The sequence below is a fragment of the Silurus aristotelis genome (genome assembly GCF_946808225.1).
Source record: "Silurus aristotelis genome assembly, chromosome: 20".
Classification (NCBI taxonomy): Eukaryota; Metazoa; Chordata; class Actinopteri; order Siluriformes; family Siluridae; genus Silurus; species Silurus aristotelis.
This window is the reverse complement of record NC_139593.1, coordinates 15635040-15756935: the sequence shown is the minus strand read 5'-3', so window position 1 is coordinate 15756935 and position 121896 is coordinate 15635040. Positions and strand designations below refer to the sequence as shown.

At 40.0% G+C, this 121896-nt stretch overlaps 7 protein-coding genes across 14 annotated transcripts in view; 3 read left to right on the top strand and 4 right to left on the bottom strand.

Annotated features, from left to right (window-relative positions):
- Window positions 1-858: 858 nt before the first annotated feature.
- On the bottom strand, window positions 859-39104 carry cenpe (centromere protein E). 5 transcript variants are annotated; one of them, XM_083522239.1, is made up of 57 exons: window positions 38946-39104; window positions 37426-37532; window positions 37249-37338; window positions 37045-37163; window positions 36792-36911; window positions 36632-36713; window positions 36250-36317; window positions 36101-36175; window positions 35134-35185; window positions 34948-35035; window positions 34007-34136; window positions 33792-33911; window positions 33550-33702; window positions 33323-33470; window positions 32844-32943; window positions 31693-31960; window positions 31475-31522; window positions 30136-30324; window positions 29950-30024; window positions 29783-29851; window positions 28899-29030; window positions 28517-28694; window positions 24443-24597; window positions 23518-23799; window positions 23200-23421; window positions 22884-23036; window positions 21966-22172; window positions 21770-21859; window positions 21607-21690; window positions 16590-16883; window positions 16269-16484; window positions 16088-16171; window positions 15315-15392; window positions 15078-15239; window positions 14645-14842; window positions 14365-14565; window positions 14084-14284; window positions 12378-12599; window positions 11677-11799; window positions 11499-11588; window positions 11250-11333; window positions 11021-11128; window positions 10021-10233; window positions 9783-9938; window positions 9611-9691; window positions 9028-9123; window positions 8685-8873; window positions 8300-8512; window positions 7255-7461; window positions 6956-7159; window positions 5086-5232; window positions 3800-3912; window positions 3580-3677; window positions 3389-3500; window positions 3036-3301; window positions 2892-2930; window positions 859-1136 (listed from the first exon to the last, which is right to left on the bottom strand). In XM_083522239.1, exons 1-57 carry the CDS (start codon window positions 38999-39001, stop codon window positions 1012-1014), a joined length of 7980 nt encoding a protein of 2659 aa, XP_083378365.1. In that variant the 5' UTR covers window positions 39002-39104; the 3' UTR covers window positions 859-1011. The 5 variants fall into 5 exon arrangements, with proteins under 5 accessions (XP_083378365.1, XP_083378368.1, XP_083378366.1 ...); XM_083522242.1 differs by having other exon boundaries at window positions 2892-2915; XM_083522240.1 differs by having other exon boundaries at window positions 15315-15389.
- A 5545-nt stretch (window positions 39105-44649) lies between these two features.
- On the bottom strand, window positions 44650-53960 carry grk1a (G protein-coupled receptor kinase 1 a). Its single transcript, XM_083522384.1, has 7 exons — window positions 53004-53960; window positions 49850-49977; window positions 49597-49754; window positions 49330-49413; window positions 48995-49119; window positions 45384-45585; window positions 44650-45249 (listed from the first exon to the last, which is right to left on the bottom strand). Exons 1-7 carry the CDS (start codon window positions 53703-53705, stop codon window positions 44957-44959), a joined length of 1692 nt encoding a protein of 563 aa, XP_083378510.1. The 5' UTR covers window positions 53706-53960; the 3' UTR covers window positions 44650-44956.
- A 152-nt stretch (window positions 53961-54112) lies between these two features.
- LOC310715814 (potassium-transporting ATPase subunit beta-like) lies at window positions 54113-57825 on the top strand. The gene is made up of 7 exons (XM_083522528.1): window positions 54113-54862; window positions 55662-55790; window positions 55879-55992; window positions 56075-56280; window positions 56356-56418; window positions 56490-56582; window positions 57098-57825. Exons 1-7 carry the CDS (start codon window positions 54751-54753, stop codon window positions 57254-57256), a joined length of 876 nt encoding a protein of 291 aa, XP_083378654.1. The 5' UTR covers window positions 54113-54750; the 3' UTR covers window positions 57257-57825.
- On the bottom strand, window positions 57351-74203 carry tfdp1b (transcription factor Dp-1, b). 2 transcript variants are annotated; one of them, XM_083522412.1, is made up of 13 exons: window positions 74060-74203; window positions 70272-70355; window positions 69222-69288; window positions 66808-66905; window positions 64722-64849; window positions 63440-63602; window positions 62982-63128; window positions 61044-61112; window positions 60777-60925; window positions 60530-60696; window positions 58962-59016; window positions 58478-58510; window positions 57351-58384 (listed from the first exon to the last, which is right to left on the bottom strand). In XM_083522412.1, exons 2-13 carry the CDS (start codon window positions 70284-70286, stop codon window positions 58234-58236), a joined length of 1242 nt encoding a protein of 413 aa, XP_083378538.1. In that variant the 5' UTR covers window positions 70287-70355; window positions 74060-74203; the 3' UTR covers window positions 57351-58233. The 2 variants fall into 2 exon arrangements, with proteins under 2 accessions (XP_083378538.1, XP_083378539.1); XM_083522413.1 differs by lacking the exon at window positions 58478-58510.
- Window positions 74204-84411: 10208 nt separating this feature from the next.
- Window positions 84412-101969, bottom strand: tmco3 (transmembrane and coiled-coil domains 3). Of its 2 annotated transcripts, XM_083522346.1 has the most exons (14): window positions 101519-101969; window positions 101061-101262; window positions 97953-98399; window positions 93897-94076; window positions 93609-93803; window positions 90524-90652; window positions 90277-90369; window positions 89058-89244; window positions 88855-88972; window positions 87057-87252; window positions 86630-86780; window positions 86327-86406; window positions 86061-86210; window positions 84412-85401 (listed from the first exon to the last, which is right to left on the bottom strand). In XM_083522346.1, exons 3-14 carry the CDS (start codon window positions 98376-98378, stop codon window positions 85288-85290), a joined length of 2019 nt encoding a protein of 672 aa, XP_083378472.1. In that variant the 5' UTR covers window positions 98379-98399; window positions 101061-101262; window positions 101519-101969; the 3' UTR covers window positions 84412-85287. The 2 variants fall into 2 exon arrangements, with proteins under 2 accessions (XP_083378472.1, XP_083378471.1); XM_083522345.1 differs by lacking the exon at window positions 101519-101969 and having other exon boundaries at window positions 101061-101412.
- A 371-nt stretch (window positions 101970-102340) lies between these two features.
- dcun1d2b (DCN1, defective in cullin neddylation 1, domain containing 2b) lies at window positions 102341-113147 on the top strand. The gene is given in 8 exon segments (XM_083522477.1): window positions 102341-102409; window positions 102411-102416; window positions 103045-103261; window positions 104454-104622; window positions 107578-107708; window positions 109093-109175; window positions 109319-109415; window positions 111241-113147. Coding segments are annotated over 8 exon segments (837 nt in total). The 5' UTR covers window positions 102341-102355; the 3' UTR covers window positions 111321-113147.
- Window positions 113148-117359: 4212 nt separating this feature from the next.
- Window positions 117360-121896, top strand: part of adprhl1 (ADP-ribosylhydrolase like 1) — a 10467-nt gene continuing 5930 nt past the window's right edge. The window contains exons 1-4 of one of the 2 annotated variants that reach the window (XM_083522437.1): window positions 117362-117781; window positions 119153-119317; window positions 119412-119537; window positions 120974-121114. In XM_083522437.1, coding sequence (XP_083378563.1) covers window positions 117568-117781; window positions 119153-119317; window positions 119412-119537; window positions 120974-121114 — 646 coding nt within the window. In that variant the 5' untranslated portion in view covers window positions 117362-117567. Of the gene's footprint in view, window positions 117782-119152; window positions 119318-119411; window positions 119538-120973; window positions 121115-121896 lie in introns of both variants that reach the window. The other variant, XM_083522438.1, reaches the window with a different exon arrangement.

The window sequence follows — 121896 nt, the reverse complement described above, 5'->3', positions numbered from 1 at the left end:
ACTTAATAATCCATATCCTTCTCTTCCTGTCACCCTCTTCTCTCTCTCGGTCGAGTTAAACATGCTCCTGAGGCTCCAGTGACCACTGTTCCTGCCCCTCTCCCCCCCGTGGATCTTCCCACTTCATCCAGGCCTGCCTGGATTGGACTGTAGTTGATGTCAACAGTCTCCTACACTGACTCAGAAATACACTTCGCTTTTGATCATCGTTACTGCACCCCGCAACATTGTATACCCGCCACAAATGGACATTCGGTGTACCCCAGATGAGGATGGGTTCCCTCTTGAGTCTGGTTCCTCTCAAGGTTTCTTCCTTATGCCATCTCGGGGAGTTTTTCCTTGCCACAGTCGCCAGTCGCCACCGGCTTGCTCATCAGGGACAAACTTACTCATAAAGAACATATTCATTTTTAATCACCGCATTATCTGTGTAAAGCTGCTTTGAGACAATGTTCATTGTTAAAAGCGCTATACAAATAAAAATGAATTGAATTGAATTGAATAAGACAGAAGTACTGTTATACCAGGACCACATGCAGCTAGAAGTATCTCTGGATGGTGTTAAATCTTAAAAATGAACAAAATGTTCTCAATATCACTACATTATCTGTGTAAAGCTGCTTTAAGACAATGCTCATGATTAAAAAGCACTATACAAATAAGAATTTATTAAAATTGAATTATGTGATTACACAGAGGGAAAACAACCCTAAAGTGCTGTTCTGCATCTGACCGACACACCATCAGCAGCATTTAAGACAAGCAAATTATGCAAGCAGTGCCAACAAAACAATAATTTAAATGTCCAAGTTATTGTGTTTGGTACAGGGTAAAAAACTAAAACACCACACCCCCACATGATTCTAGTAGATAGACTTTATTCTGAAAAGTTGTGGAACTAAACCGTCCTCACAAGTGTAACAAACATACGTTTAAAGATATGCTACTTAAAGGAATGACAGACTTGACAAACATTTAAATAAAAGACAGACAGACAATTACAAATGAAAATCACTGTGTTGGACAGCCGTTGGCATCTAGATTCAGGTTGGTCTTCTTCGGCGAGGAGTTTGGAATATGCCACCAGCTTTCTGCGTTCGAGTCGGTAGAGCCGACTGCTGTACTGGAGCCAGAGTCTAGAGAAAATACAGAAGCACAAGCGAAATAAGAAATAGATATAGACAAATAATCTCAAAAGCCATAACCCAGTTTACATCTAAATGTCAATTATTAGGATAATTTATGCAAAACCATAAGCAGTATTATGTATTTTCAATTAAATAAATGTATTTAATAATACCCTAAAAATATAGCAATAAAAAAAAAAAAAAAAAAAGGAATTCAACATTTTCCTGCATTATCAAAGAGGAACAGTTCGATCAGCTAATAGAAATATAAAAAAATTCCCAATTTTTTATTTTAAAAAAAATTATATATATATATATATATATATATATATATATATATATATATATATATATATATAAAAATATCACAGAAAACTTCTGATTATTTAACACCATTAAATACCCCACCATTTTTTTTTTTTGTCATTCACACATGAAAGAAAAGTTGCAGAAATTATTGGTGCACATGGTGGGTGATTATGAACCTAGCTATGTTCTTTCTTTGTTTAAGTGAATAAAGCCTATACAACCAGAGGCCGACCAATTCACCGGTTTTGATGATTGACATGCACCAACTGTTGATTGCTGGATCGGCAAAAATCCATTCTGACAGTTTTTCCGGGTTGCGGCTTAGAAGGTCTGCTGTCATTATACAGTGCAAGAGTGGCCTCTAGAGGTAAATCACTGACACCACATGATGGTTGTGTCTTTTTAACTCATTTTGGAGGCAACTGTTTTTAGATATTTGAAGTTACTTTTTGTTACAGTTTAAATGCATGGCATTTTCTTCTATATTTATTAGTATATTTATTTCATGATTCAGTACTGTTTTATTTTTCTAATAAAGTTCAGTATTATTTTACATGGTGTATGCTTATTTTTTTCCATACACAATCAAATTTAATTAAGTGATTAATCGATTATCAACAAGATCCAACCTAGTTATCCATAAAATCCACTATGAGTTACCTCTAGTACAAAAGCCCAGCACAGATCATAAATGAGAAACAATTCTCACAATAGTGCATTGTTTAACATTATTACTAAAGGCTATATATAATTACTAGTACTATTTCCATGGAATCAAAGTTAAACTGGTAAATTCATTTCTATTATTTGATGAATAAGTTTTAAGTGGGATTTTACAGTCATTTGATTGCACACACACACACAAAAAAAATAAAATAAATAAATCCATACTAGCCCAACCAAATCAAATTAGGTGCTGACTGTTATTTGACGGCTTTTAATGGCACCTTAAAAAAAAAAAATAAATCTAAGATAATATTTTAAGAAAAATCACAGAATTGCGAGAAACTTTTAGGTAAGGATCTAGAAATACAGAAATTGTCATCAGCACAGAGAAACAATCAGTAAATGGACACTGCAGCAGTTCTGTAGGAAACTTGTATCAAGGGCAAAAAAACAACAATAACGATAAAAGGAAAATATAAAAATCAGACAGACATTGAGGAAAAGCGCCTCTTTTTTGCAGTCTGAAAGGAACAACTGCGACAGCGTTTTACATTTCCACTTTGTGAAGATACTGATGTTTCCAGTATACCATGTAGCAGTCACCAGATTTGGCTGCAATCCACAAAATCAACTATTCACCCTTTTGTGAAAAAAACAAACAAAAAACCTTGCACCCCTATGGCACTACAGAACTTATTTCAACCAGTGGTCCAAGAAAGAAACCAAGCCAGTGATTTCCCAAAAGAAAAGCGTAAGCACCACAAACAGTCAAAATGCACAGTACATTACCATCATCACTTTCTGATGAATCATCTGTAGATGGATTATCTGGTGTAAAGAAATAAAGTATACACAGGAAAAAGCAGCAAATAAAAAGCTACAAATGTAGGTTTTTAGACCTACATCAGGACACTGATGCGCCTGTATACATACCTGGCATGGTTCCAAGGCTGGAGTTATCAAAGAACTGTTTTGGGCACTTGAGTGCCATCGGATCAGTGCCAGCATGGACGTCAAAGAACTTGCTTTTGGGAGAGTCGAGGAACGTTTTCTTAGGGGAGTTCACTTCGCTTTCCGTTAACAGCTGAGCCCGCTTGTTTGGGGTGCGTGGTGAATGAGGAGCTTCTTTCTTGCTTTCCCTCAATTTATATGCTCTGTTTTTCCATTTAGTAATCTCGTCTTGTTGTTTGCTCACCACGCTGGAAATCAGATTAGATCGTTTTTTTAAACGGATTTCCACATCTGGATTTAATACTAGCTGAATCAATTAAAATCAACTAACATACCTTTCAAATTGTGCTGTCTTCTTCTCCAGCTCTTCAATCTTTTTATCTTTATGGCAAGTTGAGGTTTTGGCCTGAGTGGCAGGTTTCGAATGAGGTTCCTCACCATCTACAACTGTTCACAAGGGCAGAACGATGATTAGCCGCTCAGAACCAGCTAAAAAATTTAGATAAACCTGGTGAACTCTGCTTACATGAATTCTCATCCTGCTGTTGGGTTTTTCTGAGAGTCTCCTTCAGCTTGCGGATCATGTCGCCTCGGTGATCCACCACGGACTGTAACTGTGCTATTCTACAAAACATCGGCGAAAATGTGAGATTTATTACGAATATTACGCCATTCACTATTTCACTTTGAACTCCAACCACTCATTTAATTTAACAATAAAAAAAAAAAAAAAAAAAAACCCTTACTCTTTTTCATGACTGGTCGTTACAGCGATGTGGTCAAACTCCATCTTCACCAGTTTATCCTTCAAGGCCTCCATTTCAGCAGCACTGGGTGGCATCTTAATTTTTGCAAGAGCCTGGAGAACATCAGACATGCAGCAATTAGAGGATTCTTGTAATCTTCAAACAATTAGCAAACGCTTGACTGAAACGACTAACTGCTGGAACTACAATAAATGGACATTAGACACCACCAAGATGAGGATGGGGGTAGCTTCTGAGTCTGGTCCTTCCTCAAGGTTTTTTCATGCCATCTAAACGAGTATTTTTCCTTGCCACTGGCTCGCTCAATAGTGGCGAAATTACAATTATAAGGAAAAAAACTTATGCATTCTTTTATACAACTTTATAACCGCTTTAAGCTTCTTTCAGACGACATGCATTGCAGTGGTGGATGAAGTACACAAACCATGTAGTCGAGTTAAATTAGAGATTCATTTGGTAAAAACGTACTCCAGTAAAAGTACAAAAGCATTTGCCTTCAAATGTACTTAAGTATCCAAAGTACTAGGATTTATTACGGCTATAATGTTCCTGTTATGGTTTTTGTCCCAAAACTCTTTAAATCAAGTTTATGTGAAAAGACTGTTACTCTTAACACACGGATCTATTAATAGAACGATATTAATGAGTCACTGATTATTACAATTATCATTATCTTAAAACCTTTTTACTTCTAATCTATAATCTACTTATTAAAAAAAATAATAATTCATTAAATAAGGTCACGTGTGTTGTGGTGAGTTCGAGTCAGGAGTTTCTTCCATCATTTATTCCTCTCTAAAATTGCTGTTGAACTGATGCTGAACTGTATGTTGGTGATCAGTAGAAACACCAAGCGCCAATCAAACAAGTTCAAAACAGAGCCTGATTGGTGGATCGTTGCGTGTTTTTGAACAGTTACTTTCCCCCCTCATAAATGAAAAAGAAACACTAAAACTAATTTTGCTAAACGTAGTTGAGTTAAAAAAAAAAAGAAAAAAAAAAAGAAAAAAAAAAGAAAAAAGTTTTGACTTTGGAATGAAGTGAAAGTGTACCCAAATGGAAATTCTTCAGTAAAGTACAGATGTGTGAAAAGGCTACTTAAGTACAGTAATAAATTACATTTACTTTGATACTGTCCTTCACTGGCTCACTGTTAAAAGCACTATAAAAATAAGAATGAATTGAAATGAGTGTCACAAAACTGTTCAATAGTGTATGAAACAGTTATTAGCGCTCAGCACTTCTGATCTCCATTTTAAACCCACCTCAGCCTCAGTCAGCTTCGTTTGTAGGTTCTGAATAAGATCCTCTTGCTCCTTCAAAACAGAGCTCAGCTCTTCAAGCTGGTTGGCGTGTTGTTTATTCGACACGTCTGCCTGAGTCTTCAGCACCTCCATTTCCTTTTGAAGAACCTGAGCGATTAAAAATTAGTCACCTGGTGTTACAAACAGGTCCGAGGTACAAGTAAGACCTTAAGTCAAACTCAAAGTTTTCCAATACGCAAGTTTATGAAATGAAAACCGGGCCTCCTAAGGCAGATCCTTCACATGATTTACGTCAGGGCTCATGCAACGATTTTTAACAGTCCTTTGTGATTGTTGCTCGTCAGACTGTACAAACATGATCCCCCATTTCACATCAAGATCTCTGTTGTCAATGTCGGACTGTACGACTGTCAAAAACTGACACGAACAGGAAAGAGACTCGTCCAAAGATGCATGTCCCCATCGATCCATGCTGCATTCAGACTCGCGTTCTCTCGCTAATGGTAGCTTTCAGCAAACAATCCGTAGCACAAATTTTGCTCATGACATGCGTTGATGATAAACGCCATGCAAACACTCCTTTTCCCTTCACAGCTAAATAAAGTTACTCGTCTTGCTGTACTGTCCACCTGACTGGTTTCGACATTAATTGGCTGTCAGTGTCCATGTCAGATCAGTGAGCAATGTCTACAGATTTTAGCTTTGGATCAAAGGAATCGGTTCGGATTTTCAAATTTTGTCTCCGACAACCAAATCATGGCAATGAAATCGCCCAGTGTGCAGCAGCTGGATTAAGACGAACATAACTCATCAATAAATTAATCTGATTTATTTAACGTAAGTGCCTAAGCACTCGATCATTAAAATGTCCACTATGTTAAGGTCTTTATAAGAAACGACTTCAGTTTATTATATATATATTGTAAAAATTCTATTGAAACAAGTTTAGGTGAATTTGCTAAATAAAAAAATTTATAATAAAAAAAAAAAAAAGAAAAAAAACCAATAATCCAAGATGGTACTTTTAGGAGGTCCACTAAGGTGCACCTTTGAAGGCTGCTTTATACCATCACATGCACTTTACAGCACAGTGAAACTCTTTCTTCGCCTATCCCAGTGATGTTGGGAAGCTGGGGGTCAAAGCACAGGGTTGGCCATGAAATGGTGCCCATGGAGCACAGAGGGTGTGAGTAAGAGTTGTTCAAGGGCCCCAGGAGTGGAAGCTTGGCAATAACGGTGCTTGAACCCCCAATATTCCAACTAGTAACCCAGAGCCTCAACGACTAAACTGCCACCACACCCTAGAACAGTGATCCCCAACCCCTGAACTGCGGACCCACACCGGTCTGTGGGTCAATTGGTACCGGGAACATACATACATAAATTACATTATTTCCATTTAATTTATCTGATTCTAAACAATGTTTTAATTTGAAAAAATTACCGGATTCTCTCTGCCACATCTGTCTATGACTCACTCTTTATGTCATGATGCTTGCCTGCCTCGGTCACATGTCTTACATTCAACCGCTACCTTCTTAAAGGAGCTGCTCCGGCCGCTAACCCATAATACATTACCGCTAAATTAAAACCCCCCCAAGCTAGCAAAATGAACAAAAAACAACAGTTTGTGCAGATCATTTTAACTTCGGGGGGCCGTATCTTAATGAAGCATTGTCCTGGTCTCCTAGCTTCAGTGAAGTTAGACTATAACGTTGCAGTATCTTAGTACAATTTTGTTTTTCCAAGTTAGTGGAAAGATCATCATGTGTGTGATTATCAAATGTCCATAAATATTCAGCCATACATTCTACATCCAAAAATCAGACAAAAAGCCACCTGGAAAAAAATTTCTTTGCTCCAATCTTACCTCAAGCTGTTTTTGAGCCTGCAGTAACTGAAGGGAGAGGCGCTGCTTGACCTGCAGAAGGTCAGCCTCGGTTGTGGGCTTCTCACCACTCTGAGAAGGAAGCAGTGCGAGACTCTCACGCCTCTCCTGCTTCAGTCTCTGGATTGACTCATCCTCCAAGGGCTTCAGGACAGAAACTGCACAGCCGTATTTATCCAACATGCTCTGCAAAATAAAGATTTGTAATAAGCCTAAGCATTCTACATGCCATTCAGTGCAATCTCTTAGGCATTTTGTAAAATCCAATTAATAGGCCTTACTTGGCGAAACGTTCTCTGGCGGTCTGTCAAAGCTGCGCGTCGTGAAAACTCTCGCTCCAAGAACTGAACTATGCTTGCTGTGCTTGCGGTTTTAGTCAGCGCTTTACTCTCCTCACTGGCACGGGACCGGGCATGAAGTTCCTCAGAGAGCGTGACTGCATGTTTGGCAATACTGTCTTCCAGGAAGTCCAGAATGCTGTTCATGTTCTGCCAATAGAAAAAGACTTTACTTAATATCCTTAAACAAATAATCTAATGCACAAAAACTAAAACAAGTCTGTTTGGGTTGGTGACATTGGTGTATTCATAGCTATAATTATTAATATTAATAATAAGTCCATAAATTATATACATAATATATGGTACACAGTAAATATTTATTTTTGTTTATTTTATTATAAAGAAATTAATAAAATAAATAAAATTGCTATACACCATTATATTGATTCAATTGAGTAATCAATTAAATCGGCACAAATGAAATGGAATTGACTAATTTATATTTGTTAGACTACATTTCTGTAACAATGTGTATGTGTGTGTTTTATATTGAATTTTCTAAAGATTTCTTAACTGTTCTACGTATTTCAGCAAATTTTAACAAATGTGTTCATTCCTTCCATACTTCGTTCATTCTCTCCCTCGATATGTGGAATTGTCAGGATTTTCTCGTTTTGGGAAATTCTTGAGACGGGACATAAAATGCAAAAGTATCCAAAGCGCTAGCATTAGCCGCTAGCCATTTCCTGGTTAGCAGCTCACCCGAGCTCTATGGATTCTTTAGCGTTTTCATGCATGTGCAAACCAAATCTTATTTTCACAATGGAGTGATTTTCACAAACAGAGTGACACTGCGCTAACTCTAGTCTCTTTTTATATGTCAGAAAATAGAAACTGCAAATATGCCGTCCTGCCAAATGCATTTAGTGCTCAGATTTTTTTTTTTTTATCGTAAAATCGAACCATTGTAACTCGGGGACTCTCTGTAATTATGTACAAAATATAGACTGCAATACCCATGACAAGTTTGGTGAGCTACACAGACCTGCAGATAGCACCTGCGTTTGTCCAACAACTCCAACATTCTCTGGTCCCAAATGTCCTGGAAGTCAGCAGGGATCACCTGGAGAGTTTGAGGAGCCTGAGCTCGGCGAATAAGCACATCGTGTAGCATTCTCTCCTCGAAGGAAGCCACATCACGGTGAATCTGTTTCATGAAGTGGGCCATGTGCAGAGCTGCGAGTCTTTGCAAGGCCACCTAAAGAGAAGAGTTGCTGGTTCATGAAAACCTTTTTTTTTCTCCCTACAAATTTGAATTGATTTGCATTTTGTGGTCTTTGCAAATGTTTAAAACAAATTGGAACTACAGCAATGTATCAAAACTTTAGTTTATTGAACACATTTTGTACAAAAAAAAAAAAAAGACTTGCCTCATTTTTTCTAAGCAGGTCATCAAGCTGACTTGTTTTGGAAGTCAGACATGTGAAAGCAGCTCGATGGGACATCGGAATAAATGGTAACAGCTGACAAAACACGGTATTTTCTTTACTATTGCCATCGGCAAGGAAGTCTTTGGGTTTGGGACGGTCGATGATCACCTGGAGCTTTAAGAAGGCAACCTTCAAAAAGGAGAAGACAAGAACTAGCATTAGTTGAGAATCTAGAGCAATTAAACAGAGTTCGAGGTTCGTACAAAGAAGTTTTGCATACAAGTTTTAGAACGTTAGAAATGAACATAAAATCGAAACGCGATTCGGTTCAAAAAGCTCTTACTTTCAGTTTTCCATTGCAGGTTTCAATCTCAGAGATCATCCTCAGTCTTTCTCCATTAGATGGTGCATTAGTGTGTTCATTCACCTCATGAAGAGACTAGAAACAGTAAAATCAGGGTTCAACACAACAACTGTACACATTTTTATTTATACAGCATGTGATAGTGTGTTATAGTTTAAAATGTTTTAATCGTGCCATACTCAATGTTCATTTTGGTGTGTTTGAGGGGAGGGAGAGAAAGAAATAAAGAAACAAACAAACGGAAAGAAAAAACAAAGCAAGAAAGACAAAAACAAAAAGAAACAAAGAAAGAAAGCAAGAAAGACAAACAAAAAGAAAGCAACAAAGAAAGAACAGACAAAAAAAGAAGCAAGAAAGAAACAAAACAGACAGAGATAGAATGTAAGAGAGAAAAGACACCTAGCTCTTTGCATTAAAATATTTTCAGACAGATTTTCCATATTTTCCCCACAGACGCTAAACATAATCATAACAGATACATGACCATAGATTCCAGTATATTAACAAGTTAACCAGGCAACCAATTCTGTACAAATACAAAAATTCCCCACATAAAACTAACCTGGCTTAAAGAACTGACTTCAGACTCAAGCAGCTTGTTTTTCTTTTCTAGTCCTTCAGCCTTTTCCTCAACATGTGTCAGCTGAAACACAATTTGTAATGTTACATAATTTCCCCCCCCTTTCTTATGCATCACTTTTAACAGCTTGGTACTTTTTATTTTTAATTTTTACCTCCTCGATTTTTTCTTCCAGCTCCCTCCTGAGCTGGTCTCGCTCTACTCGGACCCCATGGAAAACCTCCTGAAGCTGATCTGCATGAGTCTTTTCACTAAGCAGCTGCTCTTTGATGCTTCCAAGAATTTCAAGCTCTTCAGTCAGCTTGTGGTTCTGGAAACGGATTCAAAACCCAGTTGACAAATAGGAAAGGAATGTTTGAGTTTCGGTGGAAAAAAACGGTGCTCCGACTTACCGTTTGTTCACTTGTCTGAAGATCACGTCTCAGGTTAGCCGCCTCTTCTCTGGCAGACTCGAGCATCTCTTGGAGGGTCACTTTTTCTTCCTCAAGCGACGCGATGCGGGTCAGAAGATTATGCGTCTCCATTTTGAGATCCTGAGTCTCGGAGGTGTTCTTCGCCATAAGCTGCTCTCTCAAACACAAAAGGTCTGTATTCAACTGGCTCATCTAAAGTGGAAGAGAAAAAGGAAAAACAAGTAGATTTAGAAAAAAACGATGTGCTCCACGTGTAAAACGGTTTAGGACCAATTTATACTGTGCATGGATTACAAGCAACAAATGTACATGGAACCAAGAATACATGTGATTGTATATCAAACCACATGACCTGCCCAAAGTATCAAATGTTCATTGTACAGGTCACGACCAGTTCGGACCAGTTTTTTGCTTATTCAATTACAACATTCCGGAAAACAAAGACCCAGCTTAACACGTCAGTGACTTGTGTTGTGGAACGGTGTTCCTCATGATTCTCTGGTGTGCATTAGACCACCACCTGGGAACTTCTTTTATTAAGACCAAACCCATTCAATCAATGAAACAAGGAACTTCTTCAATCAAAATTCCACACCCATGTTGTAATAGCATGTGTCCCGTCTGCTCAAATCATGAAGTCCTGACTGGGAACGATGTCGAAATTCCCTTTGTGTAGCACTCACAATCACCACCCTTACAAAGGGTTTAATGCAAAGGAGTTCAAAACGAGTTCGCACTGGTTCCGAACAATTTCCGACGCACACTACTGGTACCAAAACTTCCCGCTTCTCTGCGCCACCCCGCATTTTACCACCTTGACAGGTTCTAGTTCTTAAAATATAAACACGTGAGCAATTGAAACTTCTCTAAGCTTGAATGAACCATATTTTTCATATTTTATTAACAATTACGCATATAAAAGGGTAATTTACGCTACATGAAAACAAGCAATGGCACAGACAAATCTGAATGGACATACCTGCTGAAGTAGAGGGTTCTTTTCAGAACTTTGGGCCACTGAGTCAGCATTCTGCCGTTTCTTCAGCTCCTCCTTCGTGGAATGGAGTAAGTTCTGATAGGCTTTTGACTGCGGGGGGGGGGGGGGGGGGGGGGGGGGGGGGGAATGAGGAAAAAATTCTTAGTTTACATTTTCTCCTCTGAAACGTAAGGGGTTGCAAACCCCGATCCAGTTCGTTAAGTGCTCTAACCGTTTCAGCAGCTTCCTGAAGATCCTTTCGGAGTAACGTCCGCTCGTTCCTCAAATACTCAACTTCATCCTTAAGAGCCTGCATCTGTGAAATAAAGCAAGTAACATTGTAGATGTCCAAAAAGATCAGAATCTTTTTTTAAATGTTCTGGAGAACAATACTTAAGTCATGTTAATGTCACCTGCATAAACAGATGGGTGTAAATTAAAGATGTAATTGTTTTGATTTTAAATAAATATATTTAATTACAATCTGATTGGCCTGCTGAATCTCTGCTTTGCGGGTGGCTTTAGGACTTAGTGGCTTCTGGTGCTTCAGCTCGCCTTGGACCTGGATGAGCTTCACAGAGTAGTTTTATTAAATGAACAAATCTGCATTCTCCTGCTGTATTTCAACATAGATCTGATTTTTAATCGGAATGGCATACCTCTCTCACTCCCTGCAGGAGCTCCTGGAGACTCTCTCCATCCTCGTTCACATTAGTGCTGCAGGATGATTCCTTCATTGATGATCCCTCTCTTTCAGCCTGAAGTTCCTTCAGATGCTGTATCTTTAATTAAACAGGGGGGCACAAATAGAACCAACAATAAAACTATAATCTGAATGGAAGAAAGAACCCTGATTTAATTTTTGTGTGTTTATTAAAAATCAGCTGGGCTTCTCAAAAATCATAGATCTTCCCCACACTTATGTAATGCATTATACCAAAAAATAAAACAAACAATTTTAGACAATTCCTTAAATCGAGATCGACTGATTAATCAGTTTTGCTGGAATCGGCAAAAATCTAAACAGATATGTTTTCCAGGTTCCCTTTCTGGTGGCAGTAGGACAGCGGCCTCTAGTGGTGAAACACTGACGCAACGTGCCCTTTGCGGTTACACGTTAGACTACGCACTGCACGGAGAGCCCTATATCATGTATAATCTATTAATTATATAATATTTATTAATAAATATTCATTTAGCACATTTTTGTAATAAAATTCAGTACTATTTTATATGCCGTGTTATGTTTTTATCCAGTATTTATTTTAAAAACTATTGGTTAATCGGTTATCGGCAAGTGCGCTCCAACATAGCTATTGCCATCTGTAAAATCTGCTATTGGTCGACCTTGATTCCTTACCATCTCACTCTTCTCCTCAAGGTCCTGCTTTAGCTGGCTCTTCTCCTCCCTCAGGCTTTGCAGCAGTTCCAGAAGTTGGTCTTTCTCCTGAGTGACCAGGGTGAGATCTGCCTGGATCTGCTCGATCTCAGCCATTTGAGCAAGACTCTCTTTGGTGGTCTCTGATAGAAGATGCTCTTTCTCTGCACATGTAGACTGAAGGGTCTCTCTTAACTGCATTACCTGTGGGAGGGAAAATTACACACATGGTGTAGTCCCCACTAAAATCATACCCCAGCTTCCTCCTGTTTTTTTTCCCACCACAATGGTTCTTTTAATTTTCTCCACCAGTTTGTTTGCTTTAAATGGTTGATAAATACTGTAATATTGTGAAACACTCAAACAGGATCTCATTGTAAAATGTCTAATACTAGGGGTGTTACGGTACACATATTCGGTCCAGGACTGGTTTTAATTCTGTACACACGTGCGCTGTAGCTCGTTTTACGTGCAGAACATACCGTATTTTTCTGGACTATAAGCCACTACTTTTTTCCCACGTTTTAAAACCCGCAGCTTAAACAACGAAGCGGCTAGTTTATGGATTTTTCCTGGGGTTTTCCCATAACATTAGACCAATGAAATTTCCAAACGGGGAGAGAGAAAGAGAAAAAAAAAACAAAAAAAAAAAACACCTCACCTGTTTTCTAAGCTGCACGGAATCGGGAGAAAAAAGTTTTATTTTTTTTATTTTACGCACGACGATGCCAAAAGATAAACTCCTGAGAGAAATAGTTGTGAAAGGAAGGAGGAAGACAGTGAACAATGACTTTCTTGGTCGGCTACTGATTAGATACAAGCTGTTGTAACGCGTGGAGTCTGGGTGAAGGGAGAGCTCGCTAACTCCAGTTACAACAGAAATCATATAAGCACAGACAGGTTTTCAAAACTCGTGCTTTTTTATTTTTCTTGGCAACAGCGTTACAGGTTAGTCAAAGAAACTTAGAAATAAACATAAAAAAATAATACGGACATATTCCTCGGTCTTGCACACATGCAATAATACCGGAAAAATGCAGCTCTGCTCTTAAAGGAGCCACAACATATTTCACCCGTGTAACAGACACTGCCTTTCGGTAAAGCCTATGTAAAGTTCATTAGTGTCAGTGTAAACTGTGGCTTATAAACATATTTTATGTTTAAAATAATCTTTGTCAAATTCAGTGGGTGCGGCTTATATATTGTTGCACTTTATAGTCCGGAAATTACGGGTAGTTGAAATCTCCCTCAGGATTTGAATTCATTCGCAAATAAATACATTTAATGAATTAATAGTTAACTACCTTGTGTGTTTCTTAAATAAGGAAATGCTTTACTCCAATGTAAAACACCAATCTGCGTTACTCAAATGGGGTAATGATTTCTTTGTATTGGATTTTTAGATTTATTGTATTTTAAGATTATATTTTATTTAACCCAAGCAGACATTTTATTAAAAAAAAATTTAAAACATGTAAAACTTTGATGTGCCCAATGTTATTAACCATAAATGTAAAAAAAAATAATAATAAAAAAAAATAATAATAATAATAATAATAATAATGTTTTTTCCCCCAACTGTACTGAAATTAAAGCGAACCATGAATTGGGTACGGTTATACCCCTCCCTAATACTGCGCAAAAGTCAGAATTGCTAAACAAACAAGAAAAACCGTACGAGTTCATACCTTTTCATTGGTTTCCTCCAAATCAGTCTTCAGCAGTACGTTCTCCTCTTTCGTCTGGTCTCTCTCTTCGGTCAGAGCAGCGATGCAGACCTGACGCCTTTCCAACTCTGCTTGGTTATCCAGGTTCTCTTTGGATTTCTCAGCCAGAATGTTCTCCTTTTCTATTGTAGCAGACTGGAGCTCACCCATCAACTGCATCAGCTGCGACAGAGATTCAATTACACTTTTCTCTGCCTCTTAGCAGATTCCTACTAACCGAGAAAAAGGAGCAACATGATTACCCTATGAGTCTTCTCCTCCAGCTCACTGCTCATCTGGGACTTGTCCTCTCTCAGGCCCAGCACGATCTCCTGCAGTTGGTTGCGTTCTTCACAGAGAGCGGACGCACTTTCAGGAAGTGCAGCGTCCTCCTCAGCACGCTCGTTCAGAAGCTCGTCTCTCTCCGCAGTAGCGGATTCGAGATTCTCCCTCAGCTGCAGAATCTAAGAAAACATCATTACTTAGCGTACATTTCTTAAGCTTTAAGGACAATTTTCCCAAAACGTATCATTTTGTCTTCACCATGTCTTCCTTCTCTTCCAAGATATTCTTCATCTGGCTCTTTTCTTCTCTCAGACCCTGCAATACATCCAGAAGTTGGTCTCGTTCCTCAGTGAGAGAGCGGATGTTTACATGCACTTTCTCCAGCTCTTCAGTATTCTGAGAAAGAAGCTGCTTTTCTTTAAAAAGCGCTTTGAGTTCTTCATTCAGATGGTTAACCTGCAGTTAGGTGAGAAAATAGTATAGAGTGAGAAAATTAAATAATGTATTCATGTATTAGCTGTAAGTATAAGAGTATAAGTACTCAAAATGATAAGTGCAAATTTTTTAACAAAAAGTAAAACTTTTTTTGATGGATGCCAGAAAGTGATTAAGACATTTTTTATTTTTATTTTTAGTATTAACAAATTTATTTTGAGAACCAATGCCTTGCGATGATCCAACAAGCAAACACCTGAATTTTCAGATCCTCCACAAGTTTGCTCTCCTCACTGTTATCCGTCTGGGTCAGTTTGGACTCTAGCCGATCCTTCTGCCCTTCGAGCTCACGAATGTTCCTCTCTAGTTCCTTTATATTGGCGAGTGCGGACCTCAATTCAGCTTGAGACTCAATCATCTGCATTAAATCAAAACAAGTCATGAAATATTTGGATCGTTTCGTACAGAAACAATACAAAGAGACATGTTTTACCATTTCCACATTTTCCTGTGCATCTGTCTTCAGCTGCTGATTTTCCTCGGTCAGTGCTGCCAGTTGCTCTTGTAGCTGCTGTAGCAAAATGACATTGTTTTTATCTTAACATGTCCTTTGAAGGCATTATATTATTCTATATATACACACTACATTGCTCAAAAATAAGGAACATGAACTCACAGTATAACACCGGGTAATTTTAAACATATATGAATAAGTAATTGTGAATCTGATTGGTGCAAATGAACATGACAAGAGGTCACTGGAAAAGCAAACGCCAGACAAAGCGATTGTTTTGCAGGTGGTGGCCACAGACAATTGCACACTCTCTCTATATGACAGTTTATGTCTAGAAAGAGGACACCATTTGCCTCTCAGCAGAAGCATGCCCAGTAGAACACCCGATTCATTGGTTTTGCCGAATAATGGGCTATAATATATTGCTGTAGCTATTTGCCATACAGCAAAAATAGTTTTTCCGGGTTGCTAAAGGTCCGCTGTCATACATTACAAGAGCGGCCTCTAGAGGCAAATCACTGATGCCACGTGCCGTTTGTTGAATTGCCTTTTTTTTTGTGGAAGATGAAGAAACCTACTGACTTGCATTATAAATGTCCGTGTTTAAATAAATGCAAGCTGGGTCAGTCTGGGACCGTTGTAACAATTTTATTTAATGAATTTTCAATTTGTGTATTCGTTCAAGCTCCAATGTGCGATTAAATTGTTCCCTTGACTCCTTGGAGCAGTATATATAATGAAATCTCACTCACTTGTTGAAGTTCATCTTGTACACAGGTGGCTTCTTGTTGTGAACTGATATCACTCAGAGTTGCCTTCTCCTGCACCTGTATGAGCTGAAGCGAATATTCATCAGTTCCACCATCCATTGATACGTTACAGTTATGTTCAGTATGAAATCTGGTGTGTTACCATGCAATCTGAAAGTGTTACCATGTCATTGCTCTCTTCCAGATCTTTCTTTAGCTGGCTGTGTTCTTCTCTCAGACTCTGAAGAATCTCCTGAAGCTGGTTTCTCTCCTCGGTCACTGAGGTAACTGTGGTACGTAGGATCTCAACTTCTGGTTCACAAGCTCCCTCAATCTCGTTGCTCGAAGGCTGCTCTCTTTCACAATGAAGAGAATCGAGTTCTTCCTCCAGCTGCACTGTCTATATAGAACATACATAAAAGTGCACTTAACTTTCTGTGGAAAAGGAATAAAAGTCACCCGGCAAAAATAAATCCATTCCTTTGATTTGTGCATGGAAACTCACTTTTTGGTTGGCTTCTTCCAAAGATGCAAGCAATTTGCTATTTTCCACAGTCAAGTGCTCCAGGTCTGCTTGAGTCTTTGCAAGCTGCTCAGCGGTTTCAATGTGCTGCTGGCTGACTTCAGCTTCCTTCAGCTGTGATTCAATCATTTCACTTTCCATCCTGACGAGTTCCTCTTGGGCCTTTTCCAATTCGTCTTTGAGTCTTGCGCTTTCTTCGTTCGAGGCAGACTGGGCGACGAGCGAGTTGCTATTTTCATCTTGAGCAGCCCTGAGAGTTTCCGAGAGCCCACCAAGCTGGGAATAAAACAAAGATCACGCCCATTACATCACAGCATATTGCGGAAAATGTGTTTGTTCAGTATTTTTTTTTTTTGGTCAAAAGAAATAACACTAGAGCATTATAATACATGTAGTTGAAACAGTAATGCAAGTCCATCCATCCATCCATTTTCTCCCGCTTATCCGTAATTCGGGTCGCGGGGGCAGCAGTCTAAGCAGGCATACCCCGCCTTCGACTGCTGCCCAATCTTTACAGCACCGTCCCTTACGGTCCCTCCTGCAGGTGGTGAGCCCACGGGAAGGCGGCCCCACGTCACTATGACGTCACGGACCTTGATATTTCCCTCGTAAGGGATCCCTGGAGCATAGAGGGTTAAGGGCCTTGCTCAAGGGCCCAAGGGTGGCAGCCTGGCGATACCGGGGCTTGAACCCCAGACCTTCCGATCGGCAACCCAGCGCCTTAATGCAAGTCAGTTTCTTTTTTTTAAATAAACAGGGTGGAAAAAATGTCTTCTTCTTCTTCTTTCGGCTGCTCCCATTAGGGGTCGCCACAGCGGATCATCCGTCTCCTTACCACCCTGTCCTCTACATCTGCCTCTTTCACACCAACTACCTGCATGTCTTTCCTCACCACATCCATGAACCTCCTCCTTGGCCTTCCTCTTTTCCTCCTACCTGGTGGCTCCATCTTCAGCATTTTTCTACCAATATAATTCATGTCCCTTCTCTGCACATGTCCAAACCATCTCAATCTCGCCTCCCTCACCTTGTCACCAAAACATCCTACATGTGCTGTCCCTCTAATAAACTCATTTCTAATCTTGTCCATCCTCGTCACTCCCAACGAAAACCTTAACATCCTTAGCTCTGCTACCTCCAGCTCCACCTCCTGTCTTTTACTCAATGCCACTGTCTCTAATCCATACAACATCGCAGGTCTCACCACAGTCCTATAAACTTTCCCTTTCATTCTTGCAGATACCCTACTATCACAAATCACTCCTGTCACTCTTCTCCACCCACTCCACCCTGCCTGCACTCTTTTCTTTACTTCTCTAACACACTCTCCATTACTTTGCACTGTTGACCCCAGGTACCTGAACTCCTCCACCTTTTCTCTTTCTGCAACCGCATCACTCCACTGCCCTCCCTCTCATTCACACACATGTACTCTGTCTTACTCCTACTGACTTTCATTCCCCTTCTCTCCAGCGCATATCTTCACCTCTCCAGGCTCTTCTCAACCTGCTCTCTACTCTCACCACAAATCACAATATCATCTGCAAACATCATAGTCCAGGGAGACTCCTGTCTGACCTCGTCCGTCAACCTGTCCATCACCACTGCAAACAGGAAAGGGCTCAGGGCCGATCCTTGATGCAGTCCAACCTTCACCTTGAACCAGTCTGTCGTACCTTCTGCACACTTCACTGCCGTCACACTGTCCTCATACATGTCCTGCACCACCCTCACATACTTCTCTGACACACCTGACTTCCTCACACAATACCACAACTCCTCTCTCGGCACCCTGTCGTACGCTTTCTCTAAAACCACAAATACACAATGCAATTCCTTCTGTCCTTCTCTATACTTCATCAGCATCCTCAAAGCAAATAAGGCATCTGTGGTGCTCTTCCTCGGCATGAAACCATACTGTTGCTCACAGATGGTCACCTCTTCTCTCAGCCTGGCTTCCACTACACTTTCCCATAACTTCATGGTGTGACTGATCAACTTAATTCCCCTGTAGTTACTGCAGGTCTGCACATCTCCCTTATGCTTAAAGATCGGTACCAGCACACTCCTTCTCCATTCCTCAGGCATCCTCTCCCCTTCCAGAATCCTGTTAAACAATCTGGTTAAAAACTCCACTGCCATCTCTCCTAAACATCTCCACGCTTCTACCGGTATGTCATCTGGTCCAACCGACTTTCCATTCTTCCTCCTTACTAATCCTATCTACATCCTGCTTCACCAACTCCACATCCTCCAACCTTCTCTCTCTCTCCGATTTTCCTCATTCATCAGCTGCTCAAAATACTCCCTCCACCTTCTCAACACACTCTCCTCACTAGTCAACACATTTCCCTCTCCATTCTTTATTGCTCTAACTTGCAGTACATCTTTTCCAGCTCGGTCCCTCTGCCTGGCCAATCGGTATAAATCCTTTTCTCCTTCCTTAGTGTCCAACCTCTTATACAGCTCCTCATATGCCTTTTCCTTGGCTTTCGCCACATCCCTTTTTACCTGCTGCCGCATCTCCTTGTACTCCTGCCTACTCTTCTCATCACTCTGTCGATCCCACTTCTGTTTTGCCAACCTCTTACCCCTAATGCTCTCCTGCACTTCCTCATTCCACCACCACGTCTCCTTGTCTTGCTTTCTATTTCCAGATGTCACACCAAGTACTTTTCTAGCTGTCTCCCTTATCACTCCTGCAGTAGTTGCCCAATCATCCGGCACCTCTTCACCACCACCAAGCCCCTGTCTGACCTCTTCCCTGAACCTCACACTACACTCTTCCTCCTTCAGTTTCCACCATCTTATTCTTCTTTCAATCCTTACTTTCCTCCTCTTCTTCTTCGCCTCCAAAACCATCCTACAGACCACCATCCGATGCTGTCTAGCTACACTGTCCCCCGCCAACACCTTACAGTCTCCAATCTCCTTCAGGTTGCATCTCCTACACAGAACATAATCCACCTGTGTGCACCTCCCTCCACTCTTATACGTCACCCTATGATCCTCCTTCTTCTTAAAATACGTGTTCACCACTGCCATTTCCATCCTTTTAGCAAAATCTACCACCATCTGCCCTTCCACATTCCTCTCCTTAAAACCATACCTACCCATCACCTCCTCATTACCTCTGTTCCCTTCACCTACATGCCCATTAAAGTCTGCCCCAATCACCAATCTTTCTTTCCTAGGTACACCATCTACCACTTCATCTAATTCACTCCAGAATCTTTCCTTCTCCTCCATCTCACAGCCAACTTGTGGAGCATAGGCACTGATTACATTTATCATCATCCCTTCAACTTCCACCTTCACGATCATCACCCTATCAGAAACTCTCTTTACCTCCACTACACTCTTGCTGTACTCTTCCTTCAGAATCACCCCTACACCATTTCTCTTCCCATCCACACCATGATAAAACAGTTTAAACCCACCTCCAATGTTCCTGGCCTTACTCCCTTTCCACTTGGTCTCCTGAACACACAGAATATCTACCTTTCTCCTCTCCATCATATCAGCTACCTCACCTACTAGGGTGGAAAAAATGTCTGTAGTTCAGAAACTCCAGTTCTGTAAAAAAACACTATAAATTGACATCCTGTTCCAAAAGGAGATGGATCATAAATATAACCAGTGTAAACGTTTGTCTTTATAGCCATGAAACAAGCATGTGACTGTCAGGATTTAGGGGTGTTTGTTGCTCATTGGGGTGAACTTTAATTAAAAGGTTTAGAGCAGGGGTGTGGGTATGTATTGGGTGTACGTCGTTTGCAATCTACCAGACGATCGCAAAGGTATTGTGGGTAGATCGCATGACATTGGAAAAAATTCATAATTATTTATGCATTTTTATAGTAGGTAGATCATTTTGACTTAGACATTTTATAAGTAGTTCGCATGCTGAAAAGGTGTGTGGCACCCCTGGTTTTGATGAACACACACACGAAAAATCTGCGAATGCGCAATTAGACAGGCTCCCTAAAACCACCCTCCCCCAACATGTATTATACAATATTATATAATTAATATATATAATCATAATATAATATATTACACACAATTATTACTACTTTTTTCTTCAGTACTTGTATTTAGGGCTGAAACAATTCCTCAAGCAATTGGATAACAAAAATTGTTTAGTCCATTTACAGATGTGCACAAATGGACCGTTCCTACTGATGCACCGGCTGCTAAACTCTGGACAGGTCACACACAAGACGCTGCAGAATGAAAAATGGAGGAACGGAGAAAACAGAAAACAGCAAGGGGCGAGGAGAAGATTCAGGCCGAAGAAAACACCAGAAAGTTTGTGATAATTTCACACTAAAACAAAGAAAACCTGTTGAGCGCAATACCTGTTGTAGCTCAGCGCGGTTACCGTTTTTAAAGTAGTTTGAAATTGATTTTTTTTATATTTTTATTTATTAAACCACATTGCGATACTGTGTGAGATATAATAAATAAATACATGAAAGAATAATTATGAGTTTCATTAAACAAATGGTTTCCCATAGCCTACTGTACGCGGCCACTGAGGGGGGACTTTTTGAACGCACTATTTGTATTTTGATGTAAAATGTTACATGTTGGTTTTCACAGATTTTCTTGTAGGCAGTTTCAGCGATAAATGAGATTTTTCTTCATTTTAAAAGACCTGCCTTATTTTTTCTCCCTTATTTAGTATTGCTCTTCAATAAAGAAGTACTTCTTATCAGATTAATCGATGGAATAATTGTCAGAATACCCAATTACTAAAAGAAACAATTTATCAGCACTTTGCAATGATGAGTTCTATCTCTCTCCCTCCATCACTCATGTTATGATTCACTAACATTTGTCGATTGTTTCTCAGACCTGACTGCATCCTTCTTTCCCCACACAGACCAACCAGGACCTTCTAAAAGACTGCATTAGGGATGTCTGCTGTTTTCCAAAACAACAACAATCAAAGTAATTTGTACAGTATAAAGCCCCAAGCATGATGGGGTCCTACCTTGTCAGTCGTATCCTGAAGTTCTGCTTTAAGTAGGGAATTCTCCTGAGTCAACTTTTCGGCTGCCTCCTTAAGATCCTGAATCTAGAGATGAACAGAATATTACATAACGGCAACAGAAATCCGAACGCCAAATCGCATCCCGAACGCGTGAGCGCAATACCTGTTGTAGATGAACTTCATTCTCCTCATTAATTATGCAATTAGAGTCGGAAAACTGCTTCTCGTTCAGCTCCGACTGGAAACGGATGATCTAATAGTAGAATCAAGTTTAAATTTGTATATAAAAACCCCACTAGAATTAATCTTTAAACTCCAATGCTTTGCATGTGCCTTGAATTGAAAACAAATTCCCTCACCATTTCATCTTTTGCCTCGATTTCACTCTTCAACTGGCTTTTCTCTTCTCTTAGTCCTTGCAGAATCTCTAGAAGCTGGTCTCGCTCTTCAGTCAGAGAGCCGATCGTGCTCTGCATCCTCTCCGACTCCGAGTCGAGAGCGCTCTCAGATGCACCATTGCCTCTTTCAGCATGCGCTGCCTCCAGATCCTCTTTCAGCTGCTTCACCTGGAAACCAAACAGCTCAGTTAAGGACATTCTGGTGCACCAAGCATGGTGGAGGGATACGCAAATTTCTGTATGTATAATTGGCTGGTACTAATGTAGCTGGAAGCCATGCCATCAACCCATGTCTTGGTTACAATCCACAGATGAATTGCTGGTTTGGATGATTGGGTTAATGCTGTTAAATCAGGGATCTCCAGTGTTTTTAAAATGGATTAGCTACTGGGGCATGTACGTGTTTGTGTCAATGTATTTAGGAACTCCTCCACTGAAGAAACTTGCAAGGACCAATAGTTTAATGCTTAATAAATAAAAAAGTGTTAAACGCACAATAAAGAACACAATCGATGGACATTTTTCCTGGAAGTTTCGGTAGCAGTTCTCGCATGACCTGTACTGGGTCATGAACCAGGGGTTGAGGACCAAATCTGCTGATGCACCAATGTATTTTTCAGTTTCTGGACTACAAGCAGGCCCCGGACGCAGGCATACGTAGCAGCGTGGCCCCTCCACTGCCAAATACAATCAAAATGATTGTTTTGCCAAGTTATATACTGCTTTGATGATCGATCCCGATGGGGTTTGTTAGTTTTTAAGACTCCTCTGTAGGCTAGGCCATGTCTCCACATACCACATTTAAGTTATAATGGGTTTAGCATCTCCATTGCAAGTCGAGGACTACCTGTATAGGGTATTCAACAAAATTGAAATGACCTGAATTTGCAGGTCCTCCACAGCACTGTTCTCAGCTGTATCCGACAGTCGGGACTCCAGTTGAGCGGTTTCCGCCTCCAGTTGAAGTATTTTCACCTCTTGCGCTTTTGTCGCCTCCAGAGCTGCCCTCAATTGCTCTTGATTTTCAATCATCTAAAATTGCACACCAAAAATTTCAGAGCATAAATTCAAAGTAAAAAGGCAACAAGGATAAAAAAGCGAGTATAGTCATAATGTCCGTGTTAGGCTGCTGGCAAATATGTGACAAAACAATGATACAAAACAGGATTTTTATTTACAAAAATCACATGCATACCAGTTCCACATTTTCCTCCATGTCGGTCTTTAGTTGATCTCTCTCCTCCTTAAGAGCCTGCAGCTCTAGTTGGAGGTCCTGAACATTCTGTGCTTGCTCAGATTCTTTACTACAAATTGCTTCCTGAAGCTGGTTTCTCTCTTCAGTTATGGCGGTCAACTCTGACAGATGCCTCTCTCTTTCACAACCAAGTAAATCCAGTTCCTCAACCAACTGCACAGACTATGAATAAAAAATTGAAAAAAAACCATAGGGGATTATAAACCGATGAAAATCTTAGCAGTCAAACTTTTTCAACTGCAAATTAAGTGTACTGACCTTCTGTTTAGCATCCTCCAAGGCACTGAGAAGACTCCTGTTCTCCTCCAAAAGGGATTCCAGGTTTGTCTGGACTGTTGAGAGTTGCTGTGCGGTCTCAGTGTGCTGAATTTCCTTGAGTTCTGCATCAGCCAAATCCTTCTGGATTTTCTCAAGATCCACCTGGGCCTTTACAGCCTCTCCTTTCAGTCTTTCATGGTCCTCAGTGGCGATTGTCTGAGCAGAGACAAGATTGTCCCGCTCCTCTTGTACAGAGTAAAGCTCACCCGTGAGCTCACACACCTGAGAACAGATGATGCACAACACAAGGAATGATGAGGGTTTTTTTTAAAGATATGTTTAAAGGGAATGTACTTGTGTAAACTATATGAATGCATTAAAAACAAATTCATTTTATTAAGTAAATGTAACAAAGTCCAGAAGAAAAAACAGGAAAAATAAATGAATTAAAATAAATACATTAAAAAAATTATAAAACGTAAATCTGTGACTTGTCAGTCAACAGAGTCTAAAAGAATGACCTTTTTTTAATATAACATCTCAAAACTCATACTGCAAAAAAAAAACCACATCCATATCTGCAGTGTCTATTTAGATATACACCACAAAAAATAATTAAATAAAAATGCATTTGTTGTTGTTGATACTCATTCAATTTTATTAAAATTCTTCAAAATTAAAAATGTAGCTGCTCCAATTAAGAACCTACAGCTTCCAGCATGACCAAAGTATACATCCAAATCCAAGCAAAAGAGCTCAAACAAATAATAAAAGCTTGGCCATTCTGCTCCTTGAAACAAAATAATTATAATTTTTATTTCGCATATATTGGTCCGTTAAATAATTTTAAAGCCAAATTTACGCATCCTAATATTAATATAAATAAATATTATGGCGTTCTTGGTATGGTAAATAAAGTTCTCACCTGTCTCAACAAATCATCCACTTTAGCTGGAAGTTCCTCTAGGGCTTTTAATTCTTCTGTTTTGCTTTGCAGAGCTCTTTCACTCTCCTGGCTCTTCTCAAGTTCTTTCTTTAATTCGGCAACGGTTTTCTCCAACGTCAGATTATCAAGTACATCTTATTAAAAAAAAAAACGAAGACGAAAAAAAGGTTTATTTCATCACAGATTTAGTTTTTAATCATTTCTATTTAAATTCTGGCTTCAACAACAAATCGATAACGAAATTTGACGAAAGTCAACGAATGCTGTTATTGTTTAGTTCATGCTAAACCCATAACTTGAGCAGCCCAAGATAAACAGCCACTTGCGAAAAACTGGAGAGTCCAGAGTCAACTGGCAGCAGAAAAAAAGCTGTGGTTTTCAGCAAAGGATTATAAATTTTTGACACCAAAAATTTTTTTTTTCCCTCTAATCAAACCCGTTTGCTTGCTGTGTTTCTCCGTTCCGTTCTTATACATCATTTAAATCTTCTTCTTCTTCTTCTTTCGGCTGCTCCCATTAGGGGTCGCCACAGCGGATCATCCATCTCCATACCACCCTGTCCTCTACATCTGCCTCTTTTACACCAACTGCCTGCATGTCTTCCCTCACCACATCCATGAACCTCCTCCTTGGCCTTCCTCTTTTCCTCCTACCTGATGACTCCATCCTCAGCATTCTCCTACCAATATAATTCATGTCCCTCCTCTGCACATGTCCAAACCATCTCAATCTCGCCTCCCTCACCTTTTCACCAAGACATCCTACATGCGCTGTCCCTCTAATAAACTCATTTCTAATCTTGTCCATCCTCGTCACTCCCAACGAAAACCTCAACATCCTCAGCTCTGCTACCTCTGGCTCCACCTCCTGTCTTTTAATCAATGCCACTGTCTCTAATCCATACAACATCACAGGTCTCACCACAGTCCTATAAACTTTCCCTTTCACTCTTGCAGATACCCTACTATCACAAATCACTCCTGTCACTCTTCTCCACCCACTCCACCCTGCCTGCACTCTTTTCTTTACTTCTCTAACACACTCTCCATTACTTTGCACTGTTGACCCCAGGTACCTGAACTCCTCCACCTTCTCCACCTCTTTTCTCCCTGCAACCGCATCACTCCACCGCCCTCCCCCTCATTCACACACATGTACTCTGTTTTACTCCTACTGACTTTCATTCCCCTTCTCTCCAGCGCATATCTCCACCTCTCCAGGCTCTTCCCAACCTGCTCCCTACTCTCACCACAAATCACAATATCATCTGCAAACATCATAGTCCAGGGAGACTCCTGTCTGACCTCGTCCGTCAACCTGTCCATCACCACTGCAAACAGGAAAGGGCTCAGGGCCGATCCTTGATGCAGTCCAACCTTCACCCTGAACCAGTCTGTCTTTCCTACTGCACACTTCACTGCCGTCACACTGTCCTCATACATGTCCTGCACCACCCTCACATACTTCTCTGACACACCTGACTTCCTCATACAATACCACAACTCCTCTCTTGGCACTCTGTCGTACGCTTTCTCTAAATCCACAAATACACAATGCAATTCCTTCTGTCCTTTTCAATCAACATCCTCAAAGCAAATAATGCGTCTGTGGTGCTCTTCCTCGGCATGAAACCATACTGTTGCTCGCAGATGGTCACCTCTTCTCTCAGCCTGGCTTCCACTACTTTTTACCATAACTTCATGGTGTGACTGATCAACTTAATTCCCCTGTAGTTACTGCAGGTCTGCACATCACCCTTATGCTTAAAGATCGGTACCAGCACACTCCTTCTCCATTCCTCAGGCATCTTCTCACCTTCCAAAATCCTGTTAAACAATCTGGTTAAAAACTCCACTGCCATCTCTCCTAAACATCTCCATGCTTCTACCGGTATGTCATCTGGTCCAACCGACTTTCCATTCTTCATCCTCTTAATCGCTGCTCTCACTTCCTCCTTACTAATCCTATCTACATCCTGCTTCACCAACTCCACATCATCCAACCTTCTCTCTCTCTGATTTTCCTCATTCATCAGCTGCTCAAAATACTTCCTCCACCTTCTCAACACACTCTCCTCACTAGTCAACACATTTCCCTCTCCATCCTTTATTGCTCTAAGCACATCCTTCCCAGCTCGGTTTCTCTGCCTGGCCAATCGGTATAAATCCTTTTCTCCTTCCTTAGTGTCCAACCTCTCATACAGCTCCTCATATGCCTTTTCCTTGGCTTTCGCCACATCCCTTTTTACCTGCTGCCACATCTCCTTGTACTCCTGCCTACTTTTCTCATCACTCTGTCGATCCCACTTCTGTTTTGCCAATCTCTTTTTCCTTATGCTCTCCTGCACTTCCTTATTCCACCACCATGTCTCCTTGTCTTGCTTTCTATTTCCAGATGTCACACCAAGTACTTTTCTAGCTGCCTCCCTCATCACTCCTGCAGTAGTTGCCCAATAATCCAGCACCTCTTCACCACCACCGAGCCCCTGTCTGACCTCTTTCCTGAACCTCACACTACACTCTTCCTCCTTCAGTTTCCACCATCTTATTCTTCTTTCAGTCCTCACTCTCATCCTCTTCTTCTTCACCTCCAAAATCATCCTACAGACCACCATCCGATGCTGTCTAGCTACACTGTCCCCCTGCCAACACCTTACAGTCTCCAATCTCCTTCAGGTTGCATCTCCTACATAGAACAAAGTCCACCTGTGTGCACCTTCCTCCACTCTTATACGTCACCCTATGATCCTCCTTCTTCTTAAAATACGTGTTCACCACTGCCATTTCCATCCTTTTAGCAAAATCTACCACCATCTGCCCTTCCACATTCCTCTCCTTAAAACCATACCTACCCGTCACCTCCTCATCACCTCTGTTCCCTTCACCTACATGCCCATTACAGTCTGCCCCAATCACCAATCTTTCTTTCCTAGGTACACCATCTACCACTTCATCTAATTCACTCCAGAATCTTTCCTTCTCCTCCATCTCACAGCCAACTTGTGGAGCATAGGCACGGATGACATTTATCATCATCCCTTCAACTTCAACCTTCTCGATCATCACCCTATCAGAAACTCTCTTCACCTCCACTACACTCTTACTGTACTCTTCCTTCAGAATCACCCCTACACTATTTCTCTTTCCAGCCACACCATGATAAAACAGTTTAAACCCACCTCCAATGTTCCTGGCCTTACTCCCTTTCCACTTGGTCTCCTGAACACACAACATATCTACCTTTCTCCTCTTCATCATATCAGCTATCTCTCTCCCTTTACCCTTCATGGTACCAACATTTAAAGTACCAACCCGAACCTCTACTCTCCTACACTGCTCCTTTCCCTGCCGTCTCTGTAGACGTCTTCCTCCTCTCCTTCTCCTCCTTCGGCCAACAGTAACCCAATTTCCACCGGTACCCTGTCGGCTAACGATACCTGTGGCGGTCATTGTTAACCCGGGCCTCGACCGATCCGGTATGAAATTCAGGTTCGTGATCCGCATATTTGATTTGGCACGTTTTACGCTGGATGCCCTTCCAAACGCAACCCTCCCCATTTACCCGGGCTTGGGACCAGCACTAAGAGTGCACTGGCTTGTGCATCCATAATGGCTGGGTTTTATACATCATTTAAATATTATACAAAATCTAATTATATATTCTAGATGCTTCACAAACAAACAAACTGTCTTTTTCTAAAAAATGTTTTAAAATTGTCGAAACAATGTTATATTAAATTGATTTGTTTTTAAAGCAACATCAACTTGCCATCTGCAATTATCATTAAAAACAATACAAATGTTGATTAACACAGTTGCTTCACCTTGCGTACTCAAATGCTGTTTTTTTTTTTTGTGTGCTCTCAACAAGCAGCTACTATAAGCTTTAAAATGTCTAAATTAAAGACAGTTGCACTCAATATGTACACTTTTACACACGAATATGCTGAATCAGGGTTTTATATAGTTATAATAGGCAAAACATCTAATAAAAAAAAAATACAAAAATTATTTAAATAAATAATCGCACAAATGAAGACTCGTAGGCACTCACTTTTAGGGACCTTTCCATCCAGAAGAGCAGTGAGCTTGGTGTTCTCATCAAAAGCCCCGAGCAGCTCTTTCTGGAGGTCAGCCTGCATTTTCTTGAACCGGGATTTCTCGTGTTCTAGTTGGCTCCGCAGGGATTTCACCTCATTCTCCATTTGGCTGTACTGAAGGCTCAAAGCCGCCTAATGTAGGGGAGAGAGAAGAGAGAGAGAGAGAGAGAGAGAGAGAGAGAGAGAGAGAGAGAGAGAGAGAGAGAGAGAGAGAGAGAGAGAGAGAGAGAGAGAGAGAGAGAGAGAGAGAGAGAGATTGGCAATCAATGTGTTAATTGCCATTAAAGTTTGAATTTTTTTTTTTTTTTTTTTTACACAAATCAGATTGATATTTACGTCTCTTTCTTTAAGGGCGAGGTTCTCACTACGCAGGAAAGCCCACTCTTTTTTGGTTTCCAAACTGAGCCCCTCTGCATCGTCTAACGATCGACGTAGCTGTGTTACCTCCTGAACAAGGTCCTTACCGTTCTGTACAAAAAAAACATCCCACACACACACACACACACACACACACACACACACAATAAAATCAACGTTAGATCACGAGACTTATAATATGCTAAACTTAAGCGGCAATTAATGACGTAAAAAATGGGGGAAAAGTTAAAAAAAAAAAAAAAGCCACAACATTTCCTATATAAGAATTCCTACACAGAAAGTCAGGAAGTTTATACTAAACCCAGAATTCCCCACCTGTCATGTCTTTATTCCCCACTAGAGGGACACCCACACTTGGAGAACCACTGTACAAGTATCATCATATTCTGGCTTCTTCCATTAGGGGTCGCCACAGCGGATCATCAGTCTTCATACCCCCGTCCTCTACATGTGTCTCTTTCAAAACATCTACCTGCATGTCTTCCCTCACCACATCCATGAACCTCCTCCTTGGCATAAACCTCCACTTGGCCTTCCTATTTTCCTCCTTCCTGGTGGCTCCATCCTCAGCATTCTCCTACCGATATACCCCATGTCCCTCCTCTGCACATGTCCAAACCAGTTAAATCTCGCTTCCCTCACCTTGTCTCCAAAACATCCTACATGCACTGTCCCTCTAATAAACTCGTTTCTAATCTACTGCACAAGTATATACCATCAAAAAAAAATTATATGTAAGCGCCTCCACTTTGTAGCTCGAAGGCACAAAAATGGTTCCAGACTTTCCCCATGAGATTACTAATGTTTGGATCGTCCACGGGAATTTGCTTCTTTTTACATACCAAACTCTGCAGGTCAGCCACCAAGTCGTTCTTCTTTTTCAGCTCTCCTGACATCAGCTCCAGATCAGACTATGGAAAAAGAGCAACAAACAAAACAGTTGTTCTACTACACTGTTCGGAAAGTTTTGCCTTGGACACTGATGTGTATAACATACGCACACACATACCTTCAGCTTTTGGACCAGATCTTCAGCATCTGTTGAAGTGGTTTTCAAAGCTGAAATCTTGGCCTCCAACTCTCGCTAAAACACACAAAGCATCGAGAAAGGCGCTGCGTTTAGTAGATCCCATAAAAACGGACATTTGCGCAGTTTAAATAATGCAAATATTGATGTATTTAAAATCCCAAAGACCTCATAGTCTTTCTTGCTCTCCTTCTCCAGGTTCTCGAACTCCTCTGCGTCTTTGCGTTCTTCAATGTCTCTCAGGAGAGTCTCTTTGTCGTTCAGCAGTGCCTCGTTGTCTTGCTTGAGCTTCATGATATCCTGAGTCAGGAGCTCGACGCTTTCCTTCAGCGTGTCCCGTTCGGCAGCGATCACTTCCTGTTTAAAACGAAAGGCGATTTAGGCATGCAGCGTGCGTCCCGATGAAAAGTAACCAGGTCTGACAAATGCACTAGAGAGTTTTTAAAATATATTTAAAACATGCTTTTTGTTTTCCATTCAGAAGTTATTTTTTAAAAATGTATCATAGGCCAGCTTGCATTAAAACAGCTAAGGCCAATATCATCCAGCATTACTTGGTATTCAGCCTTAATTTTAACATTATTAATCTCAGTAGTGGCAGTTAACAGTAAAAGCATAAGCACAAAAATATATACAGCAAAATACAACCTTTACTTTTGCACCAAGCAAAAATGCAAGCTTTATGCATTAAACTATATGTAAGCGAAGTAAGAAAATCGTTAAAAATATGAAAAGCACAAATTGCAGGCCAGCAAAACCAGAGATGTTTTCAAAACGAGTATGGTATCAGCAGAGAGGCGGCAGTTTGTCAGAGCTCAAGAAAAGCATTAGAGGATTTTAAACTGGGTATCGTAAAAGAAAAACAAAAATGTGGGGTTGAATTTGCGCTTTTGGCATCTGCTGACTTGTGTGTTTGCTGTTTTGTAAGCGACTGCAATAAAAGCCGGTTTGCTCCTTTTTCTCCTCCCCGACCTAAAGCTTCTTCGTTTTGATGAATGTTACATTTTTATGTCGAGTGGTGGCAAAGATACTTTTATTTTTGGTTAAAGAAACTCGCTCCTATGTTTCTACTACTTAGAATTCAATGAACTATTATTTACATGATAACTAGCTAAACTGAAGCAATATAACAAATCCAAAGCTTACTGAATAATTCTTAATATTTGGACACGGACACACACACACGGACACACACACACGGACACACACACACACGGACACACACACACACGGACACACACACACACGGACACACACACACACGGACACACACACACACGGACACACACACACGGACACACACACACGGACACACACACACGGACACACACACACGGACACACACACTAAATATATAATTTCAGGAAGAAAATTTATTCGAAAGTCTGTCTCTTCGATTTCATGTAAACCTTTTGTGACAAAAGCGGTTAAGAAACACACATGCGCTGCAAATGTACCTGTGCAAATGGAATAAACAGGAAACTTCAGAAAACTTTAGTGCACTCACCCTCTCAGAGCTCAGTGTGTGACACAGCTGCACAGCCTCTGCGAGATACTATTGTAGAGAAAGAGTCTTTAAAATACATCTAGTACAAAGGAAGTAACTTGTCTACTTGTCCCCCATACAGTATATCAAGTATTTTCATTTTACACAAAATCTACTGATTAAATTGGTCTCAAAATTGAGATAATTGAGTAGGGCATGAGCCCGTAACTTCTTCACACCTGCTCGCAGGCTTTGGTGTCCTTCTCTGGCTCAGAAGGCTTTTCCAGTTCTGTGATCTTCAGCTCCAGTGAGGAACACCTCTGCTCAGCACTCAGTTTTTCCTGCACCGTCGTCTCCACCTGTTGCTCCAGGGTCTGCAGTTGTTTCTCGAGCTCGTGGGTCCTCTGCTCCAGTGTCACGCTCTTCTCTTCGGCCATGTGCTTCTCCTGGGTTTCTCTCTCCAACTGACGCTCCAATCGTTCGACTCGAAACATGAGCTGGGGTGAGCTGGTGCAGAGAGGTGAGGAGAGGAGAAGAGAGGCGAGAGGGTTCAGACATGAAACAAATGGTAGCTGCTCTGCTATTAATTTGCTGGCCACATGTTCAGTCTGTTCCCAAAATGCACATTAATGACTTCTTTCCATGTTACTGTTGAGCCCGTAATGTTTTCCAAAGTCCGATTACAAATCAGTTAGAATTAAATTCCCTAAACATACCCAGAAAGAACACTTCCAAGTAGGTGCCGACAATCTCCGGCAAATCACACGTTTGGGTCCTGACCAAGATTGAGTTTTGATCTAAAATATTTTATACTTTAACATTTTAGTCACTCCAAAACCCTTTTAGCTCTGTTGGGAAATTCCTTTTCAGCCAAATTTGCCTTCGACAACACAAAACGTTTTACTACTCTATTGTCTGGAAACATGCACCAGAGTCACAGAGGTAACTTATAATGAATGGTAAACTGTGAATCTCCCTCTAGTGGTGAAGCGTGGAAATACAAATAAAGAGGAACGCTTTGGTACAAACTCCATTATGATCAATGGATAAAAGGAATTGTGTATAAAAGCTGGAAAAAAATGTTTTTTTTATTAAAAGGGTCTTTGAAAACCTTTTATAAAACAAACTGTGATCAATTATGTTGATACTATTGAGCTGTCACTTGAAGATGCAGAAGAGGATTAATATTTTGTAATTTTTGTATTTTACTTATTTTGTTCTTTCTTTGTACATTTACTGTATGATTTAATAACTACACGTTACTTTAGCTTGTTTGTGTTTGGGACATTGGGGGTCGAGATGAAAAGCAAAACTGTGGCTTACTAGTTTTTTTAGTGAGTAATATATATATATATATATGAGTGTATAAAAATATAAATTGTCATCTCACCCATCGGCAGAGCTGCGCATAGTAACATTACTCTGGTTCATTTCCAGGTCTAGAGAGGTGTCCTCGGCATCAAAACCTGAAATTGAGAATTCCTCCATGTCTGCAGAGACACACCCAAAAAAAAAAAAAAAAAAAAAAAAAAAAAAAAAAAAAAAAAAAAAAAAAAAAAAACACACAAAACTCGTTAAATTATTTATATAGCCACAGGTAAACAGCACTTACAAAGCGCTAGTTGCTTTCTGACCCCCCCTCCCACCCCACATACGAGAGGATGGATATTGTAAACGACATCTTGAATTTAAAAGATTACTTTCTCACCAGGTCTTTGCAAAATGTGTTTATCAGAATTCTGGACCAAGTGGTTTGATTGTGTAAGGTAATTACAGCAAGACAGGAACAAAAGAACAAATGTAACTTGCTTTTTTGTTTTGTTTTTTGGAATGTTACATAAGGATTTGAGAGAAAAACAAAATTCCCACCTTCGCTCTCCTCGGTCACAGTAAGATCGGCTTTCCTCTTTTTGAAAAAAGGTTCAGCAAAGCTCAATTCAGGGGCTCCGTATTCGTCCGACATCAAGCGAGCTGATCTGATGAGCTTTCCGCCCCAGGTCACTCTCCTTTTGGGAATCTTGAAGGACAGCAACAAGTGTGAGCTATAAAAATCAGACTAGGAGAAACACAAACGAATAAGTAAAAAAAGCGATTACCTTGTGCACAGGGACCACATTCGAAGCCGTTACCAAAAGCTTCGTTAGGTTCCTTATTCGATCTTCCTGATCTCTCTGGAGTTGGTCTTTCTCCTGTAGGAGCTGGAACAGTGTCTCCTTCTCGTTCACAGTTGTTTTGGTGACTGAAGAAACCTTTACGTGCAATCAAATTATTAAAAAGACGAAGAAAACAGAAAAATGACAAATTTAACAAGAGCTCATCCTTTTTCCCCCTGATTTACCTCTTGGAGGCGACGCTTGAGGTCCACGATTTCATTGCGGTATCTTCTGAGAAGCGCACCGTCGTCCGAGACCTCAGTGACATGGGGGTCGTTCTTCATGCGCTTCGCCGCACTGGCAAACTGGTACACAAACATATCAAATTATCTATAAACTTTCCACCGGAGGAAAGAAATTCGACATGAATGATCAGTGGGAATCGCTCTTTCCTCCTCACCTGCAAAGTGCTCACAGTTTCATCCACAGTTACAGGTGTGATGGTGCAGATGATGACCGTTTTGGCGTTGCCACCCAGAGAATTCTGGAGGATGCGGGTCAGCTTGCTGTCTCTGTAGTTTGTGAAACCCCTTTAAGATGAAAAGTAAAGTCATGTGTTATTACTCTTTATGTTTAGATAAAAATCAGGTATAAAAAGAGGAGAATGTGTTGGGAGTCAATCTTTGTAAATTATTAGAGATTAGTATGGAAGTGCATCTCCATAACTAGAGATCTGCATCTCGATGGATAGCCGATGATACGATACATTATAGATATATATTAAGCAGCTACAATTCAGTGATACAATTCACCCGGTTATGATGCAGTTCGATCTGATTTTGGTTCGATTAAACACTATGTAAAAAAAAATGTGCATCTCTGCAATTCAATATGGTACCTGTAGTTTGCGTTTATTTCTTTGGTTCAGAGGAACAGAAAATCACATTTACTTAAGTGCCTTCTGTAGAATAGCGAATTTACTATTTGAAACGATGCAAAATGCCAACTTGTATCTGGCGCATACGTTGTTTTTTTGTTTTACTCGATACGTTAACTAATCTAATCTACCCTCAGTAATTGCTTCTAGCCTAGTTCATACTTTTTCCATTTTGTTTTAAAGATTTAAAGGCATCCATTTTGTGACCAGAAATAGTTTAAGCGGTTCTTCAACATTCACTGCATTCTTCTCAAACCAGAAACCGACATCAGTCTTTAACCTCACAGAGCCTGTGCATACGTCTCTGGACTAAATTCGATCAAATAAACTGTATAAAACAGCATAAAAAAACAAAAAAAACCAAACAAACATCCAAATAAGCCTCTAATCCAAAAGGCAAAACCAGTTTGATCAATTTGATGTGTACAAAAATGGTATTTAATTAGTATTAGAGTGTTTCCTACTTCTGGCTCTCATCAGACAGTTTCTTGATGACTTGTCCCAGGGTAAAGAGACTGCGATTGATATTGCATCCCTCTTTCAAACGGGCCCCTGAATTTAAACAATCAGCACAGACCAAAATATCAGTAGCAATACTAGTATAATATAATAATACAATCATCATCTGCACTGACGAGACCTCGGCTTACCCTCGGCTCCAGTCTGACTCGCACGTTCAGCCCCTGCGAGATCCACCAAGTTCTATTAAAGGTGTGTGGGGGGGGGGAAATTAGATTAGGCAAATGCTTGCTGAATGACCTGTAATTATATACAGTGGTGGCCAAATGTTTTGAGAATAACACAGACATACATTTTCCAGTGAGTGATCGGATGAATTGCAATTATTAGCAAAGTCCCTTTTTGCTATGAAAATTAACTTACAATGCTTTTTATTCAGCATGATTGCAAAAGTTATAACTAAGTGAACAAAACATCAAAAATTCAGGAACCTCACCAACACCTTAACCCCAGTGAGAGCTTGTGGTCAATCATCAAGGGGCAGGTGGACAAACAAAAACCCACAAATTCTGACAAATTCTGTTTATTATTCAAGAAAAGGCTGCTATCGGTCAGGACGTGGCCCGGAAGATAATTGCCAGTATGGTGAACAGCAGAGGCCTTGAAACACTGCGAATATTGACTCTTTGCATTGCATGAACTTAATGTAATTGTCAATAAAAGCTTTTGACACTGAGGAAATGCTTGTAAATGTGTACCATGGCAACATCTGACCAAAATGTCTAAAAACCAATAAGTAGCAGACTTTGAATTTGTCATTCCCAAATATTTTAGCCACAGCTGTACACACACACACACACACACACACACACACACACACACACACACACACACACACACACACACACACACACACACACACACACACACACACACACACACACACACACACACACACACACACACACACACACACACACACACACGAGATTATATACATACAGGTCACAAACACATTACAGCACAAAAATTCTTTGCATAGCTGCTCAACCACACTGGGACTTGAACCCCCCCGACCTCCTGATTAGTAACCCACACCCTTAACCACTGAGCTACCACCTCACCATGACCACAGGGAACTTGAAAACATCCGCTCACCAAATGGGACACGATGATGGCGCCGTCTGCGTTTTCGCCAGACACTGGGTCACTTCTCTCTCTGCTCTCCAAGATCTGAAAACAATACGCTTGTGAGATTTCACCAGGAAGCAGGAACGAAAATCAAGTGCGTTGATTGAGTCACTCACCATGCGGAAGATGGTGTGAGAGCGACTGCTCCTCTGGTTCATTTTGGTTTTCCCGTAATGTCGGTTTTCTGAGAGTAGAAAATTCTGATTAATCGATTACCGTGTCTCGGGGGTGTGTTGGATTTTTATGATTGGTCAGATGATCACATTTTTTAAACTTATACGTTCTTTGAAGACCTTACACCGTGCACACGATGGCGGACATTATTACACTTAATACTGTGAAATAAATAATGTGTAAAGTGTAATGCGTATTCAATGGCTGTCATTGTGAAATGAATACTCAGGCTCATGGCCCATAACCCTACTGTGAATTATTCTGCTAATTAGCATGCACCGTTCGGGTTTATTCCATATTGAGAAAACAAATGACCACATTTACTTTCTCCTTTCCGGATCCAGGCCAGGGCTTGTTCTGGAGTCGTCACCAGCTCTTCGGTCAAATCGGCCACGTAGACGTTTTTCTGCCGGAGACACGAAACGTTCGTTCATATAAGATGCGTTGCATTCAAAACGAGGGCCAATTCAGAGATCACACTTACGTAGTTGCCTTCGCGGATTTCCAGCGGTTTTCTTTTCCAGCTGTCGCACAGGAGATCCGTGACTGTTTCGTTGTAAATTTCCATGTAGCTCACACGCAGAAGAAACTCTTTCTTTGGACACTGGATACACAGACAAAATGACATGGTAGTGATTCCCGTTGACTACGTATTAAATAAATAAATAAATAAATAAATAAATAAATAAATAAACAAACAAATCTATTCCATCCATCAACTCGATCCTGTATCATACATTTTTGATCGTATGAAAAACATCCGCCATGGCCAGTGGGATCACGCCAGGGTTGTGCTCGCTACCCATCATTGTAAAAGTCTTTCCAGAGGAAGTCTGTCCATACGCAAATATAGTTCCTGGTGGGGGAAAAAGAAGATTCATGATCAATATATATATACACACACTATAGATTACACACCATGTCCTGGCTGTCATACTTACCATTGTATCCTTCGACAGTGGACACCACCAGGGGTTTGGCGATGCCATGATAGAGCTGATTGGTGGATTCTTCGGCACTAAAAACCCGATCTGCATTTTAAAGGCAATGAAAGAACAGTTATGCAAAATATCCGACTGTGAAGTTTATTATATCAGACATTATCTAGTTATACTTACCAAAGCTAAAACTTTTGGTCATGTTGCCATCATCGTCAACCTGATGGATGGCCTGCTGATCAGCCTTCCAGTACAGCTGTACAGGCTCGGCATTCTCTCCCTCCTCACTACGATTGAAGAAGAGCAGCATTTTTTAAATACTATGTAAAAAAATATTAGTAATATTACTACAGAACTCCTCCAAAAAAAAAAGGATTTATTAATCTGTGCCATTACTTTGTTCATTGGAGGAAGCAGTACCTCAGTAGTTAAGATGTTGATCAAAAAGTGAAATGTTTAAATCCGAGCACCAACAAAAGCTTCTGTGCTTTTGAGCAGTTAATCCAGAGCTGGGATTTGAACTCACCACCTTCTGATTAGTATTCCAACAGCTTTAACCACTGAGCTTCCACTACAACCAACTATTCATTTTAAATCATGGCCTGAGACAAGAGGGAACATCTGTCTGCTCGACAGGGATGAAAATAACTTGAAAATTGTCTAATCGGTTGAGAAAACGACTTTGAAACACTCATTATTTTGGTTAGTTACGCTGCCAACCAACTTAAAAGACTGGACTCTTCACAAACAGGATTTAAAAGAGTGCAAAATCACCATGAAGCCAATATATAATAATAGTGCAACACACCTCGAGTATGTAATGCAAGCATGTAACTACAAATAAAATATGTATATAATGGAATATATTTTAATCCCGATCATCTTTTCTCAAGTCGTGTCCTTGGGATCCTCCAGCTCCAGCTTTGACTTGAGTTTTAGCATCATTTATCATCTCAAGGCATAAAACACTTCTAGAACCCCTCTAGAAACAGGACAATCTTCTTCCATTGGAAAAAGTTCTCAAATGAGTCTGCTGTCTATCATCATACAGAACATGCGAGTAGTGTTTTCTGTCACCGCCACAGGTCACATGACTGATTTAAACAGAATGAAAGAACAAATGAGAAGAAAAGAAGAAAGGGGCTTTTTACTTCTCCCATATACACAGTATAGTTTAATTTTTTGTTTTTGAAATCCCAGAGAATTTAGGAAGGTGTGGTTGGGGCGCATTGTCAGACATGATACTGAAGCATAGACAATTAAGGGCCTTGCTCAAGGGCCCATAAGTGACAGATTGGCAAAACTGGGGCACCAGTAATCAACTGTCACTAGAAATTATGCTATGAAGTAAGAAGAGGTGGTTGTATGTAAAAATGTAATTTGGTGGAGTTTCTTCTACATTGTTATTGTATTACATGTAATGTAATAACGTACAACTGAATATATGCCATTAATCAAGAGCTGTTGGCAACAATATTCCCTACCCTGGAACTTCTAGTGCTAGTTTTCACCATTTATACACCACTCTTTTTTACTTTTTAATAAAGAATATATAACTAATAAGACTACCATCCAAGACCCAGATCAAAACTTCACAACTCTAGTTCTTCCAAGTAACTCGTTCGTTTCACAGCGACTCGGATGTGATTTTATTTACCTAATAAAACGACTAAATATCAAAAAATCTGTGTTTCTCTTACCGTGTAATAAGGGGTCGAACCCTAACACAGACTTTAACCGCAGATTCTTCGGTCATTTTCGTCTCATATCCCTGTGAAGCTCCTGGACGCAAATAAACCCAACGGCCCACATACACAACACAGCGCTGCTCGATTCAAACCGGTCCGTTGAAAGAAATGTTTTAAATTTTGTCGCGATTTGATTGGACAACGTCAAGCGCCTCCGTCCAATCACAACGCGGAAGCAATCACGTGACCACCAACGGCGGTTTTAACTCTGAACTAGTGATGGGAAGATTGGATCGTTTTACTGATTTGGTTCTTTGAATCTTATCCATCACAATGAATGAATCTTTTATGAGTCATTTAGTTCATTTCGTTCCTTTGATCAAAAATAAAATATATAACAAAAAAGCGAATCAAAAAGCGAATTCGCCCCAACATGTCTACATACACAAACTTTGACCAAGGTTCCAATAATTAGATTAGATTCAACTTTATTGTCATTACACATGTTCAAGTACAAGGCAACGAAATGCAGTTTGGGTCTAACCAGAGTGCAATATCAGCAAGTGCAGGATATATAGTGTTACATGATTTACATACATTAAATAAAATGGTATTAAAGGGTTAGTGCCTTCAACAGGAGGCGCACCTCCTTGTTCATCCATGGCTTCTGATTTGGGTATTTGATGATCTGTTTCTGGGTAGTAACACTGTCTATGGTGGTACTGATGTAATCCAGTACAGAGGAGGTGTAGCAGTCGATGTCAGTGTGAGTGTCACTGGTGGCCTGAGAAGCAAATGTACTCCAGTCTGTGTGTAAAAACCTTTCCTGGAGTGTGAAATCTGCCTCTCCGGGCCACACCTTGATGGTTCTCACTGATGGCTTCTCATTGATGGCTTTCACTAATGAAAATTGTAATGGGAAGATCGGATAATTTTAGTGATTCGGTTCTTTGAATCTCGTCCATCAAAATGAATCTTTAATGTGTCATTTAGTTTATTTCGTTTGGTCAGAAATAAAATATATAAAAATAATAAATTTTCAAAAAGCAAATTCCCCCCAACATGTCTACATACACAAACTTTGACTATGGTTTCAATAATGAAAATATGGCAATGCCGCTAAGAACAAATTATGCTAAACAGAATAAGTAGCTCACACCCTCATATCTTCTGGTTCATGTCGTTAGTTCTTTTTGCCAGTTGACTCCTATAAAAGTTTTTTAAAAAATTATAAATTTTATTGTGTAGCGTCTTTGGGAGTCACTTGACAAAAAAGGACTCGGACTTAAAATCTCATGAGATGAACTACTCAATTATATTTCCTGCACATAACCTCCTGAGCTTTTGCGATGCTTTGCACATGCGCGTCCAGTAAAAAATTAACGAATAACTCGAGACTACTCTTCTTTTGAGTCACATTAAAGACATGCCGAACCATCTAGAGACGTACCAGCACCAATTTGGATTTCACTTCATGTGGAGTTTGGACATTGGACCTCTTTGAGTGTTTAAAGGCATGGTGTGTTTAAAGGCATGAGTGTTTAAAGGCATGGAGAATCTGGTGTTGGATCTGTGATGATCTTAAATGTTGAGTTATTTTATGAGTTGCTCAGTAGCTCCTGGTTCCATAATCTTAAATGACTATAAGACTGTAGAAAGAACATTACTCATAATCTTACATTCCAGTGCTCATGTTAGTTCTCACTCTTCAGTGTTCTGTATTGTTTTAAATATTAATAATCACCAAAATGAGGATTCACTCTTGATATCCATAAAGTCTGATGAAGTTCTTTGTTAGAGAAATTGTAATAAAACACTTTCTTTTGGGGATCTAAATACTTTGAGTTTCCTCCACAGTTGCTTGTGCATAATTCCAGCTTCAAGGAAAAATTCCAGTGTTTGGAAACTGGGGTCAAAGCACCGGGTCAGTCATGATACAGCACCCCTGGATCACAGAGCATTAACAGGACTTACTTAAGACTGGCAGCTTGGCAATACCTTTTAATATCAGTAAACCAGAGCCGTAACCCTTGACCTTTATGAACTAATAGTTATGAAGTGCCATATGTCCTTGTTAAACACCCCATTCAGGACTCCTTTCACTCTTGTAATAACTCTTCTTAAATAGATTTGAAGCGTGACTGTGTATATTTGTGTTGATTCAGCTACATCATTACTGAGTTGAATGAGGAAATCAGGGGTTCAGTCAATGTTCATCCCAGTGGCATTCAGTGTGGTTGGGGACGGGGTAATTGTCAGAAATACAAATTAAAAAGATCGGACTAAACTTGCACAAAGTGAGGCCTCTCTTAGACTTAAGGAGCTGGAGAATTGATTTCTCGAAATTGTCCCTATAAAAATAAACAGCATCAAAACTAGTAAAGAAATACTTGTCGAAGTAAATTAGAATGTGCTGAAAAAGTTTGGACAACATTTTGAACAATTTTAACATGATTAATGTGACCAACAAAGGTAAAAACCAAGGCCCGTCTATTTCTACTGTGTCAAACGTTGGTTTATCCACTAGTAGTTGATATATATATATATATATATATATATATATATATATATATATATATATATATATATATATATATATATATATGAATTTGTAAAGAAAACCCCCAAGTGTTTGAGGTTCTCTGACTTCTTGCAGACAGGAACCACATTTCTGATAAAAAAAAGTTAACATTTTAGGCTCATTATTCACCTGTGTGTGGTGATATTCTCACTTTATTGGAATTGTAAAGCTTTTTATTCTTACATTTTTGAAAAACTTTAGATGTAAGTTGACTTTAGGCAGACATGCAGATTTATTTATCCCAGTGGGTGGGGAGGTGGTAGAGTAGTGGTTATGTTCAAGGTCAAGTCTAAGTTCATTTTTATATCACTTTTCACAATGGACATTGTCTCAAAGCAGCTTTAGAGAATGTACAATGAAAATATAAGTGAATTATGTGTATTTACCCCTGATAAAAATCCTGGGGTGACTTGAGCAAGGAAAAACTCTCTTAGATGTTAAAAGGAAGAAACCTTTAGAGGAACCAGACTTAAAAGGGGAACCCACCCTCATCTGGGTGATATCGCACGTGTGATTATAAATCATAAAAACAATACAAAACACATTCTTAAGTCATGGTTAAGGCATTGAACTTTGGATCTGGGGGTGTGGGTTCGAGTCCTGACCATATAAGGCTGCCACTTGCAGGAGGACAAAAAAATAATTCCAGTAATAAATATTTATATCGATAATAATGTATCGATATAAATATATATTGAACGAAAACAAGCCACATAACACATTTCTGTCAAAATATTTATTTGAATAAATGTGATACCTACTGCATAATTCGAAAAATGGTTATTTATTATATTATTACGTACACATTAAATGTTCATTCACAGCTTTTTACAGCAAAAGGATGGTCTAAGAGGACTAAAAAAAAGCTTATCTGGGCACGATGACTCAGCAAGCCAAAATTAAACTATAAAAAAGCATAAGCATGTCCTGCAAAGCTAGTCACCAGCACCTCTTTATTTCATACATGATATTTTTCTGCTAAGTAAAATATAGTAAAATATAGCCCTGAATTATTACAAGAGATAAAATCAATTCACTAAGATTAATAAATTAATCTTTACATCCTTCTAAGCTTTAACGCAAACTGCAATTCAATATAGACATAGAAAATACAGCAGTTAAATGACAATTCATACATTAAATAACAAAGTCTGAGACCCCTGAAATTCCTAACTCTTGTACCTTTGATTGAAAAAAAAAAAAGAACTAGAACATGACAAAAGTGCGTGGTTATTTGGAAACTTTAAAGATGTATTATTCCTTCTTCATATTGGGCCGCAACGTACTGTAGAACAGCGTGTCAATGCTTTGAACAGACGAAAACTTCTTGAGGACATTGTTATTAATCGCTGCATAAAAGCAGCTGTAAACATATAAACATATTCTCACACACAAGCCTCTTTGTATAAATTAATATATATATATAAAAAAAAAAAAACAGATCCTGTCCTGAAGCAAAGACCTGAAAGATCGACAATTATACGTTCTTCCATGTTAAAAAAACACCACACTGGTTTATTATTATGGTTAGATTATGTTGTGTGCCTGAGAAGTTCCTGTGAATGAGGGTTTACTATCGCTATATGATGTATTAAAATTTACCCCCTAATGCCAGGCGTAGTGTCTAACATCTGAATACCCTCTGCCACAATGCAGTGAGAAACCCATGGACAAGTCAGGACCGGGCAGTGCACCAAATCTAATCAGAGGGGACATGACATTTTGGGAAGAGATACCACATAAAAGCCAGGATGTCCCAACCATTTGCATGGGCAGCAGTGGGAACCACAGTTTCACTGGCCATTCGGCTGTCCTCAGATCTGCCTGCTTCGTCCAGGCCCCATGCCTCTGGATGGAGTTCTCTCTGATTGGAGGCCATTCTGTGCATCTGGGGATTGTTTCGCATCAACAGCCTGCAGATCCATGAAATTCTGGAGCGACACGGGAGCTTCGAGGACGGATTTGGACTCTACTTAAAGGCAACAGTCTGCTACAGTGGCTCGTATGGCAGGTTGCATTTGTTTACCTGCACACCTCAACAAAGGTGAACTGGACATCCAGTGACACCCAGATGAAAACGGGTTCCCTCGTTACCTCTTGGAAGTTCTTCCTTGCCACAGTCACCATCGGCTCGCCCATTAGGGACAATCTTACAATTATAAGGAACAAACGTCTGCCTATTTCCCAAATCAATGTTGTCACAAACAGTTAGCAAGAATGCAAGAGTCTGCAGGTTAATGTGTTCTGAATTCACATTGAGGATCTTATGATACCATACTGCTTCCAAGGAGGGATCCTTGTCCCCATGACCATGGCTTTCTGATGCGGAACTGCTTTTAGGCGTATGCCATTTTCTAAGAAGGGCTTTGGATTTTCATAGGGCCAGCATCCACAGGTATGAGAATGCTTTGTTTTTGCTTGAGCTTGGGATTTGGCCTTGCCTTCGATCACAGGCTGTTCCGAGATCCCATAAAAAATACCAGAACTTTCAATAGAAACTTAGTTTACAAGCACACTGCTGTAAACTAAACATATCTACCCATGTGCACATTGTTGGCATGCTGTGGTCACATAAATCTATGGCTCAGTCTTTTGGCTAGATGGAATCGACGATATTTGACTACACTGGTTATGCAAAAAGAGAAGACATTCAGAAACAAAGTCAATGTAGAACAGTCCGATTTCTAAAAATACATTGATTAGGCAAATAAATATCTTGTTGAAGGTCTAAGTATGTGTTCACCAGTGGTGGGCGGTCAGGGTTAAAGCCTTCTCTGCTGGCATAACCACTATCAAAAACACTGACCTACATTTACAACCTAAATTTGAATATTTGCTCCATGAAATTGTATTAATTTATTCATCAACAGTTTATTCTCTTCATTTCGTAGCGTTTCTCTTGGCTGCACTGCTTCCAGCACGTGTATGTGGATGTTCGATTTTTTGTCCAATCAGATTTCAGGCTCTATGTGCTGCCATGTCAATCTAATCTGCCCAGGGCCTTCAAAGTCAGTACTGCTGGCCTTTTTAACTATAGTCTCCTTAAGAAATAGCTCTGTTTCTTTAACCAATCAGATTTCATATTCGCCTGACAGGGCAGCTAGCTGGCCCTGAATAGCGTCAGCATTCAGCTCTGTACACATTAATACATCTGAGTTAGACTTTTTTTTATGCCAACGGAAGAAGATAAATTGATTTGGTCTTGGACATACTTAAAAATATATAATAAGTGCTACTCATCAGTGCAATCCACCAAATTCCCTTCTGTCAATTTCCAAATGTAATGTGTGTTAAAAGCTGCTCGCAGTCCACTTTTGGTGATATAAAAAAAAATTATCAAATTTTATCCTTCAGGTCATTCCTGAATCTCTTTATGTCCAGGCATCAACCCATTTGGAGAGCATTTAGGAAAGCGGAAAGAGTCCACTGTTCAGCAAAGCGTTTATGATATGGTGCAAGTGGAGGACTTCGGAGGCTGCTCCAGGATTGACTCACGCCGTAGATCGTTGGGCAGAGTGCCACCACGACCCCAGACGTTCAGCTCGCCAAAGATTCCTGTCTCAATCATCTCTTCCTGCCACGGTATGGGGATATTTCCAGAGGCAAACTCGTCGAAGAATTCTTTATCCACGTCTTCCAGGGCCACCCCTTTCACAGTGGAGAATGCGCCGACATCGTCAAGGTTTTTGGCGTACACGGTCTTCGAATCAGGGACAAACGGAGGCGGCAGAATCCCTATGAAAACAAAGGAGATGATTTAGTGCAGAAACACCAGAATGTTGCTCCATCCAAATCAGCAAAACGACTTTAATATATACAGCAGTACAAGTCAAAGGTTGTAACTAGGAACAAGCCGGTTTCTGGCCTACCTGCATCCAGCTTTCTCCAGTTGATGCTGCTGAAGAAAGGGTGGGTGCGCAACTCATCGCAAGCCCCATTCTTGAAGCCCAATCTCTTGTCCACTTCCTTGGCTAGCAAAGCTTCACATATGGACTTTGCATTCTCACTGAATTTCTCTGTGTAGGTTACTGGGTCATTCAGGATGCGCTTCTTCACCTCTTTGTTCTCCACCTGTACAAAAAGTCTTTTTTTTTTAATGAGTAGGCAAAGAAGGACTAGTAGCTGTTGCACTTGTTTTTTTTTGTTAGATAGATAGATAGATAGATAGATAGATAGATAGATAGATAGATAGATAGATAGATAGATAGATAGATAGATAGATAGATAGATAGATAGATAGATAGATAGATAGATAGATGGATAGAATGATAAGAAATAGACATTAAATGCTTACGATGCGCTGAGAAGGCATCTGAACACTGTCTCACTGCATTTCCTGACTTAGTCACAAACTTTAATCTATTGATTTGTGTTGATGGACATGAATTTCCCTTTTTTTCCCGTGTCACTCGACTGCATGACTGCCTCCATCTGGCTTTGTCTCCAGAGCAACGGAGGCTGAGGATCATGGGTAATACTGACAGAAATGCAAAAGATAATCTTATTTCTCAATTTTTATTAGTGAATAAGGGAGAAAATATACAGTAGGTTTAAACTGTTCTATCATGGTGTGGATGGAAAGAGAAATGGTGTAGGGGTGATTCTGAAGGAAGAGTACAGTAAGAGTGTAGTGGAGGTGAAGAGAGTTTTTGATAGGGTGATGATCGTGAAGCTGGAAGTTGAAGGGATGATGATAAATGTCATCAGTGCTTATGCTCCACAAGTGGGTTGTGAGATGGAGGAGAAGGAAAAATTCTGGAGTGAGTTAGATGAAGTGAGAGAAGGTGTACGAAGGAATGAAAGATTGGTGATTGGGGCAGACTTTAATGGGCATGTAGGTGAAGGGAACAGAGGTGATGAGGAGGTGATGGGTAGGTATGGTTTTAAGGAGAGGAATGTGGAAGGGCAGATGGTGGTAGATTTTGCTAAAAAGATGGAAATGGCAGTGGTGAACACTTATTTTAAGAAGAAGGAGGATCATAGGGTGACGTATAAGAGTGGAGGAAGGTGCACACAGGTGGACTATATTGTATGTAGGAGATGCAGCCTTAAGGAGATTGGAGACTATAAGGCGTTGGCAGGCGACAGTGTAGCTACACAGCATCGGATGGTGTTCTGAAGGATGGTTTTGGAGGTGAAGAAGAAGAGTAGGAGAGGAAACTGAAGGAGGAAGACTGTAGTATGAGATTAAGGGAAGAGGTCAGACAGGGGCTTGGTGGTGGTGAAGAGGTGCTGGATGATTGGGCAACTACTGCGAAGTGATGAGGGAGACAGCTAGAAAAGAACATGGTGTGACATCTGGAAATAGAAAGGAAGACAAAGAGACGTGGTGGTGGAATGAGGAAGTGCAGGAGAACATACGAAGAAAAAGGTTGAAGAAACAGGATTGGGATTGACAGATTGCTCAGATGTTTAGGAGAGATTGCAGTGACGTTTTAACCAGGTTGTTCAACATGATTTTGGAAGGTGAGAGGATGACTAAGAAATGGAGAAGGAGTGTGCTGGTACCTTTCTTTAAGAATAAGGGTGATGTGCAGACCTGCAGTAACTACAGGGGAATTAAGTTGATCAGTCACACCATGAAGTTATGGGAAAGAGTAGTGGAAGCCAGGCTGAGAGAAGATGTGACCATCTGTGAGCAGCAGTATGGTTTCATGCCGAGGAAGAGCACTACAGACTTTGAGATTGTTGATGGAGAAGTAAAGAGAAGGTCAGAAGGAGTTGCATTGTGTGTTTGTGGATTTAGAGAAAGCGTATTACAGAGTGCCGAGAGAGGAGTTGTGGTATTGTGATAATGAGGAAGTCGGGTGTGTCAGAGAAGTATGTGAGGGTGGTCCAGGACATGTATGAGGACAGTGTGACAGCAGTGAAGTGTGCAGTAGGAACGACAGACTGGTTCAAGGTGGAGATGGGGGAGTTCAGGTACCTGGGGTCAACAGTGCAAAGTAATGGAGAGTGTGTTAGAGAAGTGAAGAAAAGAGTGCAGGCAGGGTGGAGTGGGTGGAGAAGAGTGACAGGAGTGATTTGTGATAGAAGAGTATCTGCAAGAGTGAAAGGGAAAGTTTATAGGACTGTGGTGAGACCTGGGATGTTGTATGGATTAGAGACAGTGGCATTGAGTAAAAGACAGGAGGTGGAGCTGAAGATGTTGAGGTTTTTGTTAGGAGTGATAACGACGATGGACAGGATTAAAAATGAGTTTATTAGAGGGACAGCGCATGTAGGACGTTTTGGAGACAAACTGTGAGAGGCAAGATTGAGATGGTTTTGACATGTGCAGAGGAGGGACATGGGATATATCAGTAGCAGAATGCTGAGGATGGAGCCACCAGGAAGGAGGAAAAAGGGAGGACAAAGAGGAGGTTTATGGATGGGGGATATGGAGACGGATGATCCGCTGTGGCGACCCCTAATGGGAGAAGCCGAAAGAAGAAGAGAAAATGTGTCCGTCTCTAATTAACGCAGTCTCCTTAATTACTGTATTTTGACTGGAAGGAACCACTGAAGAGTAGCGTAGTGATAACAAATGAGAAAAAAAAAAATACAGCACCAGTGGTATTCAGTGGCAAAAAGAAAACTTTGTCAAAGGCACCAAAAGTACTTCCTACTGAAATACATCACATAGAAAGTCGTCCCCAGTGACACGAAAGAAGCGCGAAATTCATGCCTATGAACACCTATGAATGAATAGATTACGTTTCATGACTGAGACCGGGCCGCCTATATTTCCCTAAATGGATTGGAGGGCTTTAAAAAAAAATCTAATTCCAATTTTATAATCCCACCTCTAGGGGGAGCTCCTGCGTAAATATTTGAATTTTTAAACATGAGTGGAAATTTCACATATTTAAGTTGCCCAGTTCCTGTCTTTGAGGGTTCAGGTCCAGACCCAATTTTTTTTTTACCTTCTCTAATAAACATACAAAACAGCAAAATATCAAAAAACGGCGCTTTCCGGCTCTTCAGTTCTGAAATTGAGAAACCCTGGTCCTCAATTGTGACCGTGCATTCCTCACTTTCAAATTGCATTTGAAAAACTTTTGCTAACTCACATTTTGAGGTCCGTCTGATGAAATAAATGATTACAAAATAAATAATACTTGTCAATATGGTTAAATAGTAGATTATTATACATTTTTAAAGATGGATTGTCATGATTCATAACACCATAGTTCTCTCTTCAGGTTGTTTATTTTATACACCAATCAGGCATAATATAATGACTTTTTCAAAGAGAATTGAGAAAGAATTCCTTTAGAATTGTATTAAAAAAACCCAAAAAAAACCCCAAAAAAACCCAAGAAGCTTCTATTGTAAAAATTTGTAAAAAAAAAAAAAAACAAAACAAAAAAAAACCAATTTCCCCCATCCCTTCTATGATCTGTATTTTTGAATCACAAGACTTCTTGCATTTTTCCCATTTTAGGGCGAGAATGATTTTTCATTTGTGTCTGTAAATACAATAAAATGTAGTCGTCACCTTCTCCCCTCGACTCCTGAAGGGTCCTTTAGCAGCAATGAACTCATAGAGGGTGACCCCAAGAGTAAAGTAATCTACAGAGTAGTCATACTCATCTCCTTTTAGCAACTCGGGGGCCATGAATCCTAAATTCAAGAAAGAAGAAAGTCAAAAGTCAGCAGTTTTTTTTCTTACACTTGAAATAAAAATGTTTAAGTGTAGAAGTTTTTTTTGTTTTGTTTTGATTGAAATCTAACTGGGTTCACTGGAGCATTGGGTCTCGGTTCACATGCTCAACACTGAGGGGCTACAATCAGTCATACGATCGTTTACACCAGGGCGACAAAACAACACACCAGGAGTCCCAGCGTAGCCTTTCGTCTTTTCCTGGTCGTCTGCTAACTCCACAGCCAAACCAAGGTCAGAGATACGCACGTTACCTTTGAACAAACATCAGCACAAATGCAAACAAACGTCAAAGATTGGACTAAAACAACAAATCTGCCAGTTTTACGAAAGCATTAAATGGACCGCGTCTTTGTACTGTACGTCACTGATCTTCATAAATGTCACCAGTTTCATTGCTGCTCTTTGTGGGCTGGGGGTTACCTTATAATAATTACCTTCATTATCAAGAAGAACATTCTCTGGTTTCAGGTCTCTGTAGATGATTCTCTTCTGATGAAGGTGCTCCAACCCTTGGATGATCTGAGCTGTATAATAACATGCCCTGGGCTCATCGAAGCCTGGATTATTCTCATCTACATTATAAATGTGATACCTGAAAAAAAAAGTGAGCACAAAATCACATTTCTGTTCAACATCATTTCAGCATCGGAAAGGCAATAAAATCAAAGGCGTGACGTGGATCTTAACCTCAGGTCTCCTCCATTCATGATGGTCATGATCAGACAAAGTTCTGTTTTGCTCTGGAAGGCGTAGGCCAGGGAAACGATGAATCTACTATGAACACGAGCCAGAATCCGTTTCTCCACCATGGCACCCTGAAAAAGACCAAAAGATTCAAATTAGAAGTGGTTTTCCACACATTTGCATCAAGGTGTGAAAACGAAATGGTGCAATGGAAACTAGCTTTATACATATACGTACGTAGATAAATGTATAAATGTAATCCGTTCACTCTGTTGTACTTTTGTTCAGTGTTCAGGTTCTTGCTGCATGTCCAATAGACAACTTTTTGCCACGTAACCAACAGTATTACGCATAACATTTGATTATTTGATTTCTGAAAAGCGATAATTCTCGTCTCATTGTGAAGAATGCAAAAAACGCAAAAAACACGACTTTTCAATTCTGTCATTATTTAGTGGTGTTACTTCAAACAAACTATAGCTAAGGGCCAAGTGCATGGAATCACCTTTCTTCCCTTTCAAATAATGTTTTCTTCAAACCTTTTGAATTCCCAAAATGCCCAAATGCTGTTCTGTCAAAATGAAATATACATTGCAGAGAAAGAAAGGATTTGTTGCCAGTTAATGCACAAATCCATCTGAAGTACATATATCCGATTGCCAGCCAATTCTTTTTAGCAAATCATCAACTCCAATAGGTTACTCAAAGTTAGGTGGATCTAAAGTTGGCAACTTCAGCAAAGGAAAATAATGGACACACTTTGTTCTTTATAGGAAAATATGTACAAGTTAATTTCCATAGCACTTTTCACAACAGACATTGTCTCAAATCAGCTATACAGATTTTTAACAGTTAAGGTGAATGGTGTGCGTTTGTCCCTGATGAGCAGCCATGGCGACTGTGGCAAGGAAAAACTCCCTTAGATGTTATGAAGAAGAAACCTTGAGAGGAACCAGACTCAAAAGGGGAACCCATCCTCATTTGGGTGACATCAAGAGTGTGATTATAGATCTTAAAAACAAATCAAAACACCGGAGAGGTTTTTTTTTTTTTTTTTTGCTTGAATTAATTGCGAAAACAAATCTCTGATAAACATGTTTTTCTTAACCTATTTATGTACAATTAAATATATATATATATATATATATATATATATATATATATATATATATATATATTATATATATATATATATATATATATATATATATATATATATATATATATATATATATATATATATATATAATTATTTAAAAATATATTTATATTTTACATTTAAATAGGCCAAATCTAATCAGAGAGCATTTACTTTGTGACAATATGTTGAATGCACTTTAATTTCATTTATTATTTTGTATGTACTTATACAAAAAAAAAGACATCTTGTAATAAATTCTGCCATTTAAAACAGTAGCCTACCATATCAGACTCTGGAGATGTTGTTATCCCATATACACTTTTCTACTCTACATGTAGATTACGGGACAAACGCTGCTTTTATGTCTTAAATACGGAACGATTCCGTATTTTACGGAACGGTTGGCAACCCTTCGTGGATCCCTCTGATTGACACACAGTTACAAAATCCACTATAAATGTTCAGTAGGATTTAAGTGTCTAGGCTTCGAAAGCTATTCTGATTGCATGTTTGTGGTCGTTTTGGTGAAACGTTCATTTTCAGATTCACTTTTGTGGTTGCTGAGATTAAATTCTCCTTTAGCATGTCCTGGTACTTCATGCAAATCATGTTTCTTTTAGTGATTTGCAATACTCTTGTACTATTTAGAGAGTAGCAAGTATATCATAATGCCTCCACTGGCTTACTTTAATAAAGGTATTGGGATCTTCATATATGATTATCTGAATTACTGGCAGTTACTTTTGTGTCTCATCTGATTCAAGTATATTGTTCCATTCCTTCTGATTTGTCTAAATGCTGTCAAATGTGCATTTCCATGTGCATTTAAATTTTTCAGATCACAGACACAATTGCAGTGAAGATCGTCACTTATTCAGCCAACTGTTGTTTTTGCTGCTTTCAGGACATCCTGCAACTCTTTTCGATTTGGCTCTTCCATGGCTTCTTCTTCTCCATTTTCTCTATAATCATTTGTCTATTAGTGTGTTCTGAAAACTTGCATTGCATCTGTCTACAGATGAATATTCACAAACTTTCCACCGGCATATGAAACTACAGAACATTAAGAAGCGCCTTCCCCTTCATCATGGTTGCTATTTCCTATATAATCGGCAAAAGCATCATACTTTATAATGCGAACCGACCTGGTGAAGTTTCCACAACATTTCTGTGAATTTGAATTTCGTTTCTTGTAACCTTAAAACATATTTCGATAGAGTGTCCCAACATTTAAATTAAATTGCTGTTAAATACAGTGGTGGAAAGTAACGAATTACGTTCACTCCCGGTACTGTAATTGAGTAGTTTTTTTTTTTTTGCGTGTACTTCTACTTTTTAAAGTAGTTCTTAAAATTTGTTTACTTTTACTTAAGTATGTTTAAGTATTGTACTTTTCACATCATATGTTACTGAGCAAATAAATCAATAAAATAAAAATAATGCAAGGAAAAAAGAAAATTTTACCCCAATAACTACTGAACTGATTGATTGATGGGCGGGAAAACAAACAAGTTCAACTCAAAAAAGGTGAAGACGACAAGACAAAAGTGAAGGAGAAGCGAAAGTTGTTCAATGTTTGCGCTCACTGTCTGAATTTGGAATATGTCATTGTAACAGTATATTAAGGTGCAACGCTAGATTAGGGGGCTTAGTTAGTGACCCTTACAGAACAGGAACATAGTGGACCACTTCAAAATCCACAGTAGTGAGTCTTATGCAACTAAGCTGCTCTTGTAATCTGAGCAACAATGACATTCAACTGAAGGTGAAAGACTTTGCGTTAGAATTGTTTCAGCTTTTAATATCTGTAACGTTAAATAAGTACATTTTTGTACTCAAGGGATTTGTTGTAGACAAAGAAAACTTTTCCTAATACAAAAGAACAAACACACATCAGTACATCCTGTTTATTATTTTGTTAAACACCGATTCTTATACCAGGTCATTTTGACGTTTGGTGTTTTTCTGACCATGTTGTGAGGACCTGACAAGCAATTTGCTCGATACGATTCTTACCTCATAGCCTTTCCTCTTCTTTAGCCTTTTTTTATTCAGTTTCTTGCAGGCGTACATCTTTCCCGTAGCCCTCATCTGGCAGGCAGACACCTCGCCGAAACCACCCTTGCCAAGCACACGGAAGTCCAGGAACCAGTCCTCACCTATAGGCTGCATCTCCAGCCACTTCCACTGCAGAAACCTCTTAAAGTACATGGTTTCCAGGTAGAAGGTATATGGGACCTCCTTAAGGAAATCAAGAACACAGGCTAGAATGTCCACAAACAAGTCATCGGAAGCATTCCCATGCCGCTCTTTCACCTTGGTGATGTCATTTTCGGGCAGAAAGGGACAGAAATATTTGGCTGCAGGGTCCATGTAGCGCTGGAGAATCTTGGAAGCCTTGCTGACCCGATCCTTGTCCTCAGCAGTGTCATATTCCTCCACATCCTTCCATAGGCGACAGGGCCCCTTGTACTCATTAGTGGTTTCTAGGTATTCCCGGAACAGGCGCTTGCCGATCGGTTGTTCCACACAGATGCTGTTAAACTGGAGGTCCAATGTCTCCTGAAGGCCCTCGCATACTGTGATGTGAGGGAGTTTGAGCATGGAATGATACTTCTTTTCACGATTTGCTGCTGGGTTTGCAGAGCCATCAAAGCTTCCCCGAGCCGAGATGTATGCCGAATTGGCTACCACCGTTGTAAGACCACCAATATCCATGATGTTAAATCAATGGGTGGACTTGATTGGATGAAAATGCAATTAATTGAGCAGAAAAAACGCTTTTATGCAATTCTCTCCAAATAGACAACGTGCCAATAAAGGAGACAAAAGGGAAGTAGATTGGATAATCAGACATCAATATCCAGGGGACTCAGGATCCCAGGAAAACTGTGACTTGAAGGATCCCGGAAGAGAAAGTGTCCAGAGAAACCAGCTTGGGTCAGACAATAACATGAAAGTCTAAGCCCTAAGGCACAGACTCTCTCACAAGCAGATCTGCCAGTCTCATCACCTTTCATAAAGCCCTTATCTCCTAACTCCATAATACCTTCCTCATGTTAACCCTTGAGGACTCAACTTTCATACAATTAACGTGTGTCAAACCATTTCACTATAAATTGGACAGCAATAAGGTTTGGAGGTCAATGGGATCAGAAATGCTTTGGGACATTACTTCCCAACACAATCTGGTCTTTATTAGGCACACTTGACCCCTAGAGTAGATTATCTTCGGGGTTACAAAGTCTCTTGTAACTAAGCTTTTCCTCAATTTCAGGCCAAATACTCAGTGTTTAAGTGAATAACACTTACAGTAAGGAGAAAAAAAAACTTGGCTTTTACTTCAAGTGGTCAATGTTAACAGTGTAACAGTTTATCTCTGAGGTGTTCTGAGTTCTACTACCTTTGATAAGGTACCAAGAACTTACTCAAACTCAAGGCGAGATCTTATGGCCTTATCCAAGGTGGCCACTTCAAGGTGACCACAATGAATTTCTACACATTTCCATTTCTAAGTGATTGAGAATACATGCGAGTGGTTAGTCCTGCCCAGAGTGATGCATGTTAATTGTGTGCTTATCACCACATATAAAAAGATGTGTGATAGGAGAACAAACCTCGTGTCCACACAACACAGAGAAATCCAAAGGAATCTAAGGTAGTCCTGGAGGAAGAGGACAACTTTCTGAATCATTTGGAAAAGCAACAGTTTGGTTAGATTTCCTGCAAACAACAGCAGTATCCCCTATTCAAGTGTTTTACAATGGCTACTCTAAAGGAAAAGAGAACCTGTGGCCAGAGGTGTCAAGACTTTGGCCATTTTGTTTGGAATTCCGATGAAGGGAAAATCATGGGAAGAACGCCGGAAAGATGGGGTAAGTACGGCAAATTCTGTCAAGTGAAGCTGCACTTGGTCCTTTAAATATTAATAAAAGTTGAGAGTTTTAATTTCCCCTCATTCAATAAAAAAGTTTTTTTCTGTTGTATGAAAAAAATGGAAAACTGATGCCTCTTTTATTAAGAAAAATGAGAAAACCCCAGGCTAACTAACTTAGATGATAGCTAACAAGATACATAGAAGAAAACAGATAACAGCGACAAAGATCTGAGAGAAAGAAAATAAATAAATAAATCTAAAAACTATTTGTCGTGTTGTAGAAAGTTTTTCATAAAAAACAAAAAAACAAAAAAAAACTATTTAACTCAAAAGAATTGGAAAAACCGAGTTAAGATACTTTAAAATATGGAAACTCAGCTTTAATGAAACCGCTGCACTGTTGCAGTTTTCTTTGGCCAAATTATTAATTTTTTTTTATTCAATTTATATTGGTCACATAGACAACCATACACAGTACATCATGCGGTGACATTCGTTTCTCCAACTGTGTGACAAAAATAGAATTAACATACACAGAATTGAATTAGGACCTTGAATATGCCTTTCTTGAATTCTGCACATTTTCTGAAATGCAATTAGCACAGACAAGCACAACCCACGAGCTTCATCTGACTTTGTGGTGCCCTTGTGAGAAACGTGGTATATTTACTTTTGACAGATAAGACGGAGCGAAAAAGATTTGCAGATCGAAATCAAGAATTTGTTTTTCATGCTTAATAAACTCAATGTAGTGCATACTAGACTTTCACACACATTTTTTGACCTCTGTATTTCAGTGTACATCAGCCTGTATTACGCCGCATTCTACGTGGTGATGACGAGCTTGTTTTCCCTGGCCATCTACGTGCTCATGTACACACTGGATCCATACACCCCAGATTATCAGGACCGATTAAAATCACCAGGTTAATAAATCCGCTTTTCATTGCGATGTGTGTATATATGTATTCATACACACACAGCTTTCACACTGTCCCGTATACTATATCAAAGGTGTAATGGTCTGGCCGGACACATACAATGATGAAGTTCTAGAGATCAGCTACAATATGTCAGATAAGAAAGACTGGATGAAGATGTCCAAGATTCTTCAGGACTTCCTTATACGTACGTATCTCCTCTGCATATATCAATTGCAAAAACTAACGGTTGTACGATTAATTTATTTTCCCTCCCGCCCCTATTTCAGCATACAACGACACCAAACAGTCACAATGCAATCATTATAACTGTACTACTGGCAAGTACTTCTTCCAACACAAGTTCAACGCTCCGAAACATACCAAGTGGTCTTGTCCTTTCTACCAAAGCACGCTGGGGAGCTGTTCTGGCCTTGATGACCACACATTTGGCTACAACACCAGCCAGCCATGTGTAATCATCAAGATGAACAGGGTAAGACAGGGTTATGGAAGAACGATCCAAAGGCTGATCGGTAGATTTGAAGTAATAGCTCATTGTTCTTCTCAGGTCATCAACTTCCTGCCAAACAACGGGACGGGAAGTGCTCCGTATGTGAACTGCACAGTCCTGGTGAGTGCGGATCGCAGATGCCGATCACTGATATCAGCAAAAAGCTGAATGTGAAATGTGTGTTTTTACAGGAAGGTGAAGATAATGTTCAAGGCTACACGTACTACCCTGTTAATGGATCTCTCGACCTTTCATACTTTCCATATTATGGCAAGCTGGCCCAGGTACAGCACTTTTAACATCTATTCTGTTTTTTCATAGACATGTACACTAAGGACAAACGTTTGTGGACACCTGACTATAAAGGTTTAAATATTGCACATTTAGTCTTTGTTTTACTGTAAATAATGATCTCCAATTTTCTGGGAAGATGTTCTGCGAGATTTTGGTGTGTGTATGTGGAAATATGTGGGATTGCGAGAAAGACGGCGTTCGATACGGTTGAGGTCAGATCTCTATAGCAGGCCACTCACGAGCTTCCACTACAACCCATGTAAAGCTTATCTTCATGGAGCTGGCTTTGTGCACAGGTGCATCATCATGCTGGGACAGGTGTGGGTCGTCGAGTAAAGGGAAAACTACATTTCCATACAATTCCAAACATCCTATACAATTGTGTGCCTCCAACTTTTTTGGAAAAATAACTTCGTATGGAATAAAAAATAAAAAAAAAGTCAGGTGTCCCAATACTTTTGTCCGAATAGTTTATCTGTATACTGTGTATTGCGTTCTCATCTAGCCAACCTACGTGAATCCGCTGGTGGCTGTGAAATTCGACCTGGTTAACCAAAGGCATGCGGTGATCCAGTGCAGGTTGATGGCCAACAACATCGCCTATCAGAACTTCTACGATCCCTATGAAGGAAAAGTGATTTTTCATTTAAAGGCTTTCAGTTAGCCATGTTCATGTTCAATTATAGGTGTGCCTTTTTTTTCCCCCATTTATATTTTTCCACCTCATTCCTGTACGAATCAAGAACAAACAAACTTGCTTTGAAAATCAGCCTTTGTATTAGTTACAATCTTACAGAATAAACAAAAATAGTACGAGTTGTTTTTACTCGTCCAAAAGACATTATTTTAATTTAAATGGATTGTAAGTTAAATCAAACACACGGTTAAGTCTTAAAAATAAAGATATGAATAAAAAGATTGCAAATGTCTCATGCTCTTTTTAGCCCTTCCTGAAAAATTTTTTTTTGTTGTTTTTTTTATTTAGCGTTGACACAAACACAGAGGAAAACTAAAGAACAACGTCACGTCCATATAAAACCATATAAAATGTATATTATCTGTAGGTTATTTGTTCTTTCAAAAAATAATTGTGCGGAAAAAAAAGAATTTACATAGAAATTTTAACGCCACACCGCCTTTGAAATGACAAACACAAATTGTTATGTGACGCTTAGTGAAAACAATTCAGATAAAAAAAAAAAAAAAAAAAACACACACAAGGTAAGAAAAATAGTTGCCTGTATGAAAAGTAGTAGGAGAACAACTATAAAAATCAAACAATATTTAATTTCATTGATCTTTGGGCAGGAGATGAACATTTTTATGTAGATGGTCACAGTGAAGACATTATAAGCAGATCACGTGAGCATTAGGTCTCAATGTCCGAGTGTTTTGAAAGAATTATAAACAGTGAGGAGTGTGTGTGTGTGTATGGGATTGGGGGGGTGGTAACAAAACACTGTATAAAAAATTTCTCCACAGCACCACTGAGGTTTTTTACAAGGTAGCTGCTCGTTCGCTAGAACGTACAAGCACACGGGGCATTTCAGAGCTTCCAGAAGAACAGAGACCTCTCTTCAAAACTGACATCTCGCCCCACCCACATCTATAACCTCGCTGAATGAGGCAATGGTGAGCGAGTTAATCTTCGTCGTCGTCATCGTCGAAGTCCTCATCATCGTCATCTTCATCCTCTTCCTCGTCCTCCAGGAAGGACGCCGGAGTGTCGCGAGAGCTGCCGTGGCACGAGCTGTTGGAACTGGAGGCCACGGTCGCAACGGCACCGTTATCACTACGAATGAGAATAACATCGTTACGAGACACGCCGTTACTCGCCTGCTGCTTAATAACGAACGTCAATGTACTTTTTGTGTTTATTGTTTACTGTTTGTTTGTTGTTCTTGTGAATAGCTGGTTTCTGTAAACACAACAATGTTATAGCTGTAAACAATAATTTTCTCTTTTCGCTTTCTTAAAAAGAGATGTTTTTGTTCTGTGCTTTATTACTGAACTAAGATACACCTCTACAACACTTATCATTGCAAGTCCTTGTCACTATGGAAACGGTAACGCTAAAACTGCCTTTTTAATTACAGCTGGCACAACTGATCCTGATCAATCCAACTCGAGCACATTATAAAAATGTTTTGAATCTGTACTGTGTGTTAATTCAATCCACTAATTGATGCTTAACAGGTTTTGTCAATTGTGCAAAATCGTACTCACATTTGCCTACGTAAATTTTAGACACAGTCCGTGAGAAAATACAATTTTTGTTTAGTGTGTTTATTATCTCTAATTGGAGATTGTTTACCCACAAAACGTTTCCATTTCCAAAAGGAATTTAGATGAATGGCAGAGGAACTCACCTGTTTGGATGAGAAAAGCCTCCATTAATCTGTCTGTGGACTCCCTGTGCCATATCTACACAAACACATCAAATAAGATTTGTTTTATATTCATACTGCTGTGCAATTCATCCTTCTATCCATCCAATTCAATTTCCATCCATCTCTACAGAGATAAATTTGCAGTCTGAAGTTGTGTCTAGGTTTAGTATAGAAGTCCATCCATCCCATGTGTTAAAGAACAAATAAGATTGTTCTTTATAATTGTAAGTTTGTCCCCATCCATGCATTCGCCCATTAGCAATCTACCCATTCAGCTATCTATCCAGCCATCCAATTACATTTCTACCCATCCATCTTTTATCCATCCAAATCTAATCCTAGCCATACATATTTTCAGAGGTAAAGCAATTTTAAATTGTGTCTAGGTTTAGTATAGAAGTCTGTCTAATCTATCTGGAAAAGAAAAAAAAAATTAATATAAGTTTTATGGATGTTCTTTTCCCCAATAACTATCTGTCTAGAGCACCTTTTTGAAACAGAGCTACTTCTTGGGTACCAATTAATGTGAAGGGCTACCAGTTTGCTACACACTTCTGAAATAACAAATTTGCTAAATTTACCTTTAATTATATGTTATTATTTATATTATTCATCTATATTTTAATATTATTTTTTTAAATATTTAACATTTTTAAATTCACACCAATGCAAGTGTGACGCCTCCCTCCGAAGCTCTAACTCAGCCTCTCTCTGCTCTAATCACCTACACCTGTTCCCCATTACCTTTCCCCTTTATTTCTCCTTAAACCTCTGCCTTGTATATGTTCAGATTAAATAAAGAAAAGGTGTTTAACCATGCTCCGGTTTCCGACTCTTGGTCTATCCGTGAATAGAAAATTTTAAAAAGAATAGCAACAAAACAATTAGATGCAGCTGGTATCATTGGTAAGTGGCGCTATGGCGAGCTATTTTTAGAAAAGGCACCATGTTGGTGACCCCTGGTCTAGAGGAACATGTGACTGACAGCTGTTTCTTGGTGCTCAGGTTTGTCATCTAAGCCTAATGGTTTAAACGATCGGTAGCTCCGAATAGATACTTTTGGTTTAATTTCTGGTTTTATTCTGCATTTCTTTTTAAAAAGGATAAACCAACATGAAGATGAGAGGTGTCTATGAGACAAAAGCACATTTTTCACTTCCTTGTGCTGTGTGTAAGCCATCGTTCAACAAAATTATACAATTAAATCAGTCAAAAATGTTTTTTTTTAATCTGTATTGGTTCGCATGCATGTCAGCTTATGACCAAAGAAAATGTTTATATGTTTGTATATGATTAAGTTTATATAGATTTACGCAAAGCCTCTAATTAATTCCAATAAAATCCGATAAATTACTGGTAAGTTTCCAACTTGGAATATTAAAGAAATTCCCCAAATGAAGTTTCCAGGAATTTACTAGAACTTTCCCTGACCCGTTGCAACCCTAGTCATGAAAGAACCGATGTTGATTCATGGAGTACTTGATTAAAGCTTTTTATAAACCTTTTATTGCAATTTAGAGCTCTCAACCTCGTGTTTGTGTTCTGACCTGTTACAAAGGGCTCCAAAGCTTTAGGTATAAGGGTCCGGGCTATCTTTAGATTTTCTGACGTGCATTTGCCCGACTCGAGCCCGAACGCCATGCCCATGCGCTTTAGCACCTCGATGTCATCGTGGATCTCGAACATGTTGTCGAAGTTGAACAGGTACTCGAACCTGTAAAAGATGAGAAATTTAGCCCGAGCATGGTTGAGGAACGTCGGGAAAGCAGGAGAACAGGGCAGAATGAGACTTACTTGTCATTTGAAATGCTGCAGTCGATGACTGTCTTCTTGCTGGTGTTCACTATGATGAAGGGGAGGTGGATGACGGTGTTGGGAGGAGGCCTGTAATTCTTCTGCTCTGCCTCACGATTCCTTTGAACCAGGCGCTTGAAGGCTATTTGCTGAATGCATTCCCCCCCCCCCACATGTTAAACATAAAGGTTTGTGATTAGAAGCTATAACAGTCTAATGGTTTAAATGAACATGCTAATACCAGTGTGTGTGTGTGTGTGTGTGTACCTGTAATATAAGTTCTTGAAGCTGAGACTGTTTTTGTTTGATTCTTTCAAGTCGTCTCTGGCGTTCGGCCTTTCAAGAAAAACACTCAAAATCAACAACAGATCATTGATTTATAAATTCAATAATTACCCTTGATTTATGTTCTGGTTGTATTCAAATTATAACCACTAATCCCAACCCCCGGGATGTATGGTTGTGTGCAAAAGTGTGTGTCCCCTCCACGCTTTCCAGTAAGAAAAACCAAAATCCTATTCATACCATGCAAGCGTCTGCTAATAAAAGCAAATGAAGAAACCATTTGTTCGTTTTAAATTGTCTTCAAATCACAAGACGCTCACAATATACACAGACCAGCCTTTCCATCAAGACCGCAGACGTGAAAAATAACCAATGTTATCTTGTATCAGTGGCACCTGACGTCACTTGGCGTCATGTGTAGGAGTAAACAATGAGATCTAAAAACTGAGCAAGTGTAAGTATCTAGTTTGTATTAGAAACTTTGACTGCACCCAATTGTGATGGCTGAGACAGAGCAGGTCTTCTGGGGAGTTTCTCGTTTTGGTCAGTTTGGTCCCAGTTTCTTGTTTTGGTTACCAGTTTTGGTCAGTAAAAAAAAAAAATAAAAAATCATTTTACTGTTAATGGACACCCAAGGCCATGGGGAGCGAAATTGGTTTTGATTGTTTGGAATGAAAACCTGCACCCACATCGGACCTTTGTGGAAATGTTAGGACACCCCTGGTCTATGTAGAGAGCCAAACATTTAACAACATTCTGCTCTTGTGCATGTTTGCCTGAACAGGACGCTTGGCATTGTTTCTTGGCTGTCAGTTCATTCATGTTCGGGGATCGGTTCTGTGCTGGGCGACTCCTGTGTGCCCTTTTGTTCATCTTCATAACAGAAAAAAAATTGCTCAGACAAATATGTACTTCCAAACATGTAGAGGATTTGAGGAGCCTGTAGGCAGAGGTGGGGCATCGTTTCAGGAAGGAACTGTGCAACTTTACCAGTTATAATCAAAGTATGGCATTAACCAGCGAGACTGATATAATTGATCCGCAAGCCAGAAGTGTTCATGGGGTCTTCAGAGAGGCCAGGTTTATTCCTGTCCAACATTGAGCATGTGAGAATAAAAACTGGACCAAAGAACAATGGAAAAAAATGTGACCTGGTCAGGTAAAATTAAGACAATAAAGAATGAATAGGATTCTTTATAAGTGTACGCTTGTCCCTAACGAGCCGATGGTGAACGTGGCATGGAAAACTCCATGAGATGGTATGATGAAACCTTGAGAGAGGAACCAGACACAAGAAGGAACCCGTCCTCATCTGGGTGGCACCGGATGTCCGTTCGTTAGAGTTAAACGTTGTTGAGGTGTGCAGTGAAGATCAAATGCAGCCTGTAGTCGTGAGGCCATGTAGCAGACTGCTGACACGTGGACGTCTGCGTGTCGCCTAACTGGGGAAGAAATGGCACTAGGATGCACTCTGGTGAGAAAGCAAGCTAGCAGAGCACTGTGAAGTTTGGAGCAATGTTCTGCCAGGAAACTGGCCTAAGCACAGATGACCAAGTGCAACTCTTAATGACAATACAAAAGTGTTCAAGGTGTTACCCTGCTAATTTCCCAGATCTCAGTCTGATCGAGCATCTGTGGGATGTGCCAGGACAAACAATTTAGATCCCTGGAGGGCCCACCTTACCACTTACAGGCCTTAAAGTATCTACTGCTTATGACTTGATGCCACATACCAAAGCACACCTTCATAGGGCTTGTTGAGTCCATGCCTTGACAAGTCAGAGCCGTATTGGCAGAGGAACTACACAATATTAAGTAGGTGGTTTTAATGTTATGGCTGATAGGTGTATGTTTTGACTCCAAAAGCATTTGGAGTGCACTGAAAACAAAAACCAATATATTACAGTATAAGTTTCTAACCTCCAGGTCCTTGCACTCCTGAGCGGAATTGGTTGGGAAGCCGATCCATTTGATCTCCTTCTTGTCTTTGGAGATGATGTTCATCGCCATTAGGACGTTTAGTGCATCATATACCCGTCTCCGAATGTTCTTCTGGTCATACACGTGCTATCAGTGTACAAAGCAAAGACAATCAGAAAGATTACTACTGCGGTTCTATTACTTTGGAAAACCTCAAAATATAGACCAAAAAAAGAGGTTTAAGGAAATCATTTCTTTTTAAAAGTTGCTACTAGAACTGAAATATGATCATAATATCAATCCGAGTAGCAAGTCATCAAAAGTGTAATTAAGTTAAATTAAAATTAAGCTCCAATCTCCTAGTTGCATGGATTTTAACACTGGAGAACGACAATTTAAAAAAAAAAAAAAAAAGAAAAAAAAAAAGGCAGGTGTACACGTCAATGGTGAGAACTTACTGATTCGTTAGGAGAGATGTTGTCTCCTGAACTCAGCTCGGTCACCAGCTCATCTGCGACCTCATTATAGGAAGTTACACCTTTCTTCTGAACCTTCTCACACACCTTCATGGAGAAATGTCTCAAGCCTTTTCCATTCTTCTCCCCTCTTCTATTGCTGCGTCTGTTGGGAAACATAGTAATTTTTCTTTAGCAAAAAACAATGACTATCACTGATAAATCACTATATACCCTTTAGTGTAAAAGGTTATCCAGCAGGAATGATTGTTATTATTTTCAGAGATACAAGTTTAGGTACTGAAATTTAATCTATAATATGCTGAGCAAATAGTTTTGTTTGCTTTTCTTTATTACAAAATGGTCATCCTGGATTATACCATACATATCAAATTATACTTTAGACTAGAAGCTGTGATTTATAACCAGGGGCTTTGTGGTTTACATATTGCCGTTTTTTTTTTGACAGTTAACGTTTTGCATGTATGCTTGTGCACTTAATTTGTTTTAAAAGTTTAAATTAAATTTGATTGAATCTGAAAGTGTGAATAAGTAATGAAATTCGTGGTTTGTATTTAGTAAGTAAAATATTCAGGAAAAAAAAAAATAATTATATATAAAAAAAAATATAAATGACGCACGTTTGCATTATTCGTGTAACACTTGAACGGCATGATAAATTTTTTAAGGAGGTCGATAAAAGGAGGGACACCTGACTTTTTCGCGTTGTATGAGTTTTTTTTTTTTTTAAACCGTTACCACAGTGTTGGAGGCGCACAATTGTATAAGATCTTTGGATGGGATGAAATGTTCTCTTCACTCGTACTAAGATAAGCAAACCAGCGTGACACTGGCCCCCGTACACAAATGAAGATGTTTTGCATGGGTGGGAGTGGAAGATCTTGCGCAGCCTGCTACAGAGCTCTGACCTTAACTCTATTAAACACCTTTGGGAGAAATTGGAACGCTGATTGCACCCCAGAACACTCCAAAATCTAGTGGAACATCTTCCCAGAAGAGTGGAGGTTATTATAAAAGCAAAAAGGGACTAAATGTGGAGTGGGATGTTCAAAAAGCAGATCTTGTGGTCAGGGGTATTATAATAATAAAAAGTTATATTAAACATCCAAAGAAAGTGTTAAATGGTGAACCTGCAGGTAATCACCGCTGCTAATGAAAGGTGCCTCTGCTACAGCACAAGGACACTATGGGGACTAAGACAAAGTGGTGTGAGTGCTAACATCCTGCTGAGATCCAGAGAGATGACAGAGTACACATGACTTACCCACTGGACCACGGTGAAGCCTCTCGTGTGTGTGTCTGTGGTGTGAGGAACTGAGCACTAGGTGTTCTGGGGCTGGTTAACAGAGCAGCACTAGCTGGAGCGGTAGGCCTCTGAGGAGTGCCAATCACCTACACATACAGATTATACAAATGTACCTTCACTTTCCAAAGGTTGAAAAACCCTACTATTACATTGCTGAGACACTTCATATGACAATAAAATAACAGCATCAACCAAATGCTAATCACATACTAATGAAGTGAGATTCCCATTAAATTTGTAAGAAAACCTTCACATGGTGAAATTTTGCCATTTACTACCAAATCAAATCTGGTCCAAGTGTATTGCTTCTGTACGGCACCAAAAATGGATTTCTAATGAAGCTTTTCAAGATGTCTTTCCGCATTCAGTTTTGTCTTCAGTAAATACAAAGCATACTTGCTTGTTTTTTTTTAATATCAGTTTTACTGTTCCTGCAAAGTATTGCTCCATACATTCACAACTCCTGCAAATATCAGCGTCACAAAAGAAAGAGAGAACAAAAAAAAAAAAAAGAGAGACAGAAAAGAAGAAAGATGGAAGGAAGGACAGAAAGAAAGAGAACAAAAGAAATAGATGGAATGAAGGAAGGAAAGAAAGAGGTGGTAGGAAACAAAAAAGGATAGAAAGAAGAAAGAAGGAGGGCAAGAAAAAAAAAAAGAAAGATGAAAGGAAGAAAAAAAACAACACAGTTTTTCTGGTTCTACTGGCCATACATTCCCATGCCATAATTCATATGGTATGTATTGGATCATAAGCCCTTCCTTTTCGCTTTCTCTTAATAATTATAGTAAAAGTGTTTACATCTAACCAAATAAGCTTGTTTGAGAACCGGGCAGGCATTCTCAGCCTCTCTGTTCATTTAAAGTGGAAATTTTCTAAACTATAAAAATTGAGATTTAGAAAATAACTATAATTCCTAAATAGTTATTAAAAAATATTCAAATAGATTTAGATTTTTAATTTTAAATCCATTGTGGTGGTACACAGAAGCAAGATTTTTAAATCTCATCTTATAAACTTTTAATCTTTATTATAAAATTATATTTTACAATCACAGTGCAAAAGCATCAGCCATTGTAATAATCTGATCTAATTACAAACAGGAGAAACTTACACCCAACAACATGCAACATTCAGCTCAAACAATTTAGCATTTTTACTACCCTGTTTGTTAAACCGGCTTCTTACAGTGTTGTTTCTGGAACATGGCCAGGCAAGATTAAATCGAATATAAAAACATTTCTGCATGGCACATGCTGATAGTTCGAAGTAAGTAATAGGCAGAAAGCATGATTTGTTACTGTGAATTTAGCAACATTGTCATCCAATGACAAACTTTAATCCTTTTTTCCCCTGTATAGACTATACAGACCCCACTCAGTTAAAATCAAATCACTTTAATTCTGAGATTCAGTCCAGGAAATATTTCTGACCAAACAAACAGGTAATCTAAATCGCATTCCAACTTCTTGTTTCAGGTTGCCAAACAACAACAACCTCCCTAAGCTGCTTAAAAAAATAAATAAATAAAAAACAAAAAAAAAAACATTGTGTTAATCTTGCAAGCTTCCGAAAACCTCACAGCATCATTGTATCATTTATGTTAGTGAGACAAAGTCAAAGTGATAACCAACAATATCCCAGTGTCCACCTCCCACCCGGATCTGGCTGAAAGTTTAGGTCTTTAATTGGATGATCGCGACGATTTGCGCTCTAATCCTGCTGACTCCAAACTTCTGTGATCAGCTTAGCTGGAACTCTTGCAGGTCACCTCGTTTAATGTTAATGGAGGATTTGATCGCTCTTGTGCTCCAAACAATATTCACAGGAAGGATGAGGAAACCTCATTAGAGGACAGAAAGTAGTTATAAAAAGAGCCCTGGCCATAAGTAGAGAATGGGTGGAACCTGAGAAAGGGAAAGGAGCTCTGGTGGAGGTAAGCATGGTTTAATTTGGGAATGGAAAGTCCTATCACATAGTCAGAGACACAAACAAGACGTGTGGTGCAGATACCCTGAATGGTGATGACCCACAGATTTCTTACCACATGTGAAAGCACATTAACACCTGAGGCACCGACTGCTTTAGGCATCATCTGCTTAATGCTGGTTGGATGGAGAGTCACCAGAGACACCACGGCACCTGACGGAGAAAGCAGATATTAGTACGTGCATCAGAAACACACGAAGAGTGAACCATATCTCTACTAGCTAACATCTGGATGTTAGAACAAAAAAAACAAAAACAAAAACCAGGGCTAAACAGTGAAGCTCTGGATGCCTGCCCTCTACTGGAGACATTTTAATCTGCATGTGGCAAACGTGAAACATTAGCATGTGGTGTATTGCATCAAATGTTATTTCGCAAGCTCTTGTTATAGCAACCAGGAAAATGCATCAAAAGCTACAGAGTTTAGATCGAGACACTTGGACCTGGTAGGAAAGATGTTATTTACATGAAAACTTTAGGTGTCTACATCTGAATTAAAACAAATGTTTAAACTTGTAATCTTTTGTTCACAAAAACACTCATGGGTATCAAACAAAAGGAAACACAAAACAGATTTAACTTGTATATACGTGCCACATTTATTAGCACCGCTATGAATTTCTGAGTAAAACACATTTAAAGTATATTTCCATTGCTATATCACATTTCTTTTAGTACGCCTGGGTGACGAGGAACGAGAAATTGTCCAACCGTGACTCGCAGGGGTAGAAACCCGAGATAACACATACGCTAAATTCCTTTAGTCGTTCATCACAATGGGTAAGACCAAGAAATAAAGCTGTGATGCGTGTTGTTTAAGTGTCACACAAATGGGAAATGACAAAACAAAACAAAAAAAAAAGGCTAAAGCAAGTCAATTTCTGTCCTTTATAAAAAATGTCCCAGTAAACTAGAAGGAATGTTGAGAAGATTCTGCATGGAGGAAAGGTCTCAGATCCCTTGCCATGTATTCTGCAACCTAATCGGGTATTATAGAAGACTGTGAGCTGTTATCTTGGAACACAAAGATGAATAAAATGGTGCCAATAACTGTATTTAATAGAGGGCCCTGTACAGTATGTGGTTTCTACTGTAGCTGGTAGGACCACCCTGAGCAAACAATTACTTTCTAATTATTAATCCAATTAACATTAATCATAAACTGTTCAATCTGACACCAGGATTGTTCATGTCAAAATCTTTCTACAAATGCTTTTTGTTACAACATTTATAGTACAAGTTCATCAAGTCTTTAAAGGAACTCGTAAATACATTTCTGCAACATGAGGTATATCTAGTAGCAGATCTCCCACTCCAACCCATGCAAAGCATATCCTAATGGCGCTGGCTTTGTGCACAGGGACCGTGTCATGCCGGAACAGGTTTGGGTCTCCAAGTTCGAGTTAAGGAACTATTTAATGCTACTGCATACCAACAACAACGTCAAAGTCAGGTGTCCCAATGCAATAGTCCATATAGTGAAGCTGAATTATTCAACTGTACATCTGCAAAAAAAATTAAATGATGCAGAGCCAAATAGAAAGGGGGAGAAACGATTACATCTTACTCACTGCTCACCATCATCGCATTAGTGTATACCAAAGTATTATTATGATGTTATATATATTATATAACAATGTTACACATAGGGGAGGTGGGAGCTCGGTGCTTAAGACTCTGGGTTACTGATTGAAAGATTGTGGGGTCAAGGCCCAGTATTGCCAAGCTGCCACTCTTAAGCAAGCCCCCTAACCCTATGTGCTCTAGGGGTGCTGCATTATGCTGACCCTGCGCTCTGACCCCAGCTTCCCGACATTTCAGGGATATGTGAAGAAAAGAATTGTGCTATAATGGGGGAGTGGTGGCTCCAGCGGTTAAGGCGCTGGGTTGCCGATCGGGAGGTCTGGGGTTCAAGCCCCGGTATCGCCAAGCTGCCACTCTTGGGCCCTTGAGCAGGGCCCTTAACCCTCTATGCTCCGGGGGTCCCTTACGAGGGAAATATCAAGGTCCGTGATGTCGGAGTGACGTGGGGCCGCCTTCCCGTGGGCTCACCACCTGCAGGAGGGACCGTGCTGTGAGGATTGGGCAGCAGTCGAAGGCAGGGGCCTGCTTAGACTGCTGCCCCCGCGACCCGAATTACGGAGAAGCGGGAGAAAAAATGAATGTGCTATAATGTAACGTAATCTTTGTTATACTGTCCAGGCCTATATGTAAAGTCCTTTTCTATAAATAGAATTTGTAGTCATTTCAAGCAAAAGCTGTCGTTTTCCATTTCCAAAGGTAACGGCTGTGTATTTTAAGCCCTTTGTGTTAAAAGCAGATATAATACACACAGACACAGATCCTGTAAGAATAGCACATGCATCCTGATGTCCTATTCCTGAATCTCATCACACGAACCCTTCACATTAACATGTACAAACGTGCAAAGTAATAAATAATGACACCTGGATTCTGAGGCGTACTCACCTGTTCCAGGATTCACATTCTGAGGGGTAAAAACCTTCAGCTCTCCACTGGTTTCTTTTAGACCACCCTTTGGAGAAAGACAAAAAAGTGGGTTAGTGGCCTTAAATCACATGTAGGCTAAAAAAGAACAACGCTTTAGTGGTTAAGAGGGTAGATAAATTATACATGCATTAGCTGGATATCACACCATTTAGTCCATATTTCACTTGTCCAGAACTCTGATTGCCTCGAATAAAGAATGGATTGGCACTGAAACTCTCCCACTCTGAGAGCAGCGGCCCATTTAACTGTGTTTAATGCATTTAAAATCTGTATTTAATGCCGTCTTTTCCCAGAACTGGTACTTTCGTGTATTTGTTGATACAAGTTCTGACACTACATTTTACAACTACATTATACAAGACACCTGACTTTTTCAGCCATTAACGATTTATTCCCAAACCATTACCACAAATTTGTACAGGGTCTTCGGAACCAGTGGCATTACAATTTCTCTTCACTTGAACTTGACCCAAACCTGTTCCAGCATGACCATGCCGCCCCTTTACACAAAGCGTTCGACATGATCTGGTTTGCATTAGTTGGAGTGGAAGATCTTGAGTAGTGTGCTACAGAGCCTTTTTGGATAAATTGGAAAAACTGACTGCATCCGAGGCCTCGTCACCCACACCTACACCAGTACCTGAATTAAAAACACCCTGGTGGAAGAATGAGCACAAATCTCCACAAGCAAACTCCAAAATATAGTCTAAAAGAGTGGAGGGAATTAAAACAGCAAAATGGGGGCTAAATGTGGAATGGGAAGTTCAAAAAGTAACATAATTGCCTTATCTTTTGTTCATGGAGTGTATCTAAACATAAATGATAAACAGAAAGCAAAAACAAGCGAGTGAATTTTTACAATTTGATAAGGAGCAGCCCAGTGGCACACACTATACATCCTGTGATGTTTAAACTGGGTTCAGGAAATGACAGTTTCCTCTTTAGGTTTTTACTGAGTAATGATGCTGACATGGTGTTTGTCATTATCCATTGTCCCATGACACTTACATCTCTTGCCATCATGTTTGGCTCTTGCAGAAGCTGCGAAGAGCGTCTTCTCCGCTGCACGTCTCTGCTTCTGGTCTGCTTTCCCTGCAGGAAGACAGAAAAATCTGATCCTTCACATTCACTTCATTACAGAACTGAAACTGTACATTACTTCCACAATGCAAGTGCTATCAAATCCCACTTTCTTTTTTTAAACAATAAAATGCTTAAACGTGCAAATAGAGATGCGCTTCAGGGCCGGGTTCGCAAAAAAACCAACACAACTAGCCAAAGATTTTTTTACTCTCATTTATGTAGAGGGAAGCAGTCTGATACGAAGTTTGGGAAACAGGGAAAAGCCACACTTGTTGAAATGAGAGCGTATTACACAGTGTGTTCAGGGTGTTTGCTGTAATCAGGCATTTACATAACCGTTCGGTCTTTATTTGTTACTTCTCTTTCATGGCTTTCATGGTTTAAATGGCGAAATTTCCTGAAGATTAAAGCAAATAAACGTTGGAAGATAGACAGAAAAACACATTGCAGAAGGGTATTTAAAAAATAAATAAATAAAAATTTATATATATATATATATATATATATATATAATATGGATTGGTCAGAAATCGTTTGGAAATGACAATACAAGAATTTAAAGGGAAAAAAAAAGAAAAACAAAACATGCATGCATACGACCATAACAATTTGCTTTTCCACAACCTTCAACTGACTGCACGAGCATGAAACATGGCCACACTAACGATATACACTTATCCTGTTTTCTTTACCATTTCCCTACAGATTGGATCACATTTCTGAATAGTCTTACTCTCCACACATACATATTCATATACATACATATACATTATTATATATACACACACACACACACACACACACACACACACACACACACACACACACACACACATTCATATATATATATATGAGAATGAGTATATGTATGTGTATTATGTGTATATAATATTTTATGTGTATATACATCTATCTATATCTATATCTATGTAGATGTGTGTGGGTGTGTGTGTATATATACACACATCTATCTATCTATCTATCTATCTATCTATCTATCTATCTATCTATCTATCTATCTATCCATCTATCCATCTATCCATCTATCCATCTATCCATCTATCCATCTATATATATATATATACACATACACACACAGTGAGGAAAATAAGTATTTGAACACCCTGCTATTTTGCAAGTTCTCCCACTTAGAAATCATGGAGGGGTCGGAAATTGTCATCGTAGATAAATTGTCACTGTGAGAGACATAATCTAAAAAAAATTAAATCCAGAAATCACAATATGATTTTTTAACTATTTATTTGTATGATACAGTTGCAAATAAGTATTTAACCACCTGAGAAAGTCAATGTTAATATTTGGTACAGTAGCCTTTGTTTGCAATTACAGAGGTCAAACGTTTGCTGTAGTTTTTCACCAGGTTTGCACACACTGCAGGAGGGATTTTGGCCCACTCCTCCACACAGATCTTCTCTAGATCAGTCAGGTTTCTGGCCTGTCGCTGAGAAACACGGAGTTTGAGCTCCCTCCAAAGATTCTCTATTGGGTTTAGGTCTGGAGACTGGCTAGGCCACGCCAGAACCTTGATATGCTTCTTACAGAGCCACTCCTTGGTTATCCTGGCTGTGTGCTTCGGGTCATTGTCATGTTGGAAGAACCAGCCTCGACCCATCTTCAATGCTCTAACTGAGGGAAGGAGGTTGTTCCCCAAAATATCGCAATACATGGCCCCGGTCATCCTCTCCTTAATACAGTGCAGTCGCCCTGTCCCATGTGCAGAAAAACACCCCCCAAAGCATGATGCTACCACCCTCATGCTTCACAGCAGGGATGGTGTTCTTGGGATGGTACTCATCATCCTTCTTCCTCCAAACACGTTTAGTGGAATTATGGCCCAAAAGTTCTATTTTGGTCTCATCTGACCACATGACTTTCTCCCATGACTCCTCTGGATCATCCAAATGGTCATTGGCAAACTTAAGACGTGCCTGGACATGTGCTGGTTTAAGCAGGGGAACCTTCCGTGCCATGCATGATTTCAAACAATGATGTCTTAGTGTATTACCAACAGTAACCTTGGAAACGGTGGTCCCAGCTCTTTTCAGGTCATTGACCAGCTCCTCCCGTGTAGTTCTGGGCTGATTTCTCACCTTCCTTAGGATCATTGAGACCCCATGAGGTGAGATCTTGCATGGAGCCCCAGTCCGAGGGCAATTGACAGTCATGTTTAGCTTCTTTCATTTTCTAATGATTGCTCCAACAGTGGACCTTTTTTCACCAAGCTGCTTGGCAATTTCCCCGTAGCCCTTTCCAGCCTTGTGGAGGTGTACAATTTTGTCTCTAGTGTCTTTGGATAGCTCTTTGATCTTGGCCATGTTAGTAGTTGGATTCTTACTGATTGTATGGGGTGGACAGGTGTCTTTATGCAGCTATCGACCTCAAACAGGTGCATCTTACTTCAAATACTTATTTGCATCTGTATCATACAAATAAATAGTTTAAAAATCATATATTGTGATTTCTGGATTTATTTTTTTAGATTATGTCTCTCACAGTTGACATGCACCTACGATGACAATTTCAGACCCCTCCATGATTTCTAAGTGGGAGAACTTGAAAAAATAGCAGGGTGTTCAAATACTTATTTTCCTCACTGTATGTATATATATATATATATATATATATATATATATATATATATATATGAATGAGTACATGTATGTGTATTATTTGTATATAATATTTTGTGTGTATATACATCTATCTATATCTATATCTATGTATGTGTGTGGGTGTGTGTGTATATATATATACACACATCTATATATCTATATCTATCTATATATCTATATCTATATCTATATCTATCTATCTATCTATCTATCTATCTATCTATCTATCTATATACACATACACATACTCATTCATATACACATATTCATATACACATATATATATACACATATATATATATATATACACATATACACATTATGTGTATATAATATTTTATGTGTATATACATCTATATATATATCTATATATATGTATGTGTGTGTGGGTGTGTGTGTATATATACACATCTATTTATCTATATCTATTTATCTATCTATCTATCTATCTATCTATCTATCTATCTCTCTATCTATCTATCTATCTATCTATCTATCTATCTATCTATATCTTTATCTATGTATGTGTGTGTGTATACAGCAGATGTGTGTGTGTGTGTATACACACACACACACATCTATATATCTATAGATCTCTCGCTCATATATATATATATATACACACACACACACACACACACACACACACACGTGGATAGATAGATAGATAGATAGATAGATAGATAGATAGATAGATAGATAGATAGATAGATAGATAGATATATAGATAGATAGATAAAGTTTGGAATGTTCGAAAGCAAAAATAATCCGCTTCTGATTGTATTAGTACATATAATATGACCCACAGTATACGTAATGAAGTTGTTGTGAAGGAAAGTGTCATTAATTCGGTTTGATATAATCCGGTTTCACTTTAAGGTAATCCAAAATAAACCAGTTCCCACAACTGAAACTTTAAACCATTAAAACTAATTGTTAATCTTTCTGAGGCTAATTGTTTGGCTAGCTCCAAGGCCAGAATTATGCTAAGTGGAGCTAGCAAAACTGGCTAACTATAGTTAATGTTAGCTGGGTTAATGCTGAGAGCCGCGGCTGGAGTGTCGTTGCTGTGCCGCTTACCTTTCAGCTAGGTTTCCACACTCCGGGTCGCCATTCTAAGTTTTGGGGGTTACTACTGCTGTAGAGGTCGTGAACGCCGGGTTCGGGTTCGGGACTCTGCTGGTGGTGGTGGTGGTGGTGGTGGTGGGGGGGGAGGAGGAGGAGGAGGAGGTGGCGGAGGTGTTAGGTGATAGGCTAGCTAGCTCGCTGTGGAGGTTAGCTAGCTGAACCACTACAAGCCCACAGCTATATTGTTGAGTTAGCCATCAAACTAATCTTGGCGGTGTCCTACGGCGCCGCAATTTGATTGGATACGCACACGGTGACGTGAATACGGCGCAACGATCGCGGCCCCGCCCACAGGCTTCTTTCGGTTTTTGGCGCGCTGTTGACGCTGAAGCCGCTCGCGAGCGCGCTCACACGCGCACGCCCGCAAATTATTATACACCATTGACAAGTCACACCTCGGCCTTCAGTGTCCTCAACCTAAATCAGTCCACTACTTTATAACCTCATAATGACACCATGGCTATAGAAACCATCAATATTATACAGAAACAAAGTATAACAGAGCGCTGCATCACTAACAGGTATCTCATACAGTAAAAAATGTATGTTATTACTAAAGCAATAAACACAATTCAACAAGTCAAAGTCAATATATCACAATCATGCCATCATCATAAGACGTTTCTTATTATGGTGAAACATCTAAAGTTTGAGGTCTTCATTCAGGAAAAACTTTCCCGAAACTGGGCCTCATTTATGAATTTTTTTGTGTATTGTTCAGTAATTTCAGGAAAACACTCATATCCTTGTCATGTTCTTGAGTTTGTGTGGATTCACACAAGAAAAAAAATTGTGTAAATCATGACTGATCGGTCGAGGTCCGGGTTACCAACGACCGCCACAGGTATCATTAGCCAACAGGTTATCAGTGGAAATCGGCAAAGGAAAAGGCATATGAGGAGCTGTATGAGAAGTTGGACAATAAGGAAGGAGAAAAGGATTTGTACCAAGTGACCAGGCGGAGGGACCGAGCTGGGAAGGATTTTCCGCAAGTTAGAGCAATAAAGGATGGAGATGGAAATGTGTTAAATAGTCAGGAGAGTGTGTTGAGAAGATGGAGGGAGTATTTTGAGCAGCTGATGAATGAGGAAAATGAGAGAGAGAAAATGTTGGATTATGTGGAGATGTTGAAGCAGGAAGTGGATAGGATTAGTTAGGAGGAAGTGAGAGCAGCTATTAAGAGGATAAAGAGTGGAAAGTCAGTTGGACCAGATGATGTACCGGTAGAAGCATGGAGATGTTTATGAAAGATGGCAGTGGAGTTTTTAACAAGATTGTTTAACAAGATTTTGGAAGCTGAGAGGATGCCTGAGGAATGGAGATGGAGAGTGCTGGTACCGTTTTTTTAATAATAAGGGAGATGTGCAGACCTGCAGTAACTACAATTCAATTCAATTAAATTAAATTCAATTTATTTTTATTTGTATAGCGCTTTTAACAATGAACATTGTCTCAAAGCAGCTTTACACAGATAATGTGGTGATTAAAAATGAATATGTTCTTTATAAGTAAGTTTGTCCCTGATGAGTGAGCCGGTGGCAACTGTGGCGAGGAAAAACTCCCCAAGATGGCATAAGGAAGAAACCTTGAGAGGAACCAGACTCAAGAGGAAACCCATCATCATCTGGGTTGCATCGAATGCCCATTTATAGCAGATACGATGTTGCGGGGTGCAGTGATGACGATCAGAAGCGAAAAGTAGTCCTGAGTCAGTGTAGCAGACCATTTACATTAACTACAGTCCAAATCCATCCTCAAAGCGCCCGTTCTTACTCTGAAATTTCATGGAATCACCCAAGGCATTGATGAGAAACCGTCCCAAGCTGCACAGAGTGACCTCCAGTCAAAGAGAACACTATACAGAGGCAGGCCTGGACGAAGTGGGAAGATCCACGGAGGGGAGAAGGGCAAGAACAGTGGTCACTGGAGCCTCAGGAGCATGTTTAGGAGAAGCTGGTGTTGGATCTGTGATGATCGCAAATGTTGAGCTATTTTATGAGTTGCTCAGTAGCTCCTAGTTTTATAACCAAAATGACTGTGAAAGACTGTAGAAAGATCATTACTTATAATCTTACATTCCAGTGCTCAAGTTAGTTCTCACTCTCCAGTTTTGTTTATAAGTAAGTTTGTCCCTGATGAGTGAGCCGGTGGCAACTGTGGCAAGGAAAAACTCCCCGAGATGGCATAAGGAAGAAACCTTGAGAGGAACCAGACTCAAGAGGAAACCCTTCCTCATCTGGGTTGCATCGAATGTCCATTTAATCTTACATTCCAGTGCTCATGTTAGTTCTCACTCTCCAGTGTTCTGTATTGTTTAAAGACTATAATCACACTCTTGATGTCACCCAAATGAGGATGGATTCCCCTCTTGAGTCTGGTTCCTCTCAAGGTTTCTTCCTCATAACATCTAAGGGTGTTTTTCCTTGCCACAGTCATCATGGCTGCTCATCAGGGATTAATGCACACCGTTCACCTTAACTGTTGATTTCTGTAAAGCTGCTTTGAGACAATGTCTGTCAGGAAAAGCGCTATAGAAATAAACTTGACTTGACTTGACTTGCCATGTATGAGGACAGTGTGACAGCAGTGAAGTGTGCAGCAGGAATGAAAGACTGGTTCAAGGTGGAGGTTGGACTGCATCAAGGATCAGCTCTAAGCCCTTTCCTGTTTGCAGTGGTGATGGACAGGTTGACGGACGAGGTCAGACAGGAGTCTCCCTGGACTACGATGTTTGCGGATGATATTGTGATTTGTGGTGAGAGTAGGGAGCAGGTTGAGAAGAGCCTGGAGAGGTGGAGGTATGTGCTGGAGAGAAGGGGAATGAAAGTCAGTAGAAGTAAGACAGAGTACATGTGTGTGAATGAGAGGGAGGGCAGTGGAGTGGTGCATTTGCAGGGAGAAGAGGTGGAGAAGGTGGAGGAGTTCAGGTACCTGGGGTCAACAGTGCAAAGTAATGGAGAGTGTGTTAGAGAAGTGAAGAAAAGAGTGCAGGCAGGGTGGAGTGGGTGGAGAAGAGTGGCAGGAGTGATTTGAGATAGAAGGGTATCTGCAAGAGTGGAAGAAAAACTTTATAGGACTGTGGTGAGACCTGCGATGTTGTATGGTTTAGAGCCAGTGGCATTGAGTAAAAGACAGGAGGTGGAGCTGGAGGTAGCAGAGCTAAAGATGCTGAGATTTCCATTGGGGGTGACGAGGATGGACAGGATTAGAAATGAGTTTATTAGAGGGACAGTGCATGTAGGACGTTTTGGAGACAAGGTGAGGGGGGCGCATTTGAGATGGTTTGTATATATATGTGTGTATATGTGCAGAGGATGGACATGGGGTACATCGTTAGAAGGATGTAACTGAGGATGGAACTGCCAGGAAGAAGGAAAAGAGGAAGGCCAAGGAGGAGGTTTATGGATGTGGTGAGGGAAGACATACAGGTAGTTGGGTTGAGTAGTATGGAGACGGATGTTCGGCTGTGGCGATCCAGAAAGGGAGCAGCTAAAAGAAGAAAAAGAAGAAGAAAAAGCCAACATAAATATATACATTAATATAAAGCATAGCAGTTTATCTGAGTACAGTAGATACACAATATGGAAAAAGGTTTCTGGACACCTGATAATAAGATTTATACGTTCTTTTTGAACATCCCATTCCACATATAGTTCCCTTTTCCTGTTATAATAACTTCCATTTTTCTGGGAAGGCGCTCTACTAGATATTGGAGTGTGCTTGTGGAAATTTGTTACAGCTACAAGTGTGCTACTTAAGTCAGCCACTGATTTAGGAAGTGAACGCCTGGGGTGCAGTCTAATAAAGGGAACAGCTCTCTCTTGGCTCAGGTCTTATTTGACTGATCGCTATCAGTTTGTTGATGTAAATGGTGAGTTCTCCACACTCTATGAGGTAAAGTTTGGTGTTCCTCAAGAAACTGTCTTAGGCCCACTGCTTTTCTCTTTATATATGCTGCCTCTTAGTGAAATCATTTATAAACATGGGATTCGCTTCCATTGCTATGCTGATGACACACAGCTGTATATTTCAGCAAAGCCAGATGAGCCAGATCAGCTTAACAATGTTGAGAAGTGTGTAAAGGACATTAAACAGTGGATGCTTAATAACTTTCTTCTGCTCAACTCAGATAAGACGGAAGTACTTTTACTAGGACCACATGCAGCTAGAAGTAAACTTTCCGATTACGTAGCATCTCTGGATGGTGTTTCTGTTTCAGCGTGTACGGCTGTCAAAGACCTTGGTGTGATTATTGACCCGAGTCTTTCCTTTGAGTCTCACATGAATAATATTACCAGGATCGCCTTCTTTCACCTTAGAAATATTGCTAAAATTTGAAATATGATGTCGTTACAGGATGCAGAAAAACTAGTTCAAGCTTTTGTTACTTCTAGATTAGACTACTGTAACGCTTTACTGTCTGGGTGTGCGAGTAAGTGCATAAATAAGCTTCAGTTAGTTCAGAATGCAGCAGCAAGAGTCCTCACTAGATCTAGGAAATATGACCACATCACCTCTGTTTTAATCAGTCTACACTGCTCCCAATCAAATCTAGCATTGATTATAAAATACTACTACTGACGTATAAAGCACTTAACGCTCGCACACCACAGTATCTAAGTGAACTTCTGTACCAATATGATCCTCCACGCCTACTTAGATCAAAAGGTGCTGGCTATCTGTTGGTACTTAATAATCTATATCCTTCTCTTCCCGTCACCCTCCTCTTTCTCTCTCTCTCTCTCTCTCTCTCTCGAGTTAAACATGCTCCTGAGGCTCCAGTGACCACTGTTCCTGCCCCTCTCCCCTCCGTGGATCTTCACACTTCTGTGCAGCTTGGGACGGTCTCTCATCAACACCTTGGGTGGCTCCTTGTAATTCCGGAGTAGAACGGGTGCTTTGAGGATGGATTGGACTGTAGTTGGTGTCGGCGGTCTGCTGCACTGACTCGGGAGTGCAGTTTGCTTCTGATCGTCATCACTGTACCCCGCAGCATTGTATATCTGCTTCAAATTGACATTTAGTGCAACCCAGATGAGGATGGGTTCCCTCTTGAGTCTGGTTCCTCTCAAGGTTTCTTCCTATTGCCATCTCGGGGAGTTTTTCCTTGCCACAGTTGCTCATCAGGGACAAACATACTTACAAAGAACATATTTACGTTTAATCACCACATTATCTGTGTAAAGCTGCTTTGAGACAATGTTCATTGTTAAAAGCGCTATACAAATAAAAATGAATTGAATTGAATTAATCTTAATGGAGAACGTTTTGTGCAAAGGGACATAATGATGAAACAGGTTCTGGTCTCCTAGTTTAAGTGAAAGGAAAAATGTAATGCTACTGCATTCAAAGATCCTATACAATTGTGTGCCTTCAACTTTGTGGTAAAAGTTTGGGGGAAAAAACACATATAGCTGTAATAGTCAGGTGTTTTATGCTTTTTTCCTATTTATTTTTCTTTGTACAGAAATGTAGACAGTGTGAGAATGTTTGAACTTAATTAAATTTTGTGTGTTTAACATTATTAATAGCAAAACATAATTAATTGCAACTAGATATTGCTTTGTGGTCGAAAAAACATCTGTTTCCTTGGTGCTCAGGACAGGAAAGTTTTAGTTCTGGGCTTTTAAAGAAAATAAATTTTTTTTTTATTTTTTTTTTTTATACTTTATACTATATAATAGTACTATAACCCAGCCATTAGGGGGGCACAAGCCAGTGTACTCTTAGTGCCGGTCCCAAGCCCGGGTAAATGGGGAGGGTTGCGTTAGGAAGGGCATCCAGCGTAAAACATGTGCCAAATCAAATATGCGGATCACAAATGAGAATTTCATACCGGATCGGTCGAGGCCCGGGTTAACAACGACCGCCACAGGTATCGTTAGCCGACAGGGTACCGGTGGAAATTGGGCTACTGTTGGCCGAAGGAGGAGAAGGAGAGGAGGAAGGCGTCTACAGAGACGGCAGGAAAAGGAGCAGTGTAGGAGAGTAGAGGTTCGGGTTGGTACTTTAAATGTTGGTACTATGACGGGTAAAGGGAGAGAGATAGCTGATATGATGGAGAGGAGAAAGGTAGATGTGTTGTGTGTTCAGGAGACCAAGTGGAAAGGGAGTAAGGCCAGGAACATTGGAGGTGGGTTTAAACTGTTTTATCATGGTGTGGATGGGAAGAGAAATGGTGTAGGGGTGATTCTGAAGGAAGAGTACAGTAAGAGTGTAGTGGAGGTGAAGAGAGTTTCTGATAGGGTGATGATCGTGAAGGTGGAAGTTGAAGGGATGATGATAAATGTCATCAGTGCCTATGCTCCACAAGTTGGCTGTGAGATGGAGGAGAAGGAAAGATTCTGGAGTGAATTAGATGAAGTGGTAGATGGTGTACCTAGGAAAGAACGATTGGTGATTGGGGCAGACTTTAATGGGCATGTAGGTGAAGGGAACAGAGGTGATGAGGAGGTGATGGGTAGGTATGGTTTTAAGGAGAGGAATGTGGAAGGGCAGATGGTGGTAGATTTTGCTAAAAGGATGGAAATGGCAGTGGTGAACACGTATTTTAAGAAGAAGGAGGATCATAGGGTGACATATAAGAGTGGAGGAAGGTGCACACAGGTGGATTATCTTCTGTGTAGGAGATGCAACCTGAAGGAGATTGGAGACTGTAAGGTGTTGGCGGGGGACAGTGTAGCTAGACAGCATCGAATGGTGGTCTGTAGGATGGTTTTGGAGGCGAAGAAGAAGAGGAGGAAAGTAAGGTTTGAAAGAAGAATAAGATGGTGGAAACTGAAGGAGGAAGAGTGTAGTGTGAGGTTCAGGGAAGAGGTCAGACAGGGGCTTGGTGGTGGTGAAGAGGTGCCGGATGATTGGGCAACTACCGCAGGAGTGATGAGGGAGGCAGCTAGAAAAGTACTTGGTGTGACATCTGGAAATAGAAAGCAAGACAAGGAGACGTGGTGGTGGAATGAGGAAGTGCAGGAGAGCATTAGGGGAAAGAGATTGGCAAAACAGAAGTGGGATCGACAGAGTGATGAGAAAAGTAGGCAGGAGTACAAGGAGATGCGGCAGCAGGTTAAAAGGGATGTGGCGAAAGCCAAGGAAAAGGCATATGAGGAACTGTATAAGAGGTTGGACACTAAGGAAGGAGAAAAGGATTTATACCGATTGGCCAAGCAGAGGGACCGAGCTGGGAAGGATGTACTGCAAGTTAGAGCAATAAAGGATGGAGAGGGAAATGTGTTGACTAGTGAGGAGAGTGTGTTGAGAAGATGGAGGGAGTATTTTGAGCAGCTGATGAATGAGGAAAATCAGAGAGAGAGAAGGTTGGAGGATGTGGAGTTGGTGAAGCAGGATGTAGATAGGATTAGTAAGGAGGAAGTGAGAGCAGCGATTAAGAGGATGAAGAATGGAAAGTCGGTTGGACCAGATGACATACCGGTAGAAGCGTGGAGATGTTTAGGAGAGATGGCAGTGGAGTTTTTAACCAGATTGTTTAACAGGATTCTGGAAGGGGAGAGGATGCCTGAGGAATGGAGAAGGAGTGTGCTGGTACCGATCTTTAAGCATAAGGGAGATGTGCAAACCTGCAGTAACTACAGGGGAATTAAGTTGATCAGTCACACCATGAAGTTATGGGAAAGAGTAGTGGAAGCCAGGCTGAGAGAAGAGGTGACCATCTGTGAGCAACAGTATGGTTTCATGCCGAGGAAGAGCACCACAGATGCCTTATTTGCTTTGAGGATGTTGATGGAGAAGTATAGAGAAGGACAGAAGGAGCTGCATTGTGTATTTGTGGATTTAGAGAAAGCGTACGACAGGGTGCCGAGAGAGGAGTTGTGGTATTGTATGAGGAAGTCAGGTGTGTCAGAGAAGTATTTGAGGGTGGTGCAGGACATGTATGAGGACAGTGTGACGGCAGTAAAGTGTGCAGTAGGTACGACAGACTGGTTCAGGGTGAAGGTTGGACTACATCAAGGATCGGCCCTGAGCCCTTTCCTGTTTGCAGTGGTGATGGACAGGTTGACGGACGAGGTCAGACAGGAGTCTCCCTGGACTATGATGTTTGCAGATGATATTGTGATTTGTGGTGAGAGTAAAGAGCAGGTTGAGAAGAGCCTGGAGAGGTGGAGATATGCGCTGGAGAGAAGGGGAATGAAAGTCAGTAGGAGTAAGACAGAGTACATGTGTGTGAATGAGAGGGAGGGCAGTGGAGTGATGCGGTTGCAGGGTGAAGAGGTGAAGAAGGTGGAGGAGTTCAGGTACCTGGGGTCAACAGTGCAAAGTAATGGAGAGTGTGTTAGGGAAGTAAAGAAAAGAGTGCAGGCAGGGTGGAGTGGGTGGAGAAGAGTGACAGGAGTGATTTGTGATAGAAGAGTATCTGCAAGAATGAAAGGGAAAGTTTATAGGACTGTGGTGAGACCTGCGATGTTGTATGGATTAGAGACAGTGGCATTGAGTAAAAGACAGGAGGTGGAGCTGGAGGTAGCAGAGCTGAAGATGTTGAGGTTTTCGTTGGGAGTGACGAGGATGGACAAGATTAGAAATGAGTTTATTAGAGGGACAGCACATGTAGGATGTTGTGGTGACAAGGTGAGGGAGGCGAGATTGAGATGGTTTGGACATGTGCAGAGAAGGGACATGAATTATATTGGTAGAAAAATGCTGAAGATGGAGCCACCAGGTAGGAGGAAAAGAGGAAGGCCAAGGAGGAGGTTCATGGATGTGGTGAGGGAAGACATGCAGGTAGTTGGTGTAAAAGAGGCAGATATAGAGGACAGGGTGGTATGGAGACGGATGATCCGCTGTGGCGACCCCTAATGGGAGCAGCCGAAAGAAAAAGAAGACTATATAATAGTACTATACATAATTGGCAAACACGGATGACATCCAAAGACAATTATGTGTAACATCCTCTACATTTGTGTGCCTACTACTTTGTGACAACAGTTTGAGGAGAAGTCAGAGGTCCGAATACTTTTGTCCATGTAGTGTATTCTATCTGTTTCTTTGGGTTACATGTCAAATCATTTTCTGTTCCCATTCATTTAACTCCAGATTTTGGCCTTTCAGATGTTGCTGCACTGTTGAAAAATCTGGGAACCAATAGAATTGCATTATGTCCAACAGACTTATATAAATTTGGATGAAATCTTTTTCATTTTGTCTTGCAAATGTATTCTCTTCCTTTTCCCTCGAAAAAAAAGTTGTATTATTTATAATAATAGTTGAAAAAAGATGACTACTATTTATACTTGATGAACTACGAGCTTTTATCATAAAATAATTTTTCAGTAAAATGCTGAAGCTGTTGCTTTAACCAATCAGCCTGTGATTTGTCCACTCACGCTTTTTCACGTAATTTGATTGGATAGACAGAGAGCGCACTAGTCAAGCTTGCAAGCCGCATCTGTAGCAAACTGCCAAGCTCAAATATATTTGTGTGGGTTTAATAGCTGTTTTTTTTTATTTCACAATGGCTGACAGAGGAGAAGAAATTGATTTGGTTGCACTTTAAACGGACTTTTCAAGAAAAGCTGGAGACCGTGACGAAAAGTCGGCAAAAACAGCTCAAAACAGTTGTTAAGCTTTTTCTTGAACCAGTTCCACTTTTGCATTTTTCTTTCCTGTCAGATTTGCACAAAAACACACAATTCGCCTTCATTTTAAATCCCCAAGAAAAGCGCTATGCAGGAAAGAAACGCTTCTAATAGAGATGGTGTATGCGGTTGATGCAGTTGTGGCTGCAGTGAAAGGAGACTTGTGTTCATTGTGTTCACAGGTGTGTCAGAGAAGTATGTAAGGGTGGTGCAGGACATGTATGAGGACAGTGTGACAGCAGTGAAGTATGCAGTATTAATGACAGACTGGTTCAAGGTGGAGGTTGGACTGCAGCAAGGATCAATTTTGAGCCCTTTCCTGTTGGTAGTGGTGATGGAAAGGTTGATGGACAAGGTCAGACAGGAGTCTCCGTGGACTTTGTATGTATGTGGGTGATGCAGTTATGGCTGCAGTGAAAGGAGACTTGTGTTCATTGGGTTTCTTGCTTCAGTGATACCATTCATTCTCACTGTATGAGATTACTGTCTGTGATGCCGGGCTCTTATACTGAAATTCTTTATAATATTGATGGTTTCTGCAGATGTGGTGCCATAATGATGTTATTGAGAGGTGGATTGATTCAGATATGACACCACTGAAGGCCGAGGTGTGAAATACACGGCCCTAAAATATCGATGTAGATATTGACCCACTGTAAATAATAATAGATTCAAGGCTCATATATGTTTGTCAGCAAAAAAGTCAGAGTGCATCCATTAATAATCATCATTTCGTTTAATGTTTCATGAGCTCATATATTTATTTACATATTTCCATATATTTATATCTGTAAACTGTAATTTCTACTACTTACAGCGCTTTGTGGAACATGACAACATGACAAGCTCCTTCATCCCAAAAGTTTGAACCTTGGTATATGGTCCAGTCTTTCAAAAAATATAACTTATTGGACATTCATTAAAAAAAAGTACACATTGCCACATCTAACAGTGGCCACGTTACGGAATAATAAACAGGACAGATCTGTAATGTGTTTGCTGTTTCCTTGACATTGCTCTAATTTTGACTTCAGCCCAGAAAGCTGTTGACCTTTATAACAGTCAATAAGAATGTGCAAACGTGTACACATGCAAAAAAAAAAAAAAAAAAAAAAAAAACTATTGAGATTTCAAAGGCTGGTGCAACTCGATAAACTGGTAGGTGCGTCGCCACTGGAGTTTATTTGGTAAATTTTTTTGACATCAGCTGTCGTCAAGGCACAATTAGGCACTTCTTTATACAAGCAGAACAGCTTGCAAATCTACAGGAATAAATAAGTTTAAATACAGTTTATGCAATAAAGAGCGTAAGCTCCGAGTCCCAACTATAAAAACAAAAATTCAAGTCTCGTTTCATCGTTGTGCGATCTTTTGAATTCATGTCTACGTACGCTCCATGAATGAAGCTTTAAAATATCGATATGCACTGGTCATGATTAGAAAGTGAGACGTGACCGTCCGTCCCTTAGTCCCAGAAGGGCTTGAAATACACAAAAATGGTTTGGTTTTGCCGAAAAGGTGCCCACAACCATTATAGTACCACGATCTTCCATGTGAGAAGTTAAAAGAGAGAGTCTCGTCATGCTGAGTGGCTCAGGTGGACGTTTTCTTCTCAACCCGCGGGATGCATTTGAGAGTCGCAGCTCTCCACAGAACGGGTGCTAACAGCAGACTTAGCGTAGTGACGCTCAGTACGAGAAGATACACCTGAAGAAGAAGAACAAGGAAAAGATGGTTCCATTACCATAACATTTGTGAACTTTTGATTTAACGTGTTACATTTAAGGCATTTAGCCGATACCTTTATCCAGAGCGACGTACAGAAGTGCTTTAAAGACTCAATAAAAAATTAATTAATACATCAAGATTGGTTCAATATTTTAAACGAGTTTATTAGAGGGACAGCGCATGTGGGACATTTTGGAGACAAAGTGAGAGAGGCGAGATTGAGATGGTGAAAGAAGACATGCAGGTGGTTGGTTTGAAAGAGGCAGATGTAGAGGACAGGGGGGGTATGGAGAAAGATGATTCGCTGCTGCGACCTCTAATGGGAGCAGCCGAAAGAAGAAGAAGAAGAATATCTTACTTTTTCCTCAGGTACATGGTAGCCTAAGTTTTTATTTTTTATTTTACTCAATTGGAAAATGGAACAAAAGTATTTTTTACCTTTACTGAAGTAATATTTAAGCCAGGGGGGGGATTCCTACTTTTGCTTAAGTACATGAATGTTATACTTCATCCACCACAGAAAATTGGAAATCAGGTGACCAAATTATAAAATTTGTGTATCATGGGACAAAGTAACTATCACAAAATTGTTAAAGTTGCAATTATATAACATTTAAATGTTATTTTTGGTGGTTTACCTCTCGTGAGATGATGCCAGCCCGGCGAGCTCGGCTGCCTAGGACAAATGAGAACTCGCTGACTTGTGCCAGGCCAGCTGATACAATCCAGCGGATGTGTCGGTATCCCAGGGGAAGGATTGCAGTCAGGACCAGCACTGCCATGACAAACTTAACAGGACAATGTGGAATGAGAGAATAAAAAATCTGAAAGTCTGACTTTTATCCTCTGACATTTTAGAAGTAAAAAGCACAAAGCCATCATAAGTGTTGCAGAAATGCCTTACCTTCATGATCACCACTGACAGGGTCAAAACCAGCAGGATGGTTAATTCATATAGAACAAATGTTGGGAACACATGCAGCCCTGTTAAAAAAAACAAAACAATATAGGAACGTTCTCTTAAGGGAAACTTTTACCCCCTATTGGAAAGTCTTCAGAAATTTAGACAGGTTTTCAGTAACAATCTTTGGTCTTAGTGAAGAAACTCACATAGTACATACTGTATTTATATAACAAACATTTGAACTTTTTTCAATCAAATAAAAAGAAGACCATCACATAGAAGATAAAATATGAACCCACTCACCGATAGACGCAAAGAAGATAATTGCAAGGAAGTCTCTGATTGGCTCGATACAGCTCATGATCTCATTGGTGACCATGTGACCCTGCGAGGAGAGCAAAGCCCCGGCCAGGAAACAGCCGAGTTCCATAGAAACCTCCAGGAAATCTGTTACCTAAAAAGTGTTGGTTTGTTACATCTTCATAGCTCAAGCTACCTGAGGTAAAGTACCTATTTATAGTGATGCCATAAATATGATGTTGGCAAACAGAATTAAGAAAGTGCTGATTTAGGATTGCACATGAACACTGTGTATTAAATATGAGGATATGTTGTGATAAACTCTCATGAACTATGCATGTCTCTCTATTGCAATTGGTCATATAAAATCTGTCAGGCAGCCTCATTAACATCAATGCAGCCATTTTTGAGACTAATGAAAAACACTCACAGTAAGCATTAGGAATACAAAGGCTGCAGTCCCCAGCACAAGGATCTCTTTGTTCCCTTTACTCTCAGTGTGGAGTTTTCTGTAGAATGGACCAATCAGATGAGACCTGAGGAGCCAGCAGATCAGCAACACCACGGCGAAAGAGACGAGCACCTGAGCCAAGAGCACCAGTACACGCAATCCTCCAATCAGAGCACTGCAAAAGAGCAGGGGCAACCAATCAAACTCTTCGAAAGTTATTAAATAAAACAGTGCGCTCGGATAAATAGGCAGGGTTGCGTTTGGAAGGGCATCCAGCATAAAACGTGTCAAATCTAATATGCAGATCACAAACCAGAATTTCACACCAGATCGGTCGAGGCCCGGGTTACCAACAACCACCACAGGTATCGTTAGCCAACAGGGTACCGGTGGAAATTGGGCTACTGTTGGCCAAAGGAGGAGAAGGAGAGGAGCAAGACATTTACAGAGACAACAGGAAAAGGAGATGTGTAGGAGACTAGAGGTTTGGGTGGGCACTTTAAATGTTGGTACTATGACTGGTAAAGGGAGAGAGATAGCTGATATGATGGAGAAGAGAAAGGTAGATATGTTGTGTGTTCAGGGGAAAGGGAGTAAGGCCAGCAATGGAAGAAAGGGAGTAAGGCCAGGAACATTGGAGGTGGGTTTAAACTGTTCTATCATGTTGTAAATGGAAAGAGAAATGGTTTAGGGGTGATCCTGAAAAAATCCTGCTTTTGCTACACAAGTGTGAGGTGAAACAAAGAAAGAAAAATTCTGGAGTGAGTAAGATGAAGTGGTAGAAGGTGTACCTAGGAAAGAACGATGAGGGTTGGGGCAGATTTCAATTGGCATGATGAAGTATCAGAGAAGTATGTAAGTGTGGTGCAGGACATGTTTAAGGACAGTGTGACAGCAGTGAAGTGTGCAGTAGAAACGACAGACTGATTCAGGGTGGAGGTTGGATTGCATCAAGGATCGGCTCTAAGCCCTTTCCTGTTTGCTCCCCAATGGGAGCAGCCGAAGAAAAAAGATTTATTAGTACATTTTACTCCACTATATTCTAACTGACCATTACTTTTTGCACCTCTGTTGAAGATGTGATTAAGGCTCAACACTCCCCTACCTGTATCTACTGCATGTGAGAGACTTTTTCGGACCGCTGGCCTCATTTTCAGTCTGAAAAGAGCTTAAATAAATTACAAAAACATTTTTTGAAGTTAAAGTTAAAACATTGACCCTCTCCGAGACTCAGAGGTGCATCAACTCACAGTCAGCTCTGAGTATTTAGTTTCAGTTGATCTCAAATTATTTACTTTAATTTTATTTGTCCATTAAATACAAATTGTTTTTCAACTTTGTCATTTTATTTGTTAATTGAAGATTGTTTTTGAAAGACTGCTTTATTAATTTGCCTTTTTTTTTTTTTTTTACTTTTATTAAATAAAATCTCTTAAATTAATGTTTTTGGCTTTTCACTAATGTTTTGAGGACTAGTGCATCTTTGAACCTACGTTCAATAGGAGTCTAATACTCAAGAAGTGTTCAAATCAGAATTGGTAACTAAGTTTTTTGCAGTTTTGCAGTTAGGTATCTATGCTTTTCTTAAAGTATGATTTTCAGGTACTCTTTACACTTCTAATATATAATTACCATGGCCAATAATATTGAGGAAACCCTCGGAAAGTCAATGGGAGGTTAAACCAGTTAGATTTCTCTAGAGTAGTCTTCTGCCCCGAGTATTATACAGACACTGTGTCCAATCACAACTGCATGCATGATTGATGTTAATTTTTACCTGTCCATCCCACCACTTCCTGCCTGGATAAGCGTTGGCATGATGGCGATAAAAAGGCTCAACTGAACATCCTGCATCACCAGCATACCCAGCAAAACACTGCTATAGTCCAATTCACCTACACACACATCCACATCGTCCATTAAAACACAAAGTGTAACCTTCATTAAATCTCCGTCCATTCCTCACACACAATCCTGTACCTTCCTTATCCCCTCTGGACCCGCCAGAAAGGAAGCGTGATATGAGCGGTGTGCTGGACAGAGACAAACAGCTGGAAACAAACATCGTCTGAATCGGGTGGAGCCTGAACACCTTTCCCCAAAGAAGCCCTGCTCCCACCATCAGGAGGCTCAGGTAGCTGGAGCCTTGAACAGAGATCTTCCAGACCTGCAAACATAAAGAAATAAATTTAATACAATACTAAATAGGTAATTATATTTACAATGCATTTAAAAAAATTTTATTCAATCCCATTTGATAAAACCCTGACATTCTATCAAGCCAAAATATCTTACTCACAATGTTTTTCTCACTAATATGTCAATAAAAAAAAATCTTTCCAGCCATTACTGAGATAAGCACTTTATTATACAACCGAAAATGAAAACGCAGCTTAAGAAGTAAAAGAATTGTGACGTGTGCAGAAAGACAAAAGAAAAGAAGTTAGGAATAAATGCAAATTGTGAGATCTGCATGACGGAATTTTTTGCGTAATAAGAAGAGCATATACAGTGTTTTTATACATATTGGATCCTATAATTCATTAAATGCCAATGCAATATGTGATATTTTGCTTATCATCATTCTTACAGTTAATACATGTTTTGTTTGCCCAGGAGAGAAGAACTTCCCTGATATACACTCCTTTATGATGAATACTTGAAATTCCTGTGTATTCTAAAGTTTGTACAGTTTGTGAACAACATTCTTCAGTATACTAGGTAACACTAGCTTCAATCTGTAAAATATGATTCCATTAAAAGTGGTCCCTTTAAACTATCACTTAAGTAAAAGTACAAAGTATTTCTATAAAATTTTTCTTAAGTATCCAAAGTACTTAAATAAGTAAATGAAAATACTTTAGTAAAGTACTGATACATGAAAAAAAGCTACTTATGTACAGTAATAAATTTAATTTACTTTGTTTCTGTCCACCACTAAAAATGTAAATGCAACACAGTGTATCAGTCCAGGTTTGGAAGCTTTTCCCCCATCCTAACAGTTTTTTCTGGAGTGAATTTTGCAAACTAAAATAAAGGATATCACATTTTGAATCTCCAAACAATCAAATGAGATGAATACAGATGTGCGGATTTTACAGAAATTGTTTTTAAATGTGTTATTCGTGATATAAACCTTGTAATACCGAGTGCTGCTATTAGTGAATTCCAGTTTTTTGTTTTGCTTTTTAGCTTTTACCTTGTGTAATCGCTCCGGAGAAAACTCAAGACCGACGACAAAGAGTGTGAAGAACACACCCAACTCCCCCAGCGTCTCAACTTGGACCATAGACTAGAGATACAGAGAAACACTGTGATTAGGGATTACACTGTACATACAGTGAGTTTAGTGTTTTGATACTATGAAAGAACACTTTTCCCAAACATAGAATAAATTACAGCCAGTTTAAACAGGCATATTGTTAGAACATTTGATAGTAACTTGCTTTGATGCTGTTAATGCCTGAGGGACCAAGCAGAATCCCACAAACTATGTAGCCAAACATAGGGGGCAGTCCGAGCAGTGTGCACAGCCAGCCGCAGGGCAGAGAGAGCATCACCACCGACACCAGGTCCTGTAGGAGTAACCAAAGTGCAACAATTACTCAAATATCGCCAAAAGAATAATAGTATAATTCAATATTTGTGTACTTATTTACTAATTTGGCAAATTTAAGCAGCACTAAGATACAATATAATATTATGTGAGGCAGCTGAGCTTGTGTTTATAACATATACCACTAGCCCATTCCTATAATTAAGATCATATTATATACAAAGTTTATTGAAGAAATGCAAAACATAAAATTGGTTGTCGTTTTTTTATTAAAACAGTTTATTATCATATTTATGAACAGTCACAGTTTACAATTTTTTTTAAAACAGTTAAAAAATAAAATGACTGCTTGGTTAAATAATTTAAATAATATTTTATTTAAAAAAAATAATTGACATTGGTTAATTTTGGGTAATACAGATGTATGTGTGTGTGTGTATGCTTTTTACATGTAATATTTCAATTTCTAAAGCTATAATCTACTTAACTGTTCTATTTATTTTAGCAGACTTTAACATGTTTTCATTCCTTCCATCCTTCATTCACTCCCTAGGTATGTGGAATTGTCAGGATTTGAAGCGGGACATAAAACCGCTAAACAAATCCTATTTGTGGTACGGAGCGAGTAGCCACAGTGACACTGCGTTAACTCGAGTTTATTTTTTATACCACTGGAATTGTTTTGTATGTTTTCAAGTTTAATAATAATTTTTTTAAATCCACTTAAAGTGAGAGGCAGAGATTCAACACATTTGTGGCCCACTGAATACAAACAACAACAACAAAAAAATATATATATATGTCTGGTTGTTAGTAGACAGTAGGTTTTTTTTTTTTATTTAATTTTTTTAAGACATTCAAAAATATTATTCTGCCTAAGCTTCTTTAATGGCTCTGTTTGAATTTCCTGTTTTTCTCAGATTTCTTTTCTAGCATTTTTAATGGTATATACATATAATGGTATAATCACAAAGAGTTATCTATATAGATATCTATTTAAAGAGTTATTTATAGATCAGTAACTAAAAAAAGAATTCTGCACAAAGTCTAATTTATAAACAAAACATTGCAGATGAAAAAAAATGACTTTGCATATGGTGATGTATGGAAATTAATTGAGGTTTTTAAACCACAAAGCAGCGAGATGCTACTTTACAAGAATTCTTAAATCTCAAAGAAACATATGAGCCATGAGACGCCCATCCTTAAGAGGGGTCACACTTTTCATTCATTTGTATCACGTGATAACGTGACCAACTGAAAGTCGACATGTCACGGCATGACCTCTTCGGGAAAATACAAGATGGAAGAGTTATAGGTCGCACCATTCTCCTTTTATATGACATAGCTTTAAAATAATAAAAAATCTACTAAAGAGAACATACCTAGTTTGCAAGTCACTGCATAAAGAAACAGAAGCTGTATTTTTGTAACATTAGGCACAAGATCATATCAGGTTGCTGCCCATATTCAAGTTTTATTATACAAAAGTCAGTGACAGTTTGTACAGTTAAATTCTTAAGTGAGGCTCCAGGCAAACTACAGCAATGTTAAATAGAAAACATTAAACTGAATTTGAAATAGAAACAAAAAAATGGAAAAAGGAGAGAAAAGTAATAATAAAGCATAAAGTTATCATTATTTATAAGTCTGTGCAGTGGTGCTTGTATTATATATATAAAAAAATGAATTAGGAGTATTTACACATGACATATTAGCATGAGGTAACCTTGCAAAAAATATGGAAGATGGAGGATAACAAGGAGAATGTATATAGTAGGTATACAAACAAATATGCAAAGGTACGTAGTGTGCAAGTAAGGTGCAATAATACTGAGTGCAATGGTATTTAGAGTTCTGAAAATTCTGCAGTCCCAGTAGGTTAAACAGATATGAACAAATATGTAAGATATGTAACAGTCAGTGTTGCTACACCTCGAGTCTAGCAATGCCCCTTTAACTGGGTTTACTCCTCCCTTTCAATCAGGTAAAACAGGTGTCCCCAAAACAACGAAAAAGCAACTCTGAAAAATGCCAGAGACATATTTTACAAATTGAATTTCAAATATATGTTTTACTCAAATCATATCTGTATTTGAAATTACAGGTTTGCTCTCAGACAAAAAATGTCCTTAGTTTATAATAGAGGTCAATGCACAGATAGTTTTTCCAGGCTTCCAGTCCGCTGTCATTACGAGAGCGGCCTCTAGGGGCGAATTACTAACGACATGTGCTGTTTGTTTTTACACCTTAAACTGTATATATATTTCTATAATTATGACTATATAAATTTTTATTTCCTTTAGCCTATTTTCATAATTCAGTGCTGTTTTTTTTGTGTAATAAAGTTAAGTACTAATTTACATAGAGTGTTGTTTGGTAATCTTTTTTTCTAGAATGCATTTAAAATGAACGATTTTATCAGGTGTTAAATCGGTTATATGCAAATACAATCCACCCAAGCTATCGGTATCAGTTAAATCCACTATAAATATATGCATAAGTAAGTAAATGTTTTCATTTCAATAGCAATGAATATAAAAAAATATCCATTATAATAATATCTCTCAAAAGTAAAGCTTATTTGTCTGTACGGTGCATAACAAAGAAATTAAATAATCTAGCATTGGGAGGCATAAAAAATAGATTTAAAATCTCCACAATAATACTATTTGCCATTCCAGCCCATGGCATTTTCTGTTAGACCGACCTAGCCACCATTAGATTGGGTACTGCCCGAGATAGACATTTGGTGATCATTGTTGTCTATGAGCTTATGTATGTGGAAGAAGGCAGATAGCATTTGCCTCTGAATGGTCAGTTGCCCTGTGACTTGGAATGAACCTGCTTTTTTAAATAAATGTCTCGGGAATAGCATACACTCTCCGTTTGATGTCTGGAAGATAACTAGTCAGTGGAAAGAGTTAGTATTGACTCTTTGAACAAACATCTGAGTGATGAGTTTAAGCACTAACCTTGATGAAGTGGTGGTCAGCACGTGGAATGGTAGAGTCTCTGGGTTTGGTCAGTACATACTGGTTGTTCTGTGAATCAATGAGCATACTCAGTCCCAGGTCACCTTCTGCTACCTGCCATGACACATTCTTTCTCTTGTTGTCCTCTTCATCATCCTCCACCCTCAGAACCGCCTCCACGTTGACTCCCTTCATCTGACAGGGAAGAAAAGAATGGGGTTGAATTTGTAAAAGCCAACAAAGGAAAATGTCCCTCATAAGACAAAAGAAAAGAGACTAATGAGTGACCTGCTTGTTGTTGTCAAAGACATGATCCTCGATCTCCTCTTCCAGGCGGTCAGCAGCTCTCCGGACATCCTCAAGGATCTCTTCCAGCATGGAGAGGGTCTTGTTCCGCTCCTGCGCCACCTTCAGGGCCTCTTGCTGGTGTTTCTCAGCTGCGACCAGCTCCACATACTCCTGTTCCTCCTATTAAGAACATGAGGATGATGGCTTCTTGTCTAAATCTGTTCTTTAGATCTTCTAATATAGATGTTTTTTTCAAAGCTGCTTTATGACAGTTGCTGCAGAAATCAAATTTACTCCTGGAACATTTTACGAGGTGGTATTAAAAAGTTCTGAGACTAACACTGTTTACAAAGCACTATATATTTATCTACGTTTACAGACGATCACCTTCAAAATTGTCCCCTCACACAGCAATACAGCGCTCCCAGCGTTCCTGCTACTTCAGGAATGCGACCTGTAAGTCTTCTTTTCGAAGCGTGTCAAGCACCTTCTGTGATTCGTGCCGGATCTTCACAATGGTGTCGAAATGGTGTTTGAGCTGGATCTTTATTATCGGGGAGTCAAATCTGGCAAGATTTGCCGCTCAAAACACCTCGGACAACTCGTTGCAGCATCACCATATGCCCAGTTTCATGCAGAATTTCACATTTGCACTTTGTTCTAACTTGCTGTCCGTGATGAAATCGCAGACGTGGTAACACTGAACACAGTTTTCCTGAAGTGAGGAAAATTCTATGCAGAGTTAACCCACGGAAGTCTGCTGGACCTGACAACATTCCTGGCAGAGTGCTCAGGGAATGTGCAGAACAACTAGCAGATGTCTTCACTGACATCTTCAACATCTCCCTGAGCAGCGCCACTGTTCCTACGTCCATCATCCGAAGAAGTCTTCTGCCTCCTGCCTCAATGACTATCGTCCCGTTGCACTCACACCCATCATGATGAATTGCTTCGAGAGGCTCGTCATGAGGCACATAAAGACCCAGCTCCCACCCGCACTGGACCCCATGTAGTTCGCGTATCGTCCAAACTGCTCCACGGACGATGCCATCTCCACAACCCTCCATCTGGCCCTCACCCATCTGGATAACAAGGACTCTTATGTAAGGATGCTGTTCATAGACTTCAGTTCAGCATTCAACACAATTATTCCTCAGCACCTGATCGAGAAGCTGAGCCTACTGGGCCTGAACACCTCCCTCTGCAACTGGATCCTGGACTTCCTGACTGAGAGACCTCAGTCAGTACGGATCGGGAACAGCATCTCCAGCACCACCACACTGAGCACTGGAGCCCCTCAGGGCTGTGTGCTCAGCCCACTGCTGTTCACTCTGCTGACTCACAACTGTGCACCAACGCACAGCTCGAATCATATCATTAAATTTGCTGATGACATGACCGTGGTGGGTCTAATCAGAAAGAACGACGAGTCAGCATACAGAGAGGAGGTGCAACGGTTTACAGCCTGTCTTTGAACGTGGACAAAACGAAAGAGATGGTTGTTGACTTCAGGAGAACACAGAGTGACCATTCTCCACTGATCATCGATGGATCTTCAGTGGAGATTGTCAAGAGCACCAAATTCCTTGGTGTTCATCTGGCAGACAACCTCACCTGGTCACTTAACACCAGCTCCATCACCAAGAAAGCTCAGCAGCGTCTCTACTTCCTGAGAAGGCTGAGGAAAGCTCATCTCCCTCCCCCCATCCTGACCATGTTTTACAGAGAGACCATCGAGAGCATCTTAAGCAGCTGCATCACTGCCTGGTTTGGGAAGTGCACCGTCTCGGATCGCAAGAGTCTCTCTCCCCTCTATCATGGACATTTACACCACACGCTGCATCCGCAAAGCACACAGCATTGTTGATGACCACACACCCGTCACACACACACACACTTCACCCTCCTACCATCAGGGAAACGGTTCCGAAGCATTCAAGACAGTTTTTTCACGCAAGCCGTCAGGCTCCTCAACAAACATCTGAACTGAACTCTCTCTTACACACATACACACTTACACACACACACTTACACACAACTGAGTGACTGATCTGTACAACTTGCCTCAACACACATACACTTCGCACACCCAGGTTTTAGCACCATTCACACCTTTCATTATTGCAAAATGTTTACATGCCGTTTGTTGCTGATCTTCCGGGACTTGCTCTTTTTGCACAATATTCTGTCCAAATCCTTTGGTCACTGTTCAGTTTATTTTGATTGCTGCTATTGTTGAATTGCACAATGCTGTTTACATTTCTCTGTTTACATTTTTCTGCTACTGTGCACCTTATTCTGTCACGGCAGAGCTATTGCTGTTTTTATTTTTATATTTTGTGTATTGTGTATTGTCCTGCACTGTCCTGTGTTGTCTTGCACTGTCCTGTGTTGTCCTGCACTGTCCTGTGTTGTCTTTTGCACTGTTTGCACCAGTTGCACACATGCACTTTATGTGGCGAGGATCTTAGTTCCTGGCCCTGTGTTCTTCCGTTCTGTGACTGTTGTTTTATGTAGCACCTGGGTTCAGGAGGAACGTTGTTTCATTTCACTGTGTACTGCATCAGCTATATATGGTTGAAATGACAATAAAGGCTTCTTGACTCTTGACTTGACTCTTGACACGTAGTCATAATAGCACTAATGAACATTTTGATACCACCTTGCATTTAGAGCTGGTGGTTCAGGTTCAAGTCAAGGCAACACTGTTAACTAAAGCTAAATACGTTTCAGTTTTTTTGTCTTCCCCTCCACCCGTCCGACAAATACACAGACAGCAGTGTGTTATCAAAAAGGTGATGCTGTCTCTAGACACACTGTGTCCTGTCCTTCACTGATTAGAATAGACCTTCTTCATGCAAAAATAGCTCCAGCACCTTAGGAAAACACCCCAGCATTTTGGTGTTGCCATGGAAACTGCACTGTATCAGTCCTCCCAATTACAAATCACGTTCTTCTTATTTGTGAGGGCTCCTAACGAATATCCATATGCTATAGTTATCAAAAGAATAAAGAATATATACACACACATACACACAACATTTTAAACCAAGCAAATTTATGTTTGGCATTTCTTTTCTCTAACTGTACCGAGATTTAACCGAATCGTGACTTATAAACCAAGGGATGAACCAAACCATGAATTTTGAGTACCGTTTATAATATATTGTGCAGTTTATACATTACGACAGTGTAAATTGCTCTGCTTTGCTAAATTATGTACTGTAATTTGTTAAATCGTTAACAAATGACAGTACAGTAAAACCCTGTTGTACGAGCAACTAACAGTACGAGCAAACGAAGATATGAGCGACCCCCTCGCTAAATGTTACCCTATTTAACGAGCAAATTTCGAAGGCACGAGCAAACCTACGCTGTTGGTTCCCCGCTTTCGGGTTGTTTAATTCAGTAAAAACTTAACTTTTTTTTTTTATATATTTTTATTTCACTAGAAATCCTGAAAAATGTTTCCCAAGAAAATCAGTGATGGTGCTGCGAAAACTAAAGTAAATAGAATTACGATGGAAACCGAGGAGGTTATGAGCGTGGTGCGTCTCACACTCGCAATCAACCACTATCACACGAGTAAGTGTTAAATTATGTTTACATTACGGTAATTTGCGGTGTATTTGTTTGTTAAAATAGGCTACAAATACTTTTTAAGTGCAGAAATAAGCGATCGAATGAAGTCTCGGAATGGATTAAATCACTTTTACATTCATTCCTATGGGGAAAATTAGTTCGCATGTACGAGCAAATGGACACACGAGCAATTTTCAAGAACGAATTATGCTCGTACAACGGGATTTTACTGTTTACTGCCCCATGCTTATCACCAAACTCCTGTGTAGGCTAGACCATGTCTCGACTTAGGATATTGTCAGGTTGCGATATGGGGTCATCGAAACGCATCTCCATTGTAAGTTGGAGACTACTTGTATTAGATTTCTAAACACACTACAAATTGCAGCTTTAATTCAAATCCAAAAAGCCTTAATATGAAATTACAGACACATCTACAAACGAATTTTTTTAATGAATCCGAGTTTGTCTCACCTTAATGGCAGCCTCCCTGAGCGCCTCGAGCCTCTGGCGGCTGGTTTCCTTCATGTTCGCCACGTCGCCGAAGTCACCTTTCAGCACACGCTGAAGGCCGAGCACGGCCTCGAACAGGGAACGCTCGCTCTCGTTCAGCTCCTTCTGGAACACCTCGAGCGTGTGCACCTGGAAGAGACGCTCAGCATCTGAGATCGTCTGGTCACGCTCCGTCGCTGCCGCTGCTGCCTCCAGCTTCCGTACCGCCGCATTCTTCTGTCGCAGAAGGCTGGAGAGTCGGCGGCAGTTCTCGGCCACCCAGCGGTGCCCGCTGGCAGACGGCACCCCCCTGCCCCGATGGAGCTGAACGGCATTTCGGGCCACACGCTCAGCCGGTTGCAGCGCCCCAACCAGACCCAGACACAGCAGCGCGTACAGGGTCTGCATTCAGCTGATGGGTCACTTTAGCTAAACATAAAAAGAAAAATAAGAGGAACTATAGGAACTATATCACACACTTTCATCAGTTCTCTTGGTGTTTCGCAAATTATTTACAGAAAAATATGTTAAATTAGCAGAGATAGTTCATCAAACTATATAGCCATCTTCCTAACTTCAAACATTGACCAAGCGGCAGAAGGTTACAATGTGCAGTGTGGAAAGATGATCCTTTAAGTCAGCCCAACACCACAAGGCACAGTGTGTGTTTCTCTCTCCCCTTTCCCTCCTGTGTTTTGCTCTGCTGTCTCCAAGTTGTCCTACTATAGGTGGAGCCCCCTGTCAATAATAATGAAATGGTGGCTGGGGAAGGGACCAATCAAGAACAAGAACCTGACCAGAGGAGGTGGAGCCTGGAGTTTAAAAGCAGCACCCTAAAGCCTTGTGTATGAAGTTTGCTGGTCCCCCATCTTGGTGGTGCTGGTCCCCCATCTTGGTGGTGCTGGTCCCCCATCTTGGTGGTGCTGGTCCCCCATCTTGGTGGTGCTGGTCCCCCATCTTGGTTGGTGTAGGAAAGCATTCCCCTTCAGTTTTATTTCCACACTTCACCACTAGAGGGAGATTCACAGTTTACCATTCATGATAAGTTACCTCGGTGACATCACAGTGCACTACTGAGCTCTCAACTGAGTGCTTAAAAGTCCAGAACACTGAGCAGAAGATGTCATTCGATTTCACGAAGTTGCTGCTTAGTTGCTGCTATTTGTTGTCATTGCTGTTGGTTGCCCATGCTTGACCTTGCTGTTGATTGCCCCTGCTGTTGATGGCCTGTGTTTGCCCTGGCTGTTGATTGCCCTTGCTGTTGGTGGCCCGTGCTTGCCCTGGCTGTTGATTGCCCCTGCTGTTGGTGGCCCGTGCTTGCCCTGGCTGTTGATTGCCCTTGCTGTTGGTTGCCCCTGCTGTTGGTGGCCCGTGCTTGCCCTGGCTGTTGATTGCCCCTGCTGTTGGTTGCCCCTGCTGTTGCTGGCCCGTACTTGCCCTGGCTGTTGATTGCCCCTGCTGTTGGTGGCCCGTGTTTGCCCTTGCTGTTGTTTCCATGCTGTTGGTGGCTCATGCAACAATTAAACCGTTATTGTTGCTGCGCTCGCCCTAGGCCTAGCCACTGTGAGAACATAACTACTTTTATATCTTTACATGAAACATTCAGGGTCAGACAGTGTTTTTTTCTGCCCTGAATTCACCCACTGATTCATCTGATCCATCAAGAGGAAAAAAATGTAGGTTATTTAAGTAACCTGCAATTACACAGGTAGTTAAACTGAGCTCACATAGACGGGCACAATGCTGACTGTTCAAACAAAAAACGAAATAATTTAAAATCCTGAAATGTGACGGGTCGGTATTTACATCACACCTGCCATACAGATGTAAATTACACTTCGGTAGGGCCTTCACCTGATGAGAAATATTACACTCAGTGGGTGTTTTTTTACTATATAACGCTACTCTATAGGTAACTCTGTAGGTGTATTTGTTTTTTTTCTTTGCTGCTACGAATTATCTATCGACTGTTTGCTCTCAATCACATCATTTCATCCAAAGAACCATGAATGAGGGGCGTTCGTGAGCACAGAGCTCCACCAGTTTGTTCACTCATTGCTGGGCCATGAAACCACTGACCCAAGTGAAGACCTAATAGATGATCATCATTTGGTATTATCCTGCATAGAATGAATTCTAGCCCAATCATATTTATCTGAGTAGATAATATCACAAGGGAACATAACAAACTGTACTGTAATCATCAGACTATTACATGTGTGTACACACACGCCTGTTTAAACATACAATTGTGAGACTGCGATTCTTTATACACGGCTTCCCTTTAGAGTCTGGTTCCTCTCCAGGGTTCTTCTTTGTACTTTGTTGCTCATCAAAGATCAATATCTACATCCTTTTGTGACCATTTCTACTGTAGAAGTTGAACTAAAGTGAGTTTATATCGTAGATGTGGGGTAAAATAATACTACAGTAAAACTCAGAAGGCAAAATCTTTACCGTCTCATCATTACATGAGATTCAGAAAGACACAAATGATCTCTGTATTTAGTCGACATAATACTAGTGTTCGATGGAACCATACACGTGAGTCATGTATACCATCCACTGTCACCTGAGTTGCCCTTCTGCTTACCTGGAAGGTGATCTGTCCCAAGCTTGTCAACCAACACACACACACACACACACACACACACACACACACACACACACACACACTATAGTCATGTGTTTTGCTTTAACTGCCCATTTTAATTTCTGACATCTGATCTATTGAATCTCCTGATTTCTTCTGTTCTCCTGATCTTCAGGTCTCCTGATTTTTTTTGCTCTGTTTTCTTCATTTTCTGATCTCCTGATTTTCTAAACTCCTTATTTCTTGAGCTCCCAATTTCCTGATCATTTGTTCTCCTGATTTCTTTAGCTCCTGATCGCATGGTTTTCTGGTCTCCTGATCGTTTTTTTTATCTCCTGATTTCTTGGTGCCCTGGTTTCCTGATCTTCTGAATTCTTGATCTCCTGATTACCTGATCTCAAACACGGCTGATCAGATGACCAGGACATCCTCCAGTCATATGACCTACATCACCTCGAGATAAAAACATACAATAATAAGAAGTAATGCTCTCCTACCTTGGAGATTTTTCAGGTCGCCTCAGTAGCCCAGTGCTCCTTAGTAAATGAAGGAAACAATCGGTCTCTTGTAATGCCTCCCCTCTCCAGCCACCAAATACTAAACTCCTCTCTGAACCGGAGCCTGAGCGCCGCGTTCACACCACACACCGGTTTGCGGCAGTCGTGGCGTGTTCACGAGCTCTCTGGTTTTCACTGTTTCCTAGTAGGGAAGAATCGTAGTTATAAATCGTTTATTTGGGCTAGGAAAAAAAATTGCATTTTAATCATTGCGATCCAGTTATGTCCCGTCATCAGTTATTTTGAGCACCATTTCGACATATTTCATAATTTATTCTTATTGTAAAGAAAAAAATAATGCTAGAATCAGACGTTAAAGAAAACAAGTGTATATAAGAAATTGAAGACAAATGAATAGTTATAATTGTGTAGTATATTCAAATATTTTTATTATACACCTGGGAAAAAGTTACTACAAGTTACTATAGAAACCCGTGGGAGCACGTGAATGTAGCACGAGAGTAGATTCACTTGCTGTCGATACACGTCAGGGTTTTTCTCATTCCCACAGGTAGGTTTGAATCTCTGCTTCCCAGTGACACAAAAATGTGAAAATTCATTCAATTAATACAATTAAAAATGTATTTAGCTGTAATTTAATCGAGAACATTCCTTAACCACGTTTATTTCCATATCAAGTGCCACTGTAACTAATGGAATCCGATCGGGCTAACGTTATAGCACGTTAGCTTCCCTCAGGAACCAGATCAGATATTAACTTCAGTACACGTTTTATTTTTAGACGTTTTGAACTAAATCTGTCGAGATCTAAACTAAATCTCACTTCGTGCTAATGCGCATGCGCTCACTTACAGGACAATATTTTCACTTCCGAAACATATCAACGAATATGAGAGACGCAATGCATTATGGGTAGTGCAGTATTTTTACAGCACGGGTTGTTATTTTGGTGTTAATTCAATATTTTTATTGAATTAATTTTAATTGTATTTCTGTAATTGTAATAAAAGGTTTTAACGCAGTTTATTTCGTTTAAGCTTAATTTATTAAAGCTTAAAAAAATGTTTGCATACATGTTTACGAAAGTTTGGCATTTGGGAAAACAACAGACCTGTAAATCTAATAACAATAATAATAATAATAATAATAATAATAATAATAATAATAATAATAATAATTAATAATAACAAAAATTAAATAATAAAAAAAATTTAATTCCGCTGCTGACGTCACCGCGACGGTGTCCCAGGCGCAGGCCCGGCGAAGTCCCACGCATGCGCAGTGCGGGCTTTTGCCTATCAAGTTGGTCAAACAGCGGGGAGATAAAAAAAAATGGTAGGTAAGATGGAGGGGGGGGGAAATAACAATAATAATAACAACAATAATGATGTACTGGTGAACAGAAACTTTATGTTTAGAAATGAACACGGAGACAGGGAGAGATAGACAGAGACAGAGGGAGATCTAAATACATAAAAGGTGTAAGGGTATTAATCAGTGAGAGGAGGGATCTGTGTTTAAGGGAGTTGTCTTCCGACTGTGTCGTATTAGCCGTGTGTGTGTGTGTGTGTGTGTGGTTGCGCGTGTGTGTGTGTGTGTGTGTGTGTGTGTGTGTGTGTGTGTGTGTGTGTGATGATGATGATGATGATGATGATGAGAAGTAGAAGGTCAGGTTGTTGGAGCTGACTGTGTGCATGTACTTTTTTTTTTTTTGCTTATGCAGAGTTTGTGTGTGTGTGTGGTGGTGGTGGTGGTGGTGGTGGTGGTGGTGATGATGATGAGAAGTAGAAGGTCAGGATGTTGGAGCTGACAGTGTGAATGAACTTGTTCCTCCACATTTGCAGATTTTGTGTTTGTGTGTGAGACCGATGATCCTAAAGGGAGCCGAAAGAAGAAGAAATCCTGAACAAGGTCCCTAATTCTCAACTGCTCAACTGTGTGTGTGTGTGTGTTTACTCCACAGCATAAGCTGAAGTCATCACAGAAGGAGAAGGTTCGAGAGTTTATGTCTTTTACCCAGGCTGGTGAAAGGACAGCCGTCTACTGCCTCACGCAGAATGACTGGAAACTAGAAGTGGCAACGGACAACTACTACCAGAACCCAGATCTCTACTATAAGGAATCCATGAAAACCACAGTGGACCGCAAGAAGCTGGAGCAGCTTTATAACCGATACAAAGGTATAACAGGAAATTGTTTTGGTCCTTTGCTTTCCTTCACATCTGTCCATATAGTATAGATTTAGACATATAGTCATAGAGACTTTATCGGTTTTACAGATTAATCATCACTGATAGTTGATTGCTGGGACTATCTGCAAAAATACATACCAATAGTTTTTCCGGGTTGCTGAAAAAGTCATTATACAGTACGAGGGCGGCCTCTAGAGGCAAATCCCTGACACCTCATGCTGTATGTTAGTTCATTAAGGTCATTAACTAAAGTTAACAGATAAAATGTAATTAACGATAGCTACCACAAGGCTGTCGTTATCGGTAAAATCCACAGTCAACCTGTAATAGAGACCTACATATATCAGGTCAAGCCTCAAACTCAAGGATTGGTGATAAACGGTTTTGAAACATTCATCTGACCCTGCAAAATATTTACATTTTACATAAAAAAAAAAAATGTCTGGTCATAACCCCAATAAACAGCAGATTACAAAAACATAAGTCTTTGGGATTCTAGCGACTCCCGGTGAGAGCCGTTATCATTACAAATAAAGAAAACTTGGAACACTGGTGAACCTTCCCAGGAGTCTCCGTCCTACCGACGACTCATCCAGGAGCTCATGAAAGAACCCAGAACAACATCTAAAGATCTGCAGTCCTCACTTGCCTCAGTTACGCTAAGTGTTCATGATTCAGCCATAAGAACGAGACTTGGCACAAGAGAGTCAAGAGTCAAGAGGCTTTTATTGTCATTTCTACTATACACAGTGGTACACAGTAAAAACGAGACAACGTTTCTCCAGAACCCTGGTGCTACACTAAAAAACAACAAACAAAACAACATAGAGCTACAACACAAGTTACATAAAGTGCATCGAGTGCAACCTAGTGCAAACAGTGCAGACAGACAGTGCAGACAGACGACACAAGACAAAACACAAAACCCTTTATAGCGCCGACCAGTAAACCTACTGTATACTTAATTATACAGTACTGTACAAGACTGTACAAAAGGCATCCGTAGGAGAGTTCCAAGTCACAAGCCAGGACCTCCAGCTGTTGAAGGAGCAGAGATTCTGAATGTGGACTGGGATGTTCAAAAAGCACATACAAACCTTATGGTCAGGTGTCTACAAACTTTTGTGTGTATAGTGTATGCTTATAATGAATAATGGGCCTCTCGTAACCTCTTTCACAGACCCACAGGATGAGAATAAAATCGGCATCGATGGCATCCAGCAGTTCTGCGACGACCTCGCTCAGGACCCAGCCAGCATGAGCATCCTCGTGGTGGCTTGGAAGTTCCGGGCAGCGACGCAATGTGAATTTAGCCGGAAAGAGTTCCTGGATGGCATGTCCGAGCTGGGGTCAGACTTTTACAACAACGCTTTCGGTGTTCTAACACACACACATACATTATATATACACAGTAAGGAAAATAAGTATTTGAACACCCTGCTATTTTGCAAGTTCTCCCACTTAGAAATCATGGAGGGGTCTGAAATTGTCATCGTAGGTGCATGTCCACTGTGAGAGACATAATCTAGAAAAAAAAATCCAGAAATCACAATTTTTTAAACTATTTATTTGTATGATACAGCTGCAAATAAGTATTTGAACACCTGAGAAAGTCAATGTTAATATTTGGTACAGTAGCCTTTGTTTGCAATTACAGAGGTCAAACGTTTCCTGTAGTTTTTCACCAGGTTTGCACACACTGCAGGAGGGATTTTGGCCCACTCCTCCACACAGATCTTCTCTAGATCAGTCAGGTTTCTGGCCTGTCGCTGAGAAACACGGAGTTTGAGCTCCCTCCAAAGATTCTTTATTGGGTTTAGGTCTGGAGACTGGCTAGGCCATTTCAGAACCTTGATATGCTTCTTACAGAGCCACTCCTTGGTTATCCTGGCTGTGTGCTTCTGGTCATTGTCATGTTGGAAGAACCAGCCTCGACCCATCTTCAATGCTCTAGGGTTAGGGTTAGGGTTAGGGTTAGGTCTCAGCTGACCACATGACTTTCTCCCATGACTCCTCTGAATCATCCAAATGGTCATTGGCAAACTTAAGACGTGCCTGGACATGTGCTGGTTTAAGCAGGGGAACCTTCCGTGCCATGCATGATTTCAAACCATGACGTCTTAGTGTATTACCAACAGTAACCTTGAAAACGGTGGTCCCAGCTCTTTTTTAGGTCATTGTAAAGTTCTGGGCTGATTTCTCACCTTCCTTAGGATCATTGAGGCCCCACGAGGTGAGATCTTGCACGGAGCCCCAGTCCAAGGGAGATTGACAGTCATGTTTAGCTTCTTCCATTTTCTAATGATTGCTCCAACAGTGGACCTTTTTTCACCAAGCTGCTTGGCAATTTCCCTGTAGCCCTTTCCAGCCTTGTGGAGGTGTACAATTTTGTCTCTAGTGTCTTTGGACAGCTCTTTGGTCTTGGCCATGTTAGTAGTTGGATTCTTACTGATTGTATGGGGTGGACAGGTGTCTTTATGCAGCTAACGACCTCAAACAGGTGCATCTAATTTAGGATAATAAATGTAGTGGAGGTGAACATTTTAAAGGCAGACTAACAGGTCTTTGAGGGTCAGAATTCTAGCTGATAGACAGGTGTTCAAATACTTATTTGCAGCTGTATCATACAAATAAATAGTTTAAAAATCATACATTGTGATTTTTTGATTTTTTTTTTTTTAGATTATGTCTCTCACAGTGGACATGCACCTACGATGACAATTTCAGGCCCCTCCATGATTTCTAAGTGAGAGACCTTGCAAAATAGCAGGGTGTTCAAATACTTATTTTCCTCACTGTGTGTATATATATATACACAGTGAGGAAAATTCCGATTCCGAAAAAGTTGGCACACTGTACAAATTGTGAATAAGAGTGTAATGCCTATACAAATGTCACAAACTTATATTTTATTTACAATAGAATAAAGATAACATATCGAACGTTAAAAGTGAGACATTTTGAAATGTCATGCCAAATATTGGCTCATTTTGGATTTCATGAGAGCTACACATTCCAAAAAAGTTGCGACAGGGAGCAATAAGAGGCCAGAAAAGTTAAGTGTACATATTAGGAACAGCTGAAGGACCAATTTGCAACTTATTAGAGAAATTGGCAACATGATTAGGTATAAAAAGAACCTCTAAGAGTGGCAGTGTCTCTCAGAAGTCAGGATGGGCAGAGGATCACCAATTACCCCAATGCTGCAGTGAAAAATAGTGGAGCAATATCAGAAAGGAGTTTCTCAGAGAACAATTGCAAAGAGTTTGAAGTTATCATCATCTACAGTGCATAATATCATCCAAAAATTCACAGAATCTGGAACAATCTCAGTGCATAATGGTCAAGGCCTGAAAACCATACTGGATGCCCGTAATCTTCGGGCCCTAAAACTCTATAGGTCAAAATAGAAGCCGTATCTAAACATGATCCAGTAGCTCAGGCGTTTTTTCTGGGCCAAGGCTCATTTAAAATGGACTGTGGCAAAGTGGAAAACTGTTCTGTGGTCAGACGAATCAAAATTTAAAGTTCTTTTTGGAAAACTGGGACGCCATGTCATCCGGACTAAAGAGGATAAGGACAACCCAAGTTATAATCAGCGCTCAGTTTAGAAGCCTGCATCTCTGATGGTATGGGGTTGCATGAGTGCATGTAGCATGGGCAGCTTACACATCTGGAAAGGCACCATCAATGCTGAAAGGTATATCCAAGTTCTAGAACAACATATGCACCCATCCAGAAGTCGTCTCTTTCAGGGAAGACCTTGCATTTTCCAACATGACAATGCCAGACCACATACTGCATCAATTACAACATCATGGCTGCGTAGAAGAAGGATCCGGGTACTGAAATGGCCAGCCTGCAGTCCAGATCTTTCACCAATAGAAAACATTTGGCGCATCATAAAGAGGAAGATGCAACAAAGAAGACCTGAGACAGTTGAGAAACTAGACAAGAATGGGACATTACTAAACTTGAGCAACTTGTCTCCTCAGTCCCCAGGCGTTATAAAAAGAAGAGGGGATGCCACACAGTGGTAAAAATGGCCTTGTCCCAACTTTTTTTTTAATGTGTTGATGCCATGACATTTAAAATCAACTTATTTTTCCCTTAAAATGGTACATTTTCTCAGATTAAACATTTGATATGTCATCTTTGCTGTATTCTGAATAAAATATAAAAATTTGAAACTTCCACATCATTGCATTCTGGTTTTATTAACAATTTGTACAGTGTCCCAACTTTTTTGGAATCGGGTTTGTATATAAACAGTTTGATCTGTATGTGCTTCTGTGTCTCTATAGCTGTGACAGTCCTGAGAAACTGAAGGCCATCTTACCTCGGTTAGAACAGGAGCTTAAAGACTCTGGGAAGTTTAAAGATTTCTACCAGTTTACTTTTCATTTTGCCAAGAATCCAGGCCAGAAGGGTTTAGGTAAGTGGACTCACTCATTACAAAGCGATCCTGTGTAATGCCTAAAACATCCTTTTTGATGAGTCATGCATTATATAGGTTATAAAAAATATACATTTGTGTTTTAAAAACAAAAATGGATACTGGAAAAAAGAAAAACCCCCAAAAAACAATGTAAATTTATGTTAATTAGTACTGAACTGAAGAAAAGTACCGAATCATGAAAATGTGATAAATTAAATAAATATGAATATATTAATTATATGAATAAATATTGAGGAAAATAAATGTGTTTTAAAAAGTAGCACCTCAAATAAATAAAAACAGTTGCATCCAAAAAATGAATAAAAAAAGACAAATAAACAGCACGTGGTGTCGGTTATTTGCCTCCAGAGGCTGTGACTGTATAACGCAACCCAGAAAAACTACCTGTATGGAATTTTTGCAGACAGTTTCAGCAATCAACTATCGGTGCTGACTGTATTGGTGAAACCGATAAATCGTCCGACCTCTAATACAATAAGGATTATTGAGTAAATTATTGATTCAAAAATGAATTGGAAGTCGCTCGTTACATTTTCCATAACTAGTGTTGAGCATTGAATTCATTTCAGTTGTATATGTGGCACTTTTAACAATGGACATTGTCTCAAAGCGGCTTTACAGGTTCTAAATATGGCAATGTAGAAGTTTAATGCCTATAATAAACAAGGGATTAACTTTCTCAGAGGGGAGCTTGGTGGTTAAGGCATCGGATTTTGGATCTGAAGGTCGTGCGTTCAAATTGCAGCCACACCAAGCTGCCACTTCTGGGCCCCTGAGCAAGGCCCTTAACCCAAAAGCCTCTGTTAGTTCCTCTGAAGATTTCTCAGGGAGGTTTTCCATGCCACAGTTGCCGCTGATGGATGGAGTGATAGATGGATGAATAGATGGATTGATAGATAGATCGAACGTACAAACTTCATTGTTTAATCTGCACCAATAGTTTTGGCAAAGATGTTATAGATATAATATAAAAGAGAACAAATATACAGTAATTAACCATTAGGGATAAACTTAAAATTAAGAAACAATCTTGAAGGCATTAAACGTATTTTACATTCTTTTATACAACTGTATAACCTTTATCTCTGTAAAAATATCGGAGACGATGTCAACGGTTAAACGAGCTATACAAATAAAAATGAATCGAATTGTATCTGGAATTTATATCTATTATAAGACTATTGTTAAAAGCTCTGTACAAATAAAATGTATTAAACTGAATTATATAGTACAGGTCAGTATACAGTGAGTCCTATTACAGCGCTAGTACCTTTCAGTAGGACATTGTCTGATCGATCTCTATTCAGCTGACTTTCCTGATCTTCGTCTTTCACTTCTCTCTATCCTGTCCGGGGTCCAGACTTAGAGATGGCTGTGGCCTATTGGAACCTGGTTCTGACAGGCCGATTCAAATTCCTAGACCTCTGGAACACATTTCTGCTGGTATGCAAACATTCACACAAAATAGTATAATCAAATATATAAAAACTATAAACTTATATAAACTATTAGCTTTCCTGGCAGAACTGCTAGTATTATATTTTTCCTATAGTATAGTATTATATTATTTTTTTTTTTTTTTGCAGGAGCACCACAAGCGCTCGATCCCTAAAGACACGTGGAATCTTCTTTTAGACTTCGGGAACATGATTGCGGATGATATGTCGAACTATGATGAGGAAGGTGAGCTGGAACATTGAAATACATAGAAAGAGTCGTTCTATATATAGAATTCCAGTGAATTGTGTAGTGTGTTTTAGTGTGTCGCAATTATTCCCTTTATATCACTTTATAACTCAGGACAATAGAGGAGAAATGTAATAGAAGCGAGTTCACTTTAAATATAATAATAATAAAAACACACATCAGTCTTTAGTACACTCTACAGATCCCTTACACTTATGGAACATTTACATTTATGGCATATTAGCAGATGCCTTTATCCAGGGTGACTTACATTTATCTCATTTATACAACGTGTCTTGCTCACAGGCCCTAGAGTGGCAGCCTGGTGTGGCTGGGATGACCTTTGAACCCAAAGATTGGACTTAAGACCCCTTAACCCCTTCGCTGCTCCGTTGTATAAATGAGATAAGAGTTACTCACCCTGGATAAAGGCATCTGCTAATATGCCTTAAACACTGAGTTTAGGTCCGGGCACCTGGAATAACCTGGAATAATTCTGAACCTTTTTTTTTGTAGATCTGCATGTACAGTGCTCTGGGAAAGAACTTGAATAAAGAAAGAAATGAAGAAAATCACTAGTTTCCTAACAAACAAAATCTGTAAAAGTAAACCGCAGACAAAAACATTATAAGTAATACCAAACAAATATATACCGTAATTTCTGGACTATTAAGCGTACCCAAATAGAAGCCGCACCCACTGAATTTGACAAAGATTTTTATTTTCAACATAAATACGCCGCACCTGTCTATAAGCTGCAGGTTCCTACATTGAAACTAATGAACTTTACACAGGGTTTAACGAAAGACAGTGTCTGTAACACGGCTTGTATCTAAACAGTAGCCTACCAAGAAAGTCATTGTTCACTGTCTTCCTCCTTCCTTTCACAACTATTTCTCTCGAGACTTTATCTTTTGGCATCATCATGCGTTTAAAAATCACCATCGGTGAAGCTTTTCTCCTGATGCCGTGCAGCTCAGAACACAGGTGAAGTGCGTGTTTTCATGCCCGGTTGTTTTCAGCGTGACGAATGATTCGCATTTCCTGTAGACAGTCCGAGTGAGCGGCAGGTCAAACGTCAGAGGAACATCATCCATATTTCTGATGTGCTGCGGCCCGATTCAGTGGGAGCGCATCTGATTTAATATAAAGAGGTTTCATTGGTTCACCTGAACCCGTTCGGCAATTTCATTGGTCTAATGTTATGGTCTAATAATATTAATAGGCAGCAAGTGAACATTTTATCCTCGAAGTCGACGTGTTAGAAATGGAAAAATTGGCAAGAGTAAGGGAGAGTTTAACAAATTGTGATGTCTAGACGACTGGGTCAGAGCAGCTGTGGGTTATTCTCGGTCTGCAGTGGTCAGTATCTATCAAAAGTGCTCCAAGGAATGAACAGTGGTAAACCACCGACTGGGTCCTGGGCGGCGGAGGCAGGTTGATGCACGTGGGGAGCAATAATACAGCTATGGTCAGAGCGCTATAACAGGAGATCTTCCACTCCAACTTATGCAAAGCACATCTTCATTGAGTTTGCTTTGCACACAGGGGCATTGTCTTGCTGGAACAGGTTTGGGTTTCCTAGTTTAAGTGAAGGGAAAATGTCATGCTGCCGCATCTGAAGATCCTGTGCAATTGTGTGACTCCAAATTTGTATTTAGAGTTTGACGAAGAACCACAAATGGCTGGAAAAGTCAGGCTTCCCAATACGTTTGTCCATATAGTTCTAGTCGACAATAAAAGACTTTATGAAGTTCTCTGCGTTATGTGTGGCCAATCAATTATAAACTTCTTAATGTGAAATGATATTCTCTTGTTTCAGGGGCGTGGCCGGTCCTCATCGATGACTTTGTGGAGTTCGCTCGGCCAATCATCACAGCAGGCAAGCACATAAATGTATAATCACCCGCTTCCTTTCGGAGAGCGAAGGGACTTCATTTTTATATCTGGAAAATAAAAATTTAAATAGAAAACAAAGAAAACGCAAGAGACTTTAAAGAGGCGAGTCTGTGCTACCGAACATTAGATGGACGCATCATGGGCATCACCACCAGGGGGCAGCAGTGATGCGGAGGAGAGATGGGGAAATGGGCCCCGTCTGGTTTTTGAGTTGACCCGCGTTTTCCATTCAACACTTTTGATCCCTACGGAAATCTTGCAACCAAGGTGGAAAAGATGAACAAGGATGGATGTGTTTTTATTTAAATTCTTTTAGAAGGTGTGTTTGACAGTTGCTGCTCTTCATCACGTTACTTTCCTCCTCCTCCTCCTCCTTCGGAATATTCCCATCACAGCGGCTGATGGAAACACGTTCTGATTTTGCCCCGTTGTTATATGGACATCATGACCCTTTAACCGTCTCCCGTCCAGGTGTAGGAGTGTTTTGAGTGCCCGCGGCTGAAACCCCAGGAGGCAGGAATACAGGATGATGAGGAGAAGGAAAGAAATCAGAGGATCCAAGGTCATGTACATGTTTTATCGAGCTGTTACGATCATCTATATAGGACATGAGAACTCTGGTTTAACCCTGATGGTCCAGATGAACACGCAATGAGGCGGAAAGGTGAAAAATTCCCGATCATAAAGCAAGAAAACATGTAGCGATGCCCAGCGTATTTCTACTGCTCTACCTACCAGCGATGTTCAGACGTGATGCGGAAAACGTACAAAAACATTCGCTTATTAGCGTGAAATGGAAGTATATCGAATTAATGAACCGTTATACACCGATCAGGCATCACATTATGACCACTGGTGAAGTGAAGAACACTGATTATCTCTTCATCATGGCACCTGTTAGTTTGTGGGATTTATTAGGCAGCAAGCGAACATATTGTCCTCAAAGATGACACGTTAGAAGCAGAAAAAATGGGCAAGCGTAAGAACCAAATTGTGACGGCTAGACAACTGGGCGTCAGAGGGTCTCCAAATCTGCACCTCTTGTCTGCAGTGGTTAATATCTATCAAAAGTGGTCCAAGGAAGGAACCAAGGCACATTGATGCACGTGGGGAGCGAAAGCTGGCCCGTGTGGTCCGATCCAGCGGAAGACCTTCTGTATCTCAAATTGAAAGCAAAAAAGGGGGACTAACGCAATATCAGGCAGATGGTCATAATGTTATGCCTGACATACATGGACGTCTTGATTGCGATGGTTTGAGATCTAAGATCCAATATAATGGGTTTTTACATTTGTTTTAAAATAGTTCTGATTTCAGATGGATTTATGTTTTTTTTTTTTTTTTTTTTATATGCACATATCACGCTAACATCAAACTGCAGAAAATTGTGATCGAGTGATTTTTTTTTAGCAACCGATTGCTTTAAACACTAATTTTCAACGAGTGAACGTCGAGTTAATAATGTTACATTTTTGTTCTACGCACAACCGAAGTGTTCTCGATTGTTCCTTTAGATTTTTATGATCATCAGTTCCGGACAAGGTGCTACGGTGTTCTGGTTTCGCCTCACTTCGTTTGTTGCCATTTTTGTCTGGTCTGATGTCACGTTCCTTTCCGTCACGAGGAAGGGTGGCATCATCGTCACATGGTACGCCTCTCAGAGTGTCCCGAGCGCAGAGTTCGGCTCGTCAAATCAGTATTATCGCATATGTAAATAAAGTTTATTTAAGGAGAAAACGAACGGCAAATCTCCATTGTCGAATCCAAACTCGTTGGTTTGTTTGACTGTGGAGTGAAGAGAGCGTTAAATAAAGCATGTTTTTAACAAAATCGAAAATTCTACTCGGACTGTTTTTTTTTTATTCACAGCTTGATGTGTGTTAAACAATTTTAATGCACGATATGGAGGCGAATAACTGCCCGGAGAGATCTTTTACAAAGCAGAGCTCGGAATGATCCTTTTTATATCAAAGTCACGTGGAAAGTTAATCCTATTACGCCAAATGTATCATATTTGATACATGAGTTTCTGGGACCTCTGCACCACCTGCATTAACAATACTTTCCTCAAAAACCTGTTGAATACAATCTGAGACTTGTCTTCTGCCCCCTATTGGAGTTATCTATGCACTGCAGTCAACAGCAGGCTTTAGCAAGGTTTTTCCAATATGGCTGCCTTCCTAAATTGACTTTCCAGATTTTGAATAAGTGGTGGTCAAAATAAAGTTGATGTCGTTACTGATTATTTTATACGAATATGTACTTTTTTGAAGCAACTAATAATTTATATATTTTAAAGAATGTTATAGTAAAATTGTGTTGAAAATTTGTGTATCAAATATGATACAGCAGTAGGTATTGCATTATTCCTGCCACGATGTCACATACAAAATACAATACAAATAAATAAGTTTTTATCATTTATTAAACTAATTAAAAATGAAACGGTCATCTTAAAATCATTTTTAAGTGATTCAATACTGGAAAGTGTGATACCCTTCTATCTGCAAGAGTGAAAGAGAAATTTATTTATAGGACTGTGGTGAGACCTGCGATGTTGTATGGTTTAGAGACAGTGGCATTGAGTAAAAGACAGGAGGTGGAGCTGGAGGTAGCAGAGCTGAAGATGTTGAGGTTTTCTTTGGGAGTGATGACGATGGACAGGATTAGAAACGAGTTTATTAGAGGGACAGCACATGTGGGATGTTTTGGAGACAAGGTGAGGGAGGCGAGATTGAGATGGTTTGGACATGTGCAGAGGAGGGACATGGGGTATATCAGTAGGAGAATGCTGAGGATGGAGTCGCCAGGAAGGAGGAAAAGAGTAAGAACAAGGAGGAGGTTTATGGATGTGGTGAGAGAAGACATGCAGGTAGTTGGTTTGAAAGAGGCAGATGTAGAGGACGGGGGGTATGGAGACGGATGATCCGCTGTGGTGACCCCTAATGGGAGAAGCCGAAAGAAGAAGATAATAGCGGTAATGAAATATTTATGGGATTTTTGTATATCCAATCAAATGTTGTAGCTTGCTAAGACAAAGAGGTTGCTATTTGTCTTTTCAGTAAAACAAATAAATAATTAACTTTGTTATATTTACCAATTCAGAGAAGAAATTCAGAATACACAAGCATTATTTTTCTGAATGTATTTTCAGATGTCAAAAAAAATCTAGTGTTGAAATTGTCATCAGCATGAGGATGGATGGCAATTCAAGTGACTTAGAGCAGTCAGGAGAAGATAAGAATGACGATGAGTAGAAGTGGTCCATATACAATACTCAGTCTTTGTTTTTGTTATAAAATATACATTGTTGTGATCAGTAAATTGCCATTAATGCCCAACATATCAAATATGATACAAAAAAGAAATCACATTTGTAAATGGTAATCAATTGTTTTTTTTATAATTTTGTTTAAAGACCCCATAAACACAGTAAGAACACATAGAATTTACTGTTAATTATTTCACATGTCAGGCTTCACTTTTTATTTTTGCGGTTCATCACTGGCTGATTAATTAATTGTTAATATAAAATTCTGCCCAAACTAAATCATACACGGAGAAAGAATTGTGTGAAGTTTATCAAATAAATGATGTGAAGTAAATAAAGGTTTTGGGACACCTGACCTTTCCAGCCGTATATGGTTGTACTTTGAGGCACACAATTCTCCAGGATCTTTGGATGCAGTAACAATAAAATTTCCCATCAATTGAACTTGGAGACCCAAACCTGAACCAGCAGGACAATGCACCTTTACACAAAGCCAGCTTCATGAAGATCTGCTTTACATGGGTTCGAATGAAACATTTTGAGAGGTCTGGAATAGAGCTCTGGCCTCAACTCACCTTTGGGATGAACTGGAAAACTGACAAACAAAATCCCAGAAGAGTGGAGATTATTGGAATAGCAAAAATAGACTAAATGATGAATGAGATGTGAAAAAAGCTCATACAAATATTTTTCAGAAACTTTTGTCATAAATAATATCGTTCTACTTCCCGTGGGCTCACCACCTGCAGGAGGGACCGTAAGGGACCGGTGCCGAGAGGATTGGGCAGCAGTCAAAGGCGGGGGCCTTGACAGCCCGATCCCTGGACACGGAGAAGTGTCTGGGGAATCTGCTTAGACTGCTGCCCCCGCGACCCGAATTACGGATAAGCGGGAGAAGATGAAATGAAATGAAATAATATCGTTCTATTAATAGATCGGTGTGTTAAGAGCAGTGGTGGGCGGGCAGGTCTTCTCTGCAGGCCTAAACACTATCAGAAGCACTGACCTACATTTACACCCTAAATTCTAATATTTGTTCCATGAAATTTTATTAATTTATTCCCAACAGTTTATTCTCTTCATTTCGTAGCGTTTCTCTTGGCCGCACTGATTCCAGTACGTGTATGTGGAGGTTAGATTTTTTGTCCAATTAGATTTCAGCCTCTATTTGCTGCCATGTCAATCAAATCTGCCCAGTGCCTTCAAAGTCAGTACTGATGGCTTTTTTACCTTCGTCTCTATGAGAAATAAATCTGTTTCGTTAACCAATCAGATGTAATATTCTCCTCACAGAATAGCATCAGCATTTTTCCATCAACTGATTGGTTGGTCAGAGGGAAACTGTTACGGCCAAGTTCAACTGGCAAAACACATCTGTAGCTCTGCACACATTAATACATCTGAATTAGACTTTTTTACGCCCACAATGACTGATGGAGGAAAAGAAATTTATATGGTCGCAGACATACTTAAAAATAAATTTTCAATAAAAGCTAGACATCGTGAGGAAGTCGACCAACCCTGAAGCTAGCTAGCTTGTCTCAGCCCAGGAAAGGGTTTGTTCTCCACTTCCAGACCAGTGAATACGAGCGGTACCACTGGATTACAGCCTCTGAGGATCGGTGCAAATTATGACTTTGCATCTTTGTGAGCAGGTTGTATTTTATTTAAATTGTTTATGTTTTTGTCATGTTATTCGACAAATATTGATTCTGAACTGCTTCAGATGATGTTGGTGCACAGTTGCGGTTGTAGTGTAGAGGTTTGGAGCTTGCTTTAGTAAAATAGTATTCACTCTCCATACGTGGAATGCCTTTCTTTCTGTAATGCCACGCGTTGTTATAATATTGATGGTTTCTATAATCGCGACGGGATAGTGGTGGTATTAAGAGGTGGATTAAGTCGGGAAAGTCCCCACTGAAGGCCCAGGTAGCGAATGAACAGCCCGACACTGGTAATGAGTAACAGAGTCTTTTTACATATAAACGGAGTTGATTAAGTAAAGAGTCTTGTGATAAAAATTATAATAGAAACATTATAGCCATAATAAATCATAGTACTTTGGATACTTAAGTACATTTGAAGGCAAATACTTTTGTACTTTTACACAAGTGAAAGTTTAAAAGGGAGCATTTTTACTTTTATTAGAGTTTTATTTTACCTACTGTATATCTACTTTTTACTCAAGTACATCGTTTGTGCACTTCATCCACCACTGAAATATAATATAGTCTGGACAGTTTGGCGAACATGTTTGCTCTGATTTACATATTGCCAGAATGAAGGTGAATGTAGCATTGTATCAAGCCTCATTTCTCACTTCCACTACAAGTGTAGCTTTGGCAGTACACTTAGAGCTGTTGCCCTGTTGGAAGGTGAAACTGGCTTATTATTTATTGTTTGGCTCAACGGGAAGGAATTTTTTATGTAATCACAACTTTAAACCCCACCCTTTAACATTATGGGCTTAATTTCCATGTACTCAAACATATAATTCCAGTTCTTTTTCATTTCAGACTAAAATTACAGAGTGTAAGATGTGGAAAATTGTATTGGAGCTGCAGATATATTTAAGGCCCTGAATTTAGTATGATGACTTTTTGCAGAAACTCTATTCTTTTCTTGTCTGTGGCTTTGGGAGGGGATTTAGTGCTGATCCTGGACCAGCTGCTAGTTTCTGGTGCCGTGGAGATTGCCTTTTTAGGAGACACCTGATCACTGGAACACAAAGAAGGCTTGGTGATAAGAGCCTGCTGGTTGTGTGTGGGGGTGTGTGTGAGAGAGATGAATAGGGCCGTGTTTTTTTTGGTCACTCTGAGGTAGTGAAGCCCAATCTGAAACATTACCAAACCAAGTAGATAAGCCTGGAAAAGCTTGGTAGCTCCTGTAGTGGTCCGGTCTAATATTTCACCAAGAACCCCCAGGTTTTGCCTAAAGAGAAACATTTGTGTCGATGGTGTAGCATTGTAGAGACACCTGATGGAGAAATTCCAGGCCGCGATGGTCCTCTGTGCGGTAGGAGATTCGCTGGGATACCGCAAAGGCCACTGGGAAAGCTGCATGTCAGGGTCTCAGATACAGAAAGAGCTCTCGGCTCTTGGCGGACTGGAAGCTCTTAAACTGGATTCAGAAAACTGGCCTTTGAGTGATGGAGCTCTGATGCACATGACCACAGCAGAGGCCCTTGTTACAGGTAAAGATGTGTTATTAGGTCAAATTCAACTACTCAAGCATGTAAGATTTTTAGAAAGAAAGGTTGGTTTTTTTTTTCACTAATACTTTCATTGAACTTTGTGTTTCAGGATTTAGAAAGTAATAGAGACCAACATTAACCTGTGTGTTCAGTCTTACCATAGACTTGTAATTTTATTGAAAGATTTCCATTTGGAAGAATTTATTGGAACTTGTTCTTCTTAGTCACAACAGGAGCTACAGTGATTGAGTTGAGGATTTCTTGTCAAATTAACATGAATGCATTTTAAACCTGTTTAAAATGAAATAAAATTTTTTAATATATTTCAAAAAGTTTAATAAATGTTAAATTTACTTTCTAATCAGGTTTTTAAAAAAATAAATAAAAAACATTAGGGAAGCTGGTCTTTGGTCTTAGTTTCAGGAAAAAGGAAAATAAGAGGAAGCAAGATGTAAATGTGTATGGTCCGATAGAGATACATTAGCAGGGTATGGGATTATTTCTCTAGATTTGCCATATAAAGCAGGAAAAAAGTCTCAGCGTATGCCTTGATCTCTTTTATCTCTCTCTTATCTCTGGGTGTCCATTATTATGAGAATGGAATCAAAATTTGTTTAATCTGTAGATGCACTTAGGTTAATACATAAGTAATAAATAACCCTGACATCATTAAAACCTTGTGGTCAAAGTCAGAATCATCGTCCTTTATCATACACCTAAACTCCAGCTGTCTACAGCTCCGAGTCTCCACCAAGCTGAGAATAGATCTTAAGGGTGATCCTCAACCAAAATGGGACAATGGTGGCCATCGACCCAGTATAATCATTGGGTTATTTAAAGCATGCTGCAGCTTATCTAACAGAACAGGACAGACTTTGGGTTTAGGTCTGTGTTTCTACTACTGAGAAAAACTCAGATCATTCTTTATATGTTGAGGATGGTTAAGATTAAGGGCAAGAGGTTAACTGCATAATCAGCCTCTTAATAATGTCTTGTAATTAGAACCCACCTAATCACCTCCACGGCTCTTAACCATCCCAGAACACATCAACAGCCACTAAGTGAAATCCTCCTGGAGCTATGTATGAGCTTGTTTTTTTTGGGATGTGGACAGACGGAATAGAGGGTGTGTGGCTACTGATGAGCCTCACTAATGCCCTGAAAGTATTTCTCTCTGACTGTTCCATACACACTATAGCTATATTTAGCTGGGCACACTAGTGCTCAGTTGCCTGGAATGCTAAGCATGCTAACACCACATAACAGCACAGAGATTGAAAAAAAAAGGATTCACTGTTCTGATGTGTGACATCATGAAGCAAAAAGTAGAGAAAATGTTAAAGTATGTGTATGCTGGATTGTGTTGCCAAGATTACTGGTGTCTGGAAGACTTATACAGAGAGGTTGTGCGCCTTTATGTGGCTGCCATGGTGTCCCTTCAAGGCCGAACTCCCGACCCCAGCACAGTAGAAGCTTGTGCTCTCCTCAAACCTGATAACTACCTGCTGGCCTGGCACACACCGTTTAATGAGAAAGGTACATCTTAATTCACAGCAGTACACCCAGTCCTGTACTGGGTGAATGTATGAGTATTTACTTTGACAATATTTGTATTTCCCACTGCTTACAGGCTCTGGTTTTGGAGCTGCCACAAAAGCTATGTGTGTGGGCATGCGCTACTGGCAGCCTGAAAGACTGGAAAACCTGGTGGAAGTGAGCATCGAAATCGGCCGGATGACCCACAACCACCCCATAGGTACCACATGGTCCTCATTTCACAAGTCATAGAATTATGACTAGCTAAAAAATCGACTTCCACTGGTATGGTCTAGTCATTTATTAAAAAAAATATACTCAGTGAGAAATATTTATCTGTTTGGAAATACTGTATATCATTCAGTGTTCCTTTTAAAGCCACACCCCCAAAACACTTTCCTGGAAAGCTTGAATGCTAGTGATTGTGGAGATGGTGCATTCTTCCCATGCCATGCCTATTATGTTCTGTTTATAACTAAACTATATCTGATCTCCAGGTCACTGCTTTTTGATCTGAACATTCCAGTCATGTCCAATCCACACCATTGATATAAATCAAGATTTAAAAGCCTGTTCTTTATATCAGCGGGTGTGTAGTTAACATTTCTCTATGCTGTAAATACACTATATGAACAAACATTGTAGAATCTTGTGGACACCTGACCACAACCTGTGGTATGTGCTTTTTCGACACCCCAGTTCTCTTCACACTCTTCTGGGAAGATAGCCACTAGATTTCTACTAGATTTTGGAGTGTGCTTGTGGAGATTTGGGCTCATTTAGCCATACGAGTGTTAGTAAAATCAGGTAGTGATGGAAGGTGAGGTAAGGAAACCTGGGGTGGAGTCATGGTTCCAAATCATCCCAAAGGTGTTTAATAGGGTTGATGGTCAGAGCTCTATAGAAGGCCAATCGAGATCTTTCACTCCAACTCATATAAACCATTTGTGTACAGGGGCATTGTCATGCTGGAACAGGTTTGGGTCTCCTAGTTCCTAGTTCTCCAAGTAAGTAAAAATGTAATGCTATGACATCACAATTGTGTGTCTTCAACTTTGTGGTAACAGTTTGGAGATCAACCACATATGGCTGGAGAAGTCAGGGGACAAAATACTTTAGTCCATATAATATACAAGCATTGTTTTGGTTGCAAAAGGTCCCCTGGTGGTCTAGTGGTTAAGATGCAGCGCTCCCACCGCTGCGACCCGGGTTCGATTCCCGGTCAGGGAACCGTCCCCAGCCACTCTTAGTGCCGGTCCCAAGCCCGGATAAATTGGGGAGGGTTGCGTTAGGAAGGGCATCCAGCGTAAAACATGTGCCAAATCAAACGTGCGGAGGATCCGCTGTGGCGACCCCTAACGGGAGAAGCCGAAAAGAAAGTTTTGGTTGCAAAAAATCCTACTATCAAAATGACATGCTATTACATGACTAATCAATGGGGGTTGGGGTAAACAGAAATCTTTCACTTTAGCTTTATTTTATTGGAATTTAATATTTTATTAAATTTATTGCAATCTAATAACAATATGACATTTAATCATGAATAAACAGTTATTAATGACTAAATGTTTAAATACTATGCTGAAGAAAATTATTTTATCATCCGGTTAGTTAAAATTTTAATGGATTCTAATTTTGTACATCTACTGTGTACAGGCTTTTTGGGATCTCTTTGTTCTGCCCTATTTGCTTCATATGCAGTCCAAGGAAAGCCATTGGTGAACTGGGGTCGTGATCTCATGAAGGTGATCCCCAAGGCTGAAGATTACTGCAGGAAGACTATACGCCACATCGCAGGTTTGGTAACTAAGAACAATGCTGCAACAACAAAAAAACGTACACACGATATCTAACATTTAAAATACAATCCCAGTTTTGCTAATGTTGGGACACTGTGTTAAATGTAAATAAAAACAGAATGCAACGATTATGCAAACCTCATAAACCCATATATTGAGCCCATATTAAACTGAGTAAATGTACCAGTACAATTCTGAGGAAAATCTAAAATGTTTTTAATTTGATGATGGCAACACATCTCTAAAAGGTTGGGACACAGGGCAACAAAAGGCTGGAAAAGTAGGTACATTTTGCAACTATTTGTTAATTATTTAAGTTAATTGGAAACAGGTATGATTGGGTGTAAAAAGTTTATCTTAGAGAGGCAGAGTCTCTCAGAAGTAACAATGGGTGTTGAATACCATCAAACAATTTTAAGAATTTGGAGAAATCTTTGTGTGCAAGGGACAAAAGTTGAAAATCAATATTGAATTTGAAATCACTGCATTACACACTTAGAAATCATCCATCCATCCATCCATTTTCTCCCGCTTATCCGTAATTCGGGTCGCGGGGGCAGCAGTCTAAGCAGGCCCCCGCCTCCGACTGCTGCCCAATCCTCATAGCACCGTCCCTTACGGTCCCTCCTGCAGGTGGTGAGCCCACAGGAAGGCGGCCCCACGTCACTCCGGCGTCACGGACCTTGATATTTCCCTCGTAAGGGACCCCCGGAGCATAGAGGGTTAAGGGCCTTGCTCAAGGGCCCAAGAAATCAATTAAATAAAATGTGTCTGTGTCGT

Excerpts from the sequence above, each read along its gene's own strand:
- cenpe (XM_083522239.1), bottom strand. The coding sequence starts at position 39,001 with ATGACCGAAGAATCTGCGGTTAAAGTCTGTGTTAGGGTTCGACCCCTT. Across the intron at positions 24,598-28,516 it reads GGATGGAAAGGTCCCTAAAA|ATGTACTTGATAATCTGACG; the intron begins GTGAGTGCCTAC and ends TTTTTTAATAAG. Across the intron at positions 9,124-9,610 it reads AAGTCAGTTCTTTAAGCCAG|TCTCTTCATGAGGTGAATGA; the intron begins GTTAGTTTTATG and ends TACTGTTTCTAG.
- grk1a (XM_083522384.1), bottom strand. The coding sequence starts at position 53,705 with ATGGATATTGGTGGTCTTACAACGGTGGTAGCCAATTCGGCATACATC. Across the intron at positions 49,755-49,849 it reads ATGAATGGAGGAGACCTGAG|GTATCACATTTATAATGTAG; the intron begins GTTAAGATCCAC and ends TTTTTTTTTCAG. Across the intron at positions 49,120-49,329 it reads AGGCTACGCTGGGACTCCTG|GATTCATGGCCCCCGAGTTG; the intron begins GTGTGTTGTTTT and ends TCTTGAATTTAG.
- LOC310715814 (XM_083522528.1), top strand. The coding sequence starts at position 54,751 with ATGGCTACTCTAAAGGAAAAGAGAACCTGTGGCCAGAGGTGTCAAGAC. Across the intron at positions 56,281-56,355 it reads TAATCATCAAGATGAACAGG|GTCATCAACTTCCTGCCAAA; the intron begins GTAAGACAGGGT and ends TGTTCTTCTCAG. Across the intron at positions 56,583-57,097 it reads ATTATGGCAAGCTGGCCCAG|CCAACCTACGTGAATCCGCT; the intron begins GTACAGCACTTT and ends GTTCTCATCTAG.
- tfdp1b (XM_083522412.1), bottom strand. Across the intron at positions 64,850-66,807 it reads TTAATGTGCTTTCACATGTG|GTGATTGGCACTCCTCAGAG; the intron begins GTAAGAAATCTG and ends CTGTATGTGTAG. Across the intron at positions 63,129-63,439 it reads ACATCTCTCCTAACGAATCA|CACGTGTATGACCAGAAGAA; the intron begins GTAAGTTCTCAC and ends GTACACTGATAG.
- tmco3 (XM_083522346.1), bottom strand. The coding sequence starts at position 98,378 with ATGCAGACCCTGTACGCGCTGCTGTGTCTGGGTCTGGTTGGGGCGCTG. Across the intron at positions 93,804-93,896 it reads TCTTTGACAACAACAAGCAG|ATGAAGGGAGTCAACGTGGA; the intron begins GTCACTCATTAG and ends CTTCCCTGTCAG. Across the intron at positions 90,653-93,608 it reads CTGACCACCACTTCATCAAG|GACCTGGTGTCGGTGGTGAT; the intron begins GTTAGTGCTTAA and ends TTACTCCTACAG.